This window comes from Lupinus angustifolius, chromosome LG01, assembly GCF_001865875.1.
Source record: "Lupinus angustifolius cultivar Tanjil chromosome LG01, LupAngTanjil_v1.0, whole genome shotgun sequence".
In the NCBI taxonomy this organism is placed as follows: domain Eukaryota; kingdom Viridiplantae; phylum Streptophyta; class Magnoliopsida; order Fabales; family Fabaceae; genus Lupinus; species Lupinus angustifolius.
Window position 1 is genome coordinate 34328809 of NC_032009.1, and position 144179 is coordinate 34472987.

The following is a 144179-nucleotide window of genomic DNA, read 5'->3' on the forward strand; positions in this document are numbered from 1 at the left end:
GGAGTACCACGGCAGTGCTACAAATGGGGGAGTGGTGGATGGCAGTCATCTTGTTGCACCACGGCATTGTCAATGTATCCACTACCACAGCTTCCGGATAAGCGGCATGCACGCATTGGAGGGCGAAAGATGAGTGGAAGTGTCTTTACAAGACTGCTCAGTAAGTTGGCATCAGAAGGCCATGATTTATCCATATCGTTGGATCTTAAGAGTTACTGGGCCAGACATGGAACAAATCGCTACATTACCATCAAGTAAACTGCAGTCAATCTTCTCCATGGACTAATGCCTTGATAAGTAATGATATGCTTTAATTTTGTGAATGCAGTTAGTTGATTTTTCAATAGAAGGGTGTTGCTCTTGCTTATTTTCAGTTATTGGTATAGCTAAACCCAATTTTTGTCCCAACAAATGGGGTAGCTGTGAACTATCATCATGTACATGTGGCTTTATAGGTAGCCAGATTTAGAACTGATGGGCCCCCCCATGCTTTCAGCTTTGCCTGTCTATTATGAAATCATTGAGTAGAAAACATTTGTCCACCTTTTTCTTAAATCTCTCTGTTTTCGATGTTCTAATCGAATACAAGGTAGCCGCATAATCTGCAGAAATTGAGGAAAGACAAGAGATAAAAATCCAAGCAGATCGTCATCTTCATGGTGCACTAGGTACATATATTGTAACATATGCTCTCTATTTCATTACTTCAACCTTCACCAATAACCATACTTCTTTGAAGACTTAAACATGAATCTCTTTGAAGTTCATTGCGAAAAATTGCAGTCATTATCAGGAATGAAGTAACTGGGAAATAGAAAATCTGCCACACAATTTCCTAGAATAGGCATGGATAGAAGCCCATTTGAATATTCAAAACTATTCAGGTGACTTTACCAAATATTTTAAGTGTTTGAGAAAATTGGTTCTTGATATGATGTATGAGTTTCCATAACCAAGAGATCAAGAGTTCAATTCTCGCAATCCCATAATATCTTACTCCTTAGTCATTGGGACCTGAAAATTTCTCCTTAGTTGTTGGAACTAGATTTGTTTCACCTAAAACTAGGTTTTTGATCCCCTACCACCAACATTCAATATTAATACATGAAGCCTTTTACATACACATAGGGAACCCATGCTTAAGATATCTAATTATCTATGAACTGCATTGGTGCTTATTAGTTACAAATTGATGCAAATCTAATGATTCATGTTGTAGATTATATTACAAATACTACTAATGTCAAATGAAATAGAAAAAAAGGCAAATACATTCACCAAACTGGATTTTTAGTTTGCTTTTTTCTAATATATTTTACTAGTATGCCAGTTTATACTATTCTGAACCCTGATAAGAGGTGTGTGGATTTCTAGTGTTTGTTCTGCTGTGGTTACAGGTACTTAGAAATTCTAAGAATCATTTGCATCTATTGCTTGGAATACTTCTTCAAGTTCCATTTCATAGTCAATGCTCTGGTAACATTTTGCTGTTAGACTTGTCTTACCTAATATATTATTAGTCAACTAGTCTAATGATTTCTTCTTTGAAATTACTGATATTTTTAATCATTATTTATTGCATGTGATTTTTTATGATATTTTACATTTTAAGAAATTAATTGTTATGTTATGTTTTTCAATGAATTAATGCAATACACTGTTAGTGAAATTAATTTTAGGTGAGTGTTTTTCATTCATACACACCTATACCTCATTGAATTCATCAATGTAATAATTGATTTTCATGTATAAGAACCATATAAGGAAAATAGGTAGTAATGAACCCATGAATAATTTACTCAACCTTCACTCAATGTTTTGGTGTTAATACATGATTCTAGCACAAACAAAAATTTGGATATTTATAGATGATACCATGTATTTACAAATTACAAGTGCTTCATTTCTTTTTAACTAAACAAGAGGTGGAGAGATTAACATATATGTAAATATATGAACAGAGAAATATAGTGTACATGATTCATGAACCAGAAATTCACAACTTGTTTTACATAATGAACAAAGACAAACTGGTTGTGATCTATGCCTGATTGATGACAATGCAGAAAAGTAAATAAACAAAAAGAAAGAAAAAAAATAGTATTAATTTTGTTCATAGTTTCTAAAAGCTAGTGTCATAATCAATTCATTTTTGCAACAAGTACATGCGTTCTGTTATTGCCAGTACATGAAGACATTGGGTGGTAGCAGGACTTAACCTTGAGAAGAGTCCACACAGCACCAAATTTCTTCATCTTATTTCCTTTTCTCTTCTGAGTTGATTCAATTTCAACAATCTGAGTTACCTAACAATAAGAGAGAACAAAATCAAAATGATTGCTATTGTTTCTTGTCATTACTATAATGTAATGTTTAGATATTACAATCTTCTACTTAATTTAATCCCAGTTTCCTCTAGCTACAATTTTTTTATGGCTTTTAAATAAGGCGTTCGACTTAGAGTTCAATGCTCACCAACATGATTTATGATTTAAATAGAACGTTATGACATCGTTCAATTTTGTTGTTTTAAATAAATTGTTCCGTGGTGTTTTGTTTGTGTAGCATACCTCGTTTGAGTTTCTTGATGCAGCATTTTGAATACTGTTAGCACTGGCTGATTTCTTGTGTACTGCAATGGTTTCATTCTTACCTGCATTTGTCAAGCACAGTTTAAGTTTGCATAAACAAATCTTGTTACTTGTATATTGAAATTGGACAACTTTCTTGACAACTTTACTTTTTTATAATTCAAAATTGAATTATAAAATCGAAGTTGTCGAATATATATATATATATATGAATCATTCTTTGATGGGATGCTTTATCATATCGATGTGCTAGACTACTCACTTCGTTCTTGTTCGTCCTTTTTACTTTCGGTCTCAATGCAATAAATTCTGAAGCTTGGCGATTTAGGATATACAAGTTTTCCACGTTCTTCATTCTTGTCGTCGTCATCATCTTCATCATCACTTTTTGGATGTACTTCTTCTTCATTCTCTCTCGTATTTTCCTCTTCATGTTCTTCAACCACATCATCAACATGAAACACTTTTCCTTGGTTATCCTGTTCTATGTTGGTGTCTCTATCCTCTTCCTTCTCCGCCTCCTCGGTTTCGCATTCGCATTCAGAGTTAGGCAATGGAACCACTCTGGACATTTTCTCTATGCTTATTACCCGGACCACCATTATTTCATCTTTGGCTTGTTCCTTCTCCTTGTTCTTATCTTGTCTCTCTTTTTCATTTTCATGAGGATATTGAGAGTTACCATCCTCTTCCTCATGACCATCCTTCAACAGTTTTTTCCGGGACAGGGTGCCTTCTATTTTAAGGGTACCTCTGTTCCTACGTTTTCTAAACTCCTCGAACCGGCTAAGAAGAAGAGGACGAATTTTCACAGGTACCACCACTCCTTCCCCTGCATTTATCTTTGAACTACCACCCCCCATTGTGGAAGGCTAAACAATGCAGAAAGAAAGAAGCAATGCTGAGAAGAAGAAAAAATGATGATAGAAATTAAGGGTAGAGGGAGTAGGACATTCTTAATTTTGAAGGGCATGGTTGTTATGGAAGTTAAAAATATAAACAACATAGAAATTTGTACATTCTGTTATTACAGTTATTGGTTTGTCAATAATAGATTGTAACTATGTCTTTCATTGAGATGTTTATACCTTTCTTGGTAAACAAGGCACCAAAATTGCATAGCCTCTCAAACTTCTCTTTGCCACCTAAATATTTTCTCAAAATGTGGCTTGATAACAACATGGTGTTGATTAGTGTAAGGTCCTACTAATCTCCCGATAAACCAAAATGCAAAAGATTTAATTATTGAGTCAATATTTATTGGGAGGGATAATAATGTACTCCGAAAGAAATTAATTCCTTATTAAGACGGAAGTCTTGGTTATTCCAAAAATAATGTGGCTTAATATAATCACTTTTTATCTCAAAAATAGTTTGTTTTGTTGTGCATGTCATTTGAATGTGTTTTTTGGTCGTTAATTTGTTATGGTCAACCACAATGAAATTCCATGCATATTCATCTACATCATTATTTTTTTGTTGTTGGTAAAAATATCATATTTGTTTAATATTTGTTTTCATCATCCAATAAAATGAATATTAAACCAGCTATGATGGAAAAAAATTCACGTCTCCTGAATTTACTTAAGGAGATTAAGATCTTCATTATTAATTTATTTTCCTTCAATTCCACTAGATTTCTCCTTTATTCTTAAACTAAAGTTCATATATTAGTAAAGAAAGCTAGTTTAATTATAAGTTAGCTTAACCATAAACTACACTAAAGTTTATAAGCTACCTAAAAGTTTATAAGTTAGGGGTTGAAAGCTTATTGAATGGCAACTGATTTATATAATCAACTGATACGCGCTAACTAGTGGATATAAAATGACATATTTAACTTATCATAAGCTATTTCAAGTAATTTATCAAATAAGTTTTATAACTTATCTTTTATGAGCAAATTAGTTGAGTAGCTTATAAAGTAATCGGTTACATTATAAAAATATTTTATTTTGAGTTTAGTGATATTGGAGTATTTTTTGTGTTTGATAGCATTTGATTTTTTTTTTCATTTTAGTTTTTACTACTAACAATAGAAATACAAGTTTATTTTTTGTTTTCAAGTAAAGGAAACTGTGAAAACATTCCTTCATATAAGTAATATGTTTGAAAAAAGGAAATAGAGAGAATATAAAGTATAGTATTTTATAATTATAATTATTTGGAAAACTAATAAACTTTTTTGATAAAATGTGAAACTGAAAAATGAAAATATAGAAAACATGTCCAACACTTTCTTCAATTAGTTATTTATCTACTTCCTTCTAGATAGAGAAAAAAAAAGAAAATTGAAAAAAAGAAAAATCATTGAAATCGCTAATTAAAAACATGAAAAAGGACTTATTACAAGATTACATGATAAAAAACAAGCATATGATATTCTTATACATCCAAGAAATAACTATATTCCATAATGAATTAGCAAACTCCTATGAGTGGTCCAATTTTCTTAATAATGGATTATATAACACATCAACAAATACTTAATTAATCCAATATCTTTTATCAGACCCCATTAGATGCAAGCCTCGACCGATTTTATAGTAAATTTGTAAATAAGGAATGATTATGCTGCTCTTAAAAATGAGCATGACCACTTGTTTCTTCATGATCTAAAGACACTTGTACATTATTGCTGGAACTTGAACATGACGAGGATGTTGGAGAATGGGTACTCTTACTTACCATCATAAAATCAAACAACCTTGGAAGATTTCGAGTTGTATTTATTTTATGCATGGAACTAGTGCTATCATCACTTTCTATTACACTTCTTTTCTTCATCAATAAGCGACATAGAACCCAATCTCCTATCTCGTTCACATAGTTCTGCCAACCCAAAATCATTGATACATAAGTATTTGCAAATTGCATGTACAAACGCTACTTTTCACAAGAACAAATTTCACTAATATTACATCTACACATAAAAATATACACATGGATTATATCTAATGATCAATGTCTTAATTATTGTTAACAACAATACATTATTAATTTAGGTTAAAACTGCAAAAATACCCCTTGTACTAACTACTATTAAATGTTATCATGAATATTAAATGTAATAGAAAGGAATGATATTAAAATAATTGATGAAACTTACGTTTTCTATAGTGAGAAGTCGATATTCATGCAAGACCCAATGAGTTCTAGAGCCATTTGGAGATTTTCCTTCATAGAAAACAAGAGTTTTTCTTGTCCCAACAACACCATCACACGTTGAAGTTGAAGATGAAATTCTCTTATCTGTTCCTGTTGCTTTCCAATAACCTGAGTTGGTTGTTCTATTCATGCGATTACCATTTGGATACTTAGTTTCCTTTGAGCTGAAAAAGTACCTCTCTTGCTCATCACAGTTCCCTAATAAATCACATATTATATATAATTAAGTTGTTCTAGTAAAAAAGAAGAAACTTTTTTATGACTATGGTTTTTGTATTATATGTTATGAACATTATTTGTATAGGAATAAAAAAATAAGTTAATAATGAAAAAGCTAGGGAGTGATTGGTTTAGATTCTCAAATATTCAGATTATTATTAGGTAAGCACAATACCCAAAAATTTAACTTAAAAGTTTGTTTGTTCATCAGCTCAAAACTTCTCTAAGAACATGCTTATATTTGTTTATGTTAAACACATTCTCTCTATGCACGTATGCATAATATCTTTTCCACATTCAACAAGCATTTTTTATAGAAAAATTATTTTTACACAATCACTTTCTACATATATCACCTTTAAAAACTTAAGTGTTTTTCAACCAAAAATAGCAGAACAACGTTTTGGGCGTCACACAATTGTTTTATGAAAATAATAATCTCAATCAAATTAAACATACTCTAAGAGTAAGAGTTAAATCTTAAAATAATGAATTCACCACTTCACAACGTTTTTAATTTTAATATTATTTAGAAGCAAATGTTCATACTACCCAATAGAAAAATCAAACAAGAAAAAGTTAAGGTTGACAAAAGGAGTTATAGCTTTTGTTTATTTAACAAGGTACTAATTCATTTCAGAATGTGTGATTGTACATTTCAACAAGTATTGCTCATATGAATCGGAAAAAAAAAGTGATAGTCGGAGCAATTGTTGTTGTTACCTGGCAAATCCCAAGGATCATACTTGCAGACATTGATCTCAGGAATAATAGAAGCAGGCAAGGGGTATGAAAAGACCTTACATTTCAAGTATTGAAACACAAGTTCTTCATCTGTTGGCTGAAAACGAAAACCAGGTGGCAATCTGCTTATTCCATTCTTAACAAAATTCATTTTGTTCATTTTCCTCAAATAGGTTAAACCTCTTCCTTGAATTCAATAATCTCCACACACAAAAAGAAGAAGAATGAAAGATGGAAGGAAAATAAAAAAACTAGACTTAGACTCTTGAGTAAACTCATTGAGTTTGTGATTTTATATAGGGTGAGATATGAGAGAGAAAAGGTGGCATTGTGCAAAGGGGACAAAACTTAACAGGCTAAATTTGATGTTTTAGGATTAAGTAAACTAGAGAAAGATCACATGTATCTAACGGTGTACCAAACGAATTAAAATGAGTTATTTTATTAGAAATTATTTTTATAAAAATCATAAATTAATATTTTATATTATTTTAGGAAATATAACTAAAGGATTTTCTTTTCAGCCATGGTATTAAAGATCTTTTTATTTGCTTTTTGGATTTTGTAATATACCTAACCTTTTATATGATAATTAGAGTTATTAAGTGATAATCCAATATTCCAAACTGTAAAAGTTATGGCTGAAAAATATAATTATTTTACTAATTAAACTTATTTTCTCCGTCTTTTTGTAAATTAACTCTATTAATTATGAGATATGATTTTCATCTTGTATCTTTTAGTAGAATAAGGATTTCATGTTCTAAAATATTCGTGTCTATATGTCTCAAATCAATTAAATTCTATAAAGTAATATAACAAATTATTTTTTGTTTGTATATATTTTTTAATTATGTGATAATTTTTAATTGGACCGAGACACAAAAAATGGGAAACCTATTCTTCTTGGCAGTATTATGAAAACCGGTTCGTGTCGGCTGTTTCAACCAGTGAACCGGTCTCAATGCCGATATGGTACAGTAATTATACCGGTAATGTAATCATATCGGTCAAAACCGGTCATACCGACCGATTTTTATTTAAAATTAATTTTTTAACGAAAACGAAAAAAATATTTGTTTTTATTGATTTTTTAACATTAATAATAATATATTATATTTTTATATCTAATTTCACCGGTATACAGATTAATTAGTGAATCGTTATACTACTATACCAGTACCCTAACCAGTTTGATAACTCGTACGGTATTAACAACCCTACTTCTTAGTAAAGTTAAACTTAGAATTATACACGTGTGGTTAAGAAAACTCAAGGCAAGAGTTTACTGCATCGTGAGAATAAAAAATTCCCTTAATTGCTGATTAAGATTTGCGATGCAAATCACAATTAGTGGCTTAGGAATATGTTACATCACCAAAACAAAATACTCCTTCATTCATATAATCATAACAAAAAAGATATTTTCTCCCATCAATTATTTCATTTACCCATTTGGTCCATTGAATTTAAAAAAATGAACAAGTGAAATTGAGTGTAACTTAAATCAAGTATAAACGGATCACTCCTCATTTTCTTTTTACCGTGAAAAAAATAGTGGAACATATAACCTTTCTTCTATTTTTCACCTAAAATGAAGGTGTTCCTCTATTAGATAGGAGGTTCCTTACCTTAAAAACCATTTTGAACTCCCTTCATATTTTACATGTAATTACAATTGAATTTGGGAGTATGAATATTTCAAGTGTGAATGAAAAAGTTTCACATTGGGCAAAAATGGATGAGTTAAAGAACATATAAGTGGATGGACTCATAGACCTAAGGCGGCGTGTTTCGTTGATCAAAGGATCAGCCAACGGCGATGCAAGTGGGTAGAGAGTTGAACTCTAGTGTATCCAATACTCGAATGAGAATTCACACTTGAAGGAGTGTAACACCTCAGTTATGTCATGCAACCTCCCGGACCCATACATATATTGAGCGTGTCACCTTAAGTTTAAATACCCTCTGCAGTATTTTATTCCCTACAAAGGGGAGCCTCTCGTGACTCGAACCCATGACCTCAGAGATAAATAGTCATTATTCACATGAGTTGCTATCATTATGCTAGTCATAGGGAGTGTGAGCCTCTAAGTAACGTTAAAATAGTATATGTTTATCCCCTCACACCTTATTGGAAAGCAAAACTACCATGCAGAATCAAGACATCAACAATAACATTTAATCGATTAACTGTATAGTTAATTGATTAACTGAGTACATGTTAATCGACTAACACTCTAATTAATCGATTAACTGATTAGAAAATCAAGTAAAACAATGATTGAACAATTCTTGTAATTGGCACGTTTTACACATTTAAGTATTTAACACATGTTGAAATTGTTTTACAACATGTATTTATTAGTTTGTTAGTTAGTTAGGTAAGTTTGTTAAATTCGTATCTATAATGAGAAATATTCATAATATTCATCTTTAAGCTTTCACAATACACCTTATTAAATGTTACCATCCCATCCTTGTCTTCATTTTAATGTCACTTGGAACCTTGGTTTAATTATTACATTCACCTTCAACAAAGTTTTAGTATTATCATTAATGGAAGGTAATTGTGAAGAAATTATAAACTTTAAGATGGGTCAATATGTAATTTCCAAAATAAAGAGTGTATCATACATAATTAACTTGAAATTAGGAGAGGCTCATGTAATTTATCCTACTTAAAAATTCTAAGTCAGAGATATATTTTGATAGTGAATTCTGAACCAAACTAAACCAAAGGCGTTGTTACTTTTATAAGAAACTTTTGCATGTGAGTGTGATGTTTGATCCTGAAAAATGACTCAGCTTAAGTATTTTTCTATTCCACCTAAGTTTCATAAACCAAGAACTAACAAACCCATTATCCTTAACTTGCTTTTAATTTCTAAAAACAATTATTCACCAAGCTTTAAAGTTTTCCTAGTGGATTTGCCTTATAGATTGACAATGTTATAGGCTTATGGCTGCAACCTTTTTATTTGTAAATTTGAATAGTTGATGGATATATGACTCAGACCTACCTTATGTCTGCTGTGAGTGTGTTTCTAAAGAAGAAGCTTCTCTTTTTTCTTCTTTTGAATAATTTTCTATATATTATCATCATTTAGTTCGGCTAAGACGTTTGATTTTAGTTTTTAGTTTCTAAGTTATAAGAGAATTGAATGAGAGATAAAGAAAAAACAACATGCCCATCTTTTCTATACCGATAATGTAAAGGGTAATGTATGGGAAAACTCTATAAAAAATACGATAAACTTTGTGTATTTGTATCATGAGCTATCTTTTCCTCTTAATTACTCCTTAAATTTTAACTATTAGTAAATTTGTCCATATATAAATCTAATATTAAATTAATAGTGATAAAATATCCAAACTCATGTTTTGTTTCAATATCGACTATTAGATTATTATTATTTTATTTTATATATACAAACGTTATTACATTAATCACTTTTAACTTTAATATTTACTTGTCATATTCTTCTCAATCATTTTCGTATTTTGATGGTCATTTCCTTTGGGTATCAATATTGACTAACTTGCATAGTTGCATTGCTATTGTTAATTGTGAATCCACTTGATTTCTACATCACCTATTAGTAAAAAAAAAGAATTGGTATTACCATGAGTATATTGTCACCTTTTGAGTAAGTAACTGTTGAAATTTGTTGAAAGAATAATGTTTTGAAGTGAAAAAACTCATTAGTCTCACTTTGCTTGGAAGAAGGAAGTTGAAAAGTTTTATAAGCCTTAAGTTATGGCCCAACATTCTTTTTAATAAAATATTTATTTATTATTTAATTTTTTGGGACTTTTTGGGCTTGGACTATATATTGACCAAGTCAATACACACATGCAACAAAGAAAGAACTGTTAGAGAGCTGTTGGAAGAGATCTCGGTCATTATGCCGTTGATAATAGAGTTGTTGGTAAAAAAGAGTCGTTAGAGAACCGTTGGAGGCCTTAGACGGCTATAAACAGAGGTCAAAGTTGAAGGCGTTTACCTCTCAACTTCTCTTTCTCCCCCTTATATTTCGTCGACGCATTTCTGACAACCTTCTCTCTCTTTCTTTCTGTGGCACTTGAGAATTGGCACGTGCAGTCAAAGTGAGAATTTTGAGAACTGACACAAGTAGTCACTATTGTGGAAAAAGAATTGGCATGGGTAGCCATACTATGGGAATTCGAGAATTGACACTGGTAGCCATATTGTGGGTTTATTCGAGAGTGATTCTTGCAGTGCAGTAAGAAATCTTATAACAGATAAATGGATTGTTTTATCTTGGGGACGTGGTTGATAGTATGCTTGCACAATTGTAGTAGTACCACTAAACGCCTTAAAGAGAGCGATCTGGTCGTGCCTCATCCAGTAACAATTATTTCGTGTCATTCAGAATTGTTGCAAGCTACGGTAACAATAGTAACTAGTCCATTTTGGGGTGTGTGATTATCCCTTCCAACAAGTATCACTACTAGGAATAAAACTTTGACCTTTTACTCATCATGGGGATCTAACAGAGTATTACACCACTAGACCAATGGCTTGTTGATCCCTATTGGTACTTTAAAAAATTATTATACAAAGACCAATTTCGCCAAATCATAAAGTTTAAGAAGTAATTAGGAAGAAAAAATAGTTCACAGTAGTTATTTACAAACGACATAAAGTTTTAAAGGGTTTTATACAACTTTCTCTTTATAAAATCCATATATTAAAACATATTAAAGTTTAAGTAAAAATCATATGCCTAACATGGTGGATAATGACAATATAGAAAAATTACATTAATAACACATATTCTTTCTCACTTAATAACAAAGCAAAACCATGCTCTTAGTCAACTAAGATCATATATATAATAATAAAGGATTTGCAATTTCCTAAGTTTCCTTCACCTAGAAGATGTTGACATTAAAGAATTTACCTTTTCCAATATAAATCAGATTCTGAAAGATTCAATCCCATAAATATAAAATTAAAAATAAAAGCCCATTCTTGCATGTTTGAATGACTTTTCTTAATACAGCAGCAACATAAAGGTACTCATTGTGACTGTAACATCCTCATGTAGCTTCTCTACACATGGGTCTCACATCTCTTTATAGTTTATAATAATGTATCTAACATCGTTTCTATTTTAACTACCAACCAATGTTTCTTCTTTTTCTTTCATGCAATAATTTTCAAAGTTCATTAATTTTTTGCCAAAGTGAATTGCACTTTTTGTTTATTAAGAAAAACAGCAGAAAAGGCAAGCTTATTGCTTAATGCATAAGAAACTTTGTCAATTGTTTTCATTGGGATCAATTGCTCTTAATTAGTATATCTTGAACCTAAGATTCACAGCTCAATTTTTAGAATTTAATTTGTTCCCATATAAGTTTATGTATTAGAAAGAAGTTCAATCATTATTAGAAAGAAGTTCAATCATATACAAATAATAAGAAACCAATCTATTATCTATATATGTAAACTAATTTCCATATTCCACATCATTCTACCTACTATTTACTTATAGATATTGATCCAAATGGAAGGGAATTAAATCTAGTGTGAGTCCATATATTCATGGGTATAATAAAAACATTATTAGCTGAGATCCTCGCTATCGTGTCCATGACAATATCTATGAAATTTGTTTCTCATATATCATATGAGAATAATTTAAGAAAATAGACCTATACAAATTACTATTAATTTATAAAAAATAAAATGTTTAAATATATTTTGGTATTTTAGATTAATATTAAATTGAGTTAATAATTAGTTTAAACTAACATACTTATTTTATAACAAACAATAATTATATTCAATTTTCATTTTTAAAATATGTGTAAAATAAATTAGTTAATTATAAGTTAAGTAGACTTAAATCTCATTTTTTTTATATTATAGATCATTAATTTTTTTTCTAATCAATCAATTCAAATTCATCCAATTCATTGATTTCAAATTCAATTCATCTTTAATTTCTAATATACAATGAGAATGATTCCTAACTAAGAGATATATGGCCTATTGTCCACTCTTAAGTCTTAATTACTATTTTACCTATCCACCAATAGGAATAGGAGTATCTTACTTGTCTTGAATTACTCTTTTGTTTTTATCCTTTAGCCAAATATTAGTATGTTTATATTTTATTGTGGATAATATTCAAACTCTCAAACTCTTTTGCCCATTCTTTAAACTTTTCATTCTAATTATCACCAATAAGATATCTCCGCACCGGAGGCAATCCTGTCCGAATCGGGCACATTCACAGGTAAGTGGAGCTAACTCTTCCAACAGACATTTTTTCCATCCACAAGACTCGAACTCAAGTTCTTGCTTAATGAAAATCAAGCATGTACCACTTGAACCAACGTCCGTTGGTTTTACAAGTATGGTTTGTTTGGTTGAACTTGAATTAGAAAGGATGGACCCTTCAAGAAAACAGTCTCATAAATGATATGTTATGTTACATTAATAGAGGATCATTTATATCTAAATCTGACTTTGAATTGTTTATGAAAAATTCTAACCTAAATTATTATAAACTAGGTAATAGACATTGATAGATAGATTGACTTCTTTCCCATAATTGTGAGCACATAAATAGGATCAAAGGATTTGTGAAATTCCTCCTCCCAAGTTTAAAACTCTTCATCTTATATGGTATAATTCTATAAAAACACATAGAATTTCTCTAGAACTTTCAAAATCCACTCATTCAACATCCAAATAGTAGTTTTGTTACCATGTGTTTTGAATACATGAAAAAGTAACATTCTCTCCCTAGAGTTCGTATACAAACAAATTTATATACATTATGTTATTAGTTTTAGTTATAAATTATAAAATTGTAAAATTTGAGATTATAATGATTTCATATTAAACTTTTGGTTATATTTTAATACTTTAGCTGAAACTAAATATAAATTAACATGTTTTGTTTAGGTAAGGTAAAAATATTATTTTTTATAGAATAAGTTATAAAAAGTATATGAAGTTATTTATTTATGTTACAATTTTTGTAGTTGCTTTTTATACTATTTTTAAGTTATAATTTTTAACATATTATTTATTTTGAAGATTATCTTCTTTTTAATTTTGATTTGAATAATCATGTCAGTCATATTTTTATCCATTTTATCTTTCTCCATTATATCCTTGTTATCTATCATTGGTTTATCTCTAATATATGCTATAATGTAATTTGTATCACCTAATTATAATTTTTTTGCTTTTTATTAATATTTAACACAATATATAATTTTACTATAAAATTTTAATATCTCATGACAAATGCTAAAAAGTGTTACAATAAAAAATAATACAAAAGTAAATATCAATATTTAAAAATAGCATAACACATAAAAATACACAGTTAGTTACTGAATTTGAACTAGACAATCCATAAAATAAATAATACAATAATAGTAAAATAAGCAATATAAGGAAAGGTCGATTGATGGAAGTGTTATTGAAATTTGAGGGGTAAAATAGAAAGTGAAATTTATTGGAAAAAAAGTAAGTAAACCAAAAATATTTTATTCATTATAAAGATATCATTTTTTGTTTATTTTTATATAAAAAAAACTAATTTTATAATCTAGATAAGTTGTAAAATATACTTGTGGTACAACTTTAAACTTATTTAAAAACTACATATTTTCATTTATATCAAACAATGTATTTGTTAACTGTTTAGGGTACTGGTTAACTATACTTTAGATTAAATAAAGATAATAATATCAATAAAGTGTTGATCTAGTATGGTAAAATTTTACTAAATCTTATGATGATTAAAAAGTTAATGGTTCAATTCCTGAAAAGCGACACTTATTGATAGGATAATCACGCATTTTGAAAAAGATTATTTCCTTACCAAAAAATGAGGAGATATGTACAAATTTTTTATTATTATTTCAATTAAAAAGCAGTTGATATTGAAGTGACATTATAATACAATTTTATGAGGGTTGGAATGTTGAAATTGTAACTTCTGTTATCCAATTACAATGATATCTTTCAATTAAACATGCAAACATGTCTTATTACTCATACCACCACAACAATATTAATTTTTAGGTTCATAAAGATTTCTGTTGAAATCAATCATGCAAATTTCAAATAGTTGAGTTGATTGATGCAAATTTCATCAACTTTTCCTTTCACATTTAATAATACCTCTCTAACATCAACTTATGCTTTCTTCATTACTGTTGATCCCTTACCATCTCTGCTATTGCACAGTTTATGGTTGGTCTTGATGTATCACCTCTAGCACCAAACATGTTCTGAAAAAGTAATCATCAATGAGGTTAAGCTAATGGGCATCAAATACTAAAATTAATGTGGGATACTTATGAGTATATATTAGGTAGTTTAGATATGTGTGGAGGAGACAGAGACCGATAAAGTTTTATAAGAAGAGAAGATCAAATGAAGGCTGGTCTAATTCCTAGAAGAAGAAGGGGACCAAGAAAAACCATTGACAAATGATTAAGAAAGACTTAAAGATCAATGTTTTACGATAAACATGATTTATGATAGAACAGTATGTCGCTGTTCGATTCATGTAATTGATATCACCAAATGGGATAAAGAATTGGTTGTTGTTGTATATTTAACAATCATCTAAGTTATACAGTAAGGAGCAAGAATATCTTCGTGAAAGTAGTTGCAAGAGATTATTATTCGTACCCAAAACTATAGCCTTGACACTGTTTTAGGCTTCAAACTTGTCAAGAGTTGTCCCATTTAGCAGAAGGAAACAAATCTGCTATGGCAAAACCTGCAGCAACTGTAACTATTTCTTTTGCCACTGATAATTCTTGGTTTTCATTACCTCCCTAGCCTATTTGGTGAGGAAATAACAATAGTGAAGACCTCTCCAAGTTGCAGATGCAGAGGGGCCATATATTTTGGCCAAGTTGCAGATGCATCAAGATCACTGTCCATTTGAACTACTAAAACTGTGATGTTAAAATGTAAAAGCAATTTGGTACTGTTTATTTACAGATGACTATGGCACTGGTCTTGTATTTTGTCTGTTTGATTGCAAGATGTATTTAGAGTCTTTTTGTTTTAGGGTTTAGTTTGTTTTAAATTTGATGGTAAGAAATGGCACTTGGAGTCTTGGTGGTATTCTACAAGGCTTCTTCATGACAATGAAACAATTTTAAGAGGGATTTTGAATGCTAGCAGAATCTCTAAATGCCTCAGATTAACGAACTTGATTGGTTGTTGTGACTCTTGGTGGGTCTGAGGATTAGTTGTTATTTTACAAGATACAGTTAACCCACATTTCTCATAGCAATACATCAATTGCTCCCAGCTACTTGTGAAGGGGATAAAATAAAGGAAAAGCAAAAGATAAGATAAAAAGATGTACAGATTCCAATTTATCAATTTTTAGTACAAATTCTAACTTTCTTTTTCTGCTGTACACAAATTGCTCTTCTAAAGTAATCAGGAGATAACCACACATAGTGTATACAGAAACTATCTTACCATCACTAAAGCAAGGTCCAACCACGTTTGGTATTTTAATCAAAAGACAAACATTACTTCCCTATCAACCTCAACTCAATGAACTCCCAATCAACTATAACAGAAACCCTTTTCTTTTGCCCATTACTCCTTTGAACTTTTAATTTACATCTCTGAAATTGTCCTGATAAGTTGACATGCTATGCACTATGCAGCACTATAATTGAGTTCCCACTATGCTAGCTACTGCTGCCACTTCCTGCAGTTCTATTTGATTCCCCAACTGAGGGTACCCCATCCTGAACATCAGGACTTACATTCAACATTCTGCTGGTTCTTTCCCGGAGAGGGTGTCCAAGAAATTGAGAATCTTGTCCCTCCCCACCTTCTGTGTGAAGGGTCCGGCTTAAATCCAGGGACACAGCCGATCCACTATCCTTGCTGTCTTCCTCATTGTTAAACCTCTCTCCATAATCACTTTCCTCCTCATCAGTCTCATTGTAGACTTGTCTCCCTCCCAATTCCACGTTTCGTCTGGCTTTTCTCATCATAGTCAGGGGATGAGCACTCCCTCTTTGAGATAAATCTGATGGCTCCTTTGGAATTGGAACCATGGATCTGAAATTGTTCTTGGATGGAGGAATGCTAGTGCAGAATACTTGTTTGAAGTTCTCAAGTATCCCTTTGTTATATGGGTTGGCTTGTTCGTTATACCGGTATCTAAAATTTTCATACGTAGACTGCACATAAAACAAAAGGAATTTCATTAATATGTAAGAAAATCAAACTAGAAATGCTCACCAGGGTTTCATTGTTTACATGTTACCACATTACCATATCATTTGGTATAGTATACAATTTTAAGGTTCAAAAGGATTATGAGCTGAACGGCATTCAAACCTGGTTCGTGCTGATGAGATACGTATGGAAAACAGTAAGGCCACCAACAAACCAGACACAAACGAAAGTGTAGATTATTAGTGCAATCGAAGCAGGAGTTTTAATCATTGCTCTCCAAATTGATATTTCCTCAGAGTCCATGATTCTCTTAATGTAGACCCAGCAAAAGCCATGTATATATAAGCAAAGAAGAGTTGAAGAGAAGACAAATATGTAGTAGAATCGGTAATTTCGCTGCAGCCATGTACATACAAGCAAAGAAGCCAAACAAAAAGTCATTAAGCAACTTCATTATCATATTCATATTACTACCAATATAATTGTTTATTAATTGTTATTTGTCCTTATGCATGTGCTGTTATAAGTAATGCTGGGCATGAAAGCAGAAAATAACAATATAAATGCAAAAAATCATCCACCAATTTCTTTTATTGGGAGGTGATAGAAATAAGTAGCCATGAATATGGTCAGCATACTAAAAGTAAAAAATATAATGAATTTCAGTAGACACACCGAAACTAATTCAGATATCTGTATAGGAAGCTAAAGCTATGATTTCAAGTGCCACTGATATCCCTCCTATATCAGTTCATGTTGTTTGAGTATTCCATTCCATGTAATTTAAGTACTACTTAAAGATTTTCATCAAAGGAATATGATAGTGACACACCTGCCTATCCTCTCAGTAGCAATTTTGTTTCATATTTGTATCTATTTTCAACTAGTAGGTGGCCATAAGCAGTTGAACACAGTAAATTGAAAGTCCAAATATCCTAGTGAATTTCTCTTTATCTGTGGGGATTTTACAAGACCAGGAAGAAGATTTTACCAAATAATCAATTAGTGAAAGACAGGACAGAATCAAGGTGTAAACGTTGATGCACTAATGACTGAGATAGTGTTCTCTGGATACTATCACTGAAGATGCGGATATTAGATTACATATAAGACAATATAAAAGAATAACCCTTACCAATCCAATACACTGACCCACCCATGGGCAGTGATGATCAAATCTCTCCACGCAGTTATCACACACTGAACAATGAGAACAACGCAGAGGTCTGTAGAGCATGCAAGTATCACAATATTTGATTTTCACAGATATACCATTGACAATTACATTCTTTGTCCGTGGAAAACGTGGCCGTTGACTTAGATCATTGTCGACATTGGCAGTCACATCATAATCCTCTGGTTCTGGGGGATGAGTATTACGAGGTACTATGCCTGGATCTCTTCCTGAGGTCAGTACAAGGGTGATCAGAACCTGAGAATATATTGTAAGACTTAAGAGTACAGTGGTGAATTGAATGACAAACATAGTGCCATAACAGATGTCAAAGACTAATGAAAATGTAATTCCTCTGTTGAGAAAACTTAGATGCTGCCTAATTATTTGAGGTGTGGTTTTCCAACAAGAACATGATATGTGTTTAAACAAAAAAATCCAAGTTTATGGAAAAACGGTGGAGTCTTAGTATAATCCAGAGATTATATCTAAAACTATTTATAGAGAGCAAAATATGCAGGCTGTATGATCTCTGAATGCCTTTTGACTTTTCAGTCACTAACATGTATAATTTTATTTAAATTACATTAACAATTTAACAGTAAATGATAAAGGGTGGCTAATGGCATGAGGTTTCCAGGATTCGAACCAATGAACTTCAGGTCAGAAGACAAGCAACCTTAACCGTAAATGATAATGCTCCAAACATTTGCTCCTAGACAGGTGGAATAGCCAGGGGAATTTGTTTTAGCTGAAATACCATGATAATTGCAAACATAGAATTGATGCATGCAAAAATGGAAACATATGTCATTTGGTTGGCTTCAAACATTTGCTTCTAGATGATTAGTCATCATTCTAATAACAGGACTTTCAATTTGAAGCCACTCATTCTTGATTTTCCAAACCAAAGTTAACAACTGTGACACCTTAGGGTTTGTTTGCAAACTGAGTATTGAATTGAAAGGAAAAAGGAAGGCTTCAGATTCATCGGCTTCTAAACCTTTTTGTTCCTTTCATTAACCTCCTAAACCCAACTCGCAAGGGAGCCACATCTTTTGTCCCAAGGTGTGTACCACTCCATGTAGTTCTTGTTTTTTATCGGTCAAGAAAGTAAACATGAATTAAAAGCGATATACATATTGGGACAGAAGATGTGCTCAAAATCGCAAGTTACTAAAAGTAGCTATAACTATTCCAAAATTTTCAAAAAAAATAAAGTTTTGTACATGAATGATGAAAACAACTTACAAAGAGTGTATGAACAATAACTATGATCATGATTGACCATCCAGAGTGATGAGGAAAATCATCTATCAGTTTTCTTGCAACAAAAGCACAGAAAACAGCAACAGGGGCAATAATAAGAAACATGGATAAAAACACAGAATTCACATCGGGTCCAAAAATAAGCCTCCCTTGAAGCATAAACACCTACAAAATTTGAACCACCAAAAATTCATAACAATAAGGCATAACAATAATGTATAGTATAAGTGGAGAGAGAAATATGGTAAAGTGATTATTGTGTTGTGTTTGACTTACATTATTGCCTCTCCAGGCGCGGTAAGTTCTGATGAGAGGAGGAGGAGGAGGAGCATCGGTGGATACGGCGGCGATAGAGTCGTGATTTGCCGGCGGTGGAAGCATCGCGTAGAACTGAATATGAGAGAGTCGTAATAATAATGGAATGAAGAGAGAAAGTAAACAACGCGTAGCACGCCAAAATTCAATGCCTCCTCGTTAAAGGGCGGCATATTCTTTCTCGAGTCTTATATATTATCGTGTAAAAATTTATACGCAACTGATGTTTGTACTTTGAAAAATCAATAATAATTAAACTAAATAACACAATAATAATGTATAAAATTCATATATCATATACATATTTCCCCTTCCCCTCTTTTATCTATTTTTATTATCGCCAACTTAATATTGTTTGGTATAACTAAATGACTTAAAATAAAATATTGCAAAAGTAAAGTGGAAGATTATTATGTAAAATTTGACTAACCATTAAGCAGCAAATAAATTATTATTATTTTATTAGAAAGTGAAGTTGAAGTATATTTAATAATTACTAAGCAAATAATTACCTTTTACAGAAAAGTTTAGTAGCTAATAATGTTGCTATATAAATTTACCAAAATTGCTTTTTGTTGATCATGATACTTGTGGTTAACAATTGGTTTCTTCACGATGGAGACAAAGGATGGATATTCGGAGGTCAACTTTATCATTTGTTTCATTATTCTTATTTTATCATTGATTTTGGGAAAATGATATATTTTTCTACTAATCATTCTACCCGTAAAAAAATGATATGTCATAAACTGATATTTTATTTATTATTAATTGATTTATAAATAACATGTGTCACTTTCTTGTAAATATAAAGATTATTAACAGGATTTAGTAGGAGAATATATTATTACTCTTGATTTTATTATCCTTATCACATTTGCTATAAAAAACAAAGTATCATTTGGGTTATGGGTGACAATTAGATGAGTTTGGATAGATTTGGATCCTAATGGATTGATGGAAAACTATTCATCAATCCATATAAATACATTACATCACATTTTTAAACTATCTAATCAATATATCTAATGGATTCCAATTCATTCATTATTTCATTCTATCCATGTATCCATTTTAATGAATTTGATGGATGGATATCAAACCCATTTTTTTTTTAATTTGAACTAATCATTTTTAACAAATTATTTAAAGAAAAAAGTTCTTTTAAAAATTATTATTTAATAAATAATTTATAGCTATCAATTTAAAAAAAATATTTTTAAAAAGTGTTTTCTTTTAAAAAACATTTTTAATCTTTACGCCAATTGATAGTATATATATTGTGAGGAAAATAAAATAAAATAAAATAAAATGTGGGAAATAAAGAGAAGAAAGAAGGTATTAATTTTGTGTGTTATCCTAAATTTGAGAATGTAACACTTTTTACAATGAGTCATGATTATTGAGTAGTGCTATTAGCCTATTGGTATATTAGTTTATCGGTATATGATAATTTAATTTGGAGTGAATATACAAAATAGGTTATAGTGTACCCACCTTTCCTCTTATATAGGGAATTTTGCTGACTTTGGAAATACGTGTCTAACAAGTCCTTGGTCCTCGACATCACTAGATCTTTAGGATAATTAAATATTCAAAAGTTTGATTTTTAGGGAAAAATTGTTTTTATTTTTTTGGAAAGATTGTGTATCCATTCAAATAGATATGTCCATTGATATCCATTGGATATAATAGATGAATTTGAATCCATTCATTATCAATATTATCCATTGGATTATATCCATTTAAATCCATTAGTTCTAACAGATGGATTTGGATGGATTTAGTTTGGATAAGTTTTTGATTTTGGATAATTTCGTCATCCCTAATTTCGTAAACAAGTAAGATTCATATCTAAGATTTTGATAACACCCTCCGAAATTACATCCTAATATTTGAAACCATTTGATAAGCAAAAGATCCAATTTTAGTCATAAAATTTGTCAACATGTTTGCATCCCTTCAAAGAACAACTAAATAATGATTGGTAATATTTTTAAAGGAGTTGTGAATAAAACATGTTGTTGTTACCTTAGCTTCTAACAATTATAAATAACATAGAATAATAATTATTGGCTGAGTCACGACCAGATCGTTGTCTTTAAGATGTTTTGTGGCACTACCCAAAATGTGCAAGTAGACTATCAACCACGTCATCCCCAAGATAAAACAGCTCTGTTATCGAATTCTTACTGCATTGTCAGAACCGATCTTGAATACACCCGCCACAATATGGCTACTAGTGTCAATTCTCGAAATTTTCACAATATGGTTACTCATGTCAATTCTTTTCCACAATACTGACTACCAATATCAGTTCTCAAAATGCCCAGAATATGATTACATGTGCCAATTTTTTTCTTAAATACTGAGTACTAGTGTCAGTTCTCGAAATGCCCACGCCGATTCTTTTCCTCAATACAGCTACCTGTGTTAGTTCTCGAAATGCCCACAATATGGTTACCCGTGCCAATCTTGAGTACCACGGAAAGAAAGGGGGAGAAGTTTGCTGGAAATGCATTAGCGAAAATACGAGGGAGAAAGAAAAGGTTGAATGAAAACGCATTCAACTTGGAGCAAGTTATAATGAGGGGAGAAGAGCTCTATTTATAACATGAAATTTTTTCCAAGTTCTTCATCTCTCCCATGTGGGACTTGGGAGTTGTTTTTTTTTTCAAAACTCTTCTATGTGGGACTTAGAAGTTTTTTTAGATTTCACACCAAAAAATTCTCACTTATGGTTTTCAACAATGTTCCAACACATGCAGGTTCCTAATCATTTGAAGTCTTGAAGGCATTTTCACAAATTGTATGAGATATATCATGCTTTCTATATTGTATGAGGTATATCATGTTTTTAAAAGCAAGGTCTAACACTTTTTTGGCCTTGATGGTAAATCAATTCGGGACCAAAAAGGTGGTAATTCATCCTAGGATGGATTTTAGTAGTTTAAGTTTGCTTGTCTCTAAGAAGTGATATAACATTTAGCAAAATTATTAAACAACGTATTTTAATTATTGATGAGGAATAAGATATTAACATAGTAATGTAAGAAATTGTTGGATCCATTTATATTAATATTTTCATCTTCAGTTTTGTAAAGCAACTTTGTAAAAATGTTTATCTTTATCATTTATATTACTAATATTGGGTTCCAAACATAAATGTATTATTATGTTTGAAAATATTTATTTTAGAACAAATCTCCTTTGTTTTAATTTATTATTTTATTACCTATATTATAAATGTTGAAAATATAATGTTTACGTATAGATAAAGAAAAAAAGGGTCAGGAATCATAAAATTTATTGATATTATTTTGAATGAGGATATGATGTAAGATACATAACATTAAGGAAAAAATTATGCCAAATGACTTTTTAGGGCTCCCATAAATTACTCACTAACAAAGTTTTGATGCTGGTAGTAGGAATTTTAAGGAGTCTGACTCAGTTCTTTACCAACTAGACAATCCTTCGTGACACTCCAAGGTCATTCACGGTATCAAACAAAATCTTTATTCTTATTTGAGTCTTATATATTATTTTATAATTTATTGTAACTCTCTATGAAATAAGAACAATATCTTGTTTTTCACATAACGACAAACATTATTCTTATTCTTATTTAGGTCTTATAACATCTACTTGTTTCCTATAATATTTACATATTTCATCACTTTTCTTTGGCTAAGACCAAACCAAGAATTATTCTTCTTTAAGAACAAAAATAAAAAAATAAGAATGGCACAATAGAGAATAGAGTAAGAATGTTCTTATTTCATTAAGAATAAACTTAACAAAATTGTTGCTGTAAGTTATTCTCAAAACACCTTAAAATAATTGAAGATATAATAAAATAATAAGTAAATTATATTGACCTCCTGAGTTTTAATAAAATTACATAAATCACATCTTACTTTTTTACACCTACACAAACTCCCCTAATTTTTATACTTTCGTTACATTCACCACCCCTGCAAGATAAATAAGTATAATTCTCTAAACAAAAAATATGATAAATGTAATTTAGTTAAATAAAACATGGTATATTGTGGAGACAAGTCCAAAAAATATATGATTCAATACTTATTTATTATTTTTGGTTCGTTACCATATAATATAAGAGCGATTTAAACAACATTTCTTTAGAATTGTTGATGCATTTTGTAACAAAAAATAAGAAATATATATTAATTTGTATATTATTTGCAGTTGTATTCATAATTTATTCTATTTTGCTTAACTTAATTACATTTATCACATTTTTTGTTTAAAATATTACACTCATTTCTCATGCAGGAGTGATCAGTGTAAAGAAAATATAAAAAATAGAAAACTATAACTCAAGTTCATAAATATTGCTTAATATATTTTGTTTCAATAAATATTTCGTAGAAAAGTAAGAGGTAGTTTGTATAATTTCACTAAAATTCAAGAATTGACCGTATAATTTACTCTAAAATAATACTTAAACATCAACTTACTCATATTTGTGGAATATTTTGGGGTAACTTTTTCTTTTGAGGGGCAATTTAATTTTTTATGGGAAATTAACTTTTAACTCAAATGTTCCCAAAGTCAACTTGTTTTTAGTGTTTCGATATATGAATTGTAAGAGTCTGAATTCAAACTTTGGAAAGCCCTCCTCCTTTTCCTTAAAAAATAAAAAATTGCATATAAGAAAACTATAACTCAAGTTCATAAATATTGCTTAATATATTTTGTTTCATGAAATATTCCGTAGCAATTACGATTATATATTTTTTAAGAATAGTTTTTATTCAATAGGTGAAAATGAATCTTTTTGAAAGAATTAGACAGTGTACCCTTATTTTTTTAAATGCTTGGAAGAGAAACTCTTACAAATAATAAAAGGGATTGTTGATAAAAGAGTAATACTATTTTAAGTATGTTAATTGAAAAATAAATATATTTAAAATGTATGATTAATAAATAACTGTTTTTCTTGTGTATTATTTAACCAAAAATATTTTCAAATAAAATAAGTAATGAGTAATGACTAACATAAAACAGTTGACTGGTATATTTATGGGTAAGACTGAGATATACTAATAATACAAATTATTATTATTTTATCACCAACATTAAATGAAGAGAATAATTTGGGGATCATATCTTTTTTTCTTCAAAAAGAAGTTGCAAATGTTTTTACGCAAAAATTATTATCTTTTATTTTTGAAGTTTCCAGCTAGAATGGAATATCTTTCTTTCCTCCAAGTACAAGACGAAGGCCCACTATAATTAATGATGTAGCAATTAACCATCCTAGTTGTCTAGCTCGGTAAACCAAAGAAGAAAATTACTTCAAATAAAGCGTTGGACTAGTAAGGTAAAAATATGTCTATAAAATGACCAAAATATAAATAATTCGATTTTTACGAACAGTATTTGTTGGAAGAAATAATCTATTTTAAAAAAGATTAGTTTTTTATAAAAAGTGAAAGAATACTTTTGTCGTAAAAAATAAAATAATACTTTTCAAGTGAAATGTTATAGCAATAACCAAATCGAATATGAAATGATAATTTAATCAGATTGAATCTGACGTTGATGTTGCAAAAAGGAGATATCTTCAATGTCAAAGTGTGGTTGGGATTGACCGATTCCATGTTAGAATAATCGTCGCGACTTTTAAATATTTGAATAAATTAGCTGTATACATATTAAATATAAATCCTATTCAAAATTGGATTTCTTTTTGAAAAAGAAATTAAAAAGTAGGTAACGATGATAAGGATAAGACACTCATTTTTTTTGTACATAAAAAGTTGAGTGTTTTATCATTATCATGATTACCTACTTTTATTTATATATTTTTAATGAGTTTGTGATACTAACTGAAGTTGGAAACAAAATAAACCTGTGATGGCGAATTTGTTCAACAAATAACTCAAAACAGAAATCAGTTACCCAATAACGATTGAAATGCAAATCACTTTTAACAATTAGTAGAGAAAGAACTGTTTTAATACATATATAATCAATAAAATTTTGATAATATATTGAAAATTTAATTCTTATTAAATTATACTAACATCCCTGAGTTTTAGTGAAATTACACAAACCACCCCTCACTTTTTTAAACTTACATAAACCTCCCATAGTTTTGTACTTTCAGTATACTGACTACCCCTGTATAATAAATAAGTGTAATTTTAAAAAAAAATAATATGATAAATGCAATTAAGTTAAACAAAACATGATATATTGTGTAGACAAGTTTAAATAATATACAAATTAATGTATCTTTATTATTTTTTGTTACAAAATGCATAACAATTATAAAGAAATATTGTTTAAATCACTCTTATAATGTAGTGTAACGAACCAAAAATAATAAAGATACATTGATTTGTATATTATTTAGACTTGTCTACACAATATATCATGTTTTGTTTAACTTAATTGGATTTATCATATTTTTTGTTAAAAAATTACACTTATTTCTTATACAGGGGTGGTCAGTGTAATGAAAGTACAAAACTAGGGGAGGTTTGTGTAAGTTTAGAAAAGTGAGGGGTGGTTTGTGTAATTTCACTAAAACTCAGGGGATGTTGGTGTAATTTACTCTAAAATTTATTACTATATGTTAATACAAAAAATATAAATACATTTGTCACTATGTTAAATACATCTCCATACAAGTTTTTATCCAATTCATCTCAAAGATACTGGTTAGGATTATATATCATATACAACCAAAATAAATTAGTTTATTACTCATAGTATGAAGATATAAGAAAAAACACGAGTGGCTTAACCGATGCCTTGAGTTTTGTTATACTTAGGGATAGCAATGAAAATGAAACTCATGGGTACCTCCGCCCGAACTCAACCCGAATTTAATGGGAAAACCCGATGTGATTGAGTTCGAATTCGAGTTTTACCCGGGTTTAATTTTTGGGTTAGGTTTTACTCGAGTGTAATTTTTGGGTTCAAGTTCAGTAGAGCAAAGACCCTACCTCGAATCCACCTCGAAATAATGTAATTCAATTTAAAATTGAAAGTTCAACCATATAGTCATTGTTTTTTAATTTCTAATTTTACTTTACATATTGTTGATGCTTCAAACATAAAAGAAATGAAATAATACAAGAGAAAATAGAAATGCTAGAGAAAAAATGAAACAAAAATGATATCATACTTACCTTAGTATATTTATTATTTTTGGGTTTTTTTTCGGGTTTGGGTTACCCGAAACTTGACGGGTTCAATGATGATATCTTTATTTTCGACATTGTTGAGTTCAGGTTTAAGTTTTGAATTTCGGGTTTAAGTATATACAAACCCGACCCCGATCTGTCCCATTACTATTCCTAATTGTAATCTTTTCGTGTTTATGTTATAGTTAGAAATTAGAATAATATTAATTAATATTGTTCTACTTGTTGCGAAAAAACTCTATATTGTTTTAGTTCTTTAGAATTTAAGCACACATTTTTGTCAACTTACGTTTGCTTGGGGTCATTAAGAGCAGGGAAATTATCGGGCCTCATTTATGGGGAGGATTCCTATGTTATGGCTTCAATACAATTTAACACTTGTAGACCCAAACCTCATGGCTGATACTGAATTTTGGAATTTATTTTCCCAACCCAAAACAATAATCCCTAATAATTGATTTGTGGACTCCAAAGTAAGGTTATGACTAAAGTGGGAAAATAATGTTCTCTTGGGTCATTTAGAAAGTAGATCTCTACACACTTGATTCAATTGAGTATGAAAAATATTTACTTTCTCACTTTAAATAAACAAATCCTTGGACTTTTAAGCCCAGTTATATATAAACGAAAATTTTGATCATCCTAAGGTAATATCAAGGATTTATACATGACCAATATCTCGTTCACTATTTATTTATATTACTTTTATTTAATAATTAAGGATGATTAAAATAAATAATATATGCAATAATAATGTAAAAAAAGTTTACAGTATAAATGTATACATTTTTTAATTACATATATGTATCCCCTCATTTCATGACATATTTACATTATCCACTTAGTTGTTTGATGTAACTCACCTTAGATTTCAAATGTGTATCTAAAATGAAAAATAAATTGAAGTATGCTATTAAGCTATCGCCATATTCATGAATCATGACGCCTACTTAACTTTGATTAACAAAACAACATTTTGAATTTTTTTTGGAAAATAACATGAAAGAAGACTTTTATATGTTGTACTGACATTAATATTATATAGCTAATAAAATATATAATAAATTTTTTTATTTACACTATTTATTAAAATAAAATGAAAACGTGTAAATTAGTAGTAGAGAATGGTTACAAGAGCTTTTTGAAATCATAAGATCCTTTTCTCCTTCTCTTTTTACGTAAAAATATATTGTTTATATTATGTTTTAGAAACATAATCAAATGTAATTATTGTGTAAAATCATTCAAAACAATATTTTAGTAAAGAGTATAGCGCATTCATAAAATTTTTGTAATTTTAAATTAAATTTAGTCGGTATAATTGATTCGATTAAATGAAAATCAAGCAATATGATTGATTTTTACCGATATAATTTCATAATCATATCATTATTATATCATGTTGTTTTAAGAATTGATTCACTAATTTTCCATTTGAACTCGCATATACCAAAATTATTTAAATACATGTTGGTTCTCACTAACAATTCCTGTTGGGGTTTTGTTAACTGAAAGAAAGGAAAAGTATAGTGAAGGAACTAAAGAAGAGAGAATTGGAGGAAGAGTGATGTATGAGTGGAATGTATATTCATTATATACACATAGATTCAATTATGCCATTTATAGTAAGCAAATCATAACTAATTGTTGAATCTATCAACTACTTTTTATACTTGAAAAGTCTTAACTAAGTCTACTTTAGTTACATTTATCCTACACTAGCTTGAGTTACAACTCTATTTCAACATTCCTTCTAATTCAAGCCTTGGGTAAGATGCAATTTGTGTGCTGAAACCACTCCAATTCGTGTTCTTAACTCTACAAATCTATCAACTTTGAGTGCCTTGGTAAACCCATCAGCAAGTTGTTCCTCTGTCTTGCAATATGCCACTTTTATTCTTCCTTTGTTCACCAAGTCTCTTAGGAAGTGAAACCTCACCTCTATATGTTTATTTCTGCCATGGCCAACTGGATTTCTAGATAGATTGATGGCAAAAACATTGTCTATCTTCAATTGCAGAGGTTTCTGCACATCAATCTTTACTTCTACTAGCAACTCTTCTAACCATACAGCTTGGCAAGCAACATAACAGCCAGAGATATATTCAGCTTCACAACTTGACAGAGCAATAACCTCTTGCTTCTTTGAACACCATGAGATGGGTGCATTATCGATCAAGAACAAATAGCCTGAAGTGTTTTTCCTTTCAACTGGATCTCCCCCATAATCTATATCAGAATAGGCAATTAGTTTCAGTGAAGAATTGTGTTTGTCCTTTGGAAATAGCCATAGTCAATTATTTCTTTGATGTACCTCAAGATCCTCTTAGCAGCTAGCATATGAGATATTTTGGGTTTGCACATAAACCTGCTCACTACTCCAACACTGAATGCTAGATCAAGTCTACTATTGCATAGAAATCTTAGGGAACCAACTATCTGCTTGAACTGAGTTTTAGTCACAGGTTCTCCTTCTCCATCTCTGCTCAATTTCGAATTTGTTTCAGAAGGAGTTGATGTTGCATTACAGGCTTTCATGTTGAACTTTTCTAGCATTTCTATTGCATATTTCTTTTGATGCATTAGAATCCCTACAGTTGTGTATGCAAATTCCATCCCAAGGAAATAACTCAACTTGCCTAAATCACTCATATCAAATTCTGCCTGCATAATTTTCTTAAACTCTTTGATGGATTCTAAATTTGATCTAGTGATCAATAGGTCATCCACATATAAGCAAATGATTAGCAAGTCCCAAGCTTCCCTTCTTCGACATAGACACCATGTTCAACAGTGCACTTCTTAAAATTGAGTTTGTGCATGAAGGAATCAATCCTTCTGTTCCATGCCCTTGGGCTTGCTTTACGCCATACAAGGCTTTGTTCAACTTATAGACCAATTGTTCCTTGCCTCTTTTGATGAATCAAGGTGGTTGTTGCACATAAACTTCTTCCAATAGTGGTCCATGTAAGAAAGCAGACTTCACATCAAGTTGAAACAGAGACCAATTTCTGGCACAAGCAATTGTAATCACCATTCTAATGGTTTCAATCCTAGCCACAGGAGCAAAGACTTCTGAGTAATCTAGCCCTTGTTTCTACAAGAATCCTTTGACAACCAATCTTGCTTTGTACTTTGATATTAAGCCATCATGATTGATCTTCTGCTTAAATATCCATTTCACCCCTATGTGATGCTTGCCTTTTGGTAGTTCAACTAGGTTCTAAGTCTCATTCTTTTTAATTGCTTTGATTTCTTCCTTCATTGCTTGCTTCCAAACTTCCTATTTTTGTGCTTTTGAGTCATCTAATGGAACTGCTTCAACCATCAATGCTAGGTGAATCAAGTCACCCTCTTCAGTGATCTCATCATCTAAATTCACCTCATAGTCACTGAATCTGATAAGTCTTGACCCATGCCTCTGAGTTCTTTGATATGGAGCCACCATGGTTGATGCAGGTTCAACTTCTTCTAGATCACATGTTAGCTGATTCTTAGAGCTAATTTCTTCATCAATGCCCCTAGGAATCACCTTCTTTAGACTGGTGTGCATCAGTTTCCAGTCCCACTTTTCATGTCCGAGAACAAGAACATCTCTGTTGATTATGATTTTTTTCTTTGATTGGGTCATATAGCCTATAAGCACATGTGAGGTGATATCCAACAAACACCATTGCCTCACTTTTATCTTGAAGCTTTGTTCTCTTTTGATCTAGGACATGCCTGAAAGCTAATGAATTAAATACTCTGAGATGACTAACATATGGTTTCCTTCCAGACCAGATCTCAATTGGTACTTTCCTTCAATCTTCTTAGTAGGGCTTCTATTCAGAATGTAGACTGAGGTTGACACAACTTCAACCCAGAGTTTTTGAGGTAAATCGTTTTCTTTGATCAAGTTCCTTGCCATGTTCATGATGGTCCTATTTCTCCTCTCTACTAAACCATTATGTTGTGGTCTGTATGGTGAAGTTACTTCATGCTTGATCCATTGCTTCATGCAAAATGATTCAAACCCATTTGATGTGTATTCACCTCCTCCATCTGTTCTAAGTACACTTAGTTGTCTACCATTTTCCTTTTCAACAGTTGCTTTGAAGTTTATGAAAGCTTCAAATGCATTGCCTTTGGTTTTCAACACATCAATCCAAGTCATCCTGTTGAATTCATCAACAAAGGTTATGTAATACATGTTGCCAGCCAAAGATTGTGACTCAAAGGGGCCACAAATATCTGAGTAGACAACATCTAGTGTTCCTCTTGATCTCATACACACATCTGCTTTGAAAGGATTTCTGGTTTGTTTTCCAACCAAGCACACTTCACACATGTTTTCAGGTAGTGAGGTAATTGGTAATCCAGTCACCAACTGTTTGGACCCTTGGTGATGTAGACTCCTGAAGTTCAAATGTCCATACCTTGAGTGTCATAACCAGCTTTCATTAGAGGTTTCTACAGTAGCTAGATACTGTACTTCATCTACTTTAATCTTTTCTCCCCATGCATGACTTCGAATAAGAGTGTCCCAAGCTTCCTTGGCAGTGGTTGTATTCTGAATCTTCTCAAAGTGCACATCATCCACATATTGGTGAATTAAGAACAGTGCTTTGCTGTCCTTCTTCTTGGCATATTTGAAAGTTGCTCTCTACAACTCAGTGGCATCAATGTGTAATGGAAGAAATCCTTCTTCTACCACTTCACTTACTTCTTGAAAGCAGAAGAACACCTTCAATTGTTGGGGTTTTGTAGCTCTGAAAGAAAGGAAAAGTATAGTGAAGGCAGTGAAGAAGAGAGAATTGGAGGAAGAGTGATGTATGAGTGAAATGTATATTCATTATATACACATAGTTCATTTATGTCATTTATGGTAAGCAAAGCGTAACTAACTTTTGAATCTATCAACTACTTTTTATACTTGGAAAATCTTAACTAAGTCTACTTTAGTTACATTTATCCTACACTAGCTTGAGTTACAACTCTATTTCAATAATTCCTTCTTCAGATTGATCTTACACAGTACACACTTAACATTCCTGAAATGCAAAGGAAATTAGAAGGCAATCACATATCAAACATGAGAACAATTCGATAATGGAATCAATTTCATTATTCTCCTCTCATTGAACCGTTTTGTGGTTGGCTGACCAATTATTAAAAAAGAACACGTTATCAACAAAATATTGGTGTAAAAGTTTGATTCTTGTGAGAGACAGTTATATATTTTGAAATGGATTAATTCTTTACCTAAAAGTTGAGAAAATACATTTAGTAATATAAAAAAACACATTTATTATTATTATAAGAGACATAAAGTGTAGCACAATTTATTTCATGTCCCTAACTAGAGTTTCTGATGTAAACCAGGAATCCTTATTATTTTTTCACGATTAATATTTTCTCCCTTTTATTAATTATTCCTATTTTTCATTCTCCATTTCTCTATTTTTAATATGAACTGAATGAAATTATTTATATCAAGTGATATTAAATTTTTATATTATTTAATGTTTTCTTAAATTATTTAATTTGCATAACATTAAATATCTAAAAGATGCCGAATTGAAGACAAAAGGTAGCCATATTAGGTTTCCACCCTAAAATCTAATTTTTATGGTAAAAGGGTGTGTTGCCTAAAGAGGTAGATGAGCCACATGTATATTGATGATTTTTACGATCGGTTTGCAACTTGATTTTTAGATAGGAACAAATAGAAAATAAAAGTTTGAGAACAATATCATAACAAATTTTTTATTTTTCCATAAATGTCCTTCGAAAAAGTTATTATTGTAACCAATTGAGTCCCACTTGGATCTCAAAGTATGAGTTGTAAGGCTTAAAAACCACTTGGTGGGTGACACATCAGAAAGGTAACATGGTGGGGGCATGGTGATTTTGTGAATTTATACCGTTAATGATAGTAGCTAACTTGATTTGACCTTGGGAGAGGGCATCCAAGTTGATGAGTTTTAAACCAAAATAAGGTTAGAGGGCAATAAGGGTAAGAAAGGTGTGTTTGGATAGTGTTTTAAAGTAAATGGTGTTTGGGAGGAACAACTGGAAAGTGGATATAACAAAGCTATAGTGGTGTTTGCACTAACATGAACTTGTTGCCGCATACCATGTCTCAAATCATATTACACACTAATGATAACGAACAAAAAAATAATAAATGTTTAAATTTTTTAATTATCATTATATATTTTTATTGGCGCATAACATAATTTAGAACATAGTTTGAGACAATTTTTTCTTCATATTTTTGCTCCCATTTGCAACTTGACCAGCCTCATCTTCCTTTTTGTGCCCTTTATAAAGGTTCCCTCCCTCCACATATTGATTCGTGAAATTTAGAGAGAGAGAGAGAGAGAGCTTGAACAAAGGGTTTGATCATTTTGAGAGTGAGACACATTTAGAGGAAGAGAGAAATTATTCCTAGTTTCAATTAGATTCAAGAGATGGCCATGAACCGCGAATCTTGGGCTTTTGTTTTTGGTCTTATAGGTAGATATTATTAGCTAACTATAGAGCCATAGTTCATCATTTTTAATTCTTTCATTAGCATTAGGTTATTAATACCTCGATTCTAAATTTCTAATCCATGAAATTATTTTCTCCCTCATGTTCCCTTATTTTTTGTACATATTTTAAGACCTTTCCCATGCAAATTGCATGAAATTTGATGCTATCAATTTATATCATGCAATAGTGTTCAAGAAATCGAGTATGTAGATTTTAGAGAGAAATAAGAATTAGAATTATTTGTTCATAAGTGCTAATGGATCCTTTTCCTATTTACTTTTATAGGCAACATCATCTCCTTTATGGTGTTCCTTAGTCCAATGTAAGTGATATTTCTTTTTTGCTTTACCCAACTCCTTGCAAATTAATTAACGACCAAGCTATCTATAGTGTACATTCCTTAACAACACACATGAATTAATATTTTTGTGCAGCCCAACTTTTTACCAAATTTACAAGAAAAAAACTTCTGAAGGGTACCAATCACTTCCATATGTTGTTGCACTCCTCAGTGCAATGCTTTGGATTTACTATGCATTGGTAAAAAAAGATGCTGCTCTTCTTCTCATTACCATTAACACTTTTGGAATTGTTGTGGAGTCTTCTTACCTTGCACTCTTCCTATTTTACGCATCAAAGAAGGCTAGGGTATTAACCTTATAACTCCCTCTCATTCATATTTTTCTTCATTTTCTATTTAATGTTTTCCTTGAAATAGTTTCTTTATTTGCTTATAATAAAAAAAGTTATTTTTTGTTTACCATAGCTTTCCACTATCAAGCTTCTTCTCTTGTTGAATGTGTTTGGGTATGGAGCAATGCTTCTAGCAACTCTCTTCTTATCCAAGGGAAGAACACGTTTAGCTATTATAGGATGGATTTGCTTGGTTTTCAACATAAGTGTATTTGCTGCACCTCTCTTCATCATGGTGAGAATTTAATGATTAATATCTATTTTATTATTTCATTTCTCCATGGACTTTGGTGTAGAATTTTGTTTTCATTTTTAATCTTCTATATTTGACAGTACATAAATAACATCTTATGTGATCAATACATGCAGAAAAAAGTCATAACAACAAGGAGTGTGGAATACATGCCCTTTACTTTGTCCTTCTTTCTAACCATCAATGCTGTTATGTGGTTCTTCTATGGCCTTTTCCTTAGGGACTATTACATTGCTGTAAGTTCAATGCAATACTCACCATATTCATTTCCTAACCTTTGAACTCTTATTTTTCTATTATTAATTAGTGTTTTAAATTGCGATCACGTTTATGAGGGATGAAATTTAAAACAATGTTATTAATTAATCGCTGGCTTTCTCACTTTGCCTATGTTTTTTCGAAATTTTACTCACTTACTATGTGCTAATATGGAGTAAATTATAGAAATATCAAATGTGTACCTTGCACCATAAAAAATTAGAATCCAAATCCTTTGTATCAAAAAAAATTTATACCTCTATATCAATGTAATGATGTTTTTCTAAATACCTAAACATGTTAATATGATAATTAATAAAAAATTAAATAAGATGTATTATATATTAATAGGTAAAATTCTATTAAATTTATATAGAGATATAAAAAACTTTTATTACAGAGAATTTAGATTCAAAAAATTAATATGTAGATGCTCCATTAGTTTTGAGTTCCCATGAAAAGAAAACCAAAGTGCAATATGGGCCCCCTTATATATATATTCCTAATAAGGTGGTAAATTATTTGGAAAGCTTTATATGCAATTTATTTAATTTAATTCTTTTCCTCTTCTTCTGGATAAAAAGAAGTACAATAATTTGAACTTTAAAAAGTATTTATTAATTAATGTTTTCATTTTGGATGATGCAGCTCCCAAATACACTAGGGTTTCTCTTCGGCATAGTTCAGATGGTTCTATATTTGATGTACAGAAATGCCACACCAGTAGCACTAGAGAATCCAATGAAGGTTCAAGAATTAAATGACCATATTGTTGAAGTTGTGAAGGTTCAAGATGGAGCTAAAGGTGGTGCTATTGACAAAGTTTGATTTCACCAATGAGAATATGAATATGGAAAAAAAATGGGATTGGTGACAAAGAAAGTAAATTTAACCTAAAAGTTCAGTTACCTTGTCTCACTCATATAAACTGTCTTTGGTATAAGTGTTTGGTTTTTGTTAATGTAAAGTTGTGGTTTCAATTTTCCTGTACGAGTATTTTTAATCAAACAAGTCAATTATATCATATAAGGTTAACCTATATTTGGCCATATCATTCTCATATTGTAATGCTACGAATAATAAATAACATAGTGAATTCTCATCTCTCAAGTTCATCCTTCAGTCAAAATCATGTCAATTCACTTTGTTGTATACCTAATCATGTTCAATAAATGAAAATTAATTATTTTAGTAACTTTTCAGACTCCTACTTTTTTATTATTAAGCATAACCATTGTCTCCGGCCTATTGTATAATTATTAATGGATAAACCATCATTAGTTAATGTTTATATTAAACAAAGACATAGGGAATGAAGGGTATTGTTAACTTCCAAAAATTATATATATATATCCTCCTATATGATTTATTTTCATAAGTTTTTAACATTAAATAAATAATATATTGGATAGTTTTATTATATTTTTAAGATATTAGATGTATTTAATTTTTCATTCAATCTTTTCTTTATTTAGTAGTAGATGATTTTTAAAATAAAATTATAAAAGCTATGGTAAATCTCCCCTTTACTTTTCATGTGTCATGGACATGGACAGATAAAGCCCTCCTTAAAGTTTAGAAGAATAAAAGTTGTATATATTTGATGGTGGTGGCATTGTTCCATGTTTTAGAAAAGGGAAGTTGTTAAAATAAATCCTTGCCAATTATAGAGGGAATTACAAAACATACGGATAAGAATGTTTGAAGATTGAATCTTAGTTAAATTTTAATTACATTTGCTCAGTATTGAATATTGGCTCAAAGAAAAAGATGATGAAAAGACTTTCTTGAGCAAAAAAAAAAGGCTAAAGATCATCTTGAAGAAAGAGAGAATTTCTAGCCGAGTAAAAAAAAGTGGCTATGGTGAAACCAACATTAATGCTCTTTTCCCTTTGGCCACAGAATCTTCAAGAGCTTTGGCTATAAATATGAGTGTTCCATGCTATTGTAAGACACACCAAATACTTAGCTTAGTGCATATTCTCTCTTCTTGTTCTCTTATTCTAATTGTGTGAGAAATATTTGAGTGAGAGTAAAATTGCATGTACTTGAGTTTTGGAAAGTGAGTAAAACACTTGCAGTTCTCTATTATCAAAGTGAAATAATCCATGTTTCTCTTCAGTTGTGGATGTAGGCAAATTGTCGAACCACATTAAATTCTCGGTGTCCTTTTCTCTATTATATTTTCTCCATGGGTCTTCTGCTTCAACAAACTGGTATCAGAGCTCGTAGAGCTCTTGCATGTTAAACCGTACGATCTAAAAGAAAATTCTTAGTATGCTCTGTGTTCGCAGCATTGTCTGATCTTACACATCAGAAAAGAATTGTTCTTGTTACTGGAAATGTATAATAGTGTGAAAGTACATGTCTAGGAAAGTTTTGTCTTAGGAAAGATCAGGTATTTAAGCGTGTCTGTTAAGACCCACCTCTCTTTCCTGGTTTATGTTCATGAACTACGATATTGTTCTGGTATATGGTTATCATGGCGAGTGCTAAATTTGATTTGAAGAAATTTAATGGAGAAAATGATTTCAACCAATAGCGATTGAAGATTAAAGCTCTACTAGTTCATCAAGGCTTAGGCAAAGCCTTGGAAGGTAGAAACAACTTACCATAGAGTCTGACCAAGGACGAGAAAGAGGAAAACTTGGAAAAAGCACATAGTGCAATTTTGTTGTGCTTGGGAGATGTAGTTCTACGAGAAGTGTCAGATGATACTATAACTGCTTCATTATGGTTGATGTTGGAAAACCTGTATATGACGAAGTCACTCACCAATATGTTGTATTTGAAGAAAAGATATACTCTTCAAATGCAGGAATGAAAGCCCATAAGAGATCATCTGGATGAATTGAACAAAATTATTCTTCATCTAAAGAATATTGATGTTAAAATCGAAGAAGAAGACCAAACAATTCTTCTACTATGTTCCCTTCAAAGTTCTTACGAGCACTTCATCGACACTATGATATATGGTCGAGAAGATCTGACCTTGGACGAAGTAAAGGCGGCGTTGCACTCGAAAGAACTGAAGAAAAGAGTATCAGATTCAAAAACTAAAGGCTCAGGTGATAGTCTTTTTGCTAGAGGAAGAACAGAGAGGCGAAATCAATTTGGTGAAAGAGGGAAATCTAGGTCCAAGACTAAAACAAAACCTAGAAAGTATAAATGCTTTCATTGTCACAAGGAGGGGCATATAAGAAAGAATTGTCCAGAGCGCAAAGACAGTGAAAAGATTTATGAATATGGAGATGCAGTTGTAGCAAAAGATGAATGAATAGTTGATTCTGGATGCTCATATCACATGTGTCCCATTAAGGATTGGTTTTCAACTTACCAACCCTTAGATGGAGGCAAGGTCCTCTTGGGAAATAATGCTCCCTGCAATGTCATTGCGATCGACACAATTAGAATCAAGATGTTCGATGGAATTGTAAGGACATTGACAGATGAAAGGCATGTTCCAGAATTGAAGAAAAATCTGATTTCCTTGGGAATACTAGATTCAAAAGGTTATAGCTACAAAGGTGAAGGTGGAGCTATAAGAATATCTAAAGGCACTATGGTTGTAATGAAAGGAAAGAAAGAGAATAGTCTCTATATGTTACAAGGAAACACAATCACGGGTGTTGTTGTTGTCTCCTCAACATCTGATTCTGATGTCATCAAACTATGGCATCTAAGAATGGGTCATGTCAGTGAAAGAGGTCTAGCTGAGTTGGCCAAACAAGGATTACTATGCGGTCAACAAGTTGGGAAGGTAGACTTTTGTGAACACTGTGTTTTCGAAAAGCAATATCGAATCAAATTCAATGTTGCGGTTCATCGAACAAGAGGCACGTTAGATTATGTACATTCTGACTTGGGGGTCCTTCCCAAGTACCTTTTCATGGTGGTAACAGATACATGTTAACATTCATTGATGACTATTCAAGGAAGGTGTGGATATTCATTTTGAAACATAAAAGGGAAACATTTGTCAAGTTCAAACAATGGAAAACCTTGGTCGAAAAGCAAACTGGGAGAAAGATCAAGAGACTGAGAACTGATAATGGTCTAGAATTCTGCAACAGAGAATTCAAATTTTTTTGCAAGGATCACGGTATTGTGAGACATTATACCGTGAGGTACACTCCACAACAAAATGGACTTGCAGAACAAATGAACAAAATCTTACTTGAAAGGATAAGATGTATGTTGTCAAATGCTGGATTGCCAAAAGAATGTTGGGCGGAAGCTGACAGTACATCTTGTTACTTGATCAACAGATGTCCATCAACAACCATTGGTTTGAAACTCCAGAAGAGATGTGGTCGGGTATTCCGGAAAATTATAAAAATTTGAGGATATTTGATAGTCCTGCATATGCTCCTAACAAAGAATGAAAACTTGATGCAAGAGTATTGAACTGCATTTTTCTTGGATATCTTGATGGTGTGAAAGGATATAAGTTATGATGGCCAGAGAAAAGAAAGTGCATTATTAGTAGAGATGTTACTTTTAATGAAGCTGAAATGCTAAAGCCTTATATAGAGTCATCAAGTGAAAATGAAGATCCTAATATATTGGAGAAGGTGGAGTTTGAGGTGGAGCCAACAAAATAAAAAACACTTGATCAAGAAGAAGAAGTCCATGATGCATGTACTGATACTGATATCTCCCATTTACAACATTATTAGTAGGCTAGGGACAGGCAAATGAGACATATAAAATCTCCAGAAAAGTATGTCTATGTTGATCTGGTGTCATACGCTCTAAATGTTGCTGATGATATCAGTAATTATGAACCACACTCATATGAAGAAGCTATCAACAACAAATAAGCTTCCAAATGGATTTCTGCCATGATAGAGGAAATTGAGTCTCTTCATAAGAATCATAATTGGGTTTTTGTGAAGAGGCCGAAGGCTCAAATGATTGTTGGATGCAAATGAGTCTTTAAGAAGAAGGAAGGAATCCCTGGGATTGAAGATGCAAGATTCAAGGCGCGATTAGTGGTTAAAGGTTTTACACAAAGAGAAGGCATTGATTTCAATGAATTTTTCTCTCCCATGGTAAAACATAGCTCTATTTGCATCCTACTTGTAATTATAGCTCAATTTGATATAGAACTTGAGCAAGTGGATGTCAAAATGACATTCTTGCATGATGAGTTGGAGGAACAAATCTACATGAAACAACCTGAAGAATTTGAAGTTCAAGGGATGAAAGTTCATGTTTGTCCTAAAACAATCTTCCAGATAATGGTATCGATGATTTGACATTCATGCTTGAAAATGGATATTTCAGAAGTGAACATGATAGTTGCGTCTACTACAAGAAGCTTGCAAACAAGCCATTCATATATTTCTTTTTATATGTTGATCGCATGTAAGAACATGTCAGAAATTAGAAACTTGAAAGCTTAATTGAGCTCAGAGTTTGAAATGAAGGACTTAGGAGCTGAAAAGAAAATTATAGGAATGGAGATTCAGAGGAATAGAAAAGAGGGGACACTCTTTCTGTCGCAAAAGAAGTACATTGAGAAAGTGTTGGAACACTTTGGCATGCAAAATACTAAACCAATCACTACTCCATTGGCGACTCATTTCAAACTTTCAATGGCCTTGTGTCCACAAACTGAGAATGAAAAAGAGGATATGTCAAGTGTACCTTATGTTAGTGCGGTTGGCAGTCTCATGTATGTCATGGTGTGCACTAGACCAGATATTGCCCATGCAGTAAGTGTGGTAAGCAGATATATGGCAAATCCTGGTAAAGTTCACTAGAAGGTTGTAAAGTGGGTTATGCGCTACCTGAAAGGTACCACAAATATAGAACTTTTGTATGATAAAGTCAAAGATGTTGAAAACAAGATCACTGAATATGTTGACTGATTATGCTGGAGATCTAGATAAGCGAAGATCGCTCACCGGATATGTCTTTACACTGTGTGGTTGTACTATTAGTTGGAAAGCAACACTACAATCAATTGTTACTTTGTCTACAATTAAGGCAGGGTACATCACAGTAACAGAAGTTGTAAAGGAAGCCATTTGGGAGAAAGGTCTAATTGAAGAGTTGAGTCTACAACTCGAAGAAACAACCATTTATTGTGATAGTCAAAGTGCTATATATCTGATAAAAGTCCAATGTATCCTGAAAGAACTAAGCATATTGATGTTTGAATGCACTTTATTAGAGACATAGCGGAGAGAGGAGTTGTTAGAGTGGAGAAAATACCCACTACAGATAATTCAACGGACATGATGACGAAACCAGTTCCATTACCAAGTTCAGACATTGTATATACTTGATTAGTGTTCAGAATCTCTAGTGGGTATGAAGAAGAGTAGCAGGAAAATAACTATGGTAGTCTTTTAGCCAATGTGGAGATTTATTGAATATTGGCTAAAAGAAAAAGATGAGGAAAAGAATTTCCGGAGCCAAACAAAAAAAAAGAAGTGGCTAAAGATCATCTTGAAGAAAGGGAGAATTTTTAGCCAAGTAAAAATAAGTGGATATGGTGAATCCAATAAAGATCATCTTGAAGAAAGGGAGAATTTCTAGCCAAGTAAAAAGAAGTGGCTATGGTGAAACCGACATTAATGCTATTTTCCCTTTGGCCAAATACTTAGCTTAGTGCATATTCTCTCTTCTTGTTCTAATTGAGTGAGAAATACTTGAGTGAGAGTGAAATTGGATGTACTTGGGTTTTGGGAAGTGAGTGAAACACTTGTAGTTCTCTTTTATCAAAGTGGAATAATCTTTGTTGCTCTTTAGCTGTGGATGTAGGCAAATTGCCGAACCACATTAAATTCTCGATGTCATTTTCTCTATTATATTTTCTATATATATATATATATATATATATATATATACATACTCGTCTTTGCTTAGACCTTCCCCATCCTTTGGGCTATTGCATTTTAAAAAATAAATAAAAGAAAAAGATACACTTTCCACCATTTTTTTCTCACTCTTGTCTCATGTTGCCAGGTATTGTACTTAACTATGTTCTCACTGAAATAGTAACTGTTCCGGATAGTGATTTGGTGTTTGGGCCAATGCGCACGTACATTAGATGCATGTGCACACCATGCACACATTATTTTCACTCTTGTCTCATGTTAAATTTCTGTTTAACCATCCAAGGAGAAACATAAACTTTGTATCAAAATTAAAAGACACATATACGGTGATAAAAGAATACAAAATCGATTTTGTATTTTCTTTTCAACTTCTTTATATCAATTCTAAATGGGAAAAGCTTAAACCTTTTGTGTATGTGTTGTTAATTCCTGTATGCTTTTTAATTAAATGTCAACTTCTAGTCTAGATCCGAAAATTATGTAAGGATTTGTTTCAAATGGCTCAGAAAATTTTGAGCATTCGAATGTGGATTGATAAGCTCAATTAAAGGGAAACGGTAGGCAGAGAAAATTGCCACATAAAATGCACTAACAAAACGTGAAAGGGAATAATGGGCCACAAACAATGAGATAATGCACAAAAGGATTATCACTATGTGTCTTAAGATAAGTATTTGAGGGCTTTACGCAAATAAATGAGCCAAGGTATGGCTCACTTGTTCTAAAAGTTGCCTATGATTATGTTGAAAGATAACGTTGCCTTGCATAATACTTGGGTGGGTGGTTCCCCTACTAGTTCCTAGAAGCAGATGTGCTAGCATGCAAGATAAGGGTGATGCAATTAACCACTTTTTTTGGTGCTACCTTTAAGGCTATTCAAATCCCACTGTTCCTACCTATAAATGCAAAAGCAATGGACCAGCCAAGAGTGTTTTTGAAGGTCAATGGGCCAGACCGCTATGTGTAGACCGGAGTACAAGAGGTCCAAGATCTGGACCGGACATCTAAGAGCCATCATAAGCTTATATGTATACTTGCTCGATTTTCTGATTCGAAGGACAAGAGCATGACGTCATTCTAGATGAAATATCTTCATGTCTCGATCTTATTATCTTTATACCTACCATACACTTGTCTTATATAAATTTTGATTTCGGCGTACAAGCCCTTTTCAAGTACCCACCTAAGAAAGTCGAAAATCGTATTTCTTTTTCTTAATATTTCCATAATTTTTCCATAAAGAATATTATCAAGTTTGTTTTAATGTACAAATTTATTGTAAGAAAACAATTTTGATCAGTTGCTTTATAATGTTTGAACATTAGATTTTGATAATTTATTATAATAAATAATATTTTCTTTATCTATTACTTTTTATTATTATTTTACACACACTTATATAAAAGTATATCATCAAAATCAAATGGGTGACAAATATTTTGTCCATACGTCAATATTATAAAATTATGATCGTTCATACGTGGGCATGCATGGGGGGTACCAATTCATCCTCTCAAATTTGATTCCATTTCTTTTGCTTTCTTTTATTTCTGTGGCTCTTTTGGTGCAAACCTTTTTAGTGGTTAATTTCAACCATTGTCCAATGATTGTCTCATAATGATGTCCTAGATATATATGATTTTGATTCTAGTTTATTTGATTTATCAATGAAGGGACGCTATATATATACCATGTGGCATGCATCAACTTTTTGGTGGACCTAGCTTAGCTCATTCTTTAATTCAATCATATCTTACTCTCCCCACCTTTTGTTGAATTTAATTACAATTTTCCCTGTTTTAATCATTTCTATCACTTCAGTTACGGTGGCCGGAAACTCATCTTAATACGTGTTCATTTCAACCCTATCATTTTGTGCCACTTGAACAATTAAATTTTTTATATATGTTCCTACATTGCTAGTTCATCATCTCACTCAAATGAATCAATGTTAGAGGATATGTTGGTGCTACGATCCGTTTTCTCATATACATCAGCTAAGTTTATTGAAACCTCATTTCACTTTTTAATCGCCACATTAAATGTCCTATCGTATTATAAAGCAAACTACTGAAGATTTGGCACATTCATGACATAACGCACTAAATGATGTTGATCCTAAATGATTAATGCGCGATCAGTGTTTTCCTCGTTGGGTATAAGTATAGTTCTAATTAGAGTAAACTCCTCTAATCTTGTGTATATGCATTTTCGAGTAATACATTTAAAGTTGACCAAAAGATGTTGTTTGGTTGATCTAGTGGTGTAAGGTCCCATTAAATTCCCAGGATGATTAAAATGTTAATAGTTGATTCTTGAGAGTGACACTTGTTGGGAGGAATACCTATACACCCAAAAAAGATTAGATATTATTCAAAGATAATAAAATATTCTTAGTAGTAGCAAAAAAAAATGATATTGTATCTTGATATTTTCTTTTCAGAAAAAAGAAAAGGTGAAATAACAATATGAGACACTTATGTTTCCCTCTTCCTTCTTTTCTCTCTAAGAAAAGCATCAATATATATCAATTGAGTGCACAAATAATAGAAGGTGGTATGATGGTGAAAGTGAAGAGTTTAAGAAACATAATGAAAGATTGGAGTGATAGAGGTTAATTGTTTGAATCTCACCCACAATAAATTCTAACATACTAATATTTGTTGATAAAAAATAATATCATGTAGAAAAAGAAATTAATCTTGTTATTCTATGAATTAAGCCATTTTTTTAATTTGGTTTAATTCCATTTAAAATAGAAAAAGAAACTCCTAATAAAAAGAGGAACAATAATAATGGAGCCCCAGTAAGATGGCAAATTTACTCAGATGATGTACTTTGACTGTAAAATTACAGTCCTAATGCATCTTTTGTATTATTTATAAAACTAGTGAACTTTTTGAAAATAAGTTGTTAAGGTTCCATCTCAAAACCAATTAGCAATGAGAGAAATAGACTAACAAGTATTTAAACCATTACCGAGACAATGAGGTAGGCGATGTGAGACTTACTTTCCAACATACCCCCTCCACATAAGCCTGGCTCTGATACCATGTTAAGGTTCCATCTCAAAACCAATTGGCAATGAGAGGAGTCGCCCAACATGTATTTAAACCATTACCGAAACAATGAGGTAGACGATGTAGGACTTACTTTCCAACATAAGCTACATCATGGCCGATTTCTTTTTTCTTATTCTCTTGGACCCACCTAAATCAGTAGCTTGGGTGGAGTTTTTTTTTTTACTTCTCTGCATGAAAATCGACTACTTTATAGGAGTTTTACCTTTTTTTTAACTGTCTCCTAAATTGACTGTGCAATTGGAGTTTTTTTTTTGCCTTCTCACTCCAAAATCGTCCATGATGAAGAAGTTTTTCAATTTTTTTGCCCTAATTTCTCTCCTAACTCATCCATTACGGTGGAGTTTTTTTTTATTTTCTTTCTCTCCCATAAATCGACAATTAGGGGGAGATTCATGTGCAATTTTTTTATACTCCTACATCTAAACTGTCCATGTGGTAGGAGTTTTTCATTGTTTCTTTTTTTTATTTTAATTTTCTTCTTACAAATCAGCAACCTAGTTGCCAATTCTTCTTTTTCACTTATATATACATGCCACACTTCGATCTTCTTCACCTAAAATCATAAAATCTATCATCTATTCTTCTGAAACTTCTTCCTTAAGTGCATTGCAGTACTCTTTCTGTGTTGAACATTATAATTCATACACATTGTTACTTTTTCTCATTTGGAGCTATTTACCTCATACACATTGTAACTTGATTAGAGGTTAGTATTCTCACTTGAAGCTATTATATTTTATCCCATTCTTTTAATTGTAGTATATTTAGTTGTTATTTTTTTAATATTCTTTCTTTGTTAAATGTAGATGGTTGTTCTAAAGGATATTGTTAGCGATTTTAGTGATGAAGAAGACATTGAAATATGTAGTGATGGGGAGGAGATCGACTTCAATGTTGGTTCATCTTGTAGGTCGTGATTTTGGTCATACAATTGGTTTAATGAATAATAATAACAATGATTTGTTTGTTGGGATGTAATTTGAATCTAAAGAAGCCACAATAAATGCTATTAGAGAATTTCATATTAAAAATTCATTTCACTATATTGTTGATGAGTCTAGACCAGATAGATATGTTGGTAAACTTACACATTTTGGTGTCAGACGTGAGTGGCGAATTCACGCTTCTTTTAATGTTAAGCATGACATTTGAGAGATTAAGAAAATTAATGGAACACAGTTGTTTATATATGTTGGTTTCCCAAGATCACAACAAATTAAATTCATCATTCATTTCAGACCTTGTTGTTAATTTGGTATCTACAGATCCGAGTATACCAGTTAAGACACTAATGAAGGAGGTTATTAGTCATTTTGGTTATACAGTGACATATAAAAGGAGTGGACTGCAAAACAAATGGCATTGGCCAAAATTTATGGTGACCGAGAATGATCATACAATGAGTTATCACGTTAGATGAATGATGTACAATATTTCTCTAATAGTATAATTGTGAAATATCAAGCACATCACCATATTTTAGACGGCATGGAAGACCTTAGTCGATTCATTCTGGATAAAGTATTTTGGGCTTTCAACCCATGTATTGAAGGGTTTGCATATTGCAAACCAATTATACAAGTGGATTCAATATTTTTAACTGAGTAATAAATTGGAACATTGCTTATAGCGAGTTCACAAGACGGAAACAAACATATAATTCTAGTTGCCTTTGCCATTTTTGAAGTAGAGATGAAAGAAGTTTGGGAGTGATTCTTTTACAATCTTAAGACTTATGTTATCTTTCAACCATATCTATGTATCATATCAGATAGGGGACATGTTTATTAGCCACACTCCGAAGTGAGCTGATAGGATGGTCTAATGAATAGTCAATTTATTATATTCGTCATCTTGCTAGTAACTTCAATAAGGAATTCCAGATTCTAATCTCAAAGACAAAGTCGTACAAATGGGTATGTATTATTTATATTTCAAATTTATAAATGTTTTTTAGGGAAAAGTATATAAACCCCCCTAAACTTTATGCATTTTGCAAATAGGCACTATGATCTTTTTTTCTTCCTAATTACCCCTTAAACTTTATCATTTGATAAAATTGGTCCATATATAAATATATTATTAAATTAGTCATAAATAACAAGGAAATTCATGCCATACATTAGACATCCTCAAAGCATCAATCTATTTATTTCTATCTATTGGATTTGTATAGTCATAATTCCAAGAAGTACTTGCATATGTGGACATGGGTTCTATTCATGTCTTAATCTAATCTAAGAAATACTTGCATATGTGGGTTTGGATGTGAACTACACATGTAATTATATTTCATTTATCAAGTTACTATGGTGTGATATATAACGGTATTAACTTTAAAGACCATGAACTTTTGAAGCAAATAATATGACATCTTTGAATAAGTAAAACGAAATCTAAATCATAGGAACTCGTGTTATCCACCAAATTTAGAGGATAACAAATCTAATAGAAATGTCAGTTAAACAATGCAATTTTAGTAACAAACCTGTAATAACCTCTTTAAAACTTCAATTATGTTTTATCGATTTGTGCAATGCGACCTGTTATCTAGGTTAATGTCTGGTTACTCTCACCCTCATGCACTTAAAAAAAATAGTATATTGCAGGAATTTCCTTATTATCTATGAGTAATTTAATAATATATTTATATAGGACTAATTTCACCAAAAGATAAAGTTTAATGCGTAATTAAGAAGAAAAAATAGTTCATGACACCTCCTTACAAAAGATATAAAGTAAATGAGGGTTTTATACACATTTCCCAATTTTTTATGTTCTTGATTGATATGATTTTATATTTAATTTTTAGGTGAGTGGCAGGTGAGTGAATGACCCATGCATGAAATATAGAGATTCCTGGTAAAATGAATATAGTAAATGCATAGAGGTGAATGACAAGGTCTCAATTAACTTGTAATGCATTCAAATTCATTCAAAGCCATGTGAAATACAGTAAAAAAAAACATGTGAAATGGAGTAAAAAGCAAGTGAAATACAGTAAAAAAATCAATTATAAGTCATTGACCAAGAGGAAATTAATGTGAATGAATTCATCAAAATAATGAATGAAGTTAATGAAGGAATACAATTAACTTGTAATGAATGAATGAAATTAGAGAATGAAATTAATAATTGATTGAAATTAACATGGTGCAATTTTTTACTCGATGAAAAACGACCATTGGGGCCCGATTATATTGTGAAAATTTATTGAAATAAAATCGGGTACTTTGTAGCTAATTGTTATGTTAATTTTGTAAAAGAAAATCGGTGACATAGTAGCCGATTATTGTGTTAATTTTGGGAATTAAAATCAGCTAAAAAATAGTCGATTATTGTGCACTTATTCAAAGAAAAAATGATATTATTATGATCATTGCACGTGAAGATACAACATGCCATGTACAATGAGAAATCAAAGAGATAAAGATGTATTTGCAGTGAGTAGTAATAATTTACATCCCACTCAAAAATGCCTTTCATGTGAGCTAGGGTAAATTTTTCAAAAATCCCACTCACTCATTCACTCTTCACTATAAATCTCCAATTGCGTATTTGTTACCACTAACACTAAATTTTCATTCACTCTCCATTCACATACTCAAATATTTTCTTAACACTTCCTACTATTTTATTTAAGTATTTTAATGGAGCACCTTGTTCCTGGGCCAATTGATACTTCTCTACTAACGTTGCAAAATAATCATATATTAAACAATGTCTAGAATGAGATTGATTGTAGTTTCCGACCTAGATCTTGTTTCTGACAATCTCTACATTTTGTAAACAATGTCTAACGTGTTGATAGTTAGAGCAGTAGAAATCAACAACCATCTACTATTAACATTGATCGAAAGATGGAGGCTGGAAACACATATTTTCCGTTTTCCATGTGGAGAGACCACCATCACTCTTGAGGATGTTGCTTACCAACTTGACATTCCAATTGAAGGATAAGTTGTTACCGGAGTGACAAGTATAGATTGGGAAGCACTTTGCCTCCAATTGTTGGGTGTTGTCCCAATAGGCAACGAACTAATGAGCCAGAGAGTGAAACTCACTTGGCTTGAGAGGACATTTCGTGAACTCCGAGATAATGTTAATCAAGTTTTTATTCAACAACATGGTAGAGCATTTATTTTGAGAATTATCGAGGGATTTCTCATGTCGAATACATCAGGTAATCGAGTCCAGCTTATGTATCTGCCCTTGCTTGAGGACTTAACGGAGACATTCTAATACAGTTGGGGCTTAGTTGTGTTGTTTGTCTTTAGTGAGGACTTTGTCGTGCAACAATAATCAATAATCAAACTGAGATTGGAGGATGCCTATTTCTCCTTATCATCTCGCTGTGAAATGATGGGAGCATTGGCTGAGCTATACTCTGTATCATACTCTACCCACATTGATGAAGCTCCTCATTCTCATCACTATCATATGCCGGAAATGAGTCTCCACAATGAACTCAAGCGGATACTCATTCTCAAGCACATATTTCATCAATTAATCCTCGACAACAACAATCGTATGGGTTTAGAGGTTTTAATTATTCGTCCACCTATTTGTCATCAAGTTCTCAAATCTCACTAACATAAATGTTTTCTACTACGTCAAGTACACCATTATCGACATACAATTCTCACCACTATTATCATCCTACTATACCACCTGCAAATATTTTTGGTATGCAACATACTGATAACAAAGTTGTGGTTGAGGATGTTGATGAAGATGAGCCACAATTGGAGACACATAATAGAGGGAGAATCTCGCAACAATTAAAGGTTCAACCGCCAAGGAGGAAAAAGCCACCTATATGTGGCACTTTACCACATATACATCATTAAAGTTTTTCGATATTTAATAAATTAGAAATTTTAATATTGTAATAGTTTTGTTTTTTAATAATATGAATTTTGCAAAAAAAATATTCATGAGGGTGTGTGGTTAGAGTTTGGTAAAAAGTGATACATAAACAAAAAGTTGCACAAAAATCTTCCCCAATTGCTGATTTAGGAGGGAGAGAAAAAATAAAAAAAACTCCACCGTAGTGGACGAGTTAGGAGAGAGATTAGGGCAAAAAATTGAAAAACTCATTCATCATGAACAATTTTGGAGTGAGAAGGCCAAAAAAAACTCCAAGTGCACAACCGATTAGGAGATAGGGTATAAGAAAAAGTAAAACTCATATATAATAGCTGATTTTAGGTGGGTCCAAGAGAAAAAAGGATTCACCTTTTATTTTAAAATTCCACTCTAGCTGCCGATTTAGGTGGGTCCAAGAGAAAAAAAAAGGAATCAATCATGTTATAGGCGATTTTCAAAACGTTACACTAGTTTTATAAATAATACAAAATGTATACTAAAACTATAATGAATTATTTTGATGGCAAAGCTTCACCTTTAATATTTTTTATTTTAATGAAAAGAAAATTCATTTAACAAATAATAAAATCTTTAGAACAATTCTCTCAACTACGATTAAACTATAAACAAACTAGGTAACCTCAAAACTAAAATAGATAATCAACAACCTCACCATCAAAAGAAGGGAACATTAAACCACCTAAAAACCAAGGATTTGATAAATAAAAAAACCTTCCAATATGAATTGCATCACTTATATGAATATTCTTAAAAATCGATAGTTCCTTTCAAGTCATATGTAATAAATGCCTTCAGAAATATAGAAGTAAACACTTTCTCTTTTAATCTTATTGAAGAGTAGGGAAATTCAATGAAACATTTTTAAATTTTATCTTCCCCTCCAATCAAACAATGAGAATTTTCCCTCCCCTAGCTCTTATTTAACCAAGCAAGATAAGGGGAAATAAAGTTGCTTACGTTGGTTTCTTTCCTCTTTTTGTCAAAATCATTTCCCTTTCCTCCCATCCTTTGAACCAATAAACTAATCATGTATAGGGCTTAGAGCTTTTACACTATATCATGCATTATACCAAACACATAGAACATATAAATAAAAGAAAGAGAATGTTAATAAGAATTTTTTAGGATATTGTTTAAGAAGCAAAATAAACTATTTTATATCAATAAATGATGAGTTTAATATATGAGGAAAACATATATGTACATATAATATCATCTATCATACATTCATATTTTATCATTATTGATTATTTAAAAAATATAATTCATATGAATTAATGGTGAATAATGTTATGTTGTATACATTGACTAGAGCAAAGCTCAAAAATTTATAGGGCTTGGGTATCATATTATATACATTTTATAAAATTCGGGCTTTTTAGCCCGACCCGACTGAACTATATTAAATCCGGACTTGAGGCGGGCTTCCCCGTGCAGGTTTGGGCTACCCGTTTTCCTTATATTTTTTATCTTTTTTGGGACCTTTGCCTTGGTAATAAGCATTAAGTGAAAATTTACAAAGCAACTTATAATAAAAAATAGATAATAAATATTGTATTATGAACTTTGAATAAAATATAGAGTAATGTCTAAACATAAATATTTATAAATTACAATAATGATATAAAGTTAAGAATTATATTATTTTTCTTATTTTGTGGAATATCCTTTTAAGTCCAATAACAAAATAATATATCAAATCAAATGAAAAGACATTAAAACATATAGATTTCAATTTTCTTTTCTTAATTGTGTATTTAATTAGTTTTAACTTTTACAACAAAAATATAATAAAGAAAATAATGTTTACAACAAAACTAAAAGACAACATAATTGTTTACCACAGAGAACTTCACACTACCAAATTTAATATAATAGTTCACAATGAAAGTGTTGATAAAGGACATACAAAATATAATATTTTTGACAATGTCCAAATATTCATATATTAAAATGAAGTTACAAATTATATCGTGTGAGAGAGTGAGTGTCTACTAGAAATGAGAAATTTAATAAAAGAGTTATGTTAAAAATCATATACATAGATTTAATATCACGTCTTAGCTCATACATAAGGCATTAGATCTATAAGTTTGATTACATTGGACATAATAAATATGTTAAAAAATTATATATTTAATATCAAATGATATATATTTTTTAAATAGATTTTAAATATGATGAAATTTAAATATATACTATACGGGGCCCCTGCCAAAACCCGCTTAAGATGAATTTGGGCTACAATTTAATATACATGAAATGCATCCAAACTTTTTAGTCCGAACCCAACATGACCTAACCCAAACCCATTTGTGTAGTCCATTTTGACACCTCTCACAATGCATATTTAAGAAATTAGTTTCCTTCCTAAACTAACTTAATATCAGGAGCATATCTGATGTCCCATAAATTGTACCGCTGTATGTACTATCAACCTATGATTGATTGAAAAAATATTTTTAAGTTAAAATATTAATAATTGATAATTTTTCTAACCAATTGTGAACACTCAAATTTTGTCCAGCCCAGAAAAAAAAGCCCAGAATGTTTAAATTTTTTTAATTTCGGTTAATAAATAATAATTACAATCATGAATTGGGGAAATATAATGAGTAATAATTTTAAATTTAGGTTGATAAGGTCCCTAAATTCAAGTGCTTGGATTAACTGAAAATATAACAAATGATAATGATAATCCTATATCTAAGTGATTGGGTTAACCGAAAATTCAAAATAATAAAAAGTAACTAAAAAGAATTAAATTTAAATGGACCCTAAAAAGCCCACAATAATTTTTTAAAGAAAAAGGGATAAAAATAATATTGTATCATTATTTTATTGAATTTTATTATAAAATAAGTAAAGAATAATTAAGAATATTTTTTATGTTATTTTTTGTAATTAAATTTGAATTTTAAAATAGAAATAAGAGAGATGTTCTTAAAAATCACTTTTAAATACCAAATAAACAAAAAATAATTTTTTTATATTTTATTTTTTAGAAAATATAATTTCATAAAATTAAAGCATACTCAGATAATTATTAATTTATTTTTATTTTTTGGAATTTATAGAATATAAAAGTAATTAAAATATAATTTAATTATGTTTTAATTAGATTTTTCAAAATAATGGTTAAATACTAAGTCAAAATCTGACTTAGTTGGTGGTTTAGACCCCATAAAAATAGTGATAATGGGCTAAGATAATTAGGGTTCGGTTAACAAGATTTTAGGGATTAGGGTTAAATTATTTTGTTATAAATAGGTGAGTTTGTGAAGAGTTAAGGGGTTCCAAAAAATTGATTTTAGGAAGAAAACTACAAGAAAAAGGGTCTTGTGGGAGAGAGAGAAAAACACTGTTGGTGAAAATAATGCAGTGCAGCCGTTACTACCACAGCGTTGTGCACTCACTGCGTCACGCCATCACCGCCCTTGGATCTGCGTACTTTTCCTCCATCACGTTGACCCAGAACTGCATCCAATCATAAAGCGAAAACACACCGCGGTCTCACTGCACCGCGCCACACAGGATCATCTCCCGTGTAGAACACGGGATCCACTGCGGACAGGCTTACCGCAAGCTTCTGTGCAACCCCCAGGACAACCAACCCACACGCGCCACGTGGCCAGGCGTGGTAAACCCCTAATCCCCTCCCTTCTGCATCTGACACGTGTCAGGCTCCTTTCCAACCACTACACATGATCAAATCCCTTCCTGTGTTAAATAAAATGCACTCTTTCTTTGCAAGCAGATAGTTTTAGTTTTTTCTTATCATTTAATTATTTTACATGATATTTGTTTATGATTATTATTAAAATATAAAATGTTTTTTATGAACTAATAATTCATTGATTAATATCCTTATTTTAGCAATTTAAAAAACATTAAATACTATAACTTTAGGGATAATGAGTAAGCATAAAATAACTGTATATCATTATTTTATGAGTATTTAATATTCTGTTTTTATCAATTTTACCATTTTATTATTACATTTTTTTTATTTTGTAATTATCCAACAGTTGTTAATAAAGAATAATAATCTCCTACAAATAATTTAATAAACATTTAAAATGTAAAATAAATCACTTTAATGTATTTTTCAATTAAATTAAGTAGTATCATAGTCATGTAAATAATCTATAAAAAATTTATTATATATATATATTAAGGTTTTAAACCATACCTTTGAAAATTTAACATTTTTAAATAAAGATACCTATAAAGCACCTTTCAAAAAAAAAAAAAAAAATTAATGTTGAGATTTAATCAAAGATGGAGAGAAGGTCGCTCTGGAGGTCTCTTTCTTCTCATATCATCTTCGAAAGGTTGCGCTACGCCGCTTCTTTTCAATCGATTAAATCTCAAAAATTAATTTGTTCTATTTTCTAAAATAACCAAATAAAAACTATTTTTCAATAATAAACAACACTAAAAAAATATACCTTAAAAAAAAAAAAAAATTAATGTTGAGATTTAATCAAAGATGGAGAGAAGGTCGCTCTGGAGGTCTCTTTCTTCTCATATCATCTTCGAAAGGTTGCGCTACGCCGCTTCTTTTCAATCGATTAAATCTCAAAAATTAATTTGTTCCATTTTCTAAAATAACCAAATAAAAAACTATTTTTCAATAATAAACAACACTAAAAAAATATACCTTTTTTACTAGAAGTATATTTCCTTTAATTAAAATACACTCAACCAACAAACCATTTTCTACTTAAAGAACTACGTAAGCTTTAATTCCCTTAATAGGGATACGTAGGACCAGGTGCCAGGCTTAACTAAAAAATAAAATAAAAAATAGTTTCGATCATTTAAATTAATTAATTAACCAAATAATTTACTAAAAATAATATTAATAATAAAGTCATATATTTTAATGAAGGGTACCGCCCGCCTGACTCCCGAACCTTGTAACTGACTCCCGAACTTGGATATCAAAAATCCAAAAGCCCAAGGTAATTAGGCTTGAAAGATTTTTCTACATTTTTAACTATAATGTTAGTGGCTACTCTAAAAAAGTTGTATAGCCAAAAATCGGGACGCGATACCAATTATATCTTATACATATAGTAACACAAATTGTAAGAGTAGATTGTACCCCTTACTAACATTGGTAAGTAAAACCAAAAAAGAAAGGGACAGAACGCGCTGCACAATTTCTTCTTTATTATTTTCATTTTCCTGTTTCTAAGTTCAATATAAACGACACAGCTAATACCGTCGTTTTGTTTTCTGTTTGGCCCCGCCAAGATGATTAATAAACTAATCAAGTTATCAATCATTTCCATGGCAGAAACGGCGTCGTTTCATGATGCGTGTTCGACTCGGTTCACCACCAAAAACTTAAGTAAAATAATAAAAACAAAAAAGAAAAAAAGTAGAAGAAGAAAGAACAGTGGCACATTCAAAAGTCAAAACGCGAGAATAAGAAAATCGTTCCCACGAATTTTGCGCTGATTATACGTCGGTGAAGGAGGTAGTGTTCGAATCTCAATTTCAATTTGATTCTGCTTTGTTTTTTTAAATCTTTAAATTTACAGATCTTTGAAGTTTGAGTGGTTTCAATTTTTGGAATCAATTGAAGAAAAGAAGGGTTAGGTTTTGATTGAGATGCCGGAAGAAGATTTGGTGGACATAAAATTTAGATTGTACGATGGCTCCGATATCGGACCCTTCAGGTACTCTTCCGCCGCCACCGTCGATGTGCTTAAGCAAAGGATTGTCTCCGATTGGCCTAAAGGTCAGTTTATTTCGATTTTGTTCACTCTGTTGAATTGTTTAGTTTAGATGTTGGTAACTCAATAAGTGTTATTTGAGAGCTGCGGTTTTAGAATTAGGTGGTGCCTGAATTTCGCGACCTGTTCTGTCAGTTTGGTTTAGAGACTTCAGTTTATATTTTGTTAAATTTGGTTAAATTTGGTTAAATTTCATATGTGAATGATTCTGGAAGTTATCGGTTGTTAAGTTGAGCATTTCCAGAAAAATGTCACTTAGAAATGAGAACTGATGGCTGTTTTATCCGTTGTTACTAGGTTCCGCTTACTAACCTTGCCTTCTGTATGCTGAATTCTTCGTTTTACCTAGTGTACCATGATGACGAAAGTCGTGTAATAATAATGTTAAAAGTGACTAACAGTGTACTTATGCTATTGTAACTATGGTTTGATCTTTTGATGATTCTGGGGAACATGCTATCCATTTTTATGTTAGAAAGTGCGAACTTCAGCATCTGTGCATTGAAATTGTGATATTGATTATTTCAAGAAGACCATAGCTGTCCTGTGTCAGCTAACTGCATCAACCAAACGAAGTGAATGGACAATAGGTTGCAATGTTGCAATCATGTCAAGTATTGTTATTATCTGAGTTGCAGAGATGCATATTTTTTTCATTGTCATTTTTATGATTGTTTATTTGGGTGTGCGGACTGAAGATTATACAAACGTCTCATCACAGTTCTCATTCATGCCGGATAACATGCATGCAGCAATTTGTTTTGCCTGAAACTTTAAATAGGGAAAAAAATATATCTCATGGATCATGAATTATACAAGCCCTGTCAAATAAAACTACTGTATCAAGTCATAAAAAGACTTCTATACCAAAAAGAACTCTGATATTCTAATAAGTTACATCTCTATCTTTGACCCCTTTCAGGAACAAATGGGGTGTGATGAGTGCTTTTCCTCCTATTTTATTTGTTAACATTATTGTAGAACTATAAAATGATTAGACATGCATAGAAGGTTATAAGGAATGAGAGTTAACATGGACTTACTCCAGAGCATTCTAAAATGTTGTTTAACTTGCTAGTTGGCTTGATATGATTGAAAGTCACTGTCTACTGAAATCTTTATTGAATACACTCATTATGGCATTAGATAAAGAAGCAATACATCTGAAAGTTGGGGCTGAACTCCTTGCAAGAAAATTTTGTCTCATAAATGGTCTTCACTTATTTAATTCTAATTACATTTTCGTGGCATTTCTTAACTAAAGAAGAGGTTAAACATGATTATCTTTCTAATTAAGTTGGTATGGACCATTATATATTATGCCGTTGTGGTGATTCTTTACTGTCTCAGAATTGAAGCATTTACTGATTTATTGAAGTTGATAATCCATGTAGCTTCTTTGGATTCTTTTTTACTACTTATTAAGGACAAGGCATGGCTCAGTTTCTCTTGTGTTCTCCACTTCTCCCATTTTATTGTTTAATTCCCTAATGTAGGTAAAACTGTCATCCCAAAGGCAGCAAATGAGTTGAAATTGATTAGTTCTGGTAAAATCTTGGAAAACAACAAGACTGTTGGACAGTGTAAAGTACCACTTGGTGACATTGGAGGGGGAGTTTTAATAATGCATGTTGTTGTACAGCCATCTCTAGCTAAAACTAAAGCTGGTAAGTTCCCGTGGACTTCTTTCTATAAGGGGTACATTACATTTTTAGTGATGTTTAACTAAGATTGTCAGCTTTTCTAAAGCTTATTGCCTTTATCTTGTTATATGGTATTAAAATTATGGAGCTCACATCAGAACCAACCTCCACATGTTAGGAGATGGATCTGCATGTTGACATATTGGCTTGCTAATATGCAGTAGCTGAGTGACTTCAGAACCCCTGTGGATCATTTCTGCCAATCAGGGATCTTGTAGATGAACTGAGTTAGCAGACCTATAGAAAACAAGTCTTATTTTTTCATTCCCACTTTTTGCATCAAGTTTACGAGCCCATTACTTTGAATAATTGAATGAACATTTCATAACGATACTGAAAACCAAAAGTTTTATATGGCTTGTAAGTTGTAGCTGATGGGCTTTTGATATCTTTTTTCTCTCTCAACTCATCTAACTGTTTTTTATACCGGGTGCCGGTTATAGGTTTTGCTACCTTCCATTTGATGGAGATTCTTGCAGAAACTTGGTCTGCCCAAGTTTTGAAGACCAAACCAATAATTAATTGATACAACATCAACACACACACACATATATAACCATTTGGAAACTTTCTTACCCTAGATGTTATTAGAATTTGATTTTCCCTTGTTTGGTTCAGGTGGTGAAGGAAATAAGGCTGTTTTGTTTTAGGTTCAAATCTCAAAACTTAAAAATAAAAAATTCTAGTAATGTAGGGCATGCAACAATGTGAAAGAAGGGGGTCTGATGTTCTTGAGTGTAGTACTTATTTTCCTTTTTTATGTATGGGCACTGGCCTCCATTTTAAGCATAAACGGGTGCTGCATTTTATTCTCATTCATGACCACCAAGTGTTCTTTGAATGATGGTAGAGGGTTATATATACAGCCTACTACTATTGCATTCTATTCATTTTGGATTGTCAAGCTAAGAGAGAAAAATATATGCACCGGCCGTGTATGAGTTTTATATGATGTCACTGTATGACTGCATCATCCACTATTCATATTTAATCGTCATTTGACTCTTCAAAAAAAGTAATCCAATGATGTAGTAATTGTATATAAATCATCACACTAACAGTAAATAGATATTACACTCAAACATTTCATTTTGTCTGGTAGAGGGTTAATATGGAATTATGGACACAATAATTGCTGAAAGATACACTTGGGTTAGACTACAGCAGCAAAGTTGTCCATAAAACAGATCATAATATAAAGCTTATTATGGGCTTTGAAGACTCACTCTTTTTTGCACGAGTCTCACTGTACCATAGATTTGAAGGTTGGAGAATAAAATAATATAGTTTGATATTTTGATTTCCCTTTTCCTCAACAGAAAAGAAGATTGATGATTCACCTAAGAATGTCATTTGCTCTTGTTCCATATTGTGAAGACAGTTCATTGAGTTGGAGATGCTCATCATATTTCATCAATCACTAGTGAACTACAGAAGTCACCTGCTTGAAAAAACCTATATATTTTCATCATTCCTATGTAAAATACGTATATGGTCAATTATATATGTTCATAGAAAAGTTTGTGTAACTGAATTCTGAAGTTCATGTGATTCTTTTATTACAAGGTCTAAAAGGTTGAAGACATTATAACCATTGATTGCAACCATTTTGCATGACGTTTTCATTATGCATTTCCAATGTCATGCGTGATAGCATGCCTGTTAAGGTTGGGTGTTTTTGCTAAGTTAAAGGGAGACTAGTTTTGGTCTTACTTTGAGATGAGATTTCAATCATAATTAATTGGAAATAGAATAAAAATATGGGGTCATTATTGTAATTAGCATTGATATAGAAATATTAAAAGAGACTATTGATGTCAATCAATTTAGCTATGTAGAAACTAAATTTCACAAATGGAGAAACAAATGAAAGATTTAAAGTTAAGCTGTATATAAAGTTTTAAAAACACTAAAATGGCAAGGGACTGTAAATGATGCCTTCTGGAGATAAAAAAAAAGGATATGCAAAAACGCTGTATTGATCATTGTGATTATGAAATTAGATAAATGGTTGTAATAAAGGGGTTTATGGGTTAACTTGTAATATAACGTAAAAGTTTCATTTATAAATTTTAATGTAATATAAAAACGGGGATCAATAGAAAAGTCATAAAGATTTCATCAAGTCTGTTTTGTGTTGCCATATGAATGTGACCGGTAATATATTGTGGGATTTGAGGGTTTAGAGTTTGGAAAAGGGATTTTGGTATTGTAATTGTAATTATTGGAGATAAAATTCAACACACGCAATGGTTTAAAATAGTGCTAAGAATGAATTTATAACATAAGATTCAAACTGGAGACTAATTGCATAGAGGAATCTTGAAGGAATAAAATGATTGATTTTTGGGAACCCTTACAGGAGTAAGGAAGAAGTTTGCTTTTTATCAAATGAAACGACAGCGTTTCGCATCGTCATTTTCAGATTTCCAGTGAAAATTGTGAAAAAGACCATGTGTGCACTTAAGGTGCCATCTCAGCACGTCTGTTAATGGTAACAAATGCAAATTGAGAAAGAGGCTAACGCGTTATAGGAAACAAATGTGCTGATAATTACATTAGAGACAAAAATGTAGGGGTGTAAGCGGTACCGGTTCAAACCGCGAAACCGATGGAACCGAACCAAACCAAACCGTAAAATGTGGTTCGGTTCGGTTTCGCGGTTCGGTTCGGTTATTTTTTTAAGGAAACGTTTATGTTCGGTTCGGTTTATGGTTTTAGAAATTTAGGAACTGTTGGAACCGAACCGAAACGCATATTAAAGAAATATATACTAGGGATTAGGGAATAATGTTTTATTATTGTTTAAATTCTTCAACCAATTTTCTAACTTAAATTTTTAATATTATATATGTTATTAGTTACTAAATTGTTTCCTAGTGTCTTATGATTTGGAACATATTTTCCAACTTATGTGATATTGAGTTTGAAACTAACATATATCATATATTGTTATACATGTATTGTTACATGTGTTACTAATTATGAAATATAAGGTTATAAATGTAACTATCATATATTTTACTAATTGATATATATGTTACTAATCATGAATTGTATTGTTATATATGATTCATAATTTTTTATAATAATAGTAGTAATGTTTATCATTTTATGGATAAACAATATCTCTTCTAATACATTTTGAATTTTCAATTGATGCAAGATTTTTTTATAAAAAAGTAAATGGAAAAACCGTGGAATCGAACCGAACCGAACCATTCAAGAGCGGTTTGGTTTGGTTCGGTTCTTATAGTTAAATTTGCAGTTAATTGAGTAGAACCGAACCATATATTTGTAATCGGTTCGGTCACTAAAATGCACCAAAAACCAAACCGAACCGAATTTTTACACCCCTACAAAAATGTATGCACCGAAATTTTCAAAACTTAAATGATTATTTACTCTTAATTTTATTGATATAGATATACTTCAACTTGTAGTTCCTTCTTCACAGTTGAGATTATGATTCGACCTTTTTAATCATGGACATTGAAAAAATTGTCAACTTTTTATTTTATTGATCTAGATTAGGGGTTAGCAAGATCAAACTCTATCCGCTTATTCAATATGGTTTGATCCTGATCGAGGTCGAATAGGGTCAGATCTCATTGGGTTTAGGGTCAGGTTTGTATGCAAAATTTAGACCTAATCAATATTTAGGGCTAGATAGTCATCAAACATGACCCGACTGACCCGTCTTATGGCTACTCACTTATCTCATCATGTTTATATGTGTCTCTTTTATTCAAATATGTATACATTTTTATCAAAAGTATTATAGATTCTCTAATTTTTTCATCATATATACATGATTAATATATAGATATATTAGTTTATATGTCAAATTACATATTTTATAATAGTAAATAATATTGAGAAGATTTTATGTAAAATGAGTATGCATTATATTTAATTGGGTCTAAGATCAGGTTGAAATTTAAAGGCAGACGCGATGAATATTTAGGATCAGATTAGCTTTGGATTTAGGATTGAATCCTGATTCAAAAAATGATACATACAACATTTAAACTTGGATAAAAGATAAACCTTAACCCGACCCATGTTCACCCCTCATATGAACAAGGACCCGGATGAATCCTCAAGTCCAAGTCATGATGGAAATGTGAGCTATGAAGAATCAACTACAAATTACTGTTATTATATCTCGAACAACTATTATCGCATGTGCATAATAGAGAATTCATTTTAAATCTTACAACTATTACTGCTTTTTGCTCAACGTGATAGAGAATGGATTTATTTATATGTATTATAAATCAACTTTGAAAACAAATATGGTACATATGGAAATAGAATAAATTAAGACTTAATATAATAATATATGTGTATGATGGTCATTTTACTTAGTATCTGTTTGTGTATGGTGGTTAAGTTTATAAACTCATAGATTTGCTCTTAACTCACAAGACTTGCTAATTCAAAAAAAAGTAATGACTGTTTTACTTCATTGAAAATTTTATGTGTAAGGTTCTTGTGAAATTGGAAAATACAAAGTGATCTCCAAATATATTAAATGACAGTAAAATTAGAGACTAATTATTAGAATACTTTAATCCATTCGGAAACTATTTTAATAAATGTCGCTTTCAGGAATCGAACCCTTGACCTTGTTCATCCTGGGGATCTAGTAGGATCTTACACAATTAGACCAACGCCTTGTACATACATTCACAACATTTAAGTACAACTTTAAATTATTATTAATTTTTTAGGGATCAAATTGATATGCACAATGTTTAGTATCCACTCTTTAAAAAATGTCAAATAGCAACAACCATCAATAACTTTATTATTCGTCTAATCAATGTCATGGAAGCTAAATTTAGGAAAATCAAATGCCATTACAAAATAAGGTAATAATAACTCAAACAACAACTAAAAAAGATAAACATAATGTAAAAATAAGAAAACTAACCTAATCAATCAAATGGTGATACATATACTTCTAGGTAATATTTACTTATAATACTACAAATAAAGTATTTCCCATCAGATATAATATTATTATTTATCTTGAAATCATCTATATGAATGGTGGAATTCAGTTGCATGTAGCGGATGTGACCGAAAGCGGATAGGAGAATGTATTAGCACACTGAAAGGAAATAGTGTCACCTTTGGCCAAGGGCTTCCCATTATTAACAATGCAGTCATTGTAGGCTAGGCGCCTGAATATTTTAGGGTTAACAAGGTTTGCATAACTGAATTGGCCACAATCAACGTGAATGTTAGAGCACTCTCCATTTTGGCAAGTGCTAGTGATCTCAACTAAGTAGCTAGGAATTCCACTAGGAAGTTTGGTCGTTGGAGATTGGCTTATTATAATATTTGACTTAGAACACAAAGGATCTCAAGAAGAGGAAATAAAAACAGCTTCTCATGGATTGGAACATTTTTTGTATAGATCTTGGGGATGTACCAATTGTCAGTAATATTCCACCATCATCTCTTAGCTGAATGTTGCACCCGTTCAAAACAGTCACATCTTCTATTTAAAAATTTGTATCATTCTATAGTCTATGTATTCATTATTTTTTATTAGTAAGAAAAAATAAAACTAAAATTAAATATATTAACTTTATATTTTATGATTAATGAAAAATAATAATACATGAAGGGATATATATTTTGGAATAGAGAAGATGTGTTCATGTTAAAACCCACTACACTAGTAATTCTTGTTGCCTCCCTTCGTGGAACCCATCAGAGAAGCAACCATTCTATTGACACTTGGGTGATAAAGATCTTTTATTCCTATTGGTGTCTCAGACCAATCAAATATGCTATTTTATTTTATAAAAATTATAAAAATATAAAATAATATTTTTATATTATTTGGTGATACTTTATTGGACAGAGATAGAATTCTTTTGGGACAGAGGATCCTATAAATTTCCTACACCAGACGTAGTTGGTAGCTAGTGACACAATCATTTCTTGGATGACAAAATATTGGGATATTAAACCTATGATTTGTATACTTTTCTAATGATATAGAACTTAGTAGTCGGGAGAGTCCAATTAGGGTGACAAAATAACAAGCACAAAATTAAAAAACAGAATAGATATTAAAAGTTTGTCAATAAACATATATTTAAGTCACACACAAACAAAGAGTAACTTCTTTCTGAATGTTTCGATCTAGAAAACTTTATTGAGTTAGACGAATCGTTAACTTTAACTCATGATAAAATAGTATTTTATTTTAACCCACGACAACCTAAAGAGAAGTTAAATTATAACTCTAATATCATATTAAAGCTATAATACAAGAAATCGTTCAATAGATATTAAAATTATAATTTGGGCAATATAATACATTGTGTGAAACTTTACTATGAATTTGAGCGCCTAGTCAGTGGGTTTAGTCTTCTTCATTAATGGGCTAATTAAACAATAATATAATTGAGTATAACATTATATCTTAAACTTAAATATTAAGACATTATATGAATCTTTTAATTTATATATTCTTCTACATGTATTTGAGAATATTTTATCATTTGATTATTAGAGTTTAATACCAGATTATGATTTTTATGAATGGCCTGATTTAATTTGATCCTCCATTTAATAGAATAAGGCAACCCACATATTTTATTTATGGGATTAATACATACAAGAATTTATAGTATAAAAAATCTAGCACAAACTTTTATAAATATATTAATTATTAATTTGAGTTAAAGACTCTTCACAATTTTTACAAAAATGTAAAGCATGTACAAAAATTCGATAATAACATTATTGTACCATAGGAATTAATGAGGTAAAAAATATTATTTTATACTTAACTTTGAAAATGATACAAAAATAAATGGTTTATAATTTTTAACATGTATTTTTATTAGTAATTTATCTATATAAATGGAATAGGAAATCTACTACATATGTTTGAGATAAATATTTGAAAGTTTGTGAAGACACATGTCCCAAATGTTGACTTCGTGAGTCCGTCCCTACCAAAAAGACCTTAAGGGTTTGTTTGAAAGTTGGATTTTGGAAGGGAAGGAAGGAAAATGGAAGGTTTGAAAGTCATCTCACAAGTGTATTTCATGACTCTCAAGCCTTCTCTTTCCCTCCAAAATTCAACTCTCAAACAAACTCTAAGGTTTTGTGCTAAAATATGATATCATTCTCCCTTATATTGTTCACTTAAGCCTTGTTTGGGAGCGGAGTTTTGGAGGGGAAGGGATGACTTTGGAAAGCATTTCTCTTGTTTGGGAGTTGGATCAAGGAGACGGGAAGGTTTTGAAGAGTTTCTCAAACCCTCCAAAACCCGCCATGTGTCTATTTTTTAAAATCCCCCCAGTTTGAGATTTTTTAAATTTAAAGGCAGACGCGATGAATATTTAGGATCAGATTAGCTTTGGATTTAGGATTGAATCCTGATTCAAAAAATGATACATACAACATTTAAACTTGGATAAAAGATAAACCTTAACCCGACCCATGTTCACCCCTCATATGAACAAGGACCCGGATGAATCCTCAAGTCCAAGTCATGATGGAAATGTGAGCTATGAAGAATCAACTACAAATTACTGTTATTATATCTCGAACAACTATTATCGCATGTGCATAATAGAGAATTCATTTTAAATCTTACAACTATTACTGCTTTTTGCTCAACGTGATAGAGAATGGATTTATTTATATGTATTATAAATCAACTTTGAAAACAAATATGGTACATATGGAAATAGAATAAATTAAGACTTAATATAATAATATATGTGTATGATGGTCATTTTACTTAGTATCTGTTTGTGTATGGTGGTTAAGTTTATAAACTCATAGATTTGCTCTTAACTCACAAGACTTGCTAATTCAAAAAAAAGTAATGACTGTTTTACTTCATTGAAAATTTTATGTGTAAGGTTCTTGTGAAATTGGAAAATACAAAGTGATCTCCAAATATATTAAATGACAGTAAAATTAGAGACTAATTATTAGAATACTTTAATCCATTCGGAAACTATTTTAATAAATGTCGCTTTCAGGAATCGAACCCTTGACCTTGTTCATCCTGGGGATCTAGTAGGATCTTACACAATTAGACCAACGCCTTGTACATACATTCACAACATTTAAGTACAACTTTAAATTATTATTAATTTTTTAGGGATCAAATTGATATGCACAATGTTTAGTATCCACTCTTTAAAAAATGTCAAATAGCAACAACCATCAATAACTTTATTATTCGTCTAATCAATGTCATGGAAGCTAAATTTAGGAAAATCAAATGCCATTACAAAATAAGGTAATAATAACTCAAACAACAACTAAAAAAGATAAACATAATGTAAAAATAAGAAAACTAACCTAATCAATCAAATGGTGATACATATACTTCTAGGTAATATTTACTTATAATACTACAAATAAAGTATTTCCCATCAGATATAATATTATTATTTATCTTGAAATCATCTATATGAATGGTGGAATTCAGTTGCATGTAGCGGATGTGACCGAAAGCGGATAGGAGAATGTATTAGCACACTGAAAGGAAATAGTGTCACCTTTGGCCAAGGGCTTCCCATTATTAACAATGCAGTCATTGTAGGCTAGGCGCCTGAATATTTTAGGGTTAACAAGGTTTGCATAACTGAATTGGCCACAATCAACGTGAATGTTAGAGCACTCTCCATTTTGGCAAGTGCTAGTGATCTCAACTAAGTAGCTAGGAATTCCACTAGGAAGTTTGGTCGTTGGAGATTGGCTTATTATAATATTTGACTTAGAACACAAAGGATCTCAAGAAGAGGAAATAAAAACAGCTTCTCATGGATTGGAACATTTTTTGTATAGATCTTGGGGATGTACCAATTGTCAGTAATATTCCACCATCATCTCTTAGCTGAATGTTGCACCCGTTCAAAACAGTCACATCTTCTATTTAAAAATTTGTATCATTCTATAGTCTATGTATTCATTATTTTTTATTAGTAAGAAAAAATAAAACTAAAATTAAATATATTAACTTTATATTTTATGATTAATGAAAAATAATAATACATGAAGGGATATATATTTTGGAATAGAGAAGATGTGTTCATGTTAAAACCCACTACACTAGTAATTCTTGTTGCCTCCCTTCGTGGAACCCATCAGAGAAGCAACCATTCTATTGACACTTGGGTGATAAAGATCTTTTATTCCTATTGGTGTCTCAGACCAATCAAATATGCTATTTTATTTTATAAAAATTATAAAAATATAAAATAATATTTTTATATTATTTGGTGATACTTTATTGGACAGAGATAGAATTCTTTTGGGACAGAGGATCCTATAAATTTCCTACACCAGACGTAGTTGGTAGCTAGTGACACAATCATTTCTTGGATGACAAAATATTGGGATATTAAACCTATGATTTGTATACTTTTCTAATGATATAGAACTTAGTAGTCGGGAGAGTCCAATTAGGGTGACAAAATAACAAGCACAAAATTAAAAAACAGAATAGATATTAAAAGTTTGTCAATAAACATATATTTAAGTCACACACAAACAAAGAGTAACTTCTTTCTGAATGTTTCGATCTAGAAAACTTTATTGAGTTAGACGAATCGTTAACTTTAACTCATGATAAAATAGTATTTTATTTTAACCCACGACAACCTAAAGAGAAGTTAAATTATAACTCTAATATCATATTAAAGCTATAATACAAGAAATCGTTCAATAGATATTAAAATTATAATTTGGGCAATATAATACATTGTGTGAAACTTTACTATGAATTTGAGCGCCTAGTCAGTGGGTTTAGTCTTCTTCATTAATGGGCTAATTAAACAATAATATAATTGAGTATAACATTATATCTTAAACTTAAATATTAAGACATTATATGAATCTTTTAATTTATATATTCTTCTACATGTATTTGAGAATATTTTATCATTTGATTATTAGAGTTTAATACCAGATTATGATTTTTATGAATGGCCTGATTTAATTTGATCCTCCATTTAATAGAATAAGGCAACCCACATATTTTATTTATGGGATTAATACATACAAGAATTTATAGTATAAAAAATCTAGCACAAACTTTTATAAATATATTAATTATTAATTTGAGTTAAAGACTCTTCACAATTTTTACAAAAATGTAAAGCATGTACAAAAATTCGATAATAACATTATTGTACCATAGGAATTAATGAGGTAAAAAATATTATTTTATACTTAACTTTGAAAATGATACAAAAATAAATGGTTTATAATTTTTAACATGTATTTTTATTAGTAATTTATCTATATAAATGGAATAGGAAATCTACTACATATGTTTGAGATAAATATTTGAAAGTTTGTGAAGACACATGTCCCAAATGTTGACTTCGTGAGTCCGTCCCTACCAAAAAGACCTTAAGGGTTTGTTTGAAAGTTGGATTTTGGAAGGGAAGGAAGGAAAATGGAAGGTTTGAAAGTCATCTCACAAGTGTATTTCATGACTCTCAAGCCTTCTCTTTCCCTCCAAAATTCAACTCTCAAACAAACTCTAAGGTTTTGTGCTAAAATATGATATCATTCTCCCTTATATTGTTCACTTAAGCCTTGTTTGGGAGCGGAGTTTTGGAGGGGAAGGGATGACTTTGGAAAGCATTTCTCTTGTTTGGGAGTTGGATCAAGGAGACGGGAAGGTTTTGAAGAGTTTCTCAAACCCTCCAAAACCCGCCATGTGTCTATTTTTTAAAATCCCCCCAGTTTGAGATTTTTTAGAGATAAAATGTCAAAATAGCTAAATATGTTTAATAATAATATATAATTACATATTATATACCATTTCTCATTGTTAATTACATTTTTAAGGAAAAATAAAAAAATTATTCTTAAATTATTCTTACATTATCATTCATTTTCCTTTTCCTTTTCCTTTTCCCTCCCCCCTTCCTAACTCTTTGATCCCTCTCCTTCCCTTTCCCTTCTAACTCTCAAACAAAGCCTTAGAAAACTACTAAAGAAGGTTTAACTCATTCTCACCATTGTCCCACTCTCAAATTTATATTATTGTGTAACCAATAGGTGAATGAATGCTTGGTGCTTTAATCAATTTTAACATATAAGCAGTTTTGGGTAACTAGAAAGTGAAATTGATTGAATACCATGATGAAGAAAGAATTAAACTTGTGTCAACAAGTAGCTCCTCTATATGTTGGACAAGAAAATTAAATCATCTAAAAGAAGCCGGCCAAGAAACTATACACAAGAAATGCTCCCACATCATATATCTCAAGTTAGGAAGTTCCTTAAAAGGTCAAACCAGCCTACCAAAAAATATAAGCTCCCCAAAGATGCACCAATCAGAATATGCAATAAAAAGGCGTTCATCTACCTGGTTTGGCACCACTAGACTTCCTTTCAAGTCTCCTTACCTTGTCAAGCAGCTCTTGAATGGTATTTGATGCATCCTGCAGGAGAATGACAAATCTTATGAGGCTCATCCAAAGACTAGCAAAATATCATCACTGTAATTTTAGATTCTAAAATTTTTGATACTTTTTCCTTTTTATTTTCTAATATTGTTGGGTGATATTTATGTCAAATCCACTAAATAGTAAAACCATGTGGTTTATTGGGTCCTATATGAAATCTACCCAATATTAAAGATTGAGTGTGTTGAAGACATTCAAAAGAATGTGTTAGCATATCTCATTTTTTCTTTTTAGGAGGGGAAAATAGGGCATTATGGCAGGACCTGAAGCTTCTTTCTCAAAACTTTCTCCTCAGCATCTCGCCGATCCCTTTCTTCAGAGAAGACATCAATTAGAGTTTCTTGTTCCTTGTTCAAATCTTCAATCTTTCTTTCTGCATCACGGAGCTGATAAAGAGAAGAGGATAAAAATTAATAAACATGCAATTAAGTTTAAAAACGGAAAGGAATTTAGAAATTAGATAAATTCATTTAGTACCACATATATTTGGTTTTAATTGAATTCACATCTTTCCCATTTCTTATTCTCATTTCAACCATGATTTAGATATTAAATGTGTAGATGATATAGTCATGGATAGTTGAGATAGCGAACACAAAATGAAGAGCACACAAATGACCTGGCAGTAGAGTTTTATGTTTGAGAGAATTGAATGTAAGAATCAACAAAAACAAAGTATGTGCTATAACAGGACTGACGGGGGAAAATAACAATCATACCATACCATATGGAGCATGGTTTAGTTATTTTGGATATATCATAGAAAGTGGCCAAGTGATTCAGGGAGAAGTAAATCACAGGATTAAAAAAGGAGCAATGAAGAAATGCCTTAGACATTGTTTGTTGATCAAAATGTGTCTCTCAAAACAGCCTTAAAAGAAATTCACTTCTTTATGGTGCCAAATATTGGCCAGGAAAATGCAAAAAAGAGCATAAGCTAACTGTTACGGAATGAGAATGTTGGAGTGAATTTGTGGAAAGAAAAGAAAAGATCAAGAAATAATAGTATTGGAGAGAAACCGAGTAGGCACATTGAGAAACTGATGACAGTGTCTCACTTCAGATGGTTAGACCATGTAAAGAGAAGACTAATTGAGAGCCAAAAGGAGTAGATCATATGTAATATAGCCCAATAAACAAATTAAGGAAAATTGTAAGAAACTATTTAAACAAAATATTGATCTATATGGAATTTCCAAAAACTTGGTTTTTGACGGATCATGGTATTATAATTAAAAAACGTCATTTTCATATATCGTTATGAACAAATATACCTTTTATCAAACCAAGCTCTTCTGTTTTTTTCCAGCAAAATGTGTAAATGATAAATGATTATGGCACAAACCTGTGTTTCAAGAGATTTACACCTGTCTTTCTCATGCTGGAGAGCCTGCATTGCATCCACTAAAATTTCATCCTCCTTCCTCTCTAACCTAATCACCCAGAAATATAGGAGGATAAAGGGTCAACTAGTCCTGCTAAATACAGAACCAAGATATGCAGCTAGAAGAATGAAAATAAATTTCAAGAATAGAGATATACCTTTTCTTCAACTCACAGTTCTCTTCTTTCAACTTCTGCATAGTAAGCAGATCAGAATCGGATAGTACTTGTTCACCGTCACAAACATCTTGTTCCTGCATTTCAACCACTGTTAGGAACCATTTTCAAATTACACCTGAACAAGAAAAAACAATATCAAGACATGCATGACCTTTAGCTTGGATGCCCGTATGGACTGTAAGGTTTTTCCACTTGGTGTAGTAGTATCTTTCAAATGTAAATTTTCATTTTCAACTGACTTTTCAGCACGGGAAATCTTTTGACTACTGCCCTTTGCTTGATTCTTAGGTAAGACAACATCATCTTGATCACTGACATCCTCAGCAGATGATGATTGTTCAGATGAACTTGGTATTCTACTGTTAGGAGAGGCTGATGCGCGACCATTCATGTATGCAGTATATTTCTCTGATTCTTTTCGTATCCGTCTCTGATTGGGTTGTAAATACATCTTGTCTGATGGAAGTGGTGTTCCCTTGTCATTTGGGGCAGTGTATTGCCTTTTTAATCGAGATGATTCAGGGACATGTTCAGGAGATGTCTCTACAGAACAAGATGCATTTGTATAAAGTCAATGTCATCCGAAATAAGATTTCATAAACAATGAGCAACAATATCAAACTAAAACAAAGCAAGGCCTCATATCAAACCTCTATCAACAGATTCTCCCCCTTGTTTTTTCTTTCTATTGGAGGCATAACCAATTCTATCACAGTTAGATCCCCTAAACAAAATGCGGGATAATAAATTAGTAAAAGAAAAACAATTCGTAAATTATGAAAGCAACAGTCACAAATAATCTAATAGAAATTCAAGCATCACCAATAATTCTTCTGCATTTGTATCAGTTTTGATTCCAGTCTTGATAGAACTAACGTACGCTCAAAGCCCTGCTTATCATGAGCAGGCTCTACAAAATTGGCTTCCAACACACCTACAAATAGATAAGAACTTCATCTTAAATAAGCACGGTCAACTTGGTAAGAGGAAATCGAGAAAATAGAAAAGGTGTCACCTATGACCCCACGCCCACCACTTCCTGCTGGATTCCAAATCCTCCAGAATGGCTGACAATTATGAAAACAACCAGTAAAAATAAATTCTAATGACAATGTTACGGCATCTACAAACATACATAACACAGCAACTTCCCAAGTCCAAGAACCCACCAATGGGAGCACCGGAGCAGTCTGTATTGGTTGCTTTATCATAAAAAAGACACAACAAATCATTTTCAGAACATAACTCTAGATGCCACAGATTAATTAGCCTTAACACCAATGCAAGAGATTGAGTGCGAAGTATTTCATCATTAACAAGAAAAACAAACACAAGTTAACAACTAAGAAGGTACTCTTAATTGTCTAAAAAGCACTTAAACAAAGAAACTTAATTGGGAAAAGGGAGGAGGATGACCCTCCACACATACAATATGACATAGCCACCTAACAAGTGACACTTAAAATCCTTAGTAGACCATAACAAACCCTACCTTAATAAGTCGATTTTTATGATAAACATTGAACCCTGAAACATCAATATGATGAACTGCATCCTTGACAAATCCAATAGTAACAACAGCAACCATCTGTCACACAAGATATAGTTAAAATCATGTCGATTAGTTGATACACAAGTTAGGAAGATCAAACTTAAAAATTAATAGACATAATACATTTGAATCCTTTGGAAACCCATCTGCCGCAGATTGTGGCCTGTATGTCACCTCCTGAGACATCATCATATCATTGACTATGTTATGATGAACAATATCCTTGCCACGAAGAATAATCCGAAAGCCAGGAGGAAGCCGCAGATATAAAATTGAGGCATAACTCTGATAAAGAAATACAATGAAAATGAGAAACATGATAAAACAAAAACACATCAGATAATGTCTATATTAAACAAGAAATTGTACTAAGAGAGCATCTATAATGGGAGAGGCATAAGGTTGCACAAGGATTGTATGGTCGGAAAGCCAAATATTTGATGAGGTGTATGCAATTGCTGCATAGAATTACCCTGGACCCTATTAATTAATAATTGGTTAAATCATAGTAGAAATGAGCTACTGTGGGTTAAATGTGGAGCCGATTTGATATTTTTTAAGTGTTGCATAATTGGAATGAAATGATACTTTGATTGCATAAAATAAAGAGAACTGGGATGGCAGGATTGACCCCATGTTGTTAAAGATGCTCTAAAATCACATTGTTTACTCCTCAAATAATTTACCTCTCATGAGTCGATCTCTGACTAATTCTCTACTTTCTCAGTGTTTCGACCATGGAAAGTTTTAGTTAAACAAATAAAGCAGTCATTTTGACTTACCCTTAGTGAATGTCGATAAGTTAGGAAGTGTCTAGAATTGGGAAACTCTTTAGCCATCTGGATGTTTTTCTCATCTCGATTTACACCTCTGATTTGAATATCCTACCACAAACAATATGCACCATATAAAATTGTATAAAACTTGATCAAAATAAATAGTTTTTTTTTTATTTTGCGGGGGAAGGGGCAATGTGTTTCTGTTATTATCAAGACATACATGTGGATCTGTATTAAAATCAAGTTCCAGTTGGCCTTGGTCATCCTCCCAAAGATTGTATATAATTACTCGTGTGCCATGATCTTTCACCAGGTTGAACTGAATTGAGTAAGAATTAGATGAGAAAGTTAATGAACACAAACATATATACCCTAATTATTTACTTGTAATAGAAAGCAACACTCAGATGAGAATGTCAGAAAAAAGATAAAATAAATTTTCCCCAACCTAGTGCAAGTGATTACCTGACGAAGAAGATCAGCTTCATCATAAAATGGTGACCATTGAACTATTGTATCAACATTTTTGTTCCAGTCATCAGTTGACGTTCTGACAATCCTATTCCATTCCATTCCTCCTCCTTCATAGTCCAGCTTGTATTCCATTAGACACAAGTTAGATGCATAAAAAAGACCATAAGTTCAACTATTAAAATTCACTACCATACAGTTGCTACAGTAAATTACAACCACCACCACCCTAATGCTTCACTGCCTCTGACTGAAATATAATTCATCCAATCTACAACTATATCCGCCCTATCCCAAGCTTTAAAACCAAAGAACCCCTTTTCTAATCAATACATGTAAACCTCGTAACAGAAAATGAGATAACAAATTGCAAGCACAGTTGCTGCAGTAACTAAGGTAAACTAAACATGTTAGAGGCATGGGAATTTGACTATTCAGGAAGAGAAATCAGACTATCCCATTATTCGAATAATAGTACAAAAGGATGGCCAAATGCATGAGGCTCTGACCTTCTGGGGTACGGGGAAGATATATGTACACAATGTTACCCTCGTAAGCGAGGGGCTGTTACCGGGATTTGTACCTATGACTTCAAGGGCATAAAAGACTGGCTTACTATTGCATTGAAGGGACATTAAATACTAATGTGGATGTGGCTTACAGACACAGTCGTGAACATGAGAGGTACTATTTGACTCAGGACAGTTTAGCTTAGGTCTTATAAGAAAAACTAAAGCAAGTAATTAAATAATCAAAACAAATTACCAGGGGTACCACAATGTCTTCCTTCCCTGTATTCCTCAAAAATGTGTATGACAGCAAGCCAATGCTTTGCGTAGAGCTAATAACAATGTCCACAATACCCGGTTAGACACAGAAGCATGCCATAGAAAATAATGATATATATTACATAAAATAGGCAAGGTGCAAAATGAATTCATGCTTGTACTGATTATCCTCTTTACAGATGTGCTCAAGGATGGGACGAGATTGATACCGTTCTTGTTTATAGGCAATACACAATGATTTCTTATGACAATGATTTATAATTTCTATTTTGTATTTAGTAAGGTCTAAGAATTACGTTCTCACTTTGAATTTATGGAATGGTAATCATATATTGATTATTTTTTTGCACATTTAAACATGTATTTCTATATATATATATTAATATATTTTTCAAAAATAGTTGGATATTATCCTAGAGTTGGGGAAGAAATAATTATAAAAACAAGAGACTTTAACCAAGTGAATTCATTAAGCATGTAGAGATTCAGTATTAGCCATGAAACAAGAAATAAAAGAAAGATGGAAGTTACACAGGCTATTTAATGAAGAATACACAATTTTACTGCAGGCTTTACACTAGAGGTTAACAAAAAATACAGGTTTTATTGCAAATTACAAGTCTAAGATAAAATAAGCATTCATGAGGGTGGATTATGGCAAAGCTAGTGGGTTGGATGATATACCCATTAAGGAATGGAAAGATCTAGGAGAGACAAGCACTAGTTGGCTTACAAGAATGTTACAGATTGTGAGATCTAAAACAATGCTGGATGAAAAGAGAATTACTTTGATCCATATTCTAAAATGAGGAAGACACACAAAATTGCATAAATTATGGAGGGATTAAACTCATGAGCCATACTTTGAGGCTATAGAATAGGGTAATTGAGTGGAGATTAAGACAAGGGATTCATGTTAAGGAGAATCAATTTGGTTTTTTTGTATAGACTAAATTTGAGAAATCAAAGATATGATGGGTAATGACTAGTGGTGCCGAAGAAGATTCCTATAACTATAGGAGTGCACCAAAGATCAACTTTGAGTCCCTATCTTTTTACCCCGCTCTTGGATGTGCTTACTTAGCATAACCAAAGTTGAAGCCATGATATGCATGCTTTTTTTGCAAATGATATATTCCACCAACATTCACAATTGAAAATTGTTAAGAGTTCATTTGGCTTGTCAATACTGTAGATGGAGAATTACTTCATATAATCTTCACTTACAGATAAAACAAAACACTATTTAAACCTGCAATCTCTAGGTAACATAATATTCCAATACTAATGATAAATTGTTGAAATACTTTACCCTTATGCACATGCATTTAACTCCAACAAACACATGTGACCTAACTAGGTTGTCATGATTGCAGGAAGAAAGGTAACAAATACCAAAGTAACTACTTCAGAACTCAAGTTTCTCAATGCAGAAACAAAAAATCATACCTAAACCTGGGTAGAAAAAATGAAACAATAAGAAAATCAAGCAAACCTCTTCCCATCTTTCCCTTGCGAACGGGAGAATACAATTACATCAGCCCCAAGCCTCATGGTACTTGTTTTGAAGCCGTTTCCATCTATTACATGAACAACGAAAGATCAGTATGCTCTTCCTTGAATGAATAAACATAAAATATTTATCAGACAAGGCTCCTTTACATTAAGCTTGAGTACAAAGTGAGGAAATAAAGATGTTTCCACCACTAGATAATTTAGTGAAATGAGATCTATAAGCATTTAATAGATCTCATTTAGTGAAATGAGATCAAAGGTGGACACACCCTTACTTCAACACTTCTCACCCAAATTCACTTTAGAGGAGCTTTATCCATATTTATTTTATATAACAATCAAGTCTTAGTCCCACTAGTTGGGGTCAGATACATGGACAAACAATGCAATAATGATTACATTGTCCAATTGTATTTGCCAATTTGCTTTTTTCAGAATACCCCAACGACATGCATTGACGCATTTTATCAGGATCCATCCCACCACCGTTATCTGAAAAAGAACAAACAATCCAACATCTGAAAAATTATAAAATAAAATGAAAATGAGAAAAGACGAGAAATAATAAAACACTTGTATTAGGAACGTCTTCTAAATCAAATTTGTAAACCTTTACCACATACATTCTTATCATTTCAAATCATGAATGCTGTTTTTTCACTGATGGAAAAATGCACAGTTGCAAATGTACATTGAATATCAATTTAAAGAAAGACAAACTATTGATGATATGAATGACTTCTAAATTGCCTATCTTCCTCTCATAGAAAACTTCAACATCTTATGCGAGAATTTCTAAATAGACAAAAAATTTGAATTGAGACCTGTTTTTTTCATTGAGGAATAAAAGCCACAAGTATTTCTATGAAATTCTAATGGGCATTTTTGAACAAGGTAGAAATTCTTTCTCCCCTACTTTTTATTACTAAATCCAATCATCACAACAATCAATATGTTTCGTATGTCTTTTCTTTCTTTACTTGGATTAGGGTAACAAATAACTAATGAAAATACCTTCAATCAGCAACATCCTTGTACCATCTTTCTTACTTACAAGCCTATCTACATTGACATATGTTGCCCCATTACAAACCTGAAGTCAAACTCAAAAAAAGTAAGTGAATTTAAATAATCAACTTGCACATTATTCAGAAGTGAAGTCGCCATACCTCGTCCAATGAATTGTCCAAAAGCTCAGCAAAAGCTGCATAAAGCAATCAATCTAAGCATGCTAAATAGCAATAAATATCAAAGAATGAGGCAAAATTAAGTAACTATTATACAAATATGTGAAGTTTACCTCCAAGAGCCCACTTATGACTTGTGGCATTAGAGTGTAGAAATTTAGGGTGAACTCTGACATGATCCATACCAACTGCGCATTTACAAGAACAAGAAATATTATGCTAGTGTGGCTGTCAAGAAAAAAGGTTAGCTTAAAGAACCTCAGGTTTGAACATTGATGCCATACAAAATGCTTACGGCAACAAAAACATCACTAGAAAAATATATACAAAACTTGGAGAATTGCTTGGATTTATCTAAGGTGTAATAGAAGTTCGCAGTTTGAAAAGGGGACTACATTGATTCTTGGTTGCAATAACATATGTAAATCAAATACCGGTATCAATATCATGGATCATTGATCAGTGTCTGTATTTATCCAAGGATAGCACAATATTTCAAAAGTGATAAATAAAGGTTACCAAAATTGACATTTCGAAGAACAATTGACTCTGAAATAGTGAAACAAAATAACTTCAAAATTCAATTAACAACTTCAATTACTACCTAGATCTTATGGCCTTATACAAAGATATTTGGAGACTTCTGACAGCTAAATATCAATACGGTTTCACAACTAATGGGACTCAAACACATAATCCTCCCACATTTTCATTAGACTGGGGAAGAATTCCTGTAGTCACCATTTTCCACTTTCAAAGTTTCTAAAATGCAAAGACAATATAGGCTAATCTCTGTATTTCCCAAGAAACTTAATGTAAACTGATGGCAGGCAAGAAACATAAAAAAAAAAAAGCATGCTTAAGAATCAAAAAATGAGATTTAGGCTGAAATAAGTTCCTTGTCCCTTCAAATGAGGGTCACAATGGTTATGGTTCTTAAAAAATGTGACTTAGGTCCTCACAAATATGAAACTAATTTTCCAAATCACCACTGCTAGTCAACTTGCACTGAATATTATATTTTATTTTTAAACTTAAAGAAATCAATTATGTGTAAACTTAATATTTTCTACCGAGTTTTGCCATCTTTATGTGTTTCATTGCCTCTAAACTTAGTAAGGAGAAGAGTATACAAGTCCATACAGCAGACCCATGACTCATCAAAGGTCCCAAACAATCTATTCCAAAGAAGTTTTGTCACTGAGCAATGTAAAAAGAGATGATTTGGAATTATTCAAATTGGTTCTTACATTGTTAAGCAACTACCTTCTTTGGAATAATTTGGTTGGTGTTCTTGTAATTATCTCCCTTAGTTTCTAATAAGACTTTTGAGCATCAACGATTTCAGGGGTTTGGCTCTAACAAGGAAGCTAAAAAGCTTTGGCGATGTGGTCGCTATGCGGTTATGAGGAGCTTTGGTTGGAAAGGAATGCTAGAATCTTTTCAGGGCATTTGGTGTCTCTTGAGTCCATCTGGGATAACAAACAGAACATAGTTTTCCTTGCCTCTTTTGTTCTGCCCATGGCCTCTTTAGAGGGGTTTCTTAGTCTGATTGGCAAAGAGACCGGCACGCTTTGTTGCATGTTTTTCGTTCTTAGTTTTTTTTGGGTATCTCATATTTTGGATTTAGTTTTTCTTAAGTTCTTGAGGATTTCTCATCCTCTTTATATTCTCTTCTCGGTATATGTATATTATTTTAAAATAAAGAGAGAGAGATGAGGTCCTCACTTTCGAAATCTGAAAAACAAAGTGCGCACATATTATGAGACAAAACAGTCAAAGGTTCGCACTTTTGGAATGTGACATTGGTGTTAATCCCATTAAGAATAGCATTCCAGACAAAAGCTTTAACCTTTGAGGGATATTTGGACTTCCACACGAGTTTTTCCAAAAGAAAACTACTAAGTTATGTGAAAGTTTGAAGAACAGAGAAGACTACATGTGAATGTCCACGAGTGATCAAGGCGCCAGATTCAAGATCAGGGACAGAAGATAGATGAATAGAATCAATTAAAACCAAAAGATTGAAGCTCATTAATCTCTCTATCATGCAAATTCCTCGGAAAATCGGAGATTCAAAGAGGGTTTATCTTGAGAGTAGAAGTGAGTGACAAGCAGGGGCTTTATGCAATATTCAAAGAGGAAAGATGAAAAGTCTTGGAAAATACTCAAAAAGAGCGGCATTAGCTCAAACATCTTCCCAAAAGTTAATACGAGAGTCCCATTGCCCCCTACAAATACCTCAAAACCATCTAATAGTTCCTGCTACTCTGCAACCCATTCTTCCTTCACAGTCGACAAGGCTAAAAAAAAGATGCCAACAACATTCTTGTTGACACTTGACAATCTGAAGGATCAATGAACAACTCACTTTGTTCCAGAAGCTAAAGTGGAGAAAAAGATGGGAGGGGTAGGGCAGGGTTCATGAGTGAAGAAACGAGCAGGGGAGAATAAGGGATTCTGACATTTAACTTCTCTTAAAAATAAAATTAGATAGCACATGTCTCAAGTGTGGTGTGCCATGCAATTTGACACATCACTCAACAGTGGTATCCTAATGAAATGGACTTGGGACAAAGGTTTCATATTTGTGAGGACTTAAACCATGAAATAGTTTTTTTTCCGAGGGACTAAAACCATTGCAACCCTTACTTGCAGAGACCATGAACATGATTAAACCTAAGATTTATTATTAATTCAACCCCTAAAGAGAAATGCCTACACCTGATAACCAGATTAAAGTGAATTTCCATCTTATACAAGTTTTCCCTTCTACAAAATCTACATAAAATCGTTCTACCTTATATACCAAAAAAATCATTCTACCGTGAAATTTGATAATATTCTTCCAATTCAAAATAAACATCGAAAGTGGTGAACAAAACCCTAATCAAAATAGAGAGAAAAAACTCACTGGTTGAAGATTCAAAGCCATTTGCAGGAGGTCCATCAAAATCACCAGCCTTCCAAAATTGCTTGCAACCATTCGATTGCGAAGCAAAGCTCGCAATCGCATCGGACCGCACCAAAGCAGAAGCTGAATTTGGTGCTGGCAATGACAGCACAGCCTGAGGCTGCGGCAGCGCGGTGGCCGGAGGGAGAGGGCTGAGAAATCCAAGGGGCAAAACGACTCCCACATCGTTTATCTTCCGCTTTTTCGAAGAGATATCAACATCGGAATCTGAATCGGAATCACTACTGAGTTCAATTAACTCGCCAGGAGGAGGAGATGAAACGACGTCGTTTCTCTCCCTCCGCTCTCGCGAACTCGAGATTGGAATCTCCAACAACTCATGCTTTACACTAGTCTCCATCGCTAAAAGAAAGAAACAAAATATTCACACACAAAAATTATGAACAAAAAATTTTGTGCATACTATTATGGGTGAAGGAAATGACTGAATAGAATTTAGTTTGTTAGGGCTTAGTTTATTCTAATAATTCTTCTTTTTCTTTGTTTTCTAGGACACACAAGGGAAAAGAAGTTTAGGAGCTAAAAGCAAAAAGGGTTATAGAGAGGTGAGAAACCAACTGACGTTGGACGGAAAAAATGTTTGTTGGGGGATTTTCTCGGCAGCTTGGATAGTATAAAAATACATGTGGGAAACTAAAAAAAGAAAAGTGAGAAAAGAAAGGGGTTTTATTTCTGATACCCAAGAAATTAAGGGATATTGTGGGTATTGTTGGCGCACTAATGTTTCTTTAATAGCGTTGTTATGATTTGGGGTGAAAGCTCTTTTCTGGATTTGAATTTTGCCAATTCATTATTTTATCCGTCTTTTGAGGATAAGTGTGACACGGGACGGAACCTATGGCCAAAAAAACGTCACCTTTATGGTACCGACTTATTATAATAAAAAATTTATGTATGAACTAATTTATATATTTAATATTCATATTTAATTATTATTAATTCTTTAAAAAGAAATATAAATAATGTCAAGGATGTAATAAGTATATGTAAATTTTACATTGATAAGCATAAATATTGAAACTGACACATTAAAATATTTGATTATGGAAGATTTTAAGACCAGAATTTAAATAATATTTTACTCTAAAACAAATATATATTAGATACAGCTGAAATGTTGAATAGAGTAAATATGCTGATTAATAATTAGAGAAATGGATAGGAATGTAGGTTGGTAAGAGAGCAGTAAAGAAAAAGATAGAAAAACACTAAAAATAGTTACTTTGATAAAAACAAAAGAGATAGAGAAAAAATGGATAGTTATTAAGATGAACACTTTAAATGTGGAAAAAAAAAAACATTTTGAAGTTATTGATATGGTTTTGATTTTTTTTTTACAAAAAAGCTCCAAACCATAACAATAAGTTGATATGATTTTCACAAAAATCAAATTGTTTTTAGATATTTTAATAGTGGAGTAAATTTTGAATGAATAATAAGTTGATTTTTGTGAAATGTAAAACGAATTTTGATTTTCTTTGTTTTACATGTATTGGTTTTTGAAGGTGTGTCATTTATGATAAAATATTCATCACCCAATGGATGGGTTTTGGAAAAAAAAAATAGCTTACTTATTTTTGAAGTAAGCCTATAAAAGTGAATGATATTTTTTTGGTATACATTTTTTGGCAGACAAGTGAATGATATTTTGAATACAATAATAAGTTTACTTTTTCATAAATGTGAATAGAACCTTGATTTTCTCTATCTTGATAATAATTTTGATTGTCATCATGTGCATTGATTCTTTTGGATGTGCTATTTATGATAAAATATTATCCACATAAATCAAGGGATTTTGAAAAGATAACTTACTTCCTAAGTAAATGTTTCATTTCAATAAAAAAAAAACCTTTAAAAATACTTCTAATGTTAATGACTACATGGAGAAAGGTTTAATTCTTTGTTACATTTTTACAAGAACATCATAATATCAATTAGATGTCGGTCTAGTGGGATCAAGTCTAACTAGATCTTCATATATAGTATTAGGTCAAATGTTTGATTCTTCCAAATGATATTTGTTGGGAGGAGTAATTACACACCGAAAAATATTAGTTTATTACATATAAGGCGATAGGATATTCTTGGTTATACCAAAAAAAGAATATTACAATCATTTTTCAATTGATACTTATCTTATAAGGTATTAGGGGTGAGCATGGACTAGGTTGGGTCGGTAAGACTTATGTCTTAGCCGATCCTAAATGTTAATCAAAACATTTTTTGAACTCGGACCTGCTCATAGACCCGAAGCTAGACTGATTCTAAATGTCGACCATGTCAGCATATGAACTCAACCTTATACCCAATTAAATATAATGCATACTCTTTTAGATAAAATCTTCACAATATTAATTATTATTATGATTATTCAAATGGGCATACGAAATGATATATGTATATATATATATAATCATGTATATATTATGAAAAAATTATAGAAACAATGATATTTTCTACCAAAGAGATGTCATTATTCTGTATATAATTGAATAAAGACACATACAAACATGATAACTGAGTAATCATGGGACGGGTCTGGGCTAGATCATGCATATCCCTTACTCGACCCTAAATATCGATCTGGTTTAATTTTTAAACCTGAATCCGATCCTAGAGCCGATCTTATTCGGGCCCAATCAAACCTTATCATATTCGGGCTTGATCAGATTCGATCCTATTCGGGCTTGATCAGATCTGATCCTATTTGGGTCTAATCAGACTGGATCTATTTGGTCCTAATCCTATTTGGACTCAATCATGATTGAGATAAGCCAAATGAGCGGATAATGTAAAATCATGTTCACCACTGTAAGGTATTATGAGAATTTTTAGGATAATATGTATGCTAAGGAAATAAAGCATTATCATAAAAAATAATATAAAGTTACTCACATTAGAATTGTACTATAAGTGATACCTTCACTTATTTTGCAAGTAAATATTTACCTTGATTTTCTATGTAAGATATTGACTTGTTTTACAAGTGAACCATAAATTATTTAAAAAAGACCTTTAGAAAGAGGAAATTGAGTGATGATAGAAGATAAATAAATAATTAAACAATAAATTATAAATTATCATTGTTATTTAATATTGTTCATGTTAGTAAGTTAGTTGTTTGATGTTGGACTCTATATAAGCCTAAAATTTTACTTGAAGTGGAAGCCAAGTTATTTGGAGAGGAAGGTACAAAAGTAAGATAACTAAAAACATAATTTGTATTCACATGGGTCTTGTCATTAACCCTCTAAGTTTTGCAAATGATTCTCCTTCATCATGGGTCTCTTGTTGCATACTAAAAACATAATTTGTATTCACATTTACGAATACATGTTTGAGGATACCATCGTGTGGATATCCGATTTTGTTATTAAATAATTTTAAAAATAAACAAATAAATAAATAGAGGCTTCAAGGTTGTTTCAAGTTTAAAAAATAAAAGGGGAAATTAATATTTATCCATATTTTGTTAATAAAAAATTGAATGGGTAAACATATGATAATGATGTTTATCACATTGTCCTTGTTACATATTTTTTAATTAAGTATTAAATTAATTCCAAAATTTACTAAATAATGGAAGGTTCTTTGATAATATTTGTAACAAGTTTTGGATAAAGATAAACGAGAGTATATTGTTGGATGAATGCTTATCATTATGGCTGTCGATTTTAACTATAAATAGACTTATTGGGTAAACACACCAGAACTACACACAAAAGGAGTATCGAAAAAAACGAGGGAAATACTTGGGCATCATGTTCATGTCACCCTGACATCGGCACTACAAAATTCTAGTCCCAATGGCGTCATGCTTATGTTGGTAGCATCAGCATCACCTTCCTCCCACCTCACTGACGTGAGGTTTACATCAGCATTGCCAATCAGCGCCACCAACATGTATTGCTTTCTCAGCAAGACACGTGTCATCTTATAGTCTACTGCCAACCACAATTCAACCTCAATGAATCATTGAGCAATGTAACGTCTTCAAGATTACTTTATGAATATTATGATTAAAATGAGATTTTCTTGAATATATCGTTAAAAATTGTTTTACTTATATTCATAGAGAGAAAAAACTCACTGGTTGAAGATTCAAAGCCATTTGCAGGAGGTCCATCAAAATCACCAGCCTTCCAAAATTGCTTGCAACCATTCGATTGCGAAGCAAAGCTCGCAATCGCATCGGACCGCACCAAAGCAGAAGCTGAATTTGGTGCTGGCAATGACAGCACAGCCTGAGGCTGCGGCAGCGCGGTGGCCGGAGGGAGAGGGCTGAGAAATCCAAGGGGCAAAACGACTCCCACATCGTTTATCTTCCGCTTTTTCGAAGAGATATCAACATCGGAATCTGAATCGGAATCACTACTGAGTTCAATTAACTCGCCAGGAGGAGGAGATGAAACGACGTCGTTTCTCTCCCTCCGCTCTCGCGAACTCGAGATTGGAATCTCCAACAACTCATGCTTTACACTAGTCTCCATCGCTAAAAGAAAGAAACAAAATATTCACACACAAAAATTATGAACAAAAAATTTTGTGCATACTATTATGGGTGAAGGAAATGACTGAATAGAATTTAGTTTGTTAGGGCTTAGTTTATTCTAATAATTCTTCTTTTTCTTTGTTTTCTAGGACACACAAGGGAAAAGAAGTTTAGGAGCTAAAAGCAAAAAGGGTTATAGAGAGGTGAGAAACCAACTGACGTTGGACGGAAAAAATGTTTGTTGGGGGATTTTCTCGGCAGCTTGGATAGTATAAAAATACATGTGGGAAACTAAAAAAAGAAAAGTGAGAAAAGAAAGGGGTTTTATTTCTGATACCCAAGAAATTAAGGGATATTGTGGGTATTGTTGGCGCACTAATGTTTCTTTAATAGCGTTGTTATGATTTGGGGTGAAAGCTCTTTTCTGGATTTGAATTTTGCCAATTCATTATTTTATCCGTCTTTTGAGGATAAGTGTGACACGGGACGGAACCTATGGCCAAAAAAACGTCACCTTTATGGTACCGACTTATTATAATAAAAAATTTATGTATGAACTAATTTATATATTTAATATTCATATTTAATTATTATTAATTCTTTAAAAAGAAATATAAATAATGTCAAGGATGTAATAAGTATATGTAAATTTTACATTGATAAGCATAAATATTGAAACTGACACATTAAAATATTTGATTATGGAAGATTTTAAGACCAGAATTTAAATAATATTTTACTCTAAAACAAATATATATTAGATACAGCTGAAATGTTGAATAGAGTAAATATGCTGATTAATAATTAGAGAAATGGATAGGAATGTAGGTTGGTAAGAGAGCAGTAAAGAAAAAGATAGAAAAACACTAAAAATAGTTACTTTGATAAAAACAAAAGAGATAGAGAAAAAATGGATAGTTATTAAGATGAACACTTTAAATGTGGAAAAAAAAAAACATTTTGAAGTTATTGATATGGTTTTGATTTTTTTTTTACAAAAAAGCTCCAAACCATAACAATAAGTTGATATGATTTTCACAAAAATCAAATTGTTTTTAGATATTTTAATAGTGGAGTAAATTTTGAATGAATAATAAGTTGATTTTTGTGAAATGTAAAACGAATTTTGATTTTCTTTGTTTTACATGTATTGGTTTTTGAAGGTGTGTCATTTATGATAAAATATTCATCACCCAATGGATGGGTTTTGGAAAAAAAAAATAGCTTACTTATTTTTGAAGTAAGCCTATAAAAGTGAATGATATTTTTTTGGTATACATTTTTTGGCAGACAAGTGAATGATATTTTGAATACAATAATAAGTTTACTTTTTCATAAATGTGAATAGAACCTTGATTTTCTCTATCTTGATAATAATTTTGATTGTCATCATGTGCATTGATTCTTTTGGATGTGCTATTTATGATAAAATATTATCCACATAAATCAAGGGATTTTGAAAAGATAACTTACTTCCTAAGTAAATGTTTCATTTCAATAAAAAAAAAACCTTTAAAAATACTTCTAATGTTAATGACTACATGGAGAAAGGTTTAATTCTTTGTTACATTTTTACAAGAACATCATAATATCAATTAGATGTCGGTCTAGTGGGATCAAGTCTAACTAGATCTTCATATATAGTATTAGGTCAAATGTTTGATTCTTCCAAATGATATTTGTTGGGAGGAGTAATTACACACCGAAAAATATTAGTTTATTACATATAAGGCGATAGGATATTCTTGGTTATACCAAAAAAAGAATATTACAATCATTTTTCAATTGATACTTATCTTATAAGGTATTAGGGGTGAGCATGGACTAGGTTGGGTCGGTAAGACTTATGTCTTAGCCGATCCTAAATGTTAATCAAAACATTTTTTGAACTCGGACCTGCTCATAGACCCGAAGCTAGACTGATTCTAAATGTCGACCATGTCAGCATATGAACTCAACCTTATACCCAATTAAATATAATGCATACTCTTTTAGATAAAATCTTCACAATATTAATTATTATTATGATTATTCAAATGGGCATACGAAATGATATATGTATATATATATATAATCATGTATATATTATGAAAAAATTATAGAAACAATGATATTTTCTACCAAAGAGATGTCATTATTCTGTATATAATTGAATAAAGACACATACAAACATGATAACTGAGTAATCATGGGACGGGTCTGGGCTAGATCATGCATATCCCTTACTCGACCCTAAATATCGATCTGGTTTAATTTTTAAACCTGAATCCGATCCTAGAGCCGATCTTATTCGGGCCCAATCAAACCTTATCATATTCGGGCTTGATCAGATTCGATCCTATTCGGGCTTGATCAGATCTGATCCTATTTGGGTCTAATCAGACTGGATCTATTTGGTCCTAATCCTATTTGGACTCAATCATGATTGAGATAAGCCAAATGAGCGGATAATGTAAAATCATGTTCACCACTGTAAGGTATTATGAGAATTTTTAGGATAATATGTATGCTAAGGAAATAAAGCATTATCATAAAAAATAATATAAAGTTACTCACATTAGAATTGTACTATAAGTGATACCTTCACTTATTTTGCAAGTAAATATTTACCTTGATTTTCTATGTAAGATATTGACTTGTTTTACAAGTGAACCATAAATTATTTAAAAAAGACCTTTAGAAAGAGGAAATTGAGTGATGATAGAAGATAAATAAATAATTAAACAATAAATTATAAATTATCATTGTTATTTAATATTGTTCATGTTAGTAAGTTAGTTGTTTGATGTTGGACTCTATATAAGCCTAAAATTTTACTTGAAGTGGAAGCCAAGTTATTTGGAGAGGAAGGTACAAAAGTAAGATAACTAAAAACATAATTTGTATTCACATGGGTCTTGTCATTAACCCTCTAAGTTTTGCAAATGATTCTCCTTCATCATGGGTCTCTTGTTGCATACTAAAAACATAATTTGTATTCACATTTACGAATACATGTTTGAGGATACCATCGTGTGGATATCCGATTTTGTTATTAAATAATTTTAAAAATAAACAAATAAATAAATAGAGGCTTCAAGGTTGTTTCAAGTTTAAAAAATAAAAGGGGAAATTAATATTTATCCATATTTTGTTAATAAAAAATTGAATGGGTAAACATATGATAATGATGTTTATCACATTGTCCTTGTTACATATTTTTTAATTAAGTATTAAATTAATTCCAAAATTTACTAAATAATGGAAGGTTCTTTGATAATATTTGTAACAAGTTTTGGATAAAGATAAACGAGAGTATATTGTTGGATGAATGCTTATCATTATGGCTGTCGATTTTAACTATAAATAGACTTATTGGGTAAACACACCAGAACTACACACAAAAGGAGTATCGAAAAAAACGAGGGAAATACTTGGGCATCATGTTCATGTCACCCTGACATCGGCACTACAAAATTCTAGTCCCAATGGCGTCATGCTTATGTTGGTAGCATCAGCATCACCTTCCTCCCACCTCACTGACGTGAGGTTTACATCAGCATTGCCAATCAGCGCCACCAACATGTATTGCTTTCTCAGCAAGACACGTGTCATCTTATAGTCTACTGCCAACCACAATTCAACCTCAATGAATCATTGAGCAATGTAACGTCTTCAAGATTACTTTATGAATATTATGATTAAAATGAGATTTTCTTGAATATATCGTTAAAAATTGTTTTACTTATATTCATTTTTTTTCGAGACATCACGTTCTTAGTAACATAAACTGCGGAAAATCTATGATGGTTACCTAACGGTAACTGAAAATGATACAATACTTTTATGAATATTTTTTCATTAATTATTAGACTTGACCTTACAACACGTATAACAATGTGTTTCTTGGTCAAGTAAAATGTCAGTATAGAGTACAAGGCGAAATCTAATCATCGCCCAACTGAAGCTATACAAAATAGGCTGAATTCTTCAGCACTACAAAAGTATCTTACACAGATACCCTAACCCCAAAAAGCAAAAAGGAAAAGAAAATAACTCCTAATGGCTAGCTCCAACACTAACCGGGGCACTAGAACCCTCACTCGGGTCCTCCTCCAGCTCGAAGTCCAAAAAGAGATCTATCACCTCGATAAAGTCCTCTATACGGACCAATGATGAGTGTGAAATTATGCTACATTTGTATTGCATTTAACTTGCATTTTAGGACATAATTAGGACTTTATGATTGCTTTTAGGTTTTATTTCACTTTGTTCGGGTTAAGCGGGTGTTTTTTGTTATGTTGTGTACTTTGGATGAATTAAAGCCAAAAAGAGTAGAGATTAGGTGCAAGATGATGAAATTTAGTGTTAGACTATGCGAAGACCAAATGAAGTGCCAAAAGAAGTCATAAATGTTATATTATATTCCTATTTTTTTAGATTTGTTTTGTTGGGCTTAACCCAATATTTTGTAATTAGGATAAATAAGGGTTCTCCCTCAAGGATGAAAACATTTTTTACACTTTACATTTCAATTCTCTAATTTAGAATTTGGTATTCTCTTCTCCATCATGAGTGAGTAATTCCCTTTGTTTCTAGGATTTGGGCTATGCTCTCTTACATTCAATAAATACTTATTCTTAATTTTATTTCATTGAGTGTTGTAATTTGAATCATTAAACTGAGTTTTATTCGTGTGAGTAGTCTGACCAACAAATTATACGTCTTAGATACATTGAGGAAGGACCGAGACGTGAACTCAACTATCTGGTCATTCAGTTATTCAAACTTGAATCCTAATTCACGAGAGTAGTATTACAATTCTCGGGGGTTTATGGAATTCACCTTGGGTTGCTACGAAGTGATTGGATAGAAATATTCAAGTCAAGGATTTGATTGATAACCGTACCACGAGAGTAGGTGCGATTTTAATTAGGTACATGTGTCGGAGCTCGAGAGAGGATGATACATATCAGAGAGCAATTCACCCTCACAATTTAAAGTTCATGAAAAAGAGCAAAACAAGGATTTGCGAATGTAAAGGCGATAACTCTTATCTTGAGAACTATTCCTAAATTAGATTTTATTCATTTTTAATATTTTCATAATTATTATTGTCAATTGTTGAATTGTTCTAAATTCACTTTTATTTCCTTATTTGAGTTAAGTATAAATTAATTATTATAATTAAAGGAATTTTTTCGTCCTCGTGGCATCGATATTTTATTATTTGACGACATAATCGTGCACTTGCAATTTGCTTATCAACCAACTCCACATAATTGTCATCTTCATATTCCATCTCCTCAATGGTATCATAAGCAGAACCTCGCGACCTAATCCCTGTCCTAGCATACGCCTACGGTTCTAGCATTGTACGACAACCGGCTCTCCTTGGCAGTGTAGAACAGGTCACATTATTCCAACTCTTTCGCCTTATTGACGGTCCTGCAAAAGCTGGTCCACAAGTAGTCGAAGACTGGGTGGATGACACAGTAGGTACCGACCTCTGACCTGGTAGAGTGAAAGAAGTCTCCATAACTGCATGGTGAGATGGAAAGCGCATAGTGGTGCCATCGCACACCATCTCCAGCTCTAGGCCACAAGGACCTGTGTAGGTATAGTGGTCCCCATCAGTTCTCCATGCCCCCTCTCGGGACATCGAGAATCAGTATCTCTGAATCCACATCGATTTGTCCATCGGAACAAGGATGTGTACCGAAATACAAGCAGAAAGAAAGGGAGTAAGACATCTAATAAATATTTTTCATTGACATTATGAAATTATACAAAATATCACATCCAGACATAACACACATAATATACATACTACGTTATCACATACATAAATGTAGATGATGATTGGTGTTTGTCACTCAGGATATGGGGGTCAATATCCACGAGTTCAATATATGAATGCTATGATTAGTTCATCCATCCTTACACCAATATCCTCCCAATAAACTATTTTGAAAATAACCGAGAGTACAGGTCCCATAACAAGCCGATTTGAACGCACCAATTTCATTCCCCACAAGGATATATGATCGACATGTTCCAATGGAACTATCCATTTCAGGACGGTGTTGTATCAAACACGTTATGGTCATCCCTCTAAGCGATCCTGATTGCAAAAAGAGGTTGTCAGAGATTGTCTAGTTTGCGTTGTGAGAACTGTCTGATCCAAAGAATACCTCATCTAGGAATACATGGGACTCGTCTCACCTAGACTCTCCCTCAAGGCTTTTGTTGACGCACCACTGCCATCACCGTCCTTCTCAACATCTTGGGGCTGATTCGTCTCCCATAACTTTCCTCTTTATACTTCACACTTCATTGTTCATAATGAGTATGCACACTAACTGAGGTTAACCAATTAAATCTTTTAATCATTATTTATTTTTATGTGATCAGTCCAACCTAAGACATATCCCAAATGAATGCTTCTTATGGGGCCCGATCTTACGTCATAACATAAAAGAGGAATAATATTCTCACCACCACGAACCATCGTTGAATCACCCTAGATGGGCCATTGGCCAAGCCACTTATGGTCAGACAATCTCGCTGCATGGTAAACATAACCTTTCGGGCCTTGCCCTTAACAACATAACAGTCGACGACCCTGTCAAGAGGGCCCTAAGTAATCCCGTTACCACCAGCAGTCCATACTATTGGTAGATAACATTGACTTATGCTCTAGTGATAGGTATTTGTTCCATATTTGGAACATCAATCCCTTTTAAAAGTATTTTATCTTGTATTACTCGCATTCTCATACTTCCTGTCATTCAGACGATTTTATAACAATGATAATCAATTATGCCAAAGGTTAATAGATTATTCCCAGTTACAATAGCTAAACGAATTATGACTTTTGATATCGATAATCGATTACTACACTAGGTAATTGATTATGCCCATCGAAGAATATTGATAATCGATTATGCTACATGTTAATCGATCATTCCTAGTTACAGTAGCTACAAGATTCTGATTTTTGATATCGATAATTGATTACCAACCATGGTAATTGATTATGACCATCAGACATGGGGTTTTAGAATACGTAAAAATCGAATATCTCAAGGGATAGTCGATCTTTCCTAGTTACAATTATTCGAGTAATGTTCATCCATGGATAACCACAACATTAATCCACACATAGACATAACTTAAATGATATGACTTAAGAGATCATCCGTACTTAATCCTAATAGACAAACAATTGATTAAGTATGAGATTTCTTAATACTCAAGACAACTCCAAACTTTTGAGGTAGTTTAGGAGGTCCGAATGTCATATCTTGGCACCATTGTATCACAATGTATTCTCTCACCTTAGAGTGTCGTATGAGTGGTTCACTTGGTGATAATTGCGAAACGAATATGTTGTCCAACTTCGAAAGCTTCGGAAATAAACACAAGAACAAATCAGTAGGTTTGCGAGTTAAAATTCTTGCATGATAACTCTTAGGTAAAGACATATTTTAACCTATCATGAACTCAATCACTTTCATCCATCCGGTTCAAGATTACATATTCTTGAACCATCCTTTATCAGCGAAAGTCTTGTTTAAGAAAACAATTCTTTTTAAAATAAAAACTTTAATCAAAGCTTGTACTTTAACTTTAACACAACTTAATACTTTCATGAACACTTTTTAAGTCATATTTACCACTTTAAGGTAAGTTACTTAACCAAAGTCAACACTTTAAATCAAGATCTCTCAAGTTAAACTTACCACTTTAAAGTAAGCTAACTCAAGTGAATTCAATACTTTTGAACAATAAAACTGCATGGTCATTTCAATACATTTCATTCTAAAGCAACCACAATGATTAATAATGTTGACCTCATTCATAAAAACAATATTTTAAAATCAATATATTTTATGTTAGATTACCACTTTAAAGTAAGCTAACTAAAGTAGATTCGACAAAACTCTATGGTCATCTCAACATATTTCATTCTAAAGCAACCACGGAGGTTGATAGTGTTGATCACTTAATCAAGAACAATATATCAAAAGTAAACATTTTAAATCAAGATCTCTCAAGTTAAACTTACCACTTTAAAGTAAGTCAACTTAAGTTGATTCAATAAAACTCTATGGTCATCTCAACACATTTCATTCTAAAGCAACCACAAGGGTTGATAGTGTTGATCACATAATCAACAACAACATACTAAAATATGATAACTATATAATGGTGTATGTGTGAGATTGAGAAAACAAGAAAAGAAATACCTTGAAATCTCTTAGAAGTGCTTAGAATGCAAAGTGAGAAAGTGAGGAAAAAATTTTCTCCCTCAAGGCCAAGGGGTTGCTTTTATAGAGGGGGAAATCAGATTTGGGGGGAGATCAAAGTAGTTCCCCAAAATCATGGTGGTGTAAGGAGTTGATGAGTGATTTAGGGGATTATGTAAGTGATTGTAATTTTGCTTATTCAACAACCAGGCTTGACTCATGGATGAGTGATGTGACTAATGCAATGAAACATCCTGATTAAAACTATGCCCGGTTAAAACTCGGTCGGAGATTAAAAATCTCCTGATTTAGGGTTACATTTAGAATGTCGAAACTTGGATTTCAGAGTGAAAAATATCTATAGATGAGTTATGGACAAAATCGATGTCTATTTTGACTTGAAATAATATTTCGAAGCCAATGACGCAATCGAAATTTGATTCCGAGTTACGGAACTCGAAAATCACATTTGGGCTGAAATTAGGGTGAATTTGGGTCCGAAAGAGGTCCGAAGACTTTTCGTCTCAGAAAATTATGATAATTTACTAAAAATTAGGAAACCACAATAAAAGACTAAAACTCAACTGAGGTTTAGCCTAAATCAATAATAATTAATTTCTAAAATTAATCGCTTGTCAATTAAATAATTAATAAACATGCACACAAAATCACGTGTTACAAAAGCTGATGTCTAATAGGTTTGAACCATTTATTAGTTTTTTCCTTTTAATAAGCAATAATAATTATATTAATCAACAATTTTTTTAACAATTAGTTTATAATAATTGGAAGTAAATAATAAATAAAAATGGTATTTATTACAATACTTTATACTTTATGATATAATTTAATATTTTATTTAAAAATGATAACTAATTAAGTATTTTCTTTAAAAAAATTACAAAATATTTATTTATTAAATAAATCTTTTTTGAAATTAAATAAAGTTGGAGGACGGTCGTGGTTTCACTTCTATTCCTCATTTCATCTTTGAATGAATATATTGTGACACTTCTATTTATTAAATTTAATTTCCAATCAAAGTAATTACAAATATAAGATTTTCTTTTAATTAATAATTGTTAACAATAATAATAACAGAAACTACTTTTCTGATAAATAACAAATAACAAATTTAAATGGTCGCGATACATCACTTTTGTTGCTAACCTAAAAATTACTCAACCAACAATCAATTTTCAACAAAAAAATATGTAGTTTTAATTTTCTGTTGCTCATATGGATACATATGAGCATGATCTCATATTGCAAGAAAGAAAAAGTAAAAATATAATTGTTTATTTCAATAATTAATTAAATAACCAAATAAATTTGAAGGTATTAAGCAATCCATGGTATTTAGCAAGAGTACCGTCTAGAACGAACCGATAAGGTGCTAATACATTCCTCACTCCGTAACCGTCTCCCAGATATGGATTTCAAGTTCAAAGACCAAGCTATTGCGAGAAATGTACTTAAATATTGTTTTCTACATTTTGGGTGTAAAATCCTAGTGGCGACTCCAAATCAATCGTGCATCTGATGTTCAACCGAAAATTGAGGCACGAGAGCTGACGATTCCACCGGGAAGATTATTTCTAAAAGATCATGCTCATAATTACTAATTGCTTGGCTAATTATACCTTTTAATTGTTTGGTTAATTTTTTTATGAAAAAAACTCATATATTAATTGTTATTATTATGACTAAATAATTTTCTACTTTTATTGCTATAACTTTTGACAATGGTTCCATTTAAATCCATATACTTCCTAGCAAAATACAATACACTAGCATTATGCACACATATATATGTCCTATACTAATGTAATGGTGATACATTTTTTAATAGCACAGACACTAGCCTTGTTGTTCATGACTTTTGTCATCTCTGGTGTTGGTGATATGAACAACTTAGATTGTTACCAAGTATTGTGAGTTAGGAACTTGAGCATATCTCTCGTTTATAACCCTATAACATTTGGGTTTCCCTTCTTTTGAGAGGTTACAGTGTGGGCACCTTATAGAAAGTCTAGAACTTGTTAAGTCATCTACTCTATCCTAGGGTGTTGAGTTATAGACATTCCAAAAAACCTTGTAGGTGTACCTAATACAAACCATGAGAAGCATATTGTATTATTTATTATGTCATAAGTTAAGACTCATGTCCCTTATGTATATTGACCCAAGTATCATACCAAGCTCTAGCAATATCAGATACCATTTCATATTGCTATCCTACATCATAGGCATATCCCACCTGCATGCAACATATAGTATCATTAATATGATCGCTAATTTTTAAAAGTACATGGTAACCCATTCTATGGGTGAATATGAGTCGGGTTGAGACGAATTAAGACTTGTCCCTTACCCGATCCTAAATATTGTCTGAGTCATTTTTTTGAACCTATACCTATACCCGAAGCTAACCTCACCCTAAATATCGATCAGGTCTGCATGGTCATTTCAATACATTTCATTCTAAAGCAACCACAATGATTAATAATGTTGACCTCATTCATAAAAACAATATTTTAAAATCAATATATTTTATGTTAGATTACCACTTTAAAGTAAGCTAACTAAAGTAGATTCGACAAAACTCTATGGTCATCTCAACATATTTCATTCTAAAGCAACCACGGAGGTTGATAGTGTTGATCACTTAATCAAGAACAATATATCAAAAGTAAACATTTTAAATCAAGATCTCTCAAGTTAAACTTACCACTTTAAAGTAAGTCAACTTAAGTTGATTCAATAAAACTCTATGGTCATCTCAACACATTTCATTCTAAAGCAACCACAAGGGTTGATAGTGTTGATCACATAATCAACAACAACATACTAAAATATGATAACTATATAATGGTGTATGTGTGAGATTGAGAAAACAAGAAAAGAAATACCTTGAAATCTCTTAGAAGTGCTTAGAATGCAAAGTGAGAAAGTGAGGAAAAAATTTTCTCCCTCAAGGCCAAGGGGTTGCTTTTATAGAGGGGGAAATCAGATTTGGGGGGAGATCAAAGTAGTTCCCCAAAATCATGGTGGTGTAAGGAGTTGATGAGTGATTTAGGGGATTATGTAAGTGATTGTAATTTTGCTTATTCAACAACCAGGCTTGACTCATGGATGAGTGATGTGACTAATGCAATGAAACATCCTGATTAAAACTATGCCCGGTTAAAACTCGGTCGGAGATTAAAAATCTCCTGATTTAGGGTTACATTTAGAATGTCGAAACTTGGATTTCAGAGTGAAAAATATCTATAGATGAGTTATGGACAAAATCGATGTCTATTTTGACTTGAAATAATATTTCGAAGCCAATGACGCAATCGAAATTTGATTCCGAGTTACGGAACTCGAAAATCACATTTGGGCTGAAATTAGGGTGAATTTGGGTCCGAAAGAGGTCCGAAGACTTTTCGTCTCAGAAAATTATGATAATTTACTAAAAATTAGGAAACCACAATAAAAGACTAAAACTCAACTGAGGTTTAGCCTAAATCAATAATAATTAATTTCTAAAATTAATCGCTTGTCAATTAAATAATTAATAAACATGCACACAAAATCACGTGTTACAAAAGCTGATGTCTAATAGGTTTGAACCATTTATTAGTTTTTTCCTTTTAATAAGCAATAATAATTATATTAATCAACAATTTTTTTAACAATTAGTTTATAATAATTGGAAGTAAATAATAAATAAAAATGGTATTTATTACAATACTTTATACTTTATGATATAATTTAATATTTTATTTAAAAATGATAACTAATTAAGTATTTTCTTTAAAAAAATTACAAAATATTTATTTATTAAATAAATCTTTTTTGAAATTAAATAAAGTTGGAGGACGGTCGTGGTTTCACTTCTATTCCTCATTTCATCTTTGAATGAATATATTGTGACACTTCTATTTATTAAATTTAATTTCCAATCAAAGTAATTACAAATATAAGATTTTCTTTTAATTAATAATTGTTAACAATAATAATAACAGAAACTACTTTTCTGATAAATAACAAATAACAAATTTAAATGGTCGCGATACATCACTTTTGTTGCTAACCTAAAAATTACTCAACCAACAATCAATTTTCAACAAAAAAATATGTAGTTTTAATTTTCTGTTGCTCATATGGATACATATGAGCATGATCTCATATTGCAAGAAAGAAAAAGTAAAAATATAATTGTTTATTTCAATAATTAATTAAATAACCAAATAAATTTGAAGGTATTAAGCAATCCATGGTATTTAGCAAGAGTACCGTCTAGAACGAACCGATAAGGTGCTAATACATTCCTCACTCCGTAACCGTCTCCCAGATATGGATTTCAAGTTCAAAGACCAAGCTATTGCGAGAAATGTACTTAAATATTGTTTTCTACATTTTGGGTGTAAAATCCTAGTGGCGACTCCAAATCAATCGTGCATCTGATGTTCAACCGAAAATTGAGGCACGAGAGCTGACGATTCCACCGGGAAGATTATTTCTAAAAGATCATGCTCATAATTACTAATTGCTTGGCTAATTATACCTTTTAATTGTTTGGTTAATTTTTTTATGAAAAAAACTCATATATTAATTGTTATTATTATGACTAAATAATTTTCTACTTTTATTGCTATAACTTTTGACAATGGTTCCATTTAAATCCATATACTTCCTAGCAAAATACAATACACTAGCATTATGCACACATATATATGTCCTATACTAATGTAATGGTGATACATTTTTTAATAGCACAGACACTAGCCTTGTTGTTCATGACTTTTGTCATCTCTGGTGTTGGTGATATGAACAACTTAGATTGTTACCAAGTATTGTGAGTTAGGAACTTGAGCATATCTCTCGTTTATAACCCTATAACATTTGGGTTTCCCTTCTTTTGAGAGGTTACAGTGTGGGCACCTTATAGAAAGTCTAGAACTTGTTAAGTCATCTACTCTATCCTAGGGTGTTGAGTTATAGACATTCCAAAAAACCTTGTAGGTGTACCTAATACAAACCATGAGAAGCATATTGTATTATTTATTATGTCATAAGTTAAGACTCATGTCCCTTATGTATATTGACCCAAGTATCATACCAAGCTCTAGCAATATCAGATACCATTTCATATTGCTATCCTACATCATAGGCATATCCCACCTGCATGCAACATATAGTATCATTAATATGATCGCTAATTTTTAAAAGTACATGGTAACCCATTCTATGGGTGAATATGAGTCGGGTTGAGACGAATTAAGACTTGTCCCTTACCCGATCCTAAATATTGTCTGAGTCATTTTTTTGAACCTATACCTATACCCGAAGCTAACCTCACCCTAAATATCGATCAGGTCAGCCTTTAAACTCGAACCCGACTCTAGACCCAATTAAATATAATGCATACTCATTTTAACTAAAATCTTCTCAATATTATTTATTATTATGAATATGTAATTTGACATATAAAATGATATATGTATATTTACTATTAATAATTATAAAAAATTAGAGAACTAATGATACTTTCGGAAAAAAATGTGCCATTACTCTGTACACATTTGAGTAGAGCCAAATACAAACATGATGAGTGAATGATTATGTGACGAGTCTGACTGAGTCATGCTTGGTCTCTACCCAACCATAAATGTTATCCCGATCTGATTTTTTAACCTAACCCTAGACTCGACCCTATTCGTGCTCCATTATGATCGACCCATACCGAGTGAGCGGATAGGGTGAGGTCCTACTCGCCCCTAGCCTAAACTATATGATGAATATCACTCATTTTGACACTTCATATATTGTAGTAGTGACTAAATCACCTCTATATAAGGACCATTCCTTTAAATGGTATGTCATTTTGCATTATCAGACACTCAATTCAGAGTAATGTTATATCCTCTCACCCACAAGAAAGTGACATATATTACTTGTAAACCAATCATTAATATATAAAATATCATCTTGTTACATATGCCACTTTTTTGTAGGTAGAAAGATTAGTAGGAGAATATATAATTTTCGCTCAATTTATACACACATTACTCAAAACAAACAAAAATATCATTAAAAAAATCACTTACATGCCATAAAAAATGAAAAGAAAAATATACCACTCATACATTCATCGATTTATGCATTCATACATACATTTTAAAAATAAAAATACCTTATTCATATATTCTTCCACTTATTTATTAATGCATATATACATTTAAAAGAATTCATACAATTTTGTCTTTACCCTTTCATGCATAACACACATTTTAATAAATGCATTCTTCAACAATAGTGTAAGTGCTCACTAGATCTTTAAGATAATCAAAATGTTAATGATTCGATTCCTGACACATGTTAGAAAATATAATCATACATCTCAACAAAAAAATAGTTCATTACCCAAAAAAAAGTGAATACCCTTAATAATATCAAAAAATACATTCTTCTACTTATTCATTAATTTGTTCTTTCATACATACATTAGATAGAAGACAAAGATCTGCTGTCCTAAACTTAGTCCCAGACCAATCATATTATATCACGTTAGTTAAAAAAATTAAATATTCATAAGTTTATTAATTTTGCTTCATTGTAATTGTACAATTATCCATCGTGATTACAATAAAAACAATAAAATAGAAATGGCTAATCTTTATTCTGATATACAATTTGTATTCAACAATTTTGATTCAAATGGGATAGCCATCATGACTGAATATACGCTGGGATGGAAGGATTCGAACCTCCGAATAGCGGGACCAAAACCCGTTGCCTTACCGCTTGGCAAAACCCATTTTCAGTACGACACTAATAAACACTATTATTAGTAGAGAATAATGTTATCTCCTTATACAATGAGATACTCCATTCCCTTATTAGTATTGGTTGTTCGTCAATTCCACTTCAAAAATATCTCTAGAAATGGAATAAAAAGACATGATTAGGACATGGTTGGGGATAGCATATCCGCTTTCATTACACAAAATGATAACTGTCCCAGACTGTACCACGGGCATGGATCCTCTCAAACACTACATTTTTAATGTGACACTCCTAATTCCAGTAAGGGGCAGTTTACTTCTCTCTCAATACTCGTCGCGCTGGACACAATGACATGACCGTTCCCTCTCATTTCGGAGAACGGAGGGAAAAAAAGTGAACACATTTTGAAAAACCGCACCAATCTTTCAATGTCGATACGCCACCTTAGGCTAGAAGACTACGAAGACGACGAAGAAGGAGAAGAAGCAATTCAAATACTCTCTTCCCAATCACACACTACTCCACCGCATCAACTTCCAATTCCAAACCGCACCAATCTTCCTTCGGAGCCTCTTCAAATTTCCTCCGACGATGACTTCGTCGACGTCCCCGATGACCTCTCACCGCCGTCTCCTCAGCCGTCTTCCGACTGTCCTATTGCTGATTCTCTCCGCCGCCTTGGATTGGGACTGAAGAGAGAGTGGCTGCGTGATTGTCTTCGCGAATTAGAATTTGCCCTAAGAGGTTTCTCAGGGTTCGATGTTACTACTAAGGCTAAGCTCTGTTTCGAACAGTTTCTTTTTGCTGATATGAATTTCTCTGGAAGTGGCGTTCTTCCTCCCAGTGTGGATTCCATGCATCGTGCTCAGCTTCCCGGTCCCTATGTATTGCAGGTGATTGATTGCATTTAACAGTTGTTAATTAATTTATATAGGTTTCAAAGCAGGATGATAAAATATTATGATGTCGTTTCATCCGTTGGTTTGGTTAAACAGAGAATAGAAAGTAACTACATAACCTATTTGGAAAATAAAACCCTACAAAATCAACTAGTTACAAGACAAATTTAGCAGTGTGTTTATTTTTGTATGGTGTTGTGCATTTCTCTATTTTATAGTTTGTTGAACTGTATTAGCTACTGGCATTGTCATGTTTGTAAAAAATGTTTAACTAACTATGTAACTCAATCTCCGAAGGTTAATTGCTATAACTGGAATTTAGTGTTTCACCTTTCTACAAGTTAGAGTATGTTTGGTTTTGATTAATTTTCAGGAAAGATTGTAGTTCCCCATCGGAAGATCTCTCTTTGAATTATAAGCTGTTTGAATAGTATTTGGTAGACATGGTAAAAAGAGACTAATCAGAACAAATGAGTTCTGTTCTATGTTTGGTTTATTTTATAAATAGAAAACAATGAGGCAAGTTAAAAGACATTTTGGTTCCACTAAAAAGGTGGAGCCAATGAGGAAAATAAACAAAAGTACAGAAAACTCAGTTCCATTTCTTTTGTGTGTTGGTGCCAAATACTACACAAAACACTTACTTTAATGTGTTTTAGTAACAGCAAAATATCATTTGAACTAGAGCATTTTTTATCCTTTCTCAGAGAATCAATAGCTTCTCAGGTGGCTTCGATCCAAATTACGATATTGAATGATGGATGGTGGGTCAAGCAATTTTGCTAAGATGGTTGATGACCAACCAGTCAACCGATAACCATGAAATCTATTTTCTGCTGAAAGATCATTAATATGAATTTCAATTGTGGTATCTGAAAACTCACATGCCTATACACTTTCATCACAGTATTTGTTTTACTTTGGATTCGCTGGGTTGCTTTGGCAGGTGGATGAAATAGTTAATATCACTTGTCCTCTCCGAGGCAGATATAATCAAGCCCCTCCTGGAGCTAAAAGGTGCCTAAAGTTGTCAATGACTGATGGTATTCAGAGAGTCTTTGGAATGGAGTACAGGCCCATTCAAGCTCTTGAAGTGTGTGCACCTGCTGGTCTAAAGGTTTCTCTGATGCCATCCCTTCTTTTTACTTCACGTTTGAATACATGCAGATTAAGGTTGACTTGCTGAGATTACCATGGTGGTCATATTGTATAGTATCCATGTTTGTGTCCGTGACTTAACAAGAGGTTATTAATACTTGGATTTTGCAAAATCATGCCCAGAATAATGCTTATCTTGCATATATGTATGTTATTTTCTATATTGAATATTACCTTATCCTTACTGGATTGCTTTTGGATATTTTATTCAAACAAGAAAAAACAGATATGTAATTTCTAAACTGCTAATTCGTAGATAACACTTTCAGTGTATTTTGATTCTTCTGGTATATGGTACCAGCTCAATTAAATAAGTAATGGTCCATCCTTTATTTTCCTTTCTTCTCATGGCCTTCACATTGTTTGATTCTTTTCCTTCTTAGCAAGGGTAAATTTGAGGGATCTATTTGGTACTTGTAGGTTGTTATCTCTAATGTACATGTTCGTCGTGGACTTTTGATGCTGGTCCCTGAGACCATTGAAATTTTGGGGGGATTGGTTGAGCAGCTGGATGCAGCTCGGAAGCGACTAGTTGATGAATTAAATAAGCCACCCAGAGGGAAAAGGTACAAATTATTGCAATAGGATTATTTGTATTAATATGTGTAGTGGAAAGTTATATCTTAATGGCAGCTAGCTGCATTGGTGTAACTGCAAACATTTTTCTTGCTTCTTTAATCTTGTACAGAACTAAAAATGGAGCACTGCCTCCTTTAGCAAGTAGAGCAAGTCTTGCTGCATGGCCATCAAGTGTGGTTGATGATCTTAGGCACAATAGCTCTACGTTACGAACTAATGATTCTGTCCAAGTAAACCAAGGCATGCCCTTAAACTTACAAATAAAATACATGTATGCCTGTGTGGATGGAGGTGTATACCTAATGTGAAACCCATATCCATTTTAGTTTTCTTTATTTTCCCCCATTTGTTCTCCATGCCTGCATTTAATGACAGGTGCTCACGTGAACACTCACGGCTCAGGTACTCGTGCTGCACAGTCATCAAGTGGAGTTGATCTTAGGCACAGGAGCTCTACTTTACAAAGCAATGATAATGTCCATGCAAGCAATCAAGGTACATCTTCATCATAAAAATAAAATAAATGCATGCTTGTGTGGACAGATGTGTATAACTAACGTGAAACCAGTATGGCAGCACAGTATCCATCTTATTTCTCTTGATTTTGATCTCATCTGTTCTCCATTTCTGCATTTAATTATAGGTGCTGGTGTGAGAATGAATGGCACCAGTAATAGCTTACCTCGTGCTGCATGGGCATCAAGTGAAGTTGATGATCTTAGGCACAACAGCTCTACATTACGAAATAATGATTCATTCCAGGCAAGCAATCAAGGTACATCCTTAACTTACAAAAGAAAATAATTGTATGTTTGTGTGGATGGAGCCATGGAGGCGTATGCCTTATGTGAAACCAGTATCCATCTTAGTTTTCTTGATTTTGCCCTTCTGGTCTCAATGTCTGCATTTAATTACAGGTGCTGGCATGGGCACGAATGGCACTGGTCATAGTTTAACAACAGAAGATACTTTGCACACGGGTTTACAAAATGATTTTGCCAATTCAATACCCCACACGGTTTCCAATGCGGAACCCATGAATATGGATATGCAAGAGAATACCAATCATGTGTCCATTGCTAATTCTATGGTTAACCAGTTTTCTTCTATTGTTGCAAAGGCTGAGGAGATGCATATAGATACCACTAATATAACCAGGGGAAATTCTGTTGACAACCAAACTTCTCATATTCGCTCAAATATTGCAGTGGCGCCTGAAGACACTGTTCATATAACAAGAGAAAGAAGAAATTTCTCCACTGTTTCAAGCTCTGATGATTTTCATATGTTTGATGCCAGTGACGACCCACTCATATTCTGTGGAGATGAAGAAGTTCCTTTTACATACTTAGCTAGTTTGTCAGCCAAGTGGGCTGCAATGAAGGAGAAGGCTCCTTCTATTCAGGGCAAAATTAAGGTAAAAAAATAAAGTGCTGAAGAAACACACACAAATCATCTTACATCTGTACAGCATTTACCACTTTATTACAATTAGTCCCACCTCAATTTCTATATAACACAACATGACTCTGCAACCTCATACAAATGTGACGTGAAGCTTCTCTTCTCTATTTGATACGTGTGAAAATTTATCCAAACTCCAAAGCAATAACTAACTCTTCTTTCTTTGGGCAGTGATTTTCACCTTTGTTCATGTCAGTACTAAAATTTTGAATTGTCAGCCATTTTTAGCTGATGGAATAGCTTGACTAGCAACATATTTTACTACATTATTGTCATAAGCTCTCGGAGCAGAACCCACTTGTTCTGTTTACTCTCCTCTTTATATTGATTTTCGTATTGTTTGAAATTTGAATATGAGGCATTCATTGATATTCTATAATGAAATTGGTTCACGATTTTCATTTCATAACACTACTATTGGCATTTTCTTCTGAATTTTTGCATAATTTTTTCCTTCTTTTTCTCATGTGTAAATGGTTTTTTTGGCAGTGCTTTTTGACTGGTGTGAAGGGATTCCAGTATAAGAAAAGGACAACATATGAACTTCAGGCATATGTAGACGATGGTAGCCTTATTTCAGAAATCCTTATTGATCATGATGTGAGTTTGCTTTACAATTTAAGCTTTTATTATGCAGTCTATCTTTTTTTATACAAAGTTGATCAATGATAGAATTTTTTAGGTTGTTCAGCAAGGAATTGGTTATTCTCCTCAGGAGGTCACTGCAGCTCTTTCTTCTCCTGATACCAAAATAGTCCACAACATGAAGGAGACAATGCGTAGATTCCAAGGTTTTTTAGCAAACTTTGAGGTAACACTAAAATCTCTCTCTCTCTCTCTCTATGTCCATTAAGTCATCTTACAGATTAATGCAAATTATGCAGTTAGGCATGAGAATTGGCTACAAATTTATAATTGTGTTTTCATTCTGTTAATCAATATCTTCTTGACTTTTCTCTCTAGGGAGTAATGCTTGTGGAATTAAATAGAAAATCTTCCCTTCCTCTTGCCCTAGAGATGAGTCAAGGCTGTCCTCAATCTGATGCGTGGTTACTCCTGAGAAGGCTAAAGTCTCCTCAACCTGCGCAAGTTCAGAGACATATCCCTTCGGACCCTATTGAATTATCCCCTTAATTATCTGAATTCTGTAGGCTAGTATTTCATAATTTCATGGGATACAGAATGTGAATAGCACTGTAAAGTTTACTCGCATTTTTTGGTAACGAATTCAAATCCCAGTGGTTGCTTGCTTTCTTATTTTGAAGGTTTTCTTATTTTGGAGGTCTTGGTTCAAATCCTGAAATTCTGGATTTCGTCTTGTAACATTTTTGTCACCTCATTCAAATATCTACAAATGTGTATGGAGTTTCTCTTCCTGCTCCGGGAGAAAAGACAACAGAGTGGGGTGGATTACTGCCCCCATCCATTTGTTAGCAAAGCAAAACAGTAAATTTGATTGATTCATGAGAACGACACTTATTACATTAAAAGGATTAGTTCATTATCCAAAAAGAATGAGAGAATATATTTGGTAGTATAAAAAACAGAAAATTTGTAGTTGAGCGCTTTCAGACAAATAAATAAGGTTGTGAAGTAGTAAGATTGTGATATAAACGTCATACAAGGAGGGCAAAAGTTATGGACATATACATTTACCCTCTCATACACTAGAAGTATCTCCTAGCTTATATCATTAGATATTATTTCCATCTTAACATGCAATATCCCATATTTCAAAGGCATAAATAGGAACTGATGGATGATTGGCTAGTTGGGTTTGAGCTTGGGATTTCTGATCGACTCAGGATACAGTTTATTCTTTAAGCCTGACATGTCAAGGAGCTTCTTGCTAATTGCACCCCTCTCTGAAGACCCTGACATTAGTAGCCAACGGTTCATAATCTCCAATACTTGAGGGCAAAATGCCTTCCAATAAAACGTACTCTTGATAAATCCTGGTTCTGTTAAATATGAATCTCCACGGCATGCACTATTCACAATTGCTTTTGCAGCTCCTGTCACTGATCTTATAGGCACCAAACTAACTTGAACCTATTGCCAAAACATAACACTCATACTCTGTATGAACTATCAATTTTTCTTTAGATTAAAATCATCGAAAAATAATCAGAACTATGCATTTCAGTATTTGGTATGAAAAGTAAAGGTAGCTTACATCTCTCATTTCTTGGTCAACAATCATTTTTCCTTCCTTGGATAGAAACTTCCCTTGGGTCATTTCTGATTCAATCAACCCTGGATTGACTATTGTTATTCCTATCTCCTTTCCCAGTTCAATTCTCAAGCTCTCATAAAAACTGATCACCGCTGCTTTGCTCGACTGAAAGAGTTTCAAAACTATACATTTGTTAGTAGTAATTTTTAATGAAAGTTTATACTTGTTGAAGAACTATTGTGTCTTACGTTGTAGAACATCATTCTTGGCGTAGGTAACCATCCTGCAGAGGAAGCTATGGCTATGATCTTACCTCTAGATTTTCTTAGGTGAGGGATTGCAAAATAAGTACCATATGCCGAACCCCAGAAGTTAATGTCCTGTTAGATAAAGTTTTATACAAAATCCGACAATTGTGAAATACAATTTAAAACACTATACTTAACAAACTTCATTACCATTGCGGGTACAAAATTAGTGATATCAGTGATGTGTTCAAATAAGCTGAGAGGAACTATTCCAGCATTGTTTACCAGATGATCCACTACAAAAGAGGTCACAATTAAATCAGAATGATACAGAGAAAAACAAAATTCATTTTTTTCTTACATTGTCCAAAGTGGTTAACTGTTAAGTCAACAAATCGATTACAATCTTGGACAATAGAAACATCTGCATGGATGGTTATAACATCAGGGGATCCAAGTGACTTGGCTTTGATGGCAACCTCGTTCAGTCTATTCTCTCTTCTCGCAACAAGAGCTAGACGTGCCCCTCTTCTACCATACTCATAAGCTAGATGCTAATTTGCAACAGTAATCAACAAAATAATATTATGTTGGCAATTGTGGTTACAACCCAAAATTTAAAACTAGTTTTGGTATGTGAATATAAGAACCTCGCCTATGCCTGAAGAAGCTCCAGTGATGAGTATGACTTTTCCTTCAACATTCTGACTCAACACTGATCTTATGACAAAGTGGAAACTCTTGATTAACAGATACAGCGAAGTCAGGGTTATAGGGGGAAGTAGAATGTTGAAGATGCTGTGAATGACGTTGACATTAACCATGGTTTCAGTTGAGTTTCTATGATGAAAAAGAGGAAGAAAGTAGTTATAGTATTCAGGAATGTAGCGTTGGCATTCTGCATGGAAAGGAAGGACCACGTAGCACTTTTCTGAACAGGATACGTGGTAGCACAGTTCAGAATCACTCTTCAACTTGGTCATTCACTTTTTAAACCTTTTTCACACGGATGTATTTTATATTTAGGAGCGTGTTAATCCACATTTTTATTTTATTATATTAAATTTTTATTTTTTTTATTTTAGAAATTAAAATATATTTTATTGGATGTTTTTTGTACTATAATTTTTGTATTTATTATAATATTCAACTTAAAGTAAGATGTATTAATTATAGTTATCTAGTATTATATGGTTTTACTTTATAAATAAAAAATATTAAGACAAAATAGGAAAATAAAATCATAATAGTAGTTATTTCAAGTTTTGACTTTATATATAGTATAAATTTTACATCTTTATAACCTTGGCCAAGAGCATCTAGATAATATCTTTTCATTGGCTATTTGAAATTATTTTATAATTTATTACATATTTCTATAAGTTGATATTTAATCTTTTTACACTAATAAATATGCTTTTTATTTTTATTTGGTCCTCTACTTTTATATTAATAAATAATTTTTCTCATCTCCTTTCCGTTGTTGAGACCCATATTTCCTTATAATAATACGTATAAGAATATTTATAAGTATTTCATAATAATGAAGATGCTCTATCGATAACATATTCAAATAATATGGAAGTGCATACTAATTCAAAATCTATAAAAATATGGCAAAATAATTAGCAATCTATAACCCAGAAACAAATTAACCTTTATAACACTCCACATGCAATAAATACTACTACATCGAGACCATTTGCGCAACCGAATTATAAAAAGAATTTAGAAAATAAAAACAACAAATAAATATAAAAAAGGAAAGATAAAAACATTATGATTATGTTTAACAACTCATAAATTGGAACCAAATATACAAAAGAACTAGTAAGAATGCAAGAGATGAAGAAAATAGCAATCTTCCCATTTTCATTTAAGTACATGGCAATGAATGTCATACACGAACCTTAGTAATGAGTTATCAGAGCTATGCACATACAGGAAAATTATCTTGTGATTAAATTTTTCAAGTGGTTTATAAGTGTATCATTTTTTATAAGCAAAAATTAAATTAAAGGCATAAGGGTTGCCAACCCAATTACAAGTTAAGTAAGAGTTCAATATAAGAAAAATGTGCAATGCACCATTGAGCAAAAGAAATAGAGCTACCACCAACAACAAGGTGTATAAGTGTATTATTAATTTATTATTATTAAAACTTGGGCTTTCTCAGAAATCTGCAAGTTGGAATATAAGCTTAGGATAACCTTTATGTTATGTCAGAGAAGAGCACGTTTTAAGGCAGGTAAAATGCCCTAAGATAGGAGAGGTGATCAGATTCGAAGGTGCCAAGAAAGTTATTTAGATATTCTAGATCTGAACAAAATGATGAAATTAACTAGCTAGTTAATATTTTTTAAAATTAGCACGTGTAGATTTTTACGTACAAGTGGGTAGTACGTAGTTTACTTATCAATGAAGTATTTTTGGATGACCATGCTCGTATCAAGAATAAATCAGAAATCTTAAAAACTGCCATAATGTATGCGTATTTATGTAACTATGTCTGACATGTAACAACCAAAGTGGAAATTAAGAATATGGAACAAAATATGAGATTTTTATCAAAACTTATTATCTCTACAATTAAGCACTTAATAGTTAATAATGCATTTCATTCTTCCATCATTCACCATGTTACACTTGGAATACTATGGTTATTTCTTAACTGTTGTGCATCTTATGGTTATATTGCATTTAACACAAACAGTGATAATTGCTGAAAATGTAATCGAGGTTACTTGTAACAATTGCCTTTGCTATAACCATTTCCAACTTGGTTTTGGGAAGAGAATGAAGGAAAATTGAAGGCTTGTGAACCATCTTACAAGTATATTTCATAGTTTGTAAGTCTTTATCTTCCCTCGATCACTCTTCCAAGTCGCAAATGGACCATAAGAGTTTGTTTATGAGATGAATTTTAGATGGGAAGATAGAGAAATTGAAAACTTCTGAATCATCTTATAATAATGTTTCATGACTCTCAATTCTTTCATTTTTCTTACTTCCTCTCTAAAACTCAACCCACAAATAGACCCTATGTTGAACCGTTTAGTAGCTACCATATTGTAGAAGGCTAAGTTCAAGCTTCCTTTGCCTGTTTACTCTTGCAATGAAGTCATCAGCCCTTTTGTTCAGTTGAAACAAATTTGGTTCATCTCCTTCATCTTCCTCTTTGTCAAGCCATGCTTCTGTACCTTCCTTAACCCACCCTTTATCCTTTAATTCTAAACTGTTCAGTCCATCCTCTCCTATGATGTGCAAATTCTCTTCCACATGTTTCTCCAAATTTTTATTTTTGACCTCATGAGATAGAATTTGAGGCCTTTTAGTTTGGCTGCTATGAATGTACTCATCATAGTAAACATTAGAAGTTGAAGAGGAATATGAAGAAAGGACTCTAGAGTTTACTATTAGGGCAAAAATGATGAGGTTTCCTATGATAAATAAGAGCTTTGAGTTTAACAGAAAGGGTATTAACCTTGAGATGTGCACAAAGAAAAAGACCATGACCCTAGAAGAAAGGTAGGGTAGGGAAAGAGTGACACAACAGAATAGACTACAAGTTAAAGCAATTAAGGAATAGAAGTACAATTTTTCTAAGAACTCACGCTTCTTGTACCTGTTCATGGCTTGAATCTTGTTGAAATGTGTAGCATCCATTAGGCTCAAGTTGCCTTTGAAGCAGGGTTTTAAGGTAGGCTTAGAGAGGAAGAGTTTATTTATCTTGCTGAACATGGAGCATAAGAAATACCAAGTTATATAGATTGAGAAAAGGGGTTGATTAGTAAATTTGTTCACATGCTTTCTTTATCAATTATTTGATAAGGAATTGACAACTTTTTCAAAAGGCCATTGAACATGGTGGTGTGGGAGGCCCCTTTTTTCCTTTCAAATTTTATCTTTTACTACCCTCCACTTCTATTTTTTGTATTATGAAGAGTACATACGATGATGAATTAATATCTTTTGAGGTATACGATTGACCTTCTTAATAATTGTTATTTTAAGCAACCAAACTTTTGATTTTTAACCTAATATGATACAAAAGAATTCAATAAAACTTTATATCACTAGATGAAGCTTTGTCTCATGATTCCTATCCTATGCTTCTATTTGATGGTGCTCATGCTTGCCAATTAATTTTCGAAATTTTAAGCTGTGAAGTCAAATCTTGTTGTTCATCTCGTTGGAGGCTTTGAGCACATTATATAATTAATATGAGATAATTGAACATATGTTCCTTTGTGGTGAGTGATAACTTAAAATAATGGTGGTAAACAAAATCTGAATAACCAAATACTCTCTATGAATTGCTTCTCTGATTGTGATTCCTCATGAATGTGAAATTTGAGTTTTTTTTTGTCACAAACAATATTATCTTTAACATTAGTAATTTGTTTTTAAAATGCCATATGCATATTCCATGATTCTCAACTCTGGTGTGTGGATATGTGTAGACCTTTATTTTTCGGGTATCACTAAGGTATCCCCTCATCCTTTTGAGTAAGGAATTAATCTCTTTTGGGGTATATAACTGTCTCTTCTAACAAATGTTGCTCTCAGGTATCTAACTCTTGATCTTTTGATCTTTCTAGGAATCTAACAAGACCTTATACTACTGGACAAACACCTTCTTGGTTGTGTAGACCCGTATGTTATGTGGAATATGCTAATTTTATTTTAATTCTTACCGGAAAATGATCCTAAATTTGAAGGAAATTGAACTCTAAATATTGACTAAGTTAACTTTTGAACTCCAACATGAACTTATACCCAATTAAATATAATGTTTCTTCTATACATGAGATTTTCTCAATATTATATATTATAATATATATATATATATATATATATATATATATATGCAAATATATTATTAAGAGAATGAAGTATTTCCTCATGTCAAGGGATAAATTATCTCATCCGGTTACTAAAATCAAAATCATGACATATATTATTTAAACATTTTCTAAAAAAATATATTCAAAAACTAAAAAAAATAGGACACGTGAGATATTTTATTCTCATTAAGAGAACCATTTACATATATATGTTATGAAAATGTTACAATAACAATAAATTATTTGCAAAAGAGTGTGATAAATAACTAGAAAAAATAATTAAAAAAACTATTAAAATTTTATGCGTAGATAAGTTGTTCTAATAAAATATACTATCTATTTTTACTCAAAAAAAATCATTATTTTATACATAATTCTAAAGACATGTGTGCAATAGAAGTTATTGGTGACCATAAGACCAAACTAAACTAGCAAAGATCTATCTTCTCAAAACTTAAGCAAAGAGGCAGCTCTTTTTCATACTAACTTCAAGATAACACTCGAACCCGAGACATTGCTTAAGGGGAATCAAACATGTACCACTTGAATCAATGCCCATTGGTACACTAGTTACATATGACACCTATAAAATATTAATCAGCCTTATTTTTGTTATTTATCAGCAGACAACAGTCTCCCTTTCCAAAGTGGGTAGAAAAATTGGTAAATAGTGGTGTAAGATAATATAACATTTCTCATCTGTTTTATTTTACCCACAACGCCGCTACTAAGGAAAGAAATCATTTTGACCGTATGATACGCTTCAGAATCTGCACTTGAAGGTCTCAGTATCACTTTTCTTTGTGTGGTCTTAATGCAAGAGGAGATTATAGATTTCCGTTAAAGGAGCTCTTTAGCTTTTCCTTTTACATTTCTTCTACCAGAAGCGTTTATCGTTTACTTTAAGGTTAATGACATAGAAGAAACATGCTTTTTTTTTTTTATGAAGGACGAGCTGATAATTATTTGATGGCAGTAGCGAACCATCCCAAGGTTTAATTACACTTCTTACCCGTAACTTCATATTGGACAATGATTTAATATCTTAAACTATGTCTCAAACCATGTTTTAGATTAATGATATTAAAAAAATAACAAAAAAAAAATATTTAATTTTTTAATTGATATAACATGTTTTTATTGGTCCAATATATGATTTGAGATACAACTTAGGAATACATATCATATCATGCATCACGCAGGTGCTTCTTTAACTTTACAAATATCATTTGCACAAATTAGATGAAAATGACTGATTATAATTTCTTGTGTACTTCCATTAACACAAAGTTGATGATGAGTAACATAATTTTGTTCTTATTAGTGACGTGTACATAACAATAAAATTTTGCTCGAAGTTTCAATGTCTATAATTAAGGTTAAATGGCATTACTCCTACCATTTTCCGTATGCTTAATTATATGCCAATTATGATAAATTAATCAATTTGTGTCTGATTTCTTAAAGCTTTTAGTTGTACTTAGATATCATCTAGAGACACCTGATTTATGTAGAAAAAAATCACAATATAATCATTTGTTAATCAATCAAAAAACTTGATAGAAGTACAGAACTGTCGTGCCCTGATTTTCGACTACGCGACCTCTTAGAGTCGTCACTACATTTTATGGTTAAAAATGTAAAAAAAATCTTTAAATATCCAGGTTCGAGAGTCGATTACAAATTGGGGAATGTATTAGCACCCGTTCGCCCATAATAAAACGACACCCTAACTAATTGCATAAATTGAATACCCTTAATTTATTTAAATTAAATTGCTTAAACAAAATATTTTTTTATTTTTTATTTGTGTCTGAAAAGTTCATATTGCTCCTACGTATCCTCATGTGCAATAGGGAAATCAAGACTGCGTAGTTCTCTTGAAAATTGTTGAGGTTGGATTCTAAAATGGTTTGGAAATGTTTGAATTTAATCGAAATAGATTTAGTAGATGAAGAGTTAACATTGACTGCTTACCCTCTTCCCAATTCGATAGATAGCAGAAGCAGTACAAATGATCGCGACCAATTCTCGACTCGAAGCGAGGAGAAAGATGTAATACGAGTTATAACCTCGCTATTAAATCTTTGAAATAATTAAAAAGTTTATGGTCTTCATTTTTACAAAATAAAGCTTAGAAATTAGTATGAGTTTAATCGGGATGGAATTAATAGATGAAGAATCCACATTGATTACTTACATTCTTCCTATTTCGATAGATAGCAGAAGCAGTACAAATGACTGTGACCAGTTCTCGACTCGAAGCGAGGAAAAAGATACAATACGAGTTGTAACCCCGCTATATATTGAATCTCAAAATAATAGTTAGAACACTTTTATTTTCAAATAATTTAAATATTTAAAAAAAAAAAGGATTTATTAGGAGATAAAATAGTTGTTGATGAAATTAATAGCGTAGAGACGGTATTGATCGTGGACCTTCTTCCCATTTTCAAAGAATTTAGAGATGGCTCGAACCATGACCCTACCATAAAAATTCTATTTTAAATATTTAAATTACTCTACAATTATTATTTTTATTGCCAAATAATATATTTTATTAGGTTCCTCCTCCCTATTTCGCGGCAGTTTCATTCCAAACTGATGGAGGAAGACAATGAAAAGTGTGGTTTTTCCACTGTGAAACCAAAACCTTCTTTAGATTGGCTATTACACTCCTTTTTTCTTATGATGGCTTTTTGGATTTTTATGGATGTGATAACCTTTTGAATATTGAGGATTTTTCTGGATATCTCTTAGTTGATGACTTTTGTGAATGAATGATTCTTGGTATCTTCTGGTTGATTGGGGATTGCTTTGATTTTCCTTTGTCCCTTTTTTTGTTCTAAAATTATGTGTGTGCTTGATGGTTTTTTTGTGTGTACTTCTAATGGTTTGTAAGTTTCTATTGTTTGGTGGATTGTTGTATATGGGGGAATTGTGCTTGGTTTGGAACTTGGTCATTGAGGAAAAAGAGAGCGTAGAAGTGTATATGGGATAGAGAACAACTATGAATGTGGAGTGAAAATGTATGGATGAATGAACAACACAATATCTTATGTTTTTTTTTGGCTTCCTTATTGGTCTCATGACTTTGCTTGAATAAATATGGAGTAGTAAATTTAACAAAGGATGGAAACAAAACTATAGAATATGTGTTGAAGAAGGAGGAGCCAAAAATGGTGTGTAAACATAACAAATAGACCGTTTGGTACTAATATGAAATCAAGAACCTCCTTTTCCATTAAATGGTGATGCTTAATAATATAGGGGGAATAAGAATATGGCTATAATGAATCTGATATGCTTTGTATTTTCCTTGTTGTGATTTAGATTTTTTTGTGGTTGTGGGAAAAGATAATAGGTTAAATAGAACCTCTGTAACACAAGTAACACCATGTATGTATGGAAATTTTTATGGTTAGTGTCATTATTAAGCAATTTTAGGGTGATGGTAATTGGTTTATATGTTGACGAATAGAATATGAAAAAGAGTGAAGGGTTGATGGTTACCGAATGAAAGTGAGAATTTTTGGATTGAGATATTGAAGAGAGAAGATGATATTTCCTGGGCCGTGTGAAGGTGGGGTTGTATGGATTTTACCCGGAAAATGTGGGTGGTTTCTTGTAGAAGTGGTGAGTGGGGTGTATGGAAGTTGTGAGAGTGGGATAGTTAGAGATCCATGACTAATTGAAAGGTAGGTGAGAAATTTATGGATGATATGGACACTTTGGGTTACCTAAAAAAATGATATGGACACTTTGGGATACCTAAAAAAATGATATAAACACTTTGGGATATTTAAAAAGATGACATTTTTTATATAAAATATCCAAAAAAAATATGTATTATTTATTTGTCATTTTTCTAAAAAGTATTATGGGCCGGACAAAAAAAAAATGAGTATTCACAACAGAACAATATATTATTAATTTATTAACAATTGTTTCTGTATTTTGCGCTTAATAGCTTAGTCATCTTCTTAGCTTTATTAGTCAGTGCAAAGCGCCAAGGGCTTTTAGATGTGATGGGGCAGATTGGAGTCTTCTGCAAAAGTTGCCTTTGATTGTTGGTGCGTGGGACCCTCTCTCCAATTTAAGAACAATTCGTAATTTTTTAATTTAAAAATAATAAAAATTTAAATTTTTAAAACTTTATTTTTACTATTTGTCATTATGTCTAATGATATAGTGGTTCAGTAATTAAACTGTATGTCTGTTAAACTGGACATACCTGCTTATATTTGTATATATATAAACTTATAATAAAAAAATTTAAATAAGTAAATATTCAAATTTATAATCCATATTCATAATCTACTCAAAATTCACATAAACAAACAATTTTAAGTCTTTAACAAATTCAAAGTCTAAATTGCAAAACATATATCAATCCAAAAGTATCGCTTAACAACTGCAAAATATAAATAAATGACACAAGTTCACAACTCACTCTACAAAACAAATAAATTTGGAGTTTTAACATTTAACACCAATGAGTCAAAGTTGCCTCATATCGAGATTATATTTTTGCACTAAATCCTATCTTCGGACATTACTCGAAGATTACACAAATGTCACTGAAATTATATACGAATGTTAAGAACCAAAATATGTAATCTAAGTATGTCTTAGAAGCATGTGCGCATGTGCCTTGAAGTGATGAAGAAATAGTATGTCTTGGAAGCATGTGCCTTGAAGTAATGAGGAAATGTTGGAAAGATGAGTCATCTTGTAATGAGTTTTTAAGTTTTCATTTTTTTTATAAAAAATATGTGTATAAACCGGCCAGTTTAGTCAAATATCAACCGATTAACTGGTTTAGACCAATTTTTGACTGGTTTTAATACTTGACTGGTTCAACATCTGTACCATACCGGTTAGGGGTCCGGTTTTCTGGTCGAACCAATCAATACGGTACGATTTTTACATAATTGAAAGTAATCCACAATGAAGAAAAATAATTATTTTGTGGGTAGTATCTATCATACATATTCTAGACAAGTCAAGATTCTCTCCACGTGATACGTGATACATTTTTATGATAATTGTATATTTTTATTTATATTGTAATAATATTTTTACCTTTAAAATTAAATACAAAATACAGAACTCAGCTCTTTGGTAGCTGAGAGCATCATGATTCATTCTAGACTCTCGTATAATCTATGACATGAAAATTTCGTTGTACGGATGTCGTGGTGCTTCAACTTTGCTGTGCAATTATTACTCAACATTCATATGGCGAAGGCCAAGCGTGAGAAAATGCTAGGTAGAATCAATTTTTGAAAATTTATTTTGTCCTCCTATTAAAGATAACTTGCTATCTACGGATCTATAGAATGTTCCTCGATTGAGTGATTATGCTTGTGTTTCTCTGATCAAGTCCGTTACTTAGGGATTCTATGAGGATTGGGGTCTTATAAGGCCCATGGGCCTGAGTTTTCAACCACTCTTCCTAAATCCCATTGGAATGTGGGTGGTGATTAGGTTTGCCGAGTGGTTGGTATTACTTTGGCTATTAGTAACAAGATAATGTTATTAAACTTGGACCAGTCAATGACTCGGTCAAAACATGAGTCAAAGAGTTAGAGGTTGGACCAGTGGATCAATAGTTGGATCGGTTGATTCGGTTTACATTAAAAAAGTTAAAAAATTCTTAATATTATTTAATAATTTTATATTTCAAATTTAAAAATATTATGATATATAAAACTAACCAATAAAAAATATATTACTACTATACCTAATTATTTGACAGTCAACATTCTTGGTATTAGCCAAAATCTTATTGGAACCGCAATTGTGACTGCATCAATCACAAAAACCTTCAATTGTCCAAAATATCAAGGTTCTCCATGTTTCCAAAATATTTATTTAAAAGAGTTATTGTCCTCATCCCCAAGATTGAGCCTCCTACGTGATTGAAGGATTTTAAGCCTATATATAAGCCTATGCAATGAGAATGAGGTGTTCAAACTAGTAACAAAAGGTGTTGTTAAATAGGTTGTGGCCTTTTCTTAATGATATGGGATCGTCCAAAGCAACTTTATCTCTCAAAGAGGGACTTTTGATAATATAGTTATTGCTCCAGTGAGGTGGTTATGCATTCTATGCAACAGAAGAAAGGGAAATTAGGTAACCTTCTTTAAGCTTAATATTGAGAAAGCTTATGATATGATGAATTGGGACTTGTTGCACCTAAACCCTAAACCTATCTATACAATGTAGGTAATGTGGTTACCAAAGAGTATTTCTGATAATATTGATTCTCATGTGAGATCTACCAATAATACGACCAAATCATGCATAGTTTTCGCATGTTGTGGAAAGGCATAATCTCTTTCTGGTTCGTCATGTAGTTGGATAAAGGTCCCTTGTGCAATATTATCACATTATTGGCATTCACGATACTCAGTTGTATGTTTTTGACATCTTTGACAGTGATTCTTGACACTTTGATAGACTGATAACGATGTTTGTTACCCCATTTATTGAGTTAATTAAAGTTGTGAGTGATTCAAATTGTGGATTACATCATGTAATATGGTTGTAATATTGTGGTTGTGGTGATCGCCACACTATAATTGTGGTATGATACTGAGTTATAATGATGTTGTTGCATCGGGCCATAACACAATCGTATCATATCACATTTGGGTTGGGTCGTATCTGGCCGAAACGCAGTCACATTAGGTAGCATCAGGCAACCACATCGGGCCACATTGATATTAAAATATCTAATCATAAAATAATTCACATGCAACAGATACAATATGCTTCACAATGGTCACAATCACAATAACCACAATGATGATCATAACCACAATTTAAAACAGCCTATGACTACTTCTAAGGATTAGAATAATTCAGATAAGTTAATTGGTAGAGTTTATAGAGTTTCTTCCTACTTCACTTCAGGATTCGATAGACAAATGCGTTACAAATAATATGAAAAATATAGAAGTATATCACACTTTTGTTCGAGTATAAAAACAACAACTTATGTCTCTAGTGTTGGAGAATTCCTTTTCGAATTTAGATGGGAGGCATTCAGTTTCCTTTGGTTATGAAGAATATCTCTTGGTCTGCATTGGATATTTCTCATCATCACATAACTTGCATAATTAGTGATATCTCTTATTGGCAATTCAACAAGAAAGAAAAGAAAGAAATTGAAAGAGCAAAAAGAGAAGAAAATATATTGAACTTTTATATTGGAATTGGTTTTACACAAAGGTAAAGTGTAGAGAATTTACACAATGAAAAAATTTATAGTTGTTTGAAACCCTAACTACCATTTAAAGTAAAACTAATCTTAACTACTATAATCGAAAAATTATCTAAGAATGTGTCATCTTTAACATCCCCATCAAACTAGAGAGTGAATACCATTAACTCTCAGCTTGAGTATAAAGTAGCAAACGTGAAAAGTTGGATCTGGAGTTTGGAAGAACCACCAAAGTGTTGAAAGAATGATTGTTTCTTTTCTTTAAGAACAATGCTCAAGTAGAATATCATATTGGTTTCTTGGCATGTTAATATGAACAATTTTGCTCAAGAATAACAAGAAAATAATATGGGCAATTTTGCTCAAGAATATTGAGAAGAATTAAGAGAAATATTGGCAAAATTTGCTCAAATATATCAAGAAAAATTTAGAGAAATGGAGAATATGAAGATTATAAAAGAGAATGATAAATAAAGAGAACCAGACATTTTGTTGAGACTGGTCACAAAGTGAAAAATGGAAAATTGTGTGGCAACTTTGGTAGAAATTCTAACACTTTCTTCAAAATAAGTAATGGTAGAATTAGCATCAACCATTTTCCTAACTGGCCACAAATGTCTTTTGCACACATGTTGAGTCTAGATTTGACACTTTATTCTTGTTTCAAAAGTTTGTCTCAACACAACATGATAACACAATGAAGCTGCTACCTAGAATTTCATACTAATATTTTAAGAATTGTATTGTTGTCGCATGGTTCTAGAACTGTTTATCTTCCCACAAGGATGATGGATCTTTGGATTAAGCAACAACAAAAAAAGAAAAAGATGAATTAAAAATGTGGAGGAGATATAATGGACGGAATAATTGAATGAAATTTGGTGATGATGAAGAAGGAAAATATATGAGGAATAAATATATTGCTCTAATAACATCTTAATTTCTTGGCAATTCAACAAGAAAGAAAATAAGGAAATTGAAAGAGCAAAAAGAGAAAAAAATATATTGAACTTTCATTATTGGAATTGGTTCTACACAAAGACAAAGTGTAGAGAATTTATACAATGAAAAAATTGGTAGTTGCTTGAAATTCAAGCTAACATTTAAAGTAAAACTATTCTAACTACTATAACAAAAAATTATCTAAGAATGAGTCATCTTTAACACTATCACTTCCAAGAAGTCGATGTCCCAATTGGTTTGTTGGTAGAAGCCATCCCTGGGTTTCATAATTACATATATATGAAGAAATGTATTATTAGGATAAAAATCTACCTAAATGAATATTCATTACAAATGCAGATCCCTCTATACCAATAAAAGGACTTGCTTGTTGTAAAGAGCATACTAAAATTATGATTAACCCAATTTAGTGACAGCAAAATCTTAAAGACAAGGTAGAAACTAAGTTCCATGCTTTCAAAGCAAAAATTACACTGCCATGCGTCAATTCCTTCGAATTCTAATACAAAGTATAAAGAGTCTAAAGCATTAGTGCATTACTTATCACTTATTAGGATTGCCATTTATATATAAATCACGTGACATACTAAGCACATTACTATCATTATAATGGATCTGAATTAACATTGATTAGATTTAATGGATAAGATATAAGACCAAATTAGAGATGGTCAACCTTCAGAAAATAGGGAGAAGAACACTGCAAAACTAATAAAATAAGCTTGATAGCCTAATTGATGAATAGTAGCACACTATTTAAAAAGACCTACAAACTCTCTGAATCTTAGTAATAAGAAACTATTTACAATTTAAATAGAATGATTTATACATCGTTAATGTAACGTTTATACATGGTTGTACATTATTCATAACAATTCATTATTCTCATTAATAACAATGTGCCTAATAATCTTATAAATTTTACTAAGCCCAACAGCCTATTAAAACCCGTATAAATAAATTAGATAAGCCCATCTAAGGCCCATTTACTTCCAACCGGTCCACGTTGAACCCAAATGATAACAGATTTTTCTGCATTCAAGGATCTCTTTTTTGTGTGCGTAGAATCTGAGTTTCTTCCAAAAGTTGAACTTACGTACAAAGTAATCTATTAACTTTGCTTCTCTGGGAAAAAGGTAGTGTCGCTTTCTCACTATACGAGTGCGTGATACTTGTCTGCTTCTCTTGTAAATAAAAAATACTTGTAATTTGATTATAAAAAAAATATACTTGTAAATTCCAGAGAGATTCTTGTACAAGTAGAAAATGTTAACCAGAGCTGAAGTTTTTTGTTCACACGCGTTTTTGTTTATACTTGAACATGTGAAGGACATTTATTACTTTATTTCATTTAAGAACCACACTTATATTCATGCAAAATTCTAACAATTTTTCCGATAGTGGTTATAAATATAAATATAAATAATTACATGTGTGATTCATTATACTATATTTACCCTACAACGTCGGTTGATTTTTTTGTCCAATGCTTTTTGTCGCGAAGGTTTATTTATCTGTTCATTTTTTGGGCTTGTTACAAAATTTTGATTTTGGTCTTATGGGTGACGTTAGTAGTTAGTCCCAACATTTAATATGACTCATGTCATGTGTAATGAATTGAATTTTTTTTTGAAACGTAGACTAAAATCAATTAAAAAATATAGGGGCTAAAATCAATACTGTTAAGAGTAATAAAAGGTCTAAAAACATACTACCAGTATTATTTTTTAACTACAGTTTTAGCAAATTAGATTTTAAATATTTATTCTCTCTTTGGAAAAATAAATGTACCATGAAAATTTGTTTTTATAATTCTAGCTAATTAATCAAAAAGATAATAATTGGAAATTGATAATTATAATTATTATAGATAAACATTAAAATAGTAAAATATAATCTAAATTAAAAAACAGACATACTAATTATATTTCTTAATTTATACGCTACAACCTATAAACAATTAACCAATAGAGGTATCATTTAAGGTTAATTATTTCATCTGTCCCTATTCATAAGACATTTTTAAATAATTCAAACTTATTAAAAATGTATTTTAAATAATTCAAACTTATTAAAAAATGTATACATCGACTATGTAAGAGTTTTATATATTGTCCTTGATGAAAATAATTAACCGACAGAAATATCAAAATGAATGGTAAAAAATATAATAACTGTATATAATTATTTACACTTTTAAAAATTATGTCAATAGTTTTAACTGTCAAATTATAAAAACATTAACATTTGTCATCTTTTCATTATTTTTTTGGTTTCCCACATATATCATCGCACTAGAGCAATCTTATCTGAACCAGAAACATCCATAGATACGTAGGGTTAACTCTCTCATATATTATGTGATCTATTCATTATTACCATAAGGGAAAGGTTTATTAGAATATGTATTAACTAGTAAATACTAAAAATACTGCGGGGATACATTTTCATATTTTGTATAGAATATCTGTTACATAAAGTGACTTATATTTAGAAATAAAATAATTTGTTAGAGAAACAAATGTATACACATATAATATAAACATTTTTATATTATTATTCTGTCATTCATTATTTATATTTAGTAAATATTAATTCTTAACTATAAATAAAAATTAAATAATGTATTAATTAATTGTATATAAATCTTTTAATTTACAATGTATTCATATGCTTTGCATTTTTTTAAACTAACAATTCAAAGTAGCTTTAGGCATAACCCGACCATAAAGCATGGTCGACGAGGAATGCAATGGAGATACATAACCACCACCATAGGCAGAAAGAAAAGGTAGGTATCCTTAATGAAAACTCACTACTTCTGTCGGGGACAAGCTTTCATTCATATAATAGTCTACCGCAAATAAACTAGGAATAGAAAAGAGATTCCCTATACCCTAATTTTATCTAGAGTGAATAAACAATTTGCTTCACATAAAATAAAAATTTCAAATCAATCACAAAAATATGTTTGTCAAAATAGCTTTGATATGAATAAAAAGTATCCGAAAAATGTGTTTTAAAATTGACTATTTAACTCAAATTAGATTTTTTTAGTAAGGAGCATTTAAAAAAATCAAAAGTTAAATTAATATATGTGAAATTGTCAAAGAAGAATATGTCTTAAAATTATCAAAGTTAGTATAGAATGTCCGAACTCGAATGAGATCCTCCATCATGACTTGTGTCATAATCAATGTACTAGACCAATTAAATACATTATTCAATTAAATAGAAAAATTATAAAAACATAATTATATTACTTAATGTAATTTGATTAGATGGAGAGAGAAATACATAATTTTAAAGATAGCTGATCTTTATTTCCACTATGAATGAAATAATTATATAAGAACTAGCAATGGCGAGTAGCCAAGGAGGATGGGGAAATCATTTTGAGCCCATCATCTTGTCAAAAAGTGTAATCAATAAAGGCAACGAAATCTATACAAGCTAAGAAGGAGAACAAAGAAATTGATGAATTATTCTTAAATAATAACAATCAAGTATGGCTCTATGATTCTATCATCTATGTAAATGCTTGCAATCATTCTCATCCAACCAAACTATGATAAGACATGTGACACTGATCAGCAATTGATTATTGCATATTCGTGGTGGGATCCAAATTATTCTCATTATGGAATATAGTGAAAAACTCAAAATTGCCCCCACAAGGCACACAATTGTAGTAAATAAATACTCCTACAACAATGTATGTCTTTTATTCCACATTTATAATCAAAAGAATAATCTTTTTTCCAGATCAAGTTTATGAATTTCGAAATATGATAATATTGTAAAAATAATGCTATTTTTTTTTTAAATTTAACAAATTCTGTCGTAACAAATTAAATTATCTATATATTACTTATTTTTATTTATTATTTTCACAATATTTTAAAAAAGAACTCCTCTAAAAATCAATGAACAACTTAAACTTGTTTATAATATTATTAAAATGTAGCCAATAGAATTTCTCAACGTAAATAGGAGTTGGTCACTGTAATTCGCAGTGTCAATGAGCTCAATTATTTCAAGAATGACATATAAGAATAAACAAGCTACTTCTCTCAATATCATTCAATGCTTTCCTTCCTTTTCTTACATAACGTTGATTGATTTTTTTCCTTTCGGTTTGTCTTGGGCCATCTCTTACAGTAATTCCACTGCTAAATACTGTAACCTCCTATAAATATTTGGGTGCAGTGGAAGTTCTTTAGCTGTATAATTTATTAGATTTAACATGTTTGAATTTGTATTAAAAAATATGTGTATTTAAGATACTACACAATTTTCTGGTTGATCAATCATCACCCCGTAAGTAATGAATTAACTAGTACAAGAGAAAATCATTTCTAAGGTTTGGCTAAAAAACAAGTACACTAGAAATTATTAAGATTAAGAACAAATGTCCACCCCATTGATTTCAAACAAAGTTATTTAATTTATAATAATTGCAGCGAGTATCATGTGATTGAGAATATATATCATCTTATGTCCCACAATATTGTATCTTTCTATAGGTCATAATATGTGATTGGTCAGAAAGATACTTAATAATTAAAATTTTAACTTACATATATATTTTTTAATCAATCATAACTCAATGTACATAGAGTGATACAAATTGTGGGACAAAAAATGTATCCCTTTACTATTGGATGCAAATTGCAATGCATGATATAGATAAATTTTTAACAAACATGCATGGTTTAAAATTATTTTTAATAAAAAATTTAAAATTAGGAACGTTCTATTTTCCCTTAAATTTTAGTATTGAACTCTCTTATACTAATTGTATCCGGTGATCAATGAAACGGGTGATTTCAACTAAACTAGTAACACCTGACGACCACATCGTACATCTAACCCCGGGCACAGCTAGCTCGCTCGAACCAAAGCTACGTACACTATCTTATTGGAAGTATTTTAAGGGTTTCTTTCTAGAAGTTTCTAAGGATTGTTTTACCCACAATATGGTTACAATATAGCTGTTAGATAGGTAGTTAAGTTGGTTAGTGTTATTGCTTGTTTATCAAGCAATCCATTCTATTACTTGTAAATTGTATATAAATCCCCTTTGGGGTTCTGAATAATCATTGAAAATTATAATGAATTACACCAAATCGTAATATGGTATCAGAGCTCTCAATTTGAGAGGTTATGCTGCTGTGTACTCACTTATTCTTTTTTCTCTTCCATTGGTTTTTCCCTTTCTATCAACCATTTTCCAAGTCTTCAATCACCCAAACTAGATTACTTCATTCAATCTGCATCCAAGAACGCAAGCCATAACATCATTTAAGAAGGTTCAAGAAGGTGTTGAAGTCTTTGATAGCATTGGAAACCATGGAAAAGCATGGTGTATATGCTAATACTTACTTAGCCTGATAGAGAAGGCAAACACCTTCAGTACCACGTATTCTCAAATGGGTATGCACCAAAAACGTTTTTTTATCAACATGTATGTGAAATTCAACCTCTTGGAAGAGGCACAAAAGTTGTTTGATGAACGCTTGAACGAATTCTTGTGTCTTGGATGACAATGATATCTATTTCTTTATTTGGTCTCCTAAGAGTTCTTTCTATTTCTTTGATGTATTCTTTTCTATACTCTTTACTGGCCAACAAATCTTGCATGAATCCTGTGTTGGATGGGGTTTACCAACAAGTTTAGCAATAAACATTGCCACCTCTGTTGATGTTAAGAAGACACATAATACTAGTTTTCCTTATGCTATTAATGAAAGATTTGTCTTACCCTAGGAATACATCTTATTATAGTTGTTATGAGGTAAATGGTCATTTACCAAGAATAGAGATCAACATGGCAGAGTGGAAGTACCATCATGTAATGATCAATGAGGAACCAACTACAACGAAATCTCCACCTAGAAGAGATGGAGTCAAGAATGCAGTCTGAATAATCATGAATCCAATAGTAGCCATGTTATATGGCAAGACAACATTGATCCTCTCTCTTCACATACAGAACTTCATCATTGTGTGTATTTTACAACTATGAAGCTTCAACAATGTAGAACCATGAGATTCCATGAAAATATGGTTCAAGATTTCTGACCAAGAACATAACCAAGTAATTGAGAATCCAATCACATTAGGATCGAGATTCCGATATATCGCATTGTCATGGCTTCAAATCAAGATTTCAAGGTGGAGTCATTAACATTTACTCTCCAGCTTGAGGGGGACTATTGGAAGTATTTTAAGAGTTTCTTTCTAAAAGTTTCTAAGGGTTGTTTTACCCACAATATGGTTACCATATAGCTGTTAGATAGGTAGTTAAGTTGGTTAGTGTTATTACTTATTTATCAAGCAATCCATTCTATTACTTGTAAATTGTATATAAATCCCCTTTGAAGTTCTGAATAATCAATGAAAATCAAAATGAATTACACCAAATCGTAATATATATAGGATAGCCTAGTTAATGCACTAATTAAGTGCACTATCTCAATCACCTTATAAACTGTTACTATCTTGCGTGTACGGAAGAACAAAAAAATGGGGGCCAAAGGATGAGGTGTCATATTTTGGAGGGTGGCACCAACCAAATGGGTCATGCATGATGTGCCTACAATGGCTTGCGTCATTAACCCATTCTGGTTCTTAACTTCCGCCTATTAGAGACAAAATAAACTAGTAGGTGTTATGTCAATGGATACACTATCAGCTAGATGAGAATGGAATATTCTTTTTTCTTAAACGTCACTCATCGTGTCATGGACCTTCAAGGAATGGTACCCTCTTTCATCATGACTGAGTTATAAAGTAGGTGACGGAAGTGCTGGTGAGAACATTGTAAGGAAGAAGAACAATTTAATTTAAATCATTTAGTAACTAATATCAAGGGTTAATTATCTTAACTCTTAAACAAAAGTGTTAAATGAATGATCTAATTTGATACGACTCAAGTAAAAGATAATTGTAAACAATTAATCGTTAACTCTTAAACAAAAGTGAAACACATAAATTATGAATTATCTATATGTAGCAACTTAAGTAAGAAATAATTGTTAGATTGATAAATGAAAACTTTTAACATTTATAATTGAATTTTATTTAAAAAGTCAAAATTAAAAGAAAAAAGTATTGACTTTTTTTAAATGATCATATTATCATTAATAAACTTAATTCTAATCTTCCATTAACATTTGATCATGTAAACTTAATTTTAAATGATCATGATTTTTTTACATTAACAATACACAAATATTAAATTCTTTTATTCAAATTACACACAGAAAATAATATCTACGGTTGGGTTTTATTGATCGTTTTGGAGAGTATCAACCAACTAGGAAAGTAATGTAGAACTAGTATTACCCAGAACAAGAAATTAACAAGCACAACCGCCTCTTCATCATGGTTGAAAAGTTTTATCGCACACGACACACTACGTATGTGGTAATCGAAAACAAAATTTGGAAGAACATGTAGAGAAAGGGACTTTTCACATTAATGGATTTAGCAGATGGAGTACTATGCAAGGCTTTGCCCTAGTTTATTGTTTTGCATTTTCCAAGTTCACATATAAGATGGGTCCACCAAGACACAACAATTGTCAGCATTGTGTTCATTTATTAAGTCATTCTGATCTTGCATCTTCACACTAAATATGTTTTTTTTTGTTTCCCACAGGTATCCTCACACTGGAAGTAATCATGTCTGAGCCGGAAACATCTACAGGTACGTGGAGAATCAAGCATGTATCACTTCATACTAAATATGTTTGGCCATAAGGTGTTGCTTCCCTAACCTAAAAACTAAACAAATTTGTTTGGTTATATATTACTATTTCTGAAAAAAAAAATCATATATAAGCTATAATTTTATAAATTATAATAGAACCAGCTTTTTTACTTGTAAACTAGAAGGTTTTAAGTTAAATTACAGTTCTCAAACTTGTTTCTCTGCAACATGCAAAATTATATAATAGCGGACAAGTGGTTGGATTTATTTTGAGGCGTTTAATGAAATCGGCATTATATTATTGTTCTTTGATTTTTTTTTATTTCATTGTTAACGCTCAATGACTACCAACAATGTTGCACCTCACCTATTCTTAGATGTTTGAGTAATCTTCCCTTATTCATTTATCTCATTTTAAAGTTTATTATCATATCAATGATATGAGAATCAAAATTCAACTTCTATTGATAGTTGTTAGCCAAAAGATTTCTTATTGGGCCAAAATTAATTCATTCCCTTATTTGAGAGACTTCTCTTCAAGGAATGTTCAAAATTATGGTAAGACTTATTTAAATACATATTGAGTTAGTCCCATCATTTGGTTTTAAGATTAATCATCCACTTGAGAAACCTGAAAGTGAAAAGTAATAAAGAAAATATAAAAATATTAATCATATTTATATTAATTGTATTATTTTCCATGGTTAACTTAACTTTATACTTTTTGCTTCATTAACAACTGCCCTTAGGTCAACATTTTGCAAAATCTTTCTTAAGTTACGTGTTTCCATATAATTAGAGTAATAAATTTGAATGAAAGAGTATTAAATGTGGAGACATGCTAGGCCAAAAATCTTAAAAAATTGGAGACATTGTCCTTCTAAAATGGATTTCCTTTATTGAGCCACGTTTGGTGAGAGTATAATACATTTTCGTTAAATTAAGCAGGGAAAGGCGTGGTATAGGTAAAAGCTTTGGAGAAATGACAAAAAGCACATTCAGATTTATATATGTAAATTAAAATGAACTAGGTGTGGCTGTGATCTATCTTGCAAAGTGAATTTAGTTATCTTTTTTAGTGCTTCCCCATCTCCTCTCTGATCTCTCACAATAAGGAAAAAAAAAGTTTAAATAACCATTAAAATTTGGAACTTTTTTTTTTAGAGGTTATTATAAATCAAATGTTAGTATAAAAATTTATACATAGTCATTATATTGTGTATTATTCATTTGATTTTTGAAGAGTCAATAATGATTAAATATAAATAATGAGTGATATAATGATTGTATATAAAACTCATACACAATATATACATTTTTTTTCTCTATTTTTTATTGGTTAGCCCACATTAAGCCAGAACTAGAACACTCAGTTATCCACCATCAACACATAAATAGATCACAAAGCCATAATATTCTCTCATAAGAAAACAAAAACAAAGCTTTCTAAGCTGGAATGATGAAATTAGCATGTGAGAACGAATCTTTAAGAACAACTAGCAAGCAGTCACAAACTTTTCATTAATAAATATGAGAATTTTGAGTCATAAAAAGACTGTTCCATAATCTAACATATGTTGCCATGACATGATTAACTTATGTGTTAATACTGTTGTTGGCACAACTCTCGACAATACCACTTTGAAGAAAACACATTAACCCCAAAAGGCATTGCATTGCATGTGCATATATCTTAGCAATTATATAAGTAGTAAGGATTCATATAACTCGTAGTGTTATTTGGTTTATTTAACCCATCATTATATAGATTATATAAATCATTTTCAGTAATGAGAAGCAATTACTTATTAGTTATTTCTCTTCATTTTTTATGATTAAAATATAATTTTATGGTAAATTAAATAATACAAATATTATATTATATTTTATCTGTTATTGTGTGATACTTGTTTCTCTAGAGATCCTTACAACTTCTACCTTGACTGCCATCAACTTTGTCATAGTGAATGATCTTTTTTTCTTTCTTCTTTTTCTTTCTCGTCTTTTTTTCTTCTTTTAAAAAATGTGTTTTTTCAAAGCTATCAAAATTTACTGAGTTCAGTTTCATTTTTTCTTTTTTCCCTTTTTCTTTTTCAGGCTATATTTTTCTTCAATCAATGCACAAGAGAAGTTTCGAACTAAACATTCGTTAGAAATTTTGAATTAAGTGTATTGCGCAGTTGAGCAGAGTATAACTAGAACTTGAACACCTACAGTAGCTTTTGTAATGTGTTATAGACACGTTTAAATTTCTAAAAATAAATAAGTATGTATTAAAAATTGAAAAATAGACATTAATTAATTTATATGAATTTTATAAATAGAAGAATTATCAATAGACTCGCATTTTTTGGCTAAATTTAAAATGGGTCATAGAGCATTCGTTAGAAAAATCCATAAACTGATAAACATATTATTTTCTCCCTTCCATATTTTCAGAGTTTTAGTTTTTTGAATAAGGTATATACGATGAGTGCAAAAATTTATGCACAATCAATACATCATCTATTATTTATTAATATTATTTATTTGAAGAGTAAATATTATTAAAATTTAAAAATGAATAGTAATGTCATACACTTGTGTACATGTTTTTACTATTTTTTTAAATGTTATTTTACATTTTAGGCTCATTGACAAATTTCAAAATTTTACCCTCATTCAATAATATACTATCATCGTTTTTGACACCATTAACTGATAGAAAAATTTGTAGTGACTGCATGGGTGAGTAATCAAATCTTTGAAAAACTGAAATTATATTTTACTCTTCTCTCTAGCAGAGGCAATGATATGTGCTAATATTGAAATTGTAAATTTTCCAAAGATGAGTCATTGCCAGGTCAATTTTAAAGTGTCGTACTCATTGTATCAATATACATGTCCCACTGCACTCACATTCTCACGCAGTATCAATTTAGCACCAGTATCTCTGCACTCTGGACCACTTCCACTTGTATAATTGGTTTTGTTGTGTTTTCCAATGGAAAGTAAATCAAAGTAAAACTAAAGCTTCAGTCACATAATTTATACTGCTTAAAAATTATGGCAACATGTACAAAATTCCCACTTATATATAATTTTAAAAAAATTACTACACTTAATATGATAATTTTGTTATAAAAAGTTTAAGTTAAAATGGTGCAATACTACAAGTTTGGGCATAGTGTTTTTTCATAATGACAAATATTTCTTACATTTTGTATATCCTTTGCAAAATTGAGTTTAGAAAAATGTAATTTGATGAACTGAATTGATGTTCTGCTACATTATGATTAAAAACTTAAAAGTATGTTGAAAAGCTCTAATGAACTTCTGAAACTCCCCAATTTTTTCCCAAACACAATACTATTTAGTGTTTTTTTCACACAGTGCATTGCTCTTTTTATATCGTTGTGACTTAAGTCTTTAAAAGCAATTTATTCAGTAAAATACAAGCTACATTTTCAGTAGTAAAATAAAAACAACAATTTTCCTTTTTCATGATAACAAAATAAGATTCAATCACAAACATGATCAGAGTGAAAGTTAATTACGTCTCGCCATCAGAGCTCGAATGTTCCTTTTATAGCTACGTTGTAGTGATAAAAAAACAAACCGTCTAATAAACGAGTCTTCATATAATAGAGTTTACCTAACACAAGGGAATAACGTTATCATTGCGTTAAGCATCATCAACTGTTATAGGGTTAAGGTTCATTCATTGTTGTTAGGTATAAGGATTGCAAAAAAAATGTCAAAGACTTGAAAATTTCATGTCCATTCATTTCCACTTGCATTCATTTTCAAGTTCCTGTTACTACGTTACCAGCCATAAATGCATATAAAGACCCACTAGTTGATACAGTAGGCAGAAAGAACATCTCCCAAGAAAGTTAAGGACAGCATAGAAATGAACAAACTTAAAACCATTTTTTTCTCACAAAAGAAGCCATTAAATAAATACTATTACTGCAGAATAAAGGAAAGGACCATGGAAATTGAAATACAAGGTGCTAAACTGTAATTAATTATTTATATTCTCATATTTAACAAATTAAAATTAAAAAAAGTACAAGCGTTACAAAACTCTACAGCTTATATCTGCAGCCTGGAGATTTTACTTATACTTGAATATAGCAAGAAAAGTACTGAGAGCACATGTAACCAAAGCTAATTCCAATATTACCCTTGACATTCCACAATTTTTACATGACAGTGCATGCATTGGGGTTCTCATCACTGAAGATTTGAGGAGGGTAAGATGGTCCAGGATATGCATGATAATACTCCATCTCATACCTTGGTGGAATGTAATGGTATTCATTCCTTTTAAGCTCCAAAACTTGGTTGGTTTCTTCTGCATTTCCCTCAGCTGTTTTAGCTTCTTCTCCTTCTTTCTTTTCTTTGTTCTCTTCTCCTTCACCACTTCCTTTTTTATCCTTGTCACCTTCCTCAGATTTCTTCTCTTCCTTTGCACCTTCTTTTGCTTCTTCTTTCTTCTCTGGCTCTTGTTTCACTATCACTGCTTGTTTCCCAGTTCTCTTGTGCACATATTCCACTAGCTTTGCTGCCTCAAACACTCCTTTCACGCTTACCTTTGAACTCTTCAGATCAGGTTCCGCTGATTCCACACCTGAGGGATATAGTAGCAATTTAATTTATTTCCAATACTACAAAGCTTAATTCACTAAGAAAAAATTCAGTTTATTACAGGAACCAGAATTAGAAGTGGGAAAGACGGGATTTAATATTTAGTGCAATTATTAATGAGATTTCAAGTTATAAATTTTTACCTAAAATGGATCACACTTTCACTAGAATCACAAACTTCAATAATATATAAGTTTAATATAAATTTAAAAGACTACAATTAATAGTACAAGTTTCTTTCGTATAAGTACATAATGATAAAAAAACGAATCTGAATTAAAAGTTGACAAGAACTTTAAAGAGAAATCGTAACGCACCCTTCATTTTCTCAATGCGTCGCTTTATTTCCTGGGAGCAAGCTTCGCAATGCATGTGAACATTGAGAACAACAGTGATCACTTGAGGCTGCAAAAATACAATTTCAAAAATTAATTCAATAGATTAAAAGAAATTTAAGTAACGATAATTTTGTTCTTTCAGAAAAGAGAAACCTCTTCTTTCTTCTCTTCAGGCTTTGGTTTCTCCTCTTCTGGTTTTTTCTCCTCCTCCACCGGTGGCTTTGGGATGGGAGAAAGAAGCTCAACTTGTCTATGGCTCTTTCTCTGTACTCTCTCTTGAACCTTAAGTGGATCTGCTTTTTCTCCTTTTACCACCACCTTGTGAGTCTTGCAATCTGTTATTACATCTTCAACCCCTAGCAACAACTCAAACAACCACATAAAAATTCTGATATCAACCTCACAGTATAAAAAAATCACATCACTTACAAAGAGTATTAAAAAAAAAGTGAAAAACTCACTCACCAGGGAACCCTTTAAGAGAACGACGAACCTTGCGAGCACAACCTTCGCAATGCATGAACACTTTCAGCACAATCTCTGGCGGCGGCGGCGCAGGTTGCTCCGCCGTTTCCTTCCCATCCTTTGATTCCTCCGCTTTTTTCTCCTCCGCTGCTTTATCCGGTTGTTTATCTTCCGCTTTTCCTTCTTTCTTCTCCTCTTTAACTACCTCTACCTTCTTCTCCTCCACTTTGCTTTCCTCCGGTTTCTTCTCTTCCTATACAAAAACAAAAGAAAATGAGAACCCATAACAAAAAATATGATAAATAGTGAGAAAAGGAAGATAGTGTATAGTGTTATGATTAGGAAGACCTCGCCCATTGGATTCAAAGCTTGTTGTTCAGAGAAACATTTGGGGATAAGCTTGTGTTAGTTGGTGCTTACTTTTGCTGCTGTGAAATTTTTTGGGTCTTTTTATTTTGCATAGTGTGTGGGGTTTGTTTGGGTTTTCTCTTTCTATATCTACACTATATACAATTTTTGGGTCTTTTTATTTTACAAAGCTTTTTGATTTTCTTGCTCAATTGGTCCAGGACCATCAGATCTGAATCTACTCATTTCTATTATCATCGATGACGTGGCATAGTTTAAGAGGCACGTGGAGGAGGTTTCTGCTTTGTACACATGGGACTCGCAGGTTACCCTTACCAGTTACTACATTACATTACTGGTTTGACATTTTTTATGTCGAATTCGACTGTTTTGGAAATGTCTAGAATGTGTTCTTCTGTGCAACTCCCCACCTCACTCTCCTACTCCTTCGCTATGACATGTCATATGATGTCAAAATATTTGTTCCTTCATATATGAAAATAGATAATAAGTGGAAAATGTATGCATTGACAGTGTAAAGATTTATATATAATCAGTGTATCATCCACCATTTATTTACAATATTTTTATTTAAAAGTCAATGATAACTAAAAATCAATGGTGAATGATGTAGTGGCAGTGTAAAAACATTTACACTGTCAGTGTATATATTTTTTTCCCATAGATAATTAGTTTATTAGAATAGATAGTAATTTAATATTTTCATTATAGGAATGGCTTCATGACTCTGTACCTAAGTTTGGATATGGGTCTTGCATCTTAGCTAATCTCTTTGCTATGGAACATTGTTCTTGATTCTTGAGGCAATTCACATTATCAGATAAGATGTAGAGTCACTTAAATCATCTAGATCAATTTATTAAAACATGTTCTAATTGTTAAGTAAAAATTGGGAAGTTTGTGTGCAACATATTTTTATAAAGGGAAACAATTTGGTAGTTGTATGACCAAATTTAGATTGAATCTCCATATTAATTCAAAGATTTGGGACATGCCACTAATAATAGCTCTCAACATCATGCACATGGAAGTGAATTATCTCCTTTAGTTTTATTTCTTTTCTTTTCCAATGTACCAAAAACATCAATATATTAGCAATCATTATTATTATTTTTCTTAGAAACATTTATCCTCTATAGATGAAAAATTAATTTTAATGTATAAACTTGTCCAAAGTTTATTTCAATGAAGATATAATATATATAATAAATGTAAAGAAAAATATATAAGTTGATGTATTTCATCTTAACTATAAATGTGGGGTGATAATGTAAGCATTTAAAAGAGTAAAAATATAAAATAAATAATATATAGTAAATATAGTACAAATAATGAGTATAATATCTATATATTATATGTATAAATATTTATACATACTTAATACATTATTCATCATTTATATATATTATTTTCTTTAAGAAGTCAATAATAATTACCATAAATATAAATATGATGTATGATTCCGTGTTGCTGCATACATTTTTTACCCATAAATAATGTTTGGGATGAGAACAAGGGAAGTGGTGGGGGCGTGTATGTTTCTGTGGCCCTTACATGTTACCATAATGTGTTTGAAGTAAGTTTTGACCTCGTTTAATGTAAAAAACTGACCGCACAAATTCCACTTTGTTTATTGAGCCACACCATACCGTTATCCCGTGAATATGGATTGTATAACTTAGATTAAATTACACACCCCATGAGTTTTAGTGAAATTATACAAACTACCCATCACTTTTTTAAACTTACACAAACCTCTCATAGTTTTGTACTTTCATTACACTGATCACCCCTGCATAAGAAATAAGTGTAATCTTTTAAACAAAAAATGTGATAAATGCAATTAAGTTAAACAAAACATGATATATTGTGTAGACAAGTCTAAATAATATACAAATTAATGTATCTTTATTATTTTTTTGTTACAAAATGCATCAACAATTATAAAGAAATATTGTTTAAATCACTCTTATAATGTAGTGTAACGAACCAAAAATAATAAGATATATTGATTTGTATATTATTTAGACTTGTCTACACAATATATCATATTTTGTTTAACTTAATTGCATTTATCACATTTTTTGTTTAAAAAATTACACTTATTTATTATACAGAGGTGGTCAGTGTAACGAAATTATAAAACTAGGGGAGATTTGTGTAAGTTTAGAAAAGTGAGGGGTGGTTTATGTAATTTCACTCAAACTCAGGGGTATCAGTGTAATTTACTCTATAACTTATTTTATTTTTTACAAACGAATGATTTCTAGAATGATTAATGTTACTGTGTAAAATGTTTACATCGCTAATTACCCACTTAGATTTTTATAGGTAGCACATAATCAAATTGGCTATACTTTTCAGCAGGGTTATTAAAACCGTACCAGTTATTAAACCAGTTAGAGTACTGGTATAGTGATATAGTGGTTCAACTAGTGATTCAGTAATTAAACCGCATGCCGGTTAAACCGGACATATCTGTTTATATATAAATTAGTGTTTTAATATTAACACCAATGAGTCAAAGTTGTCTCATATCGAAATTCTATTTCTTCATCATTTGAGCGTGAAGCTTGACCCACATTGTCTTCATCCAAGTTCACATTCTCCATCGGGTTGAGTTGTACATCATCATCATCTTCTAAATTTAATTGATCTACAATAATGTCAATTTTCATATGTTTAGAAATTTAAAACAGTTAGGAATTGATGGAAATCAATGAAAAACATAATCATTAGATAATAAAAAACATACCACTTTAATTTCATCAAATGATGATCGGATGAAAATGTTTGCAAGGTCATTTCGTAAAGCTTCAATCTCTTCAACAGTTAGAAATGGTGGTGACTCCTCCAATATAAAATGAGAATGATCCTCAAATGTTTCTAAATTTATTGGGTCATAATTTTGATGCCTCAAGTGACTCCTACATTTATAGATTTTATTATATAAAAACATTAATACATGCTACATATAAATATGTAAAGAACGTCAACTAAGGTCATATTTTGAATAAAAGAGTAATACCTTTGTTGTAATCTCAAGTTGTAACGAACAAAAACAAGATCATTAAGTTTTTGATGCTCCAACCTATTTCTTCTATTTGAATGGATGTGTTCAAACACACTCCAATTCCTTTCACAACCGGAAGCACTACATATTTGACTTAGAACACGGACTGCCAACCTTTGCAAATTTGGTGTCCGACATCCATATGTTTCCCACCATTGATCTACAACATTGCATGAAATCTAATTCATCATCTTGTTTAATAATAAACGTTTAAGACAATTAATAATAAACATTAAAGACAATTACCAAACATGAAAGATTAATTATATCTGGCATCACTTTACTCCGTTCACGTATAGCAGCCACTCTTTCAAAATCCAACTCAACATCTTTATATATCCTCATCTCACTGGTTAGCTTAGCTAGCAAATCAGGATCTCCATAAGCATGCTTCTCTAAAACATCCAAAAGGTCGGATGTTGTGAACTTATGTTTTTCAAATTCGTCAACATTGAAGAAACATTGTGGGTTAAGCCAATACCCAACAACATGGAGATTTCCTTTTAATTGCAAATCCTACCGAGTACCCATAATTTCCAAATAAGGTTTTGTTTTGGTCTTGTTTCTTTGAAACCTCCTTTCCATCTCATTTCTAGCTTTAAACAATGCTTGATAAAGAAAACCCATCACAGACTTATCCTCACTGTCAACAATGCGTAACACACGAACAAGTGGTTCAGTAATTTTAACAATGTCAACACATTGTTTCCAAAAATTTGAATCCAACACTTGTTCTACGCATTTTTTTGCCTTAACATCTTTCGAATAAGCTGAGCTTGTCCATTCTCTAGATGTTACAAGAGCTCTAAGTGCATCCTTTTGGGCCAAGATACTTTGCAATGCAATGAAGTTAGTGGCAAAGCGAGTTGGAGCTGGACGAAATATTTCTTTCGCATGAGTGAACTGTCTCATTAAATACAACAGGTGGCAATGATTATATAGATACTTAGTAATATTTGCAGCATGTGATACTGTATCAGTTACTTCCGGTAACTTTCCAATGTCTTGAAATATCAAGTTAACACAATGAGCCGCACATGGAGACCAAAATATTCGAGGGAACTCTCTCTCCAATAACCTACGAGCAGCAACATAGTTAGCAGCATTGTTTGTAACAATATGAACAATATTCTCAGGACCGACATACATCATTATCTCCTTGAAAAGCTTGAACAACAAATCTGCAGTTTTAGAAGCATGTGAAGCATCAACATACATTATGAAGACAGTCACTTTAGGACAATAAACAAGAAAATTAATAAGAGTTCGTCTGCTTCGATTAGTCCAACCATCAGCCATAAGAGTGCATCCAGTTCACTTCCAAATTGATCGATAATCGTTTACAAGTTTTTTCACATCTTCAACCCACTTGTTTAGTAAATGACCACGAACACGATAATAGTTGGGACCTTTATAACATGGGCCCATGCTACAAAGGGCATCAATCATGGGTTGATAATAAGCTGAGTTAGTTACATTAAACGGCACAGAAGCATCAATCATCCATTTAGAGATGGCGAGGTCACATTTATCAATCACTTTTTTTACTTTACATGACACTTTTTAAAGTGGGTTGAGCACCAGGAGTTGTTCTAGGCATAAAGTAATGCCAATGCGACCTTTACCTTTCTGAGATGCAGATGTATGACGTGCTTCAATCGGTTGAGTGTGCAATAAATCAGTAACTTCATCACAAGGATTACCATCCTCGTATTCCTCTTCTAGTTTACTTTTTTTGCTCTTCATTTCTTCAATTGATTTCTGGGTCTGATGTTGAATATCTGCTGGTACTTTCTTACACTTTTCAACTTGTCCTTTTACTCCAGCCAAATGAGCCTTAAACCGAGTGATGTCACCACCTTTAATTTGTTTCATGCAGAAAAGACATAATAGAATCGTTCTTCCATCACAATCTTATTGATGGCTATTTTTCAATCACAATCTTATTGAGCAATTAAGAACAATTAAAAATAATTATACTACTGATGGCTATTTTTCAATCACAATCTTACAAGGAATAAAACAATGTTATTTCTATAACATGAACAATTAAGAACAATACTATTTGTACCAAATTTAGAAAACAAATTGGTAAACTGCAACAAAAACCAAAATATAAAATTCAAAATTTTCATAATTCCTAGTAAACTAGAATTAAGGGAATATTAAAGAGTGGGATATGTGGAAAAAGATAAAGATAGTAGAGTCACATGTGCTCCCTTATATTATACCATCATACATACACTCCACTAATTATCCATTGAACTACCATTAACTTTAAATGCAACATCCTTTCAAGAGATGGAGCATAAAATACCAACATCTCCTCTTTAGTCTCACTAAAATATTTATAAATCTAAGTAGTGTTTTAGTATTGAATAAAAAAATTATAACTTGTGAATAATATTCATTTCTTTTAAACCTAAACAACTCATTGTTGTTCACCTGTTTATGTTCTAAATTTGGGTAGCGACTTCAAAAATCTATTAACAATGGAGTAAATAAGATCTATAAATGAGAAGCTACCATAATAGCCACACTTAATAACATTTATTCACCCAAAATCTTAAGTATTAAATTTATGAGTCTGGTTACAAGATCTCTAAATTATCCATAATTAATCAATGTTAGATATTCACAATTCCACATTTCAAATAATAGTCTATCTAAGAGGTGAATATCAATGTTAGTATGTTCTTCTCCAATGGAAACTTTTCGATTATTAATAATGTGAACAAGAGTCCGAATTACATCGAAGCTCCCAAGAGCATAGTTGGCAAACATTGTGCCTCCAATTCGGGTAATAAGTTATCTTCTTCAAACTTGTTAATGTTAGAAATTAGAAGATGAAGAAGTCGAGAAAGAGAAGAAGATGAAAACAAAGAGTGAATAGAAGATGAGTGTTTGTATGTGTGAGAATGAATGGAATCAATGAATGAATTTTCTTAGTTCAATAATGCCTCGATCGTAGATTTTATACAAGTTTCTATATTTGGTTAACCAACTTAACCAACTATCTATAGTTTGAAACTTCTAACTACTCTTAACTAACTTCTTGATTACTGATTTTAACATCCTTCCTTAATCAAGAAGCTACTTCATTTCTAAGTAAATGAAAAAAAACAGAAACAAAACTTATACAACAAAGCAAAAGGTTCATCATTTAGAAACTAAAGACATTCAACATGTCTCTTAACTTCCTAAACCTATCATTCTTCATAGCCTTTGTCAATACATCAGCGTTTTGAATTTCTATTGAGCAATGCACCATCTTCACTCTTCCTTTTTCAACTTGGTCTCTCAAGAAGTGAAACATTGTTTCTATGTGTTTGCTCCTTCCATGGCTTATAGGATTCTTTGCCAAGTTTATTGCTGACTTATTGTCCACTCTTAATTCGAAGTTATCAAACTCCCCATACCTCAGTTCTGTCATCAAATATGTCAGCCATAGTCCTTGGCATGTAGCATTGCAAGCTGCAATATACTCTACTTCACAGGTTGAAAGAGCTACCACATCTTGCTTCCTTGAGCTCCAAGATATAGGTGCACCAAAGATAGTGAACAGATACTAGGAAGTACTCCTCATATCCTCCTTATCTCCACACCAATCTGAGTCTGAATAGCCCAAGAAAATCGACTCACACTTCTGCTTCTGATTTTGAAATAGCACCCCATAGCATAAGTTTCCTTTCAAATATCTAAGAATTCTCTTTGCCGCAATCTTGTGTCATTGTGTAGGATTAGCCATGTGTTTTCTTATCATCCCTACTCCATAGGTTATTTCTGGCCTGATTTGGCAAATGAACCTAAGCCAACCAACAATTTGTCTGAAAGATATTGCATCTGCAGGGTTTTCCTCACCTATGTTGCTCAATTTATGGTTTCCTTCAACTGGTGTTGATGCAGGCTTGCAACTCAGCATTTGAAACCTATCTAGTACATCTTTTATGTACTTCTTTTGATGCATCACTATTCCTTTTTCTGTCTTTAGAAATTCTATGCTAAGGAAATATGCTAATTCTCCAAGATCAGTCATGTCAAACTCAGCCTTGAGCTTTCTTTTTAGCCTTAGAATTTCAGTTTCACTACTCCTTGTGATGACTAAGTCATCCACATAGAGACAAATTAGAATTAGATCACCTGTGCAATTAAGATTCACATAGACATCATGTTCTACCTTGCACTTGGTAAAGCCAATGGATGTTAAGAATAAATCAATCCTTCTATTCCAAGCTCTTGGAGCTTGTTTCAGGCCATACAATGCTTTCTTCAGTCTTAGCACTTTGGTTTCATCTGTTGAAGTCTCAAATCCAGGAGGTTGAGTTATGTAGACTTCTTCTTCAAGAGGTCCATTGAGGAAGACACTCTTGACATCAAGTTGCCATAGCTTCCGACCATTCCAGCTAGCAATGGCAACAATCAATCTAACTGTCTCAAATCTGGCCACTGGTGCAAAGACTTCATTATAGTCATATCCTTCCCTTTGCATGAACCCCTTAGCCACGAGCCTAGCTTTGTGCTTAGAGATACTTCCATCAGGTTTTAACTTGACTTTATACATCCATTTGACTGCTATAAGCTTCTTATCTTCAGGTAATTCAGCCTCTTCCCAGGTGTCATTCTTTTTTATGGCTTTGAGTTCTTCCTCCATTGCTTTGAACCACACATCCTCCTTTAGTGCCTCCTGGAAGGTGATTGATTCAGTTTCTCCTAAGAGTGCTAGGTGAATCAAGTCACCTTCATCTGTTATTATATCATCAGCAAACATCTCAAACTCACTAAGAGGTCAGGTCAGGCTTTGCCTTAAACAGGCCCAGCCTATATAGTATGTAGGAGTCTGGACCTGATCGGTTAGCCTGTTTAAAAAAAATTCCAAAGCCTAGGCCTGACCTGTTTAAAAGTCTGGTCTGACCTGTTAGTCTGTTTAAAAGCTTGTTTTACTCTATCATCTTGAAATAGGTCATCATATCTACATTTAGATAGGTTAATATTCCTACTTTTAATTAGACTCTTCTAACCCTAACAATTAAATTATATTTTTTATATTAATATTACATATGTATAATAATATTACTTATATTAAAATTGTATAATATGAACATATTACATAATATAATTAAATAGGCCGGCCTGTTAGGCTTAATAGGCCTTTTGGATGGCCTACAGCCTGGCCTATTTAACTAAATAGGCTTTTCAAAAAGCCTGTGCCTGGCCTGTTTACGAAGAAAGCCTGGCCTGGCCTGGCCTGTTATAGGCCAGGTAATAGGCCCCTGGTAGGCGGCCTGGCCTGTTTCCACCCTTAACTAAGCCTCAATGGTAGGTGCCTTGCTCTTGTAGGTCTGGTTTCAGCAACCCTGATCTCATGACTCCTTGGATCAGGATTCAATTGTTATATGACTTCCTGATCTTCTTGTATTGGCACTAAAGTCATTGACCTGTTTTTCTCAAGCTTACTAAGAAGATCCTTCCATGAGCTCATTTCATCAAAGTAGACATCCCTGCTAAATGTCACTTGTTTAGTTGTAGGATTCAAGAGTTTGTATGATCCTATTGAATTATAGCCCACAAGAATCATTAGTTCACTCTTGTCATCCAATTTCTTTCTCACTTGGTCTGGAATATGCTTGTAGCAGGCTGAACCAAACACCCTAAGATGCTTCACTGATTGTTTGTCTCCAGTCCAAACCTCTTCAGGAACTTATTTATCAAGAGCTTGAGTTGGACATCTGTTGCGAACATAAGTTGTTGTGGTCACAGCCTCAACCCTAGAGATTATGAGGCAAGCCTTTGCACTTCAACATACATCTTACCATATTCATAACAGTCATATTTCTCCTCTCAGCCATTCCATTGTGTTGTGGAGTATATGGAGCAGTGACTTCATGAATTATGCCATGCTCCACACATAAATATTCAAGCTCTCTTGAGGTAAACTCACCCCCCCATCAGTTCTGAAAATTTTCAAAAGCCTTCCTGGTTGTCTTTCTGCAAGGCCTTAAACTTCCTTAGGTGATCAAATACTTCACTCTTTGCTTTGATGAGATATATCCACATCTTCCTGCTATACTCATCAATGAAGGATAAAAAATACTTGTTTCCTCATAGTGAAGAAACCTCAAAAGACCCACATACATCTGAATATACAACATGTAGTAAGTCAGTAGCCTTGGTTTGAGTATGATTACTGAATGAAGTCCTAGCTTGTTTACTAGCTAGACAACTATCACAAACTGAGTTTTGTGGTTTTTTTTCCTAGCAGACCTATGACCATTTCCTTAATGCTTAGCAATCTAAGATCCCTATAATTGAGATGATCATACCTTAGGTTCCAAAGCCAAGACTCATTTGAGGTTGTTTCTGCATTCAAACATTGTGAGTCCAAAATTCCAGCTTGACTTGGAATGTCCTGTTGCTTGATAGTGGAGCTTGCAGAATTCTCCTCTTCGAAGTGTCATAGACTTCTATAACTCCATTATTCAACTCCATACTGAGACCTCTTTCATGTAACTGGCCAAGACTGATGAGATTTGTTTTCATTTCAGGGACAAATAACACATCAATTATGTATGTTTTTCTCTCATTCTTCATCTTGAGATGAATATCTCTTGTTCCTTCAGTGATCACCACTCTATTGTATGCGAATTTTACTTTATTCCTCTTGGTTGAGTCAAAGTTCACTAGCCATTCCTTGTGTCCAATCATGTCATTGGAGCAACTAGAGTCAAGATACCAAGTATCACTTCCTCTAGTTCTACAATCAGTTGTCATCATGAGTTGCACAATTTCCTCATCAGGTTCTTCATTCTCTTCTTTAGCAAGATTCACTTATGAGTCTTGTTTTCTTTTATACTGATTTTTGTTAGGTGCCAAGCATTCAGAGGAATAGTGCCCAATTTTGTCACAATTGAAGCACCTAAGCTTCTTTATGTCAATCTTTTTCTTCAAGCCTTTGAATTGCTTAGGAACACTTCTCTTGTTTGAATGTTCTGGTTAATCATAGCTATTGACATATGTCTTCTTTGAGCCATTTTTCAACTCAGAGTACCTTCCTTGGTTCTTGCTTGGGTTCTTTGCACAAAAGGTTCATTTCTTAGCTATTTGCATCTGCAGAGCCTGGGGTGAGGACCTATCAGAGATCCTTTCATGAAGTCTTTGTTCATGAGCTTCAAGTGACCCTTGAAGCTTTTCAATATTCATATTTTCAACTCTTCCTGATTCTTCAATGGCAAGAACCACAAAGTCAAATTTTGGAACCACAGTTCTAAGAATTTTCTCAACTATGGTTGTCTCTTCCATCCTCTCACCACAAGCCTTGATTGCATTAATGTGTGTGATGATCCTAGTGAAGGAATTAACAATCCTTTCACTTTCTTCCATCTACATAAGTTCACATTGTCTTCTCATAGTTTGTAGCCGAATCTTCTTCAATTGTGCAGCACCAAAATATTGCTTCTCCAACACATCCCAAGTTTCTTTTGTTGTTGTAGACTCTGCAATCTTTTCAAAGTGGGCATTGTCCACTGCTTGGTGAAGAAGACAGATTGCCTTGCAATCTCTTTTCTTGTTCTGTTTGTGGGCATTTCGTTGTGCTTGAGTGGCTCCTTCTTCCAAGATTGGTAGCCCTTCTTCAACTATATCAGGTACATCTTGACATCCAAAAATGGCCTTCATTTGTACGCACCATCTAGTCCAGTTCTTTCCATCTAATACAGGTATAGTCGTGGCAAAATTTCCAGTGGTTTCAGCCATTTGTTGCAGCGGAAAGCTTGATCTTTTTCTTGCTCTTGATGCCAAATGTTAAAAATCTGAAGAAGAAGAAGAAGAAGTCGAGAAAGAGAAGAAGATGAAAACAGAGAGTGAATAGAAGATGAGTGTTTGTATGTGTGAGAATGAATGGAATCAATGAATGAATTTTCTTACTTCAATAATGCATGAATCATAGTTTTTATACAAGTTTCTATATTTGGTTAACCAACTTAACCAACTATCTATAGTTAGAAACTTCTAACTATTCTTAACTAACTTCTAACTATTCTTAACTAACTTCTTAATTACTCATTTTAACAGTTAAAAACAAAAAAAAATGATTTATCTAATTTGTTTAAAGCAAGCAAGCGAGGAGTACTTATAAGAAACAAAAGAGTAAAAATTTTAAAACAAGATGTACTTAAAGTATAATTGAATCAAATATATTAAGGAAAATTATCATAATTTTCCATATAGTTGTAATATTGTTTATGAACAATGTTACACATATTGGGAAGTAAGCCTTATAATGATTGTGTCCTTGTGTTAAGAGTTATTTAAATTATTTTTGTACTACTCCACTCATTATCAATTAGTTTTTTTGTTCATAATATGAGATTAGAGTTAAGTCCATTTTTTCTAGAGTTATCATGAGCTAAAAATAGATTTTATATTGAATTAAATATTATCGATAGCACTTCGAAAAAATTAGTTTTGTACTCAAAAGGGTGATATGATATTCGTGACGGTACAAAAAAAAAATGTTATCCATAACATGAACTACATGGTGGGGCATGTATCTCATCTTTATTGCTTCGCCCTGACGACTTCCAAGCTATTGAGGAAAGTGTGTAAATGCTCCACATTTATTTATCATCATGTGTTGGTGATTATTTATTTTTCACTTTACGATAAGCTATTACAAAATCGGTACGTTGGCTGTGTAGAATCAACAAAGGGGTCGTAGAACTGTAAGGAGGGATCATAAGTTAAGGGTCCTACGGATGGAGACATAGCTTATCGAAACTATATATACGTATTTTGGAGCAGGGAACAAAAAGTAGCAAGGTACCATGTGCTTCAGCAAACTAATCACCATTCACCAACCCCAATCAAAACTAGATGGGTACTTGAATCACATGTAGAGGATTTTTCGGATTATATACTATTAATGGTTGAGAAAAAATGTATATATAGTAAGAGATTTATAAATTGTCTGTGTATTATTTATCATGCAGTCATATTTAATCATTATTAACTGTTAGATAAAATGATAAAACTAATACAAATGACTGGTGAATATATATAATCTTTATGATGTCAGTGTATAAATATTACATTTTTAATGGTTTATTTGTACAAGTTTCATATAACTTGAATATATTTTTTGGTAGAAAAAAAATATGTCAAAAAAAAAAAAAGAAACAAGACCTATATGATAGGGGCAAGATCTAGCTGCTGGATAGGACGCGCTCCTACTGGCCGGAAAGTCCTAAACTCTCAAATTCTCCTCCTGAGGGATATAACTTGATTATGATTCTAGTTTAATATTTTCTAAAAAATTAGATTATTTATTATTTGTA

The 144179-nt window shown here is 31.9% G+C and overlaps 13 protein-coding genes across 25 annotated transcripts in view; 4 read left to right on the forward strand and 9 right to left on the reverse strand.

Moving 5' to 3' along the window:
- Nucleotides 1–537, forward strand: part of LOC109362118 (protein BASIC PENTACYSTEINE4-like) — a 4152-nt gene extending 3615 nt beyond the window's left edge. For 7 of the 8 annotated variants that reach the window (XM_019607746.1, XM_019607730.1, XM_019607696.1 and 4 more), the window contains one exon: nt 1–537. This exon is cut by the window's left edge and continues 591 nt beyond it. In XM_019607746.1, coding sequence (XP_019463291.1) covers nt 1–258 — 258 coding nt within the window. In that variant the 3' untranslated portion in view covers nt 259–537. The other variant, XM_019607754.1, reaches the window with a different exon arrangement.
- LOC109362155 (nucleoplasmin-like protein ANO39) lies at nt 1894–3589 on the reverse strand. Of its 2 annotated transcripts, none has more exons than XM_019607774.1 (3): nt 2854–3589; nt 2571–2653; nt 1894–2297 (listed from the first exon to the last, which is right to left on the reverse strand). In XM_019607774.1, exons 1-3 carry the CDS (start codon nt 3452–3454, stop codon nt 2142–2144), a joined length of 840 nt encoding a protein of 279 aa, XP_019463319.1. In that variant the 5' UTR covers nt 3455–3589; the 3' UTR covers nt 1894–2141. The 2 variants fall into 2 exon arrangements, with proteins under 2 accessions (XP_019463319.1, XP_019463311.1); XM_019607766.1 differs by having other exon boundaries at nt 1894–2306; nt 2854–3588.
- Nucleotides 5129–7005, reverse strand: LOC109343209 (NAC domain-containing protein 83-like). The gene is made up of 3 exons (XM_019581408.1): nt 6702–7005; nt 5701–5957; nt 5129–5423 (listed from the first exon to the last, which is right to left on the reverse strand). Exons 1-3 carry the CDS (start codon nt 6880–6882, stop codon nt 5172–5174), a joined length of 690 nt encoding a protein of 229 aa, XP_019436953.1. The 5' UTR covers nt 6883–7005; the 3' UTR covers nt 5129–5171.
- LOC109362169 (probable protein S-acyltransferase 5) lies at nt 16070–19878 on the reverse strand. The gene is made up of 5 exons (XM_019607785.1): nt 19661–19878; nt 19367–19549; nt 18077–18373; nt 17104–17337; nt 16070–16943 (listed from the first exon to the last, which is right to left on the reverse strand). Exons 1-5 carry the CDS (start codon nt 19763–19765, stop codon nt 16443–16445), a joined length of 1320 nt encoding a protein of 439 aa, XP_019463330.1. The 5' UTR covers nt 19766–19878; the 3' UTR covers nt 16070–16442.
- LOC109362176 (bidirectional sugar transporter SWEET10-like) lies at nt 33219–35719 on the forward strand. Its single transcript, XM_019607795.1, has 6 exons — nt 33219–33387; nt 33691–33727; nt 33840–34053; nt 34172–34333; nt 34468–34587; nt 35258–35719. The coding sequence occupies exons 1-6, from the start codon at nt 33342–33344 to the stop codon at nt 35435–35437; spliced, it is 759 nt and encodes a 252-aa protein (XP_019463340.1). The 5' UTR covers nt 33219–33341; the 3' UTR covers nt 35438–35719.
- LOC109362185 (membrane-anchored ubiquitin-fold protein 3) lies at nt 52713–58498 on the forward strand. 4 transcript variants are annotated; one of them, XM_019607814.1, is made up of 5 exons: nt 52713–52726; nt 55030–55185; nt 56677–56847; nt 57327–57401; nt 58203–58498. In XM_019607814.1, exons 2-5 carry the CDS (start codon nt 55056–55058, stop codon nt 58256–58258), a joined length of 432 nt encoding a protein of 143 aa, XP_019463359.1. In that variant the 5' UTR covers nt 52713–52726; nt 55030–55055; the 3' UTR covers nt 58259–58498. The 4 variants fall into 4 exon arrangements, with proteins under 4 accessions (XP_019463359.1, XP_019463351.1, XP_019463369.1 ...); XM_019607806.1 differs by lacking the exon at nt 52713–52726 and adding an exon at nt 54788–54921; XM_019607824.1 differs by lacking the exons at nt 52713–52726; nt 57327–57401 and adding an exon at nt 54792–54921.
- On the reverse strand, nt 67965–79786 carry LOC109362203 (protein MICRORCHIDIA 7-like). Of its 2 annotated transcripts, XM_019607845.1 has the most exons (21): nt 79130–79786; nt 76329–76403; nt 76198–76232; nt 76043–76121; nt 75428–75520; nt 75009–75093; nt 73491–73566; nt 72720–72848; nt 72475–72573; nt 72258–72359; nt 71596–71760; nt 71416–71511; nt 70939–70990; nt 70746–70857; nt 70574–70647; nt 70075–70466; nt 69903–69997; nt 69706–69793; nt 68624–68746; nt 68230–68336; nt 67965–68156 (listed from the first exon to the last, which is right to left on the reverse strand). In XM_019607845.1, exons 1-20 carry the CDS (start codon nt 79527–79529, stop codon nt 68253–68255), a joined length of 2454 nt encoding a protein of 817 aa, XP_019463390.1. In that variant the 5' UTR covers nt 79530–79786; the 3' UTR covers nt 67965–68156; nt 68230–68252. The 2 variants fall into 2 exon arrangements, with proteins under 2 accessions (XP_019463390.1, XP_019463397.1); XM_019607852.1 differs by having other exon boundaries at nt 67965–68336; nt 71599–71760; nt 79130–79768.
- Nucleotides 82958–84072, reverse strand: LOC109338769. The gene is made up of 2 exons (XM_019576102.1): nt 83283–84072; nt 82958–83136 (listed from the first exon to the last, which is right to left on the reverse strand). Exons 1-2 carry the CDS (start codon nt 83680–83682, stop codon nt 82958–82960), a joined length of 579 nt encoding a protein of 192 aa, XP_019431647.1. The 5' UTR covers nt 83683–84072.
- Nucleotides 98987–103999, forward strand: LOC109362218 (recQ-mediated genome instability protein 1). Its single transcript, XM_019607865.1, has 10 exons — nt 98987–99585; nt 100538–100708; nt 101170–101315; nt 101438–101568; nt 101704–101823; nt 101972–102103; nt 102246–102745; nt 103282–103392; nt 103475–103603; nt 103756–103999. Exons 1-10 carry the CDS (start codon nt 99121–99123, stop codon nt 103924–103926), a joined length of 2076 nt encoding a protein of 691 aa, XP_019463410.1. The 5' UTR covers nt 98987–99120; the 3' UTR covers nt 103927–103999.
- LOC109362226 (11-beta-hydroxysteroid dehydrogenase 1B-like) lies at nt 104316–106077 on the reverse strand. Its single transcript, XM_019607876.1, has 6 exons — nt 105867–106077; nt 105578–105770; nt 105427–105512; nt 105217–105348; nt 104969–105133; nt 104316–104844 (listed from the first exon to the last, which is right to left on the reverse strand). Exons 1-6 carry the CDS (start codon nt 106038–106040, stop codon nt 104560–104562), a joined length of 1035 nt encoding a protein of 344 aa, XP_019463421.1. The 5' UTR covers nt 106041–106077; the 3' UTR covers nt 104316–104559.
- Nucleotides 108244–109027, reverse strand: LOC109362235. The gene has a single exon (XM_019607888.1). It carries the CDS (start codon nt 108955–108957, stop codon nt 108271–108273), a length of 687 nt encoding a protein of 228 aa, XP_019463433.1. The 5' UTR covers nt 108958–109027; the 3' UTR covers nt 108244–108270.
- On the reverse strand, nt 129967–131904 carry LOC109362245 (heavy metal-associated isoprenylated plant protein 7-like). Its single transcript, XM_019607900.1, has 5 exons — nt 131757–131904; nt 131409–131661; nt 131097–131299; nt 130923–131010; nt 129967–130588 (listed from the first exon to the last, which is right to left on the reverse strand). Exons 1-5 carry the CDS (start codon nt 131763–131765, stop codon nt 130161–130163), a joined length of 981 nt encoding a protein of 326 aa, XP_019463445.1. The 5' UTR covers nt 131766–131904; the 3' UTR covers nt 129967–130160.
- On the reverse strand, nt 135367–136725 carry LOC109338836. The gene is made up of 2 exons (XM_019576206.1): nt 136476–136725; nt 135367–136031 (listed from the first exon to the last, which is right to left on the reverse strand). The coding sequence occupies exons 1-2, from the start codon at nt 136723–136725 to the stop codon at nt 135367–135369; spliced, it is 915 nt and encodes a 304-aa protein (XP_019431751.1).

Excerpts from the sequence above, each read along its gene's own strand:
- LOC109362203 (XM_019607845.1), bottom strand. The coding sequence starts at position 79,529 with ATGGAGACTAGTGTAAAGCATGAGTTGTTGGAGATTCCAATCTCGAGT. Across the intron at positions 71,512-71,595 it reads TTCCAAAGGATTCAAATGTA|ATGGTTGCTGTTGTTACTAT; the intron begins TTATGTCTATTA and ends CTTGTGTGACAG. Across the intron at positions 68,337-68,623 it reads TTTTGAGAAAGAAGCTTCAG|GATGCATCAAATACCATTCA; the intron begins GTCCTGCCATAA and ends ATTCTCCTGCAG.
- LOC109362235 (XM_019607888.1), bottom strand. The coding sequence starts at position 108,957 with ATGTTCAGCAAGATAAATAAACTCTTCCTCTCTAAGCCTACCTTAAAA.
- LOC109362155 (XM_019607766.1), bottom strand. The coding sequence starts at position 3,454 with ATGGGGGGTGGTAGTTCAAAGATAAATGCAGGGGAAGGAGTGGTGGTA. Across the intron at positions 2,654-2,853 it reads AAAGGACGAACAAGAACGAA|GTAAGAATGAAACCATTGCA; the intron begins GTGAGTAGTCTA and ends TGACAAATGCAG. Across the intron at positions 2,307-2,570 it reads CATCAAGAAACTCAAACGAG|GTAACTCAGATTGTTGAAAT; the intron begins GTATGCTACACA and ends TCTTATTGTTAG.
- LOC109343209 (XM_019581408.1), bottom strand. The coding sequence starts at position 6,882 with ATGAACAAAATGAATTTTGTTAAGAATGGAATAAGCAGATTGCCACCT. Across the intron at positions 5,958-6,701 it reads TGATCCTTGGGATTTGCCAG|GGAACTGTGATGAGCAAGAG; the intron begins GTAACAACAACA and ends GTGATTTATTAG. Across the intron at positions 5,424-5,700 it reads GACTTCTCACTATAGAAAAC|AACTATGTGAACGAGATAGG; the intron begins GTAAGTTTCATC and ends TTGGGTTGGCAG.
- LOC109362176 (XM_019607795.1), top strand. The coding sequence starts at position 33,342 with ATGGCCATGAACCGCGAATCTTGGGCTTTTGTTTTTGGTCTTATAG. Across the intron at positions 33,728-33,839 it reads ATGGTGTTCCTTAGTCCAAT|CCCAACTTTTTACCAAATTT; the intron begins GTAAGTGATATT and ends ATTTTTGTGCAG. Across the intron at positions 34,054-34,171 it reads ACGCATCAAAGAAGGCTAGG|CTTTCCACTATCAAGCTTCT; the intron begins GTATTAACCTTA and ends TGTTTACCATAG.
- LOC109362245 (XM_019607900.1), bottom strand. Across the intron at positions 131,300-131,408 it reads TTCTCTTAAAGGGTTCCCTG|GGGTTGAAGATGTAATAACA; the intron begins GTGAGTGAGTTT and ends AGTTGTTGCTAG. Across the intron at positions 130,589-130,922 it reads ACGCATTGAGAAAATGAAGG|GTGTGGAATCAGCGGAACCT; the intron begins GTGCGTTACGAT and ends TATATCCCTCAG.
- LOC109362169 (XM_019607785.1), bottom strand. The coding sequence starts at position 19,765 with ATGCTTCCACCGCCGGCAAATCACGACTCTATCGCCGCCGTATCCACC. Across the intron at positions 17,338-18,076 it reads TGGGTCAGTGTATTGGATTG|CGAAATTACCGATTCTACTA; the intron begins GTAAGGGTTATT and ends ACATGGCTGCAG. Across the intron at positions 16,944-17,103 it reads ATCTCATCAGCACGAACCAG|TCTACGTATGAAAATTTTAG; the intron begins GTTTGAATGCCG and ends TTTTATGTGCAG.
- LOC109362185 (XM_019607814.1), top strand. The coding sequence starts at position 55,056 with ATGCCGGAAGAAGATTTGGTGGACATAAAATTTAGATTGTACGATGGC. Across the intron at positions 56,848-57,326 it reads TCTAGCTAAAACTAAAGCTG|GTTTTGCTACCTTCCATTTG; the intron begins GTAAGTTCCCGT and ends TGCCGGTTATAG. Across the intron at positions 57,402-58,202 it reads TTTGAAGACCAAACCAATAA|AAAAGAAGATTGATGATTCA; the intron begins TTAATTGATACA and ends TTTCCTCAACAG.
- LOC109362226 (XM_019607876.1), bottom strand. The coding sequence starts at position 106,040 with ATGGTTAATGTCAACGTCATTCACAGCATCTTCAACATTCTACTTCCC. Across the intron at positions 105,771-105,866 it reads CTTCTTCAGGCATAGGCGAG|CATCTAGCTTATGAGTATGG; the intron begins GTTCTTATATTC and ends GTTGCAAATTAG. Across the intron at positions 104,845-104,968 it reads TTGACCAAGAAATGAGAGAT|GTTCAAGTTAGTTTGGTGCC; the intron begins GTAAGCTACCTT and ends TTTTGGCAATAG.
- LOC109338769 (XM_019576102.1), bottom strand. The coding sequence starts at position 83,682 with ATGGAGACTAGTGTAAAGCATGAGTTGTTGGAGATTCCAATCTCGAGT. Across the intron at positions 83,137-83,282 it reads TGGCTTTGAATCTTCAACCA|TAGACTATAAGATGACACGT; the intron begins GTGAGTTTTTTC and ends TGTGGTTGGCAG.
- LOC109362218 (XM_019607865.1), top strand. The coding sequence starts at position 99,121 with ATGTCGATACGCCACCTTAGGCTAGAAGACTACGAAGACGACGAAGAA. Across the intron at positions 102,104-102,245 it reads ATTCCAGGCAAGCAATCAAG|GTGCTGGCATGGGCACGAAT; the intron begins GTACATCCTTAA and ends ATTTAATTACAG. Across the intron at positions 103,604-103,755 it reads GTTTTTTAGCAAACTTTGAG|GGAGTAATGCTTGTGGAATT; the intron begins GTAACACTAAAA and ends TTTTCTCTCTAG.
- LOC109338836 (XM_019576206.1), bottom strand. The coding sequence starts at position 136,725 with ATGAAACAAATTAAAGGTGGTGACATCACTCGGTTTAAGGCTCATTTG. Across the intron at positions 136,032-136,475 it reads TACATCTGCATCTCAGAAAG|ATTTGTTGTTCAAGCTTTTC; the intron begins GTAAAGGTCGCA and ends CTAAAACTGCAG.